The 144,179-nt window shown below is 39.2% G+C and overlaps 8 protein-coding genes across 11 annotated transcripts in view; 3 read left to right on the top strand and 5 right to left on the bottom strand.

Moving 5' to 3' along the window:
* dnmbp (dynamin binding protein) overlaps positions 1-8,598 on the bottom strand; it is a 17,494-nt gene extending 8,896 nt beyond the window's left edge. For 2 of the 3 annotated variants that reach the window (XM_072456563.1, XM_072456564.1), the window contains exon 1: positions 6,909-8,598. In XM_072456563.1, coding sequence (XP_072312664.1) covers positions 6,909-8,412 — 1,504 coding nt within the window. In that variant the 5' untranslated portion in view covers positions 8,413-8,598. Of the gene's footprint in view, positions 1-456; positions 476-6,908 lie in introns of those variants that run through there. The other variant, XM_072456565.1, reaches the window with a different exon arrangement.
* A 5,269-nt stretch (positions 8,599-13,867) lies between these two features.
* On the bottom strand, positions 13,868-26,570 carry LOC140369525 (dynamin-binding protein-like). The gene is made up of 5 exons (XM_072456890.1): positions 26,424-26,570; positions 18,926-19,080; positions 17,315-17,437; positions 15,371-16,122; positions 13,868-15,268 (listed from the first exon to the last, which is right to left on the bottom strand). The coding sequence occupies exons 2-5, from the start codon at positions 19,068-19,070 to the stop codon at positions 13,868-13,870; spliced, it is 2,421 nt and encodes an 806-aa protein (XP_072312991.1). The 5' UTR covers positions 19,071-19,080; positions 26,424-26,570.
* Positions 26,571-31,699: 5,129 nt separating this feature from the next.
* Positions 31,700-54,010, bottom strand: cpn1 (carboxypeptidase N, polypeptide 1). Its single transcript, XM_072456104.1, has 9 exons — positions 53,558-54,010; positions 49,923-50,119; positions 48,830-48,985; positions 45,405-45,581; positions 45,205-45,316; positions 33,648-33,787; positions 32,857-32,956; positions 32,408-32,526; positions 31,700-32,002 (listed from the first exon to the last, which is right to left on the bottom strand). Exons 1-9 carry the CDS (start codon positions 53,790-53,792, stop codon positions 31,898-31,900), a joined length of 1,341 nt encoding a protein of 446 aa, XP_072312205.1. The 5' UTR covers positions 53,793-54,010; the 3' UTR covers positions 31,700-31,897.
* Positions 54,011-59,339: 5,329 nt separating this feature from the next.
* Positions 59,340-75,247, top strand: LOC140368877 (integrin beta-3-like). Its single transcript, XM_072456030.1, has 15 exons — positions 59,340-59,482; positions 59,650-59,735; positions 60,374-60,578; positions 61,081-61,333; positions 64,483-64,645; positions 65,251-65,412; positions 65,501-65,596; positions 66,050-66,139; positions 66,827-66,961; positions 68,147-68,591; positions 70,931-71,153; positions 71,798-71,898; positions 72,029-72,148; positions 74,361-74,527; positions 75,002-75,247. The coding sequence occupies exons 1-15, from the start codon at positions 59,410-59,412 to the stop codon at positions 75,068-75,070; spliced, it is 2,388 nt and encodes a 795-aa protein (XP_072312131.1). The 5' UTR covers positions 59,340-59,409; the 3' UTR covers positions 75,071-75,247.
* Positions 75,248-75,637: 390 nt separating this feature from the next.
* On the top strand, positions 75,638-84,932 carry LOC140369452 (serine/threonine-protein kinase tousled-like 2). Of its 2 annotated transcripts, XM_072456799.1 has the most exons (21): positions 75,638-76,208; positions 76,868-76,962; positions 77,519-77,590; positions 77,670-77,742; positions 77,826-77,863; positions 78,038-78,130; positions 80,567-80,674; positions 80,987-81,079; positions 81,159-81,269; positions 81,348-81,484; positions 81,567-81,719; positions 82,355-82,421; positions 82,502-82,599; positions 82,674-82,755; positions 82,837-82,928; positions 83,006-83,095; positions 83,180-83,349; positions 83,419-83,557; positions 83,644-83,755; positions 83,829-83,936; positions 84,115-84,932. In XM_072456799.1, the coding sequence occupies exons 2-21, from the start codon at positions 76,870-76,872 to the stop codon at positions 84,310-84,312; spliced, it is 2,127 nt and encodes a 708-aa protein (XP_072312900.1). In that variant the 5' UTR covers positions 75,638-76,208; positions 76,868-76,869; the 3' UTR covers positions 84,313-84,932. The 2 variants fall into 2 exon arrangements, with proteins under 2 accessions (XP_072312900.1, XP_072312901.1); XM_072456800.1 differs by lacking the exon at positions 78,038-78,130 and having other exon boundaries at positions 75,640-76,208.
* A 283-nt stretch (positions 84,933-85,215) lies between these two features.
* Positions 85,216-88,249, bottom strand: becn1 (beclin 1, autophagy related). Its single transcript, XM_072456801.1, has 12 exons — positions 88,106-88,249; positions 87,816-87,949; positions 87,670-87,734; positions 87,475-87,533; positions 87,318-87,408; positions 87,103-87,239; positions 86,837-87,031; positions 86,597-86,743; positions 86,304-86,453; positions 86,135-86,195; positions 85,906-86,048; positions 85,216-85,404 (listed from the first exon to the last, which is right to left on the bottom strand). Exons 2-12 carry the CDS (start codon positions 87,940-87,942, stop codon positions 85,236-85,238), a joined length of 1,344 nt encoding a protein of 447 aa, XP_072312902.1. The 5' UTR covers positions 87,943-87,949; positions 88,106-88,249; the 3' UTR covers positions 85,216-85,235.
* Positions 88,250-88,435: 186 nt separating this feature from the next.
* On the top strand, positions 88,436-108,039 carry LOC140369166 (uncharacterized). The gene is made up of 21 exons (XM_072456430.1): positions 88,436-88,563; positions 89,011-89,115; positions 89,199-89,252; positions 89,346-89,426; positions 89,530-89,618; positions 89,689-89,725; positions 89,798-89,916; positions 90,017-92,626; positions 92,702-92,778; positions 94,706-94,829; positions 95,460-95,517; positions 96,841-96,944; positions 97,026-97,186; positions 97,266-97,353; positions 100,692-100,769; positions 100,892-100,932; positions 101,247-101,330; positions 102,815-102,872; positions 104,563-104,636; positions 105,733-105,793; positions 107,821-108,039. Exons 2-21 carry the CDS (start codon positions 89,033-89,035, stop codon positions 107,913-107,915), a joined length of 4,176 nt encoding a protein of 1,391 aa, XP_072312531.1. The 5' UTR covers positions 88,436-88,563; positions 89,011-89,032; the 3' UTR covers positions 107,916-108,039.
* A 7,489-nt stretch (positions 108,040-115,528) lies between these two features.
* Positions 115,529-142,659, bottom strand: LOC140369089 (rho-related GTP-binding protein RhoN-like). The gene is made up of 5 exons (XM_072456332.1): positions 142,369-142,659; positions 141,722-141,809; positions 122,119-122,228; positions 119,146-119,280; positions 115,529-116,640 (listed from the first exon to the last, which is right to left on the bottom strand). The coding sequence occupies exons 1-5, from the start codon at positions 142,471-142,473 to the stop codon at positions 116,380-116,382; spliced, it is 699 nt and encodes a 232-aa protein (XP_072312433.1). The 5' UTR covers positions 142,474-142,659; the 3' UTR covers positions 115,529-116,379.
* Between the last annotated feature and the right edge of the window lie 1,520 nt (positions 142,660-144,179).

Below are 144,179 nucleotides of genomic sequence, written 5' to 3'. Positions count from 1 at the left end.
TAAGGAGTGTCTTTAAGAAGCATCTTTCACCTCCAGTCATGTGCACAAATAGCCAAATAAAGCAAGAGAGACAAACGACACCGACTTGAACAAAAGGAATTAGTCAAGCAAAACTTACAGCTCATTAAAACCAAATGCACTGCACTCAAAGTCAAAGTCGCATGACATTTCTATAGCCGGAGCTTAAATTTATGCTAAGATGACATTTGAAATCCTGATTAATTCTTTTCGACACAAAATCTCATTACTTCAACCTGTTGATGAGGCGTAACCCACCTGCTGCTTCAAACCTCTCCACATTTGCACAGTCTCCCCTCGCACACGTTCACACGGGCTTTTAAGTGGGCTTTCTCGGGGTGTCCATTCTCAGTACAACGTCCCGAAACCTGCCTGGACCGTCCCGCTACAGAAATGCCATTCCTCAGCTCCAATTACCATGAGAATGAATGAACCCACCATGATTACAAGCACAAAGCTGCCTCCAGAGAGCTGCACTGACAGGAGGGGATGGCCACTGGGGTCGTTGTTAAAACATGGAGGATTCTGCAGAGCCAATAGGGAAAACTGCAGAAATATGGCTTTGAAATAGTCTGTCCTTAAATCAGAATTTAGCAAATCATTAGATTCATTAAGCATATACTCACTTGTTCAAATCATGTAAAACTCCTTTTTACTTATACTAATTTAGCTATGCACGTAATAATAGGCAGTGGCTATAACATATTTACAAATATAGCTTGTGTAAATCACTTTTTAAAATTCTAGTTCATGTCCAGGCTGAGTCTGAGAAGGCTCCGCCCTTGTCAAGCTGATTTTGATCACAGTGATTGTTCCTGAAGTTGAACTGGACTCAAACGTTTCTTTCAGATTTGACAAACTGACAAACTTTGCAGCATTATAAAAAAAACTGAACAGGCCATGAGTTTCAGACTGACAAGAATGTAGGACTGTTAACAATTTATAACAAGTGCTTGTTGGGCAGTTCGGATGGGAGATTTATCGGAGTTAATACGAAATATATTGCAATCAATCTTATTTGTAGTTAAGTCTACTTTGCCTTCCATCAATCAAATGTCCACTTAGTTACAACTTGGGTCGTCTGTCCTGTTTCCAGAATTCCCATTTCTCAGACTTGTGCAAACGACTTGGTGTGTTGTTTATGTGCCACTTCCAGTCGGAAACTTGTATTTACGCTTCAGACGACCCCTCATGAAAGCACCAACTGTCCTCAAAACGTTGCACACAACAGGAAGCTGAAACCCATGAATAAAATAACACAATTCAACATGTCACACTATAGACCGGCAAAACTGGCCCACAGATAATTAGGACTTTACCTTAATAAATGACAAACATTACATTTGATTCATTTTAAGTAGAAGCTGAGTTAGCACCTTCCCAACAGCCAATATCCAAAGAAGTACTGGCTTTAAAATGTAAACTGTACATAGGCCATATTGCCATTTTACTTTCTAATGTAGCATTTACTGCCCCGAATAGAATAATAGATCTAGAATTTTCCAGGACCAGCTTTGAAAGCTGCTTCCAATGACAAATTCACATTACCTCCATTGTGTTACACTACAAACACACCAAGTCAAAAGTTTGGCCTGGAGCAGACGCTGCTGTGTTTGCTCCGCTCTAAAGTTCACAGCGGAGTGCCCTGTTCCCATGACGACAAGAGTAGAGGGGCCTCTTTGTATCAGGCCAAAATTTGGGAGAGTTTAAAGGGAGTGGCTTAATACAAATAATCACACAAGTGCAGCTCGACTGGGACAAGAAGCAGCTTGACGTTTATAGTCCACTTCTACTCACAAAAGTGCAAGACAAGACATGTAATCAAAATAAGGCAAAACCTGTTTTCTGCACATGTGAAAGAATGTCCTTTCTGACTATGCTAAATAAACCAATGTACACTAAATATTTTTTAGTGTACATTAGAGTTAAGTACTAGATTTCCATTCCTATTTTCTTCATTTTTGAACGTATGACACAGTAAATCATATTCAACTTTTGCTTTTTAAGTTGCTTTTAGCAGGTGAAAGGTGTAAATCTAGATACTTTGACTCAAAGTTCATGGTAATATCTGCTGGCATGTGTATAGTCGTTATAGGATGCACACAGAGGCTTATTCAGTGTTTATCTCTGGGGTCAAAGGTCAGGAGGTTAAATTCCAGCCACTGGCACACAATCTCACAACTATGCCACTGCAGATATATTAGTAACACTAGACATATTGTGAAATGATTATTGATTTACATAGCTATTTTAAAGAAAACTACCAAAAAATGATCTACACGATTAGAAACAAAAGATTAATTTAACAAAATAATTGCTACCTAAACTACACTTAATATCTCAGTATAGTTTCAATGAATGCAATGAATAATATCAGATTACTTCAAGAGACCATCACGTTTGCATGGGAGCGCTGGGGGCCAAATAAGCAAACAAATGGTGGGCCACTCCATTTAAGAAGCACCGTCTTCTAGTGAAGGGGAGAACAATACGCCTATTTGATGCCCATACATGCGACAGTGTAAGACGTTTAGACGATTTCAAATAAACGTGGATCCAGCACCAGTCATTTACATTTCCTATTCAGCCATTGTGTGCCATTTCCTGCGTGGGAAAATTGTGTGGGAAAACGTTCGGTGTCAAGACATGATCAGACAACATTTTATCAGTTGTTAATAGCAAAACATGAAAAGACAGGTGCCTGCCTTAGGGTGGAGAAGGATTATCACAATAAGAATCAACTGTTGCACTGAAACATTTACACACACCGACTTAGAATAGTAACGTATAATTGATGCCAAGTACAAGTTATAGTACTACATTTACAAAACAAAAACTACACTAAAACTAGTAAACTGCATAACTGATTTGGATTATTATTACGGAATAAATTGCAAGCAAGAAAAACAAGAAAATAACTGGACTTTTCCTGAATAATTTTGGATTGATCTTGATTTATAACAGAACTACATAAGATTAGACAACATGAAAATATTTTTTAAAAGCTAAAAACTTTTGTTATTGTCAAAATAAAGTTTGTATCATGACAACAGTAGCAGAAAGGAGGTCCAAGAATAAGTATAACACATAATATCCAATAAAAGGAAATTGTTTTTGGTCTTATTCAACTGTAACTAAGGGGTGTAACTGATACTGTACATAGATCTTTTGCATAATAATCAATCTGGTAGTTCTAAATTAGGCCCTTATTGTTCAAGTATTTCATAACTGGATTCCACCTGACTGAAGGTAGGAAAGTATTTTCTTAGTCACTGTTTTCATAAGAAACACCAGCTCATTCAAAAGAAATATGTCTCTCATTGTAATGTCAAACACATCTATTGTCACAAAGCAAAAGTAACACTGGCTCTGACGTCAATGAAGATTACAATTTCAATTACAAAGAATGATTGTTAATGATTAAACATAGTAGGTATGAAACAGTCAGCATTGTGCTACAATCTTATTTTTAACTGTTAATAAAGCAAAAACATACTAAGAATAATGGTCTTAATCAACTAAACAGATCCATAGAGATTATTGCAATTAAACTGCATTTAATAATAGTTATTTGTTGTTTTTTTCTACACAATAAGTATAGCAATAAGTATTCACTCTTTAACAATGTCAGCCTTTTTCCCACACCACTATGTGAGAAAATGTTGAGTAGCAGGGTTTTTTTCATAGAGGTAGCATGTTATTGACCTACAACTGCACACAATGTTACCAACACTGGTGCGCTGTAGTTACTGTATGTAGTCTAAAAACAGCTTACACCCCTAGACAATGTGATCAAAGACATACACTTAATACATTGCACAACAGTGTCCAAACCAATGATCGCTAAATGACAGATTGATAACAGATTGAATGTATTTCTTCAAATTAAATTACAAGAATTACCAATTTTGACCAATTAGAGTATGTTAGTTTTGGTATTCTGCCTAATAGCCTACTCCAGTCAGTATTTACAACAGGAAAATGCCAAAATTAAGCTGAAACGTAAGTAGAGCAGCATACTATATAGTGTGACATTGAATAAAGCTTGGGATTGTGCCATCTCACATCATGGGATTTTCAGATAATGTAAAACCAATGGTGATTTTAAGATGCCAAATAAACTTGGCATTAATTAAAATTTTTGGCACTAGTGTGATAAATGTATTTACCAGCATTGACCCAGCTGCTGATTGGCTTGTTCCAGCACTCTTTCGTTTACTTTTTAACGTTTTATCTCCATGGATGTTTTGCACTACTGCCAGAAAAATGGCGGCCAATATAGAGCTTGGGATCAAACATCTATTACAGTGATATCTTGATAAATATCGATCGATTATTCTATTGTGCTGCCCAAGCAATGTCAAACGGCTCATATAGTAGGTTCATCTCTCAAGACCTCAATGTCACTGACCCACAATAACCACTCTGTGATGATGCTCTAATGTTTTTAGCCTGGACAATCAACCGCTCTCCAAAGACCTGACCGAGCTGAAACAATTTAACAAGATTAAAGGATGACGAGAAGACAGCGCAGGGGTAAAGAGAGTAAATGTCCATGTGGCCTTTTCAAACATGGCGTCATTTACAGCCTAAGCTTCCAAACTGCACACACACACTTGGACTGTCAGACTGTAGTGAAGGAGGAGGAGGTACTGTCTGGCACCAGACAGACCCCCGCTATCCACTCACTATGCTGACGCTAGAGATTAAACATGGACTCCTGAATTGGATCTATGGTGGTCCGAGGGGTGTTGTAGGTGACGGGGGGAGGGGTTGTCCGAAGGGGCGCCACCTGCTACTACTCAGACGGAGACAAGAGCACGACCGGTATGATCACTCTCATATCGAGTGCACTTCCAAGTATTTGAGCACGAATGTGAAACAAATAATGGAACTGTATTAACCAACTATTTTTAGCAATAGATCAGTACTTTAGGATCAGTGCATATGTTGTAAATAAGTTAGTAAAGGCCAAAACACTACATGGAGCTTACATACCGGTATATGGGTTGTAAACAACAACAAAAATCGATACCCAGAAAACGAATCAATACCAAAACTAGAATCAAAACTACTGTAGATATTATTTTGTACAAGTATCTATATTGAAAAAGAAACTTGCGTGAATAGGATGAATGTGGACATTTCCTGAATAGTTTTAGAATGTTTCATTATCATTGTTGTATCTAAATCAGTCATGAGTATCGAGCCTTTTCCTTAGAATCTAAATCAATAATTTTTGTATTGTAACACTAATCATCAGACTAAGGGGTAAAGTGTACCTGTTTAGTGCTTACCCAGGGTCCAGTGCAAGGAAAGCCCCTCACAAAGTCTGTAATGTGCATTTCATATAAACATGTATCACAGGCTCACCAAGATGGTTTGTACCAAAGGCTCAAAATGTTGTTCTAGATTCCTGCATTACACTTTATTATAATGGTCTACAATAAATGCCAGATCCTCCGATTTTTTTATTTTATCTTCCACCCAGAGATTGAGAAGAAACTAGATGTGCTTTGGCAAATTTAGTTCAGCATGAACTATTCATTGTCAAGATAGTTTAAAGCTAAACAACTGATATGTGCAGATTCTAAAACAATGCGGTCAACATGGGTTTATGGCCGTATGTTTGCTGATATTTCACTATATTTCAAATTATTCACAAATTTCCTGAAACTTAAGGTCTGATTATGTCATGTATTATAATAGCACAACTTTGACTTTGAAGCATCAAAAGCCTCAAACACTTGTTTAAAATATACAAGTATACAAAGTTTGTAGGCACATAGTTGACTGAAGTTTACACTGGCCATCAAAATGAAAAATTTGCCGATACTGCCTTGCGATTTGCCAACAAATGATTTGCTTAATTCAATACAACAGAGGTACCAATACAGTGGCCAGTTTATGCAATTTATTTGTCTAATGACGTCCGAGAAGATGGCTGAAAGTTACAAAACTAAACAACAGGTGATCATGTGATGACACCTCAGGGCAGAAACAACATTGACACTGGAAGTTTGCGTTTTAAATACGGGTTAAAATCTCCTGGATCGTGGAGGCATTGGGCCTTATAAAACAAACATTTCCATAAAGTGATGTGATGCAGCTTTAGTTCAAGCACATGCTTTCAGTTAGAAGAGCTGTGTGTTTATGAGTCATGCACAAAACAGGACAATCGTTTGTTTCCTCTCCGTCACAAAAGCAATAAAAAGCCGACCTTTGACAATAGAACAACTCCTCAAACTAGTTTTGGTTCCAGGTACAACATTAGCAATGCAAAGTATGGCACTCAAAAACAGGTAAACAGCTAAAAGCATGAGCGCATGACGACAAAAAAACTTCTACCCCTGTAAGACCGGTTATTCGAGTTCACGCACCTACACATACCTGACAGCTCGCTCGGAGAAGAAGGGGCGAGACAGACTCACTCACAGCTGGGAGTGTGCTTTTTTTTGGTCAGCGTTTTTGTCGAATTGATTAGACAAGGATCTTTAGAGGTCACGAATGAGACGAGACACTTACCACCACTAACATCCTGTGTATGGGAATAGCAATACAACCTCGGTCTCACTGGAAGTTACTGAGTGTGCAGTACAAAGGTTTGAAATGTTTGAAACACAATTTAAACTAAGGATTTGAACACTTAAACACTAGAACAAGTAGTTGGTGAATTAGATGTCATATTATAATACATGTACACGGGCTTCATGTCTTTAAGACCAGTTCACTTATCCCTAAAATGTTTTAGATACTTGCATACGTTAAGGACAATAACAAATTGAAAAGTAAAATACAACTTTAGAACAATAGATCACCTCATATTACTCATTTTGACAACCCACACATGTATTACTTATCTCTCCAGACATGGCTTTGGTTGTGTTTACCTTTCTTTTGTTTCCTGGTGGTGGCGAACTGGCAGTTTCGTAAGGAGCTTGGGGCCGTTTTCCTATAGAAGCTGTTTCTATCCAGGGACCCCACATAGACGGGTTTTCGACCCCGTTTGGTACTCCCGGTGCTGGACTCGTATCCCCTCTCCGTGTCCTCGCTGGCTCGGTAAACCCCTGGATCCTCAAAAGAGAGGCCCAATTCCAGCTTCTTGTTCTGCTGTTCCACCCATTCTTCACAATGGGTCTTTTTGCGGTCCTTTTGGGGGTATTCCTCGTATTGTGAATCGTCAGAAAGGGAGCGTATATCGCGGTACCTGTCTCTTGGTCTGTGGTCATAGTGCCGATCTTCTTTATCATAGTCATATTGGTCTCTTCTTTCATAGCGGTCCATTTCTCTATAAGGGTCCCTCCTTCTGCTGCTGTTATAATGGTCTTCTCTTCTCTCATCACTTATATCTTTGTACCTATCAGATCTGTCTATCTCTCTATATCTGTCGCGATCATCTTGTCTACTCTCATAATGCCCCCGTCTTTTACTATAAGTTTCCTCACCTCTTTGATCATAACTATATCTATCCTTAGAGTCATATCGATCATCTTCTCTTCTATCATAAGTGTCGTCTTTCTTATCATAGTATCTGTCTCGCTCCCTGTAGTGGTCCCTATACCTTTCTTTTGAGTCACAATACTCCCTATCGTCATCTTTTTGGTCGTAGTACTTGTCTCTTCTGGCGTACCTGTCCCTCCTTTCAGGGTAATCGTCACGCTCCTTATAATTCCGATTGTCACGATAATCCCGATCACGGTCGTCATAACGGTCATCATATCTCCGATTGTACTCCCTGTCCGTGAGGTCTTGTCGATGGTCCCTCTCTCGATCCCAATCGTCTCTCCTTCTCCTGTCCTCCTCATATTTGGTGTCCTCATAATTTAAGTTGCTGTTGTCATGTTCTGGTTGTACTCTTGCATTGTAATCCTGATTTCGGGATTCCTCTGGACCTTGGTAAAAACAATGCTTTCCTTTCCATTCCGATATTCTCACGTCAAGATGTCCATTTTCTGATCCGGGATGGTAGTAACCATTCGACTTGTCAACTTGTCCAACTTGAGGTTGTTGAACTGGCCATTGCACCGGCATGTGCATTTGAGGAGGTACCGAACCAACTGGCACCATTTGCTGGACATGCACCATACCACCGTGGACTGGCATCGGAAAACCCGGGGGAGAAATTGGGCCGACCGGACTCGGAACCATGGCATTCCCATGTAGAGGATGATGCACCATTCCATAACCGGGATATCCCACCTGTTGCTGCTGTTGGAGTTGATGCAGATGGTGTAGATGTTGTAAATGTGCTAATCTTTCTTGTTCTTTAGCCCAGCCAGCGTCTCCCAACTCTTCCACACTCTTGCCCCTCCTTATGGGGGGGCCGGGGGCGTGATGATTCCAGTCCATTTGACCAAACATGACCGGATTCCCGTACGCCACAGGGCTCTTCATCACAGCCCTCTGTCTGTAGCCACGTTTCCTGTTCAGTTATTTCCTCTTTCCAAAGTCCAGAATTCCACAACATTCCATAACAAAGGCCTTCGGTTTAGACTCCACCTGTCAGGCATAGTGTCGCGAAACTCCTCCACTTGTTTTCTTGTCTGGCTCTCCCTGGGACTGCCTGGCTCCTACACCTCCCTGCCCCAAGCACAGCTCCCTGGCCCCCTCCCTGACACTGTCCCGGCCAATCAGAGCAGCAGGAGGGGGGTAGGGTTAGAGTGGGAGGAACCTGATAAGGTTAATGATTCAGTGAAGTCACATGAGTGGAGGATTAGCCTGACTAGCTCCTCCCTGTGTTTTAATTGGCCGGAGCTTCTGTTTGCAGCAAAACAGTCTGCCTGCAGATTTGATGTGATGGAAGACTGCTTTATAATCTGGCTTTGGGGCCCGCAGACTGCTACCAAATGCCGTTTCTTTTGTTGTTACCTTTCCTGCAAGAGTCAATGCATTATGAGGGTCAAATTAGTAAATTAATTAAATTTGCTTTGAGTCTTGGAAACTGCAGCATAACAAATCATTTTGCTAAAAGTTTTGATTCAAGATTTTTTTTACCAATAAAATATAAAAAGATTCATTGATTGTGCTCTATAGTTTTGATAAACAATATTTGTTTTATTGCGGACCTTTATTTAACCAGGAAAATCCTGGCCCCAGAGGGGAGGAGCCCATTGTACATTTAAAGTTAACACTTGGATTCTCAAAATTGTGGACCAGGACCTTAAAAATTCATCTTCAAGGGCATAAAAATCAAATTAGCTTAAATAACAAAACATATTCAAAAACAATAACAGGAACAATAATAATAATAGGACATTTGTAAATAGTAAAAGAACAGCAAGAACCATGTCCCAACAAAATTATGAGAGCTAAAACTAGGTCCAACACCCACATTAGATAATGTAAATGAGAAATATTATTAAGAGAAGAGGCCTGGTTAGGGCCATGCACTGAAAAAGTAGCCGCACACTTTACAATGAACTATTGTTGAGGACTGTCCCACTCTCAGAAGAGACACGATCTTTCAGTGTGAGAAAAAACGCAGCTCTATTCATAAAGAGAGAGTATAATATATCCCTCCCCCGCCCAGAGAGGCCCGACCAACAAGCACAGAAAGAACCCCACACGTGATACTGAGAAAAACAAGCAGAGTTTCCAGAGGTAGAAGATAATCTGTAGACTGCACTGAAGAATAATACCTATGATGGCATAAAACAAATAAACCAAATTCATAGAAGCAAAAGTGGAGAGGTTTTGGAATGCAACAGTTTGTTTAACTCAACCTTTTGACCCACCTAAACAAACTACTACAACAACGATAACTTAATACCATTACAACTAAAACTACTACAACTACTACAACTACCACAACTACCACAACTACTACTACTACTATAACTGAAAAATGCAAAAACGTCTAATGCTCTAAGATGGCGTAAACACAGAATCTCATTATTTGCATTGAAACATATAGGGCGGGGCAATAGGACAACAAATTAAGCATGATTTTATTACATTTTTTCCCCTCATATTAATTACTGAAATGACAACTCAATAAACAATCAAGGACTGGTCTAACATAATGATTGACGTTCAAAAAATTTGGAACTTGAGAGTAAATTTGGACAAAATTTGAAAATGGACAAATCTGTCTCAACGTTACGCCAGACTACATGATTAGGACCGTGTTACATATTTATATATCTCTCTGTGTCTTGTTCTGTGTTAAATTTATGTTTTATATATTTACTTCTTTTTTTTTTAACTGCAAACAAAAAACAACCTAGATACAAATGACTTAAAATTTGATTAATTGCACAGGCCTGGTGCCATGTGCTCGCTCAGTTTTTTCAACGTTCTAATGTAAGAAACTTTTGTGTTGCTATAAGTAGATAAGCCAGTGCCTTTCCCCTCTACTAGTTTCTGTACACATCATTAAATGCAATTAAAAGCTCTTGTCCGGCTCATTTACACTGTGTTATTTACAAGACATACTGCAATCCGTCTGACATGTAAGCCACTGCGGCCGTTCTTGACTGGTCGGTCTCATTTCATGCAAGTCTAGTTATCAGGACTGAGAATCTCGGCTCTCAGTGCCGGCACAAGACCGAAACTCTCTGCTTGTGCTTGTGTGCGTGTGTCAACAACAGGAATGTCAAATACAGTCTCCTTTTCCGCTGCTGTTTTAAAATGCTAACAAAACGGTGTAAAACATGAACAGTTAGTGCATCTAGACACTCTGTGGGACTTCCAGGAATAGAGCAGTATTTCAACAGGGGATTTTAGGGTCCGCAACGGGAAACTTAATTGAAAGGCACTAATTGAAAGAACTAATGGCTTGGTGTCAGGGAAACCAAGAGGGGTATTTTAATGGACTGTTTAAGGTATTATAAAGGTGGAAAGGTCAAAGTTATAAAGGGTAATAATGTGCACTCAGAACAAGAACACATGTAATTTGACTAGTTGTTTGAACAGTCACTTTCGATAAGAAAATAAACCTAAAAGACTAAAAGTGAGCATATAAACACAACAAACTCATAAAAAACAATCTATGAATAAAACCGACACAAAATAAACAAATTCACAAATCAAATTCAAATGACTCTAAATATTACCATCACATAAGTAGTAAGTACCTCTAAGTACAGTATCTGAACCACTACAACTGTGCTAAAATGTTTCCTGAAATATGAACACAAGTGATGACGCTACTCTCTGTCCTGTAACAATAAGCCAATCCCAACCCACACCCAACAAAAGCATGAAAACCTTCACCACTGGGCGAGACTTCAGTAAAATAAGAGCAATAGGCTTAGAGCCATCCACAAAAAAGATCCATACTTTCACAAATTACACCAACTTATACTTACATAAGAAATCTGTGCACCGAGTAACCTAATGTGCCACTAATATATACTGTTAGGGGCTAATGTGTTGATAATCACTTCAGAGTCTTGGTGTTAGAATCAATTGAGATGCCTAATGAGTGTAATTGAAATTTTGACTTTCCTGTTGAGACAATAGACAGCAAATACCTGTGATGTGCAAATACATACTGTGTAATCACTCACATGACCCCAAAGAGCCATCTTTAACCAATGCAACCTGTTCTTGCCCTCAAGGCTAAGGCCTGTTATTTTAAGAATTTGCATTTGCAAAGTCAACAAATCTACAAAATTCCCCATTACTTTATACTTTATAACAAACACTGTTAGTCCTGAACACTCGCAATACTGACCTAACCATGTGCAATTCCGTCATATGTGCAATTACTGTGAAATTCATGTGGAATCTATGTGCTGTCGTGACACATATTCATGTGCACTTACTGTCGTGATCACATGCAATGGTATTTATGTATTTATTTATTTGTCTATGGGAGTTTTTGTTTATAGGAGATCTTCTACTGAAAGTGTTTTTCAGACTTCCTATAAGTGATCTGTTCTTCTGTATCTACCTCTGTATCTACCTGCGTTGCACCAATGAAATTTCCCCATGTGGGACAATAAAGTATTATCTTATCTTATCATTTTTTGCACTTATTATTATACATTGCCTAAGAAATATCAAGTGTCATTTGAAACAAAAAACAGGACAATGCTCTATAGAACAAAAAGAGGAAGTTTTGGTTTCCACAGAAAATAAAGAATGGTGAATGTTTAGTCTAGACCATCTCAACAGGGGTCTGACTAAACCCAAAAAGTGTTTGAATTGCATGAAACTGTGGAACAGATTTGCCAAAACATTTCATAAAAACTGCATGATGAGTTGATAACAAAACTTGGTGTAAATGCAATGTTAAAAGTTGTAACTCTAAATGGCTTAAGTATAATACAACGTTTATTGCAATTGTTCAATAAAAAAACAGTACAATACACAACTAGACCTGTCATGATAATTACTAAAACAACTCATCATTCAATAAATGATTGATGGAACAATATATATTGGGGTCAATATTTAGTGTGTGTACGGTAACTTTTCTTTGCAATAATCTTATTTTTTTTTTATATTATAAGGACATTTTAGCGGTAAAGTTTCAAATAGTTACTTCTATGGCTCATTATAGATACTAACTAAGTACCGGTACTTAAGTATTTCATTCTTTTGAGCAAAATTGTAAATTATAAAAAGGGTTAACTGGGTCCATCCAGCTTTAGGATGATTGTGTCATTGGCATTTTAAATATTTTTGTTTATTGTGATATTTTCTGAAGAAATATATTGCACTTCTAAATTTAAAATCGTGACAGGTCCGGTCTTTACACAACATACAAAATTGGCAAAACTCACATCCCAACCCAAGCCCTGTTCTACAATCTACTGTTGTAACTAGAGTCTTAATAGTGACATTTTAAACTTAATTTCAATTGTAAAGAAAAGGCTCAATGCTTAATACCAATTTGTATACCATAATGTTTTAAAAAAAATAATTCTAAATCTATCAGAAAAGGTCAAATTCTACTTCACTGTATGTGATTTTTTTCACAGCATCGATACTTGATCAAAGGAGTATCGACATTCAATAGTAATTTAGTATTGATCGATTCGTTTCTATTATTTGGCAACCCTAGTGACAACCAAAAAAGACAATGTCTAATGAGATAAGTCCTACCTGCAGCTTTGTCCCCTCTGCTTTCTCGAGAACCTCCGAAAAAAGTAGTGAAATGCACCATAGGCCATGCCACAAGTCGCCACAACCACTTTTGAGGTCCCATTCTGAAGTAAGCCATAGTTTTGATGGACTAAACCTAAGCTGAACTGCCCCAACCACACCTAGTGCCCGGACTTTTAACTCCTATAAAATCGACAGATGATGGAGAAGGAGATTTAGGTCGGAAAGTCAGCTGCCACAAAAGGAACAACCCTGGAAAACTAAAGAGCCCACGTGCGATGCCTGCTTTCTCACTATGAGCTGGAATGCACCTTGAACCTATGTGAAAAAGTGCAGAGATGCCAATGTACCCACAGAGCAGCACACCGCAAATGAGCTTAATTAAAAACTGCACACCTAGCTGTAATATATATTTGCATTCACAGTATACTACGGTCTATTTGCGCATTATGTTGTATTAATTTCCAGGAATTATCCTTTCAAGTAGTCAAAATTGCTCTGTTAATCAATTTACCTGGTACAACTTCACTTTTTAAATTGACCTGTAATGTCATTGGTTGTGCAAATTCCAACATATAAATAAGTCTAGTGGTTGGCAATAAAATAAAGAACATTTTGCCAGGAAAACCAACACAAGATACATAACAATAGCCCAATATTCTGTCAAAAATGTTTGCACTCTTATTGAGCTGCATTAAACATTTTTTAAGCTCCAATCTCTCCAACTTGGTACAAATTTCACAGTATTTTCCAAATGATCAAAGTGCCACACACCTAAACACAGAAACGTCTCGTCTTACGCACCTTGATGTTGTAGTTGCTGCTGCTCCAGTGCCAGCGTCTCCAGGGTGTAGTTGCAGAACTCTAAATTCTCCAGCGCTTGCATCCGGGCCGTATCGTCTTCCTCTTCCTCCAGCATCGTCCTCAGCTCCTCTGCAGTCTGTGCGTAGGCCTCCATGTCATTCTCCACCTCCTGAAGCCTCAACAGCAACTGGTATCTCTCCTCCTCCTCCCTCTGCATCTCCACCTCTCTTTCCAACTCTTTCTCTGCCTCCAGTTGTTTTTGAATCTCCTCTTCTTGTGCCAAAGCGAGATCACCATATTCTTCTGTTGCTATTGGCTGATCTACGGCGTCCGCAGCAGGCTCGTCGGGATTGTAGAAGATGGGGTTATTTCTGTAATCGAGTCTTTCTGGGGCTGCGTTTTGTCTTGAGATACAGAGTGGCGTGTTTGGAGGAGGACGAGCTGGTTTGCAGGGAGCTGCCAGTAAAGGGTGTTCTGCTCCTGGACGCGGTGGAGGTGGGCGTAGTGTTCTGCGTCTCTCGAGTGAAGAAGATGCAGAGTTGGATTGTAATAAATGGGACACCGGTGAATTTGAGGTACCTCGAATTATATCGTTTTCACTATTATAGTCCAGTATAGAATAATGCCTAGAAAACTGGCTGCTTGGGTCCGCCTGGCTAATATTATTATCACTCAAAGATGATACCAAACTTTTCTCAAATTCAAAAAGCTGCTGGAAGAGCTTGGACTCCAAGTCAGTTGTTGTGTTTGCGAGCGCTTCCAAGGTAATCGCCGGAAGCAGTTTGCCGTTTGAACTATTCTGTTGAGATCTAGGCAGCGTTTCTGCTTTGCCCAATCCATCTGCATCGTTGAAACTTGCGTGGCGAGTTGGCCTTACATGCTTTTCACTGTCAAGAATGTTAACCAATGCCTGACCAAGACTTGCATTTTTCCTCTTATCTACGGAAGGTCTATGCTGAGATCTGCGGTCTTTTGAACAAGCAGACGAAGAGTTTGGGAGAGTCAGGCTGTGCGACAATTTAGGTTTCAATTGTCTATCGTTATTTGTATGTTTATATCTTGATGTGTTACTGCTGTTCAAGTGCCTGTTGCTATGTGCCGGTAGGTTGGGTCTTGGAGGGAGTCGTGGTCTAGGCGGAGGGTCAGATCTTGGCCTCTCTGGTGGTCTTCGTCCTGGCCTAGAAGTTTGCTGATCCAACTTATCGCCCCCACCTCTCTCGCCGCGATTATAAGATTGAGTCGCCGTACCTTTCTGTTCACTTTGCCATCTCTGCTCCTCAAAATAGTCCAAATCCCAAACTGTATTGTCTTCATAGCTTCTCCGCTCATTTGCTGTGATATGAGATGAGCTATCATCTGAAGGATAGCAGTTATTTTCCTCCTCCTCCTCCTCCTCCTCCTCCTCCTCCTCCTCCTCCTCCTCCTCCTCCTCCTCCTCCTCCTCCTCCTCCTCCTCCTCCTCCTCCTCCTCCTCCTCCTCCTCCTCCTCCTCAACATGAACTTCATGAGTTTCTTCTTGCGTTTTTAGCTGGTCTGCTCCTTCAATCTTGACAAAACGATGGGGGAAAATTCCAAGCCGTCCTTTCAGCTTCCCCTCCAGCCACCCATCTTCCAAAGTGCTCAAAATTCGAATCTGGTCACCAACGTCAAAGTCCAGCTCGCCTGGTTCCATAGCTCGAAATTCGTACAACGCTACGCCATACACGGCACCCTCTTCGTCCTCTTCTTCAGTTTTGTCAATGACACAGTCTTTTTGCTCTTCGTGTTCAAAAATCTCTGCTTCTTGCACCACCTCTTCATCAGTCCCTTCTCCCATATCATCCCCATAGTTAATATCACAATCGTTACTCAAGTAGGGGCAGTCCATAGGCACTTGCGGGGAACAAAGTGGACTCAACAGCTCAACAAATCCTTCTGGAAATATCCCTCTGCATCCATTTAACTCGCCTTCAAACCAGCCCGGCTCAGGAACGCCAGTGATAATAATCAAGTCCCCCTCTCGAAAGTCTAGCTCCTCGTTGAGCTGAGCATGGAGGTTCATAAGGGCCCTTGCCTGTCCCAGGGCATACGGAGGCAGCTCTGAAGACTGAAGAGATCGCTCTGACAGTAACCGTGAGCGACAAGAGAGGTTCAGCTCCTTCACGCACGACGAGGGAAAGATCCCGCGTGCCCCCCAGGCGTTTCGTCCGCGTTGCCAGGACTCGCTCAGATCCATGGAGCCTCCTGCCTCGTTGACCACCACATCACCTGAGAGAGAAAAGAAGTGTCATAAAAAAGGTACATGATCATATTTAAATTGTATATATGGAACCACCACAGGAATACAGCATTATGCAATGGTACAAGAAATATTTGAACCTTCAAAATGTCTTAACAAAACAACTATTCAGTTAGAGTTAGTGCCTTGAAAGACTCAAAACAAATTAATTTATAGGTACATGCGTCTGGATATTGAACAAAGAAAGCTGTATATGTTTCTAAAGAGGTGAAAAATAGACTGAAAAAGTAATACAACTTTTAACAAGAGAATGTTTTCTATAGGGATAAAGGTGAGAGGCTGTTTATTTTGAAACGGCTACTGAATGTCATCATTTTGGGAGCACTAATATTATTTCTTACCCGAGTGCAGCCCTCCCTTGGCCCTTAATGCCCTGAGAGGGGTTTATATTTGTATACTTGATATATCCTCAGATTGAAGGATTACAGGAATGTGCACTGCTGTCTACAGTCAGGAGGGTCACATTCCTCAGACCTGCGGCTCCACCTCCCATTGTGTCCTGCACCAATGAAAGCTGCAAAAATCCTACTGGAAATGAACATTAAAACTCAGGAAATGGTGGCGACTTATGCTATTACCGTTTTACAATAACAGCCACATCTAGAACGTCACTCAGACATATACATTTTTCAATAATGTTTTTGAGGGTTTTATAATTGCCACAAATAATTGACTAAATGTACGTACTATTATCACATTTACTACAATGACAGACCTACACAAACATAGCAGATTACAGGTCATTGAGATAAGTGGACAAAGACCTCTCGCTTTTGTTTTGCCTCTAGTGACATCTAGTGGTCAGTTGACAAAGAGGCAAACGGGTACGTTTCACATAAACTGCATTTTGAAAAAGGAGTTTAAATACACACATTAGATAATGAAGAGTATTTAATAAAGGGTTTGAAATTTCCACAAAATGTAGTATATGCTTGTCAAGTTGAAAAACTGACTACAAGATAAGACAGATAACAGATAAGAAATGGCAGGGCAAATATACCAAGGTCACGTCACAACTACACTACAACACAAGAGAAGGTTTACCTGAATACAGAGACATCCTGCAACAAGCAGCGCTAAGCTAAGTGAGAGAACAGCATTTAAATCCCACACATACCAAATTACAAAGAGTAGGTACTGAATTAACATAAACAGTAATACCTCTTTTCAGGGGCAGATTTCCAGGTTCTGCTGAGCTAAAGTCATTGATGCACACGTACAGTCCGTCTTCAGGCTTAGCGCTGGGTATGGTGACCTCCTCCACAAAGGTGACAGGAAACTGACCTGAAACCAATTAAAAACTAAAAATTAATTAAAGCCGCAGTAGCGCTGATGATGGCGACCGCCTTCCCGCGCGACCGACCGCCTTCCGAACGACCGCCTTCCGACCGACCGCCTTCCCGCGCAACCGCCTTCCCGCCCGTCCGCCTTCCCGCCCGTCCATGTTTTCTGCTGCGTTTTGCGGCATACCAAACGAAGCTCAGTAATTCACCGCGATTCAAATAATAGGTTGTCCTGACAAATTGAAAGATTGTGCTGAACGCAGACCTGAGCAGGGAGAAAGCGAGAGAGCCTCGGTGACCCGGGACTTTTCATTGATGTTCAGGGCGTCAAAAATACCCGAGTTGTGGCAGAAAGAATAAAGTCTAAAGAATAAAGTCTAAAGAATAAAGTCTAAAGAATAATAATTCTAATGCTAAGATTGCGGCACGAGAGGAAATGTCCCATCAAAATAAAAGAGGAAGAGGAAGTGAAGGCATTCAGACCGTAAAGAATGTCAACATTCTTTTGAATATTTATTACATTTCAATGTCTAGATGCAAAAGGTGTTGTTTTGAGCTCGATCGGACAAAAAACCTAGGACAAGTACGATTTAAAAAAAAAAAAAGTCAAGCGTGGCGGTGCCACTTTGATTCAACATGGCTGATTTCCTGTTTATCATAGAGCGATGCTGCCAGGTGCGTTTTACTCGTCAAAGGTCAGAGGTCAAAGGTAGCTCTATCACTGTCCCAAGTCTCATGTGCCTAGGCCAAAGATTAAGAGTTTCATGTTTTTTCTTTTTTGAACTAGTCGGCACTGTTGTGACGGGCGTTCTCACAACCTCCATTTTATTGGAGTTTGGGCCGAGCCGATCACGTCTATGTCCCCATGTGTGACATTCATCAATGTTCAGGGGGTCAAAAATGCCCGAGTTGTGGCAAAATAACCATGCAAAAAGTATAATAATAATAAGAAACATGGCAAGAACAAAGACTCGTCGCATTCCATTCCATGGAATGGCTCGAGCCAATAATAATATGAAAACCCAAAAACATCTACAATAAAATCACTTGAACGTCCCACTTCCAGTTATAAATACTTTTTTTTTCTATTTGGTACATATTGAGACTTCCCCTTTGCACTTCCTTCCAGGCAAAAACTGTTATCATATTATTTCGTCTAAGCTGAAAAAAACATGAGTCGAGTTCATTTTCACCCAGGGTCATCGGATAGACAGAAACACATTTTATTTGGAATACGGCTGGTACAGTGTGTCTTTTCACATGTTAATTTGAATAGGAACACATTTAACATGAGGATTTCAGAAGTTTACATTGAGTGAGGCAATTAAGAGGGTTACAGTTAGTAATGTCTTTGTGAATGTCAAAGATTTAAACACCTAAAAAGCTCTATACAGGGTCAATAATGATTAACAGTGACACTAACCCTTTTCTAACATTTCAGACAGAGACATTTACAACCCATTAGCAGGTTTATTGATGTGTAAGTTACCTGTGACGCCATCTTTGTTTCCAAGCAACCAGAACTCGTCGACAACACTGAGCACCTCGATGGCATCTCCGCTGAAGAGGGGCAGCTCCTCCGACACGCTGGGCAGGAAGTCAAAGGCGGCGCGCACCACTGACCCGGCCTCCATACCTTATCACCTGCAAGGACAAAACAGACACCTCAGACTACAAAATGTTCCCTTGAAAGTTTAGTTTCAAGAAAATGATTGCCTGCTGGTGTTATTCAAGTATCTGCTATACAAAATGTACAAAAGGCTTTATATTGAAAAAGAATTGTGAGTGTGAGAAACCTGTAATCACAGAAGAAAGAGAAGGGGAGGATAACGAGTGGTTCTCAGGAGTTTTGAAGGACAATCCACTGTAGTAGTACATTTATACATTTTTTCACCATTTTCTCAAGGACAATCACACAAAGTGATACTTACTAGCAGTGTTGGCTTTGTGAGAGCGAGTTTTAAATAGACATTAATTTTATTGGTAGAATTACTGCGGGTAAATTGTGGCTTTTAAACAGAATATTTTGTACAAAAACTACAACATTTCAAGATTTTTCGATAATAAAAGGATGCGTAAGGATAACGCTTTCACTAAGAGACAAGATCGTGCAACAAAAATGGGTGATTTTGTCATTATGTAGAGACTCTGACCAACCAAAGGAGCCTAGAAATAGGAGACAAGGACTGGTGTAGTTAGTAATAGTGAATGGGGCCTTTGTTTAGAGGATTGATGAAGAGTCGGGGGCAGAGGAAGAACTTGAGACGTGATTCAAGCTACAGTCTCTGGGGAGCAGAAGAATGCACCAGCCAGGTGACCAAAGAAATTGATCTATAATCTACGTTGCACGTGCGATTGGATTGGAGAGGTAAAATGTGCCAAAGAAATAAATAATTAAATTCACACCAATGAACTTATGCACTCATGTGATGAAAAATGCAAACCACTACCGACTACAGTGAACTGTTAGATCAAGTGTCTACTATTGAATGAAACTGGAGTCAAAGGCGTAACTAATCTAATGCAGAAGAAGAGGGTGTCCAGTGAGTGAAAAACAGAACTGTGGCCACAAACAGGAAGTCCATTCATTTTGACTGAGGCGAAATACTGTTCAACTGCTGAACTTTTATTCAGGAAGGAGACATGACAACCTGGATCGGAATCAATATTTCAATCCATTCCAACATAACATTGGAATATTTGCACTGCAGCTAATAAAACGTGTCTCAACATGCAGACAGGTGCAATAAGAAGCAATGACGTAGCAATCACAAGAATGAGTGATGGTGATGGCATACCTAAACTCGATGTCTTAAACAAGCATTATATTTAGGTCCAGATCCAATATTGTCTACCAATGCAGAGAGTGAGTGCTGGTGATTTTTTTGGGTTTAAACAGGAGGAGGTCTGGACATGCAGTCACTGGACTCCTGCAGCTTTCTCTGTAGTTAATCTTCAAAGCAGCAGAGAAGCTCATTATGTTATTTACGCTGCCATCAGTGTCAGCCACCCATGGGTCTTTAAGGCATAGGCAAACAATTAGACTTTTTACTTAAATCAGGCAAAATAAAGCCTATAATTTGCTTAATCTAATTTGGGGATGCATAATATCACATGATTTGATATACAACTGCCTATTTGAATATAAAAAATGCAACATTCTATAGTCCAACTATATTTAATACAGATAGAGGGGCAGCTAATGTAATTAAAATGCAGGTTTTTGTTGTGATACAAGAAGTGAACGTGCAAAGTCACTGATAGAAGTCTTCGGATTAAAGATATGTGAATTTACCTTTTAGATATTTCATGACGAAGTACAATGTAATCGATAGGCAATTGTGGCTCTTGCCCCCATCTGAGAGTATGACATCATCACATCTAGAATCTGAAAACAACTGATACCAGTCAAATATGTTTTTGTTTTGAAACCCTGAGGTCATGCCCCCAGGAGACGAACAGTAGATTGTTTTGGGTCGAGCAGCTGAATGAGACTTTGTGACCGGGACGTGGCGCGTGGCACTTGGCACTGATCTGGGGAAAGTAACAGGATTACGACGACTGACGGCTAAATCAACAACTGACACAAGTGAAGCCCAGAGATGCTGAAAGGAGATGCCTGCAGCTGATAAAGGCACAGAGCACGCACTGTCTGAAAGTACATTTTATCACTGAACTGTATGCAACGCCTCATGCATCAAAATGTGCTGCGGTCGGAAAAGCTTTGATCGCAAACGTGATTAATCACAGAAAAAAACCACTCAGTTCAGTGTTTTGTACAAGCTGTTTAAAATGTTAGAAAAGTGTTTTGCTGCCAAATGGGGCTGGGTGATATTGACAAAAATTATTCCCGCCATATTTTTTCTCGTATCCGGATAAAGATAGTCAGGCAATAGTATGTCAGTTCAACAGAAATGTATTAAAACATGTATTTAAACGTACAGTATTTGTTGAATTATCAGAAAAAATTGAAATGTCAGTAAAAATCAATCACTATTCTAAATACTACTTTATATCCTTACAACATTACTTTTTTAATTTTTATTTCTAATCAGCACTTTTTGTAGCATTTTTCACTATAAATGATATACTGTCTCTATGCTGTCTAAATGTCCTAAACAGCATTGCTTTTTTTAATGATTTATTTCAGGGGGATCCTATTTAAATGTGTAATGTTGGCTGATTCAACACTGGTCAGGCTATAATATACAATTTAGCACATCTTAATTAGCCTAATTGAAGAGTACCAATCACAAATATGAGTTTGCCCTTTTACTTAAAGGAAGTCCAATCTGCTGACTCTTTATTTTGTATTTATCATTGACGGGAACAACAGGACGTCCCTAACAAAGCATGTTGTCTGCCCCCTGCCAACAACATGGGGTTCTCCTTTCAAATACATAGCGATGGCAGACGGGCATGTGACCATAGTTACACATCCACACCGGCAGAAACCTCTGGAGTGAACTGGACGGTATCTTTTAATTGTTTACATTTGCGAATGAGAAACCCGTCTGTGCAAAATGCTTAGTCTGCTAAAACACATTCACCTCGGTCTATAGAAAACAGGTGGGCAGTCACTGGAGCTTTCTAGATATCAAAACTACAAGGGGACATCTGCAGTTTTTCAATAAGGGTCTAGTCTTTCGGCACATGTGACAAGGCAGAGAGAAAAGCTCAGATAGCTCGGTTTGACAAACAGTTGTCATCATAAATCATGTGGTTTTGGAGCATGTGTTTACTCAGCCGCTGCCTCAAACCCCGTCCCATAATAACCATAATAACAGGCTAAAACAGGCTAAAAGCGATGTATTAATTACACCAGCGATGCATAACTGGGTGTTACAAGGCAAATTATGACAAGTAATAAAAGTTAATATGATGCAAGTGCTAAAGAAACAGCATGAATTAGCCACACACAGGACTTCATATTGGGCTGAGGGAAATAATCCGCAGTGAGAATGGTAACTCCATACTTACTATTATAACTACTACTTCTTACGTATTTTGAGTGTCTTTTTAAAACATTTTATTTAAGATCATAATTAATGATGATAAAAATAATTGTATTCCATTATTTTTGTATACATTGTTCTTTTTTTCCAGCATTTTCCTACATTACATTTGGGTACTTGTAAATACTAGTACTATTATTTTTAGCATAATTATATCATTTATTTAGAGCAGTTCGTGTAGTACAATGTAAAATCAATACAAGTAAGATTTTCAATGTAGAGACTAGTATTGTCAAAAGTATCGAAAATCAGATACTAATCAATAATATAGATAAGTCTAAATTCCGAAGGGAAAAAAAATGACATTAACACGACTTACCACCACAAGGTTGAAAGTGACAATTGTCTCAAAAAAATAAAAGGATTTTTTTTATTATCAATGTCCTCTCAAAAGTATCAAACCTATTTCTTACCACCGAAATCAAGTTTGAAACTTTAGTATTGTGACAGCACTTTTAGAGACGCACAATCCTCCATGCCCACACAATATTGACTTGTGTCTGTCAGATACTGCGGCCTAGAATCTACAGAATCAGCCCATTTGTTTTAATGAGAGCCTTAAAAGAAGAGCACTGTCCGGCTTATTTGTGCATTTCATCTGGATGAGGCAGCGGGACGAGGCCGCAGCCAGCTGGAAGAGTCACACATCTGGCAAACCGACTGGGAGAACGCCATTAAGATTCCAAAGGCTTGAAGTATTTCTTCAACACAGGAACAGACAGAGGTAAACATGCACAAAACTGTGGCAATGCAGTTGTAAGTCTGTACTGAACGGCCCAAAGAATGCCAAGTATTCAACAATTATAGTTCTGGACAATAATTCAGCCATGGAATTTGATTAGCAACGTCACATAGATGAATAGTTATCTGATAAATGGCATTCAGAGGAAATAGGTTTGATAATGTCATGTTCCCACTGTAAATTTGTATTATTTCCATTTTTCCATTATTTCCATTTTTTTTTATGTCAGATGAGCAGAACATTAGCCAAAAACTCCTGATGTCTTTCAATTCTTTGCACTTGGAAAACTAAGACAAAAATGCCTCCATCCGAGCGGTAAATGCAGACGAGGGATGTCACGATATCAAATGTTAGTGTTACGATAAATGTGAGAAAAAACATCACGATTTAACAATTATTTGCGTCTACTTTGCGAGACCAAACAACAGTGAAATCTCTCGAATTATACAATAAAGTAAATGTGAAATAAACAATCAGATAAAAAGCACATAATTTAGATGTATTTTCTGGACTATAGATATATGAATAAATATATTAATACTTATAATGGCTCCTTAAATAGTATTAGAGTATTATTATTCAGTTCTTACGATTATATTATGACCTGAATCATTTAGATAATCTATAAATTGGATAATCTTGACATCCCTAATCCAGCTACACACCAGGCTCATTCCCTGTTCATAACTTTACCGATATGTTAACAACAATGTCCCAAAAACTAAGTATGTTCATTGACCTTTCCTGTCAGTAAGTATTAAGTAATCATAATTCTACAATATTTTATCTTCCAGACAAAAGTGACCCTAATCTACAAAACGAATCAGTGTGTTTCTAATGGAAAAAAATAACCCACACAGAGTAGAAGAAGCAAGATTCTGAATTTAGTATAATAAATATTCTCTAGCGCGTTTTTGCTGTGGGAAAGTCCAGGGTGGATACATGGAAAATACTGGAAATGCTGGCTCATCAATCAACCAGAGAGCACAGTTTTCATTTTTGTTTTAGGCATCAATACCATTCAAAAACTCTATTCAAAACAAACCACATCTTGAATCTATTCATTCTCCTCTGAATTCAACTCTTTCTATTTCTTTCCCAAGCCTTGCATATTAATGACCCGCCCTCCACACTCGCAAACTGGGTGTTTCGTCTCCTTTTGCATAAACATTTCCACAGCGTACATGCCGGAGCTCACTCGGGACAGGCCTTTGTCGTCCTGGCAACGGGGGATCTGTTTGGGAAGGTAGAGGCTCTTCTCCCGTCAGGACCCCTAGAAGAGCTGGCCAAAGTTCTGCCGCACCCAAAAACAAGACTAATAGTTTGCATATGAGCGCTTACATAACGGATCCCCTCCCTTGGATTCGGATCATGACATGTTCAGGGGAAAATCGATCTTAAACGGGAGGAATGTGTCCTAAACGTTGTCTCTACAAGTGTGAAATGGAAGATTTTCACCACAAACAAAAGCAAAGGACTATCAGTAATGACCATGTACACAACAGTTTGCTCATTATTTGCCGTGTTATTTGTCTATTTTTGTAAAACTTTGATCAAGATTTAGCTCAAAGTTTGAAAGTAAACAGTGTTATTTGCCTGCATCCATCTATATAAGTAATGCTATCCACTGTACAAGCTGAACACATATTTGTACTTTGAATCATAAAACCCAGAGCAAGAGAAGGATGTTATATACAACAGATATAAGTCATGTGATCCTCTTAAACATGTGTGTGACTTCTTCATTTTGCTATTATCCACAAATGTGACTTGGAAACAGTTACTTTTGTTACTTTTTCTAAGTCCAGGGTAGTCTACGTTTTGAAGATACAGATTACAAAGTGTAGTAAGTAGGAATGTTCAGGTTATTTGGTTAATCAATAATTGTTTTGTTTGATTTTTCAGGTTACAATACATTCATGAGGACAACAAATGTATAAGCATAAAAATAAGTCAAGTCTTTAGCAGTAATTGCCACTGTTGTTGTGGGCTGTAGTTGTAATAACAGGAGTTGCAAGGAGAATAAAAACTTGACTCAAACTGCAACTTTTATAAGTACATCTTCCTCAACTGCTCGATATGTTGTTGTTGTTATAAATGTGTTGTGTCCATCTGCTATTTTATTCTATGTTTCCATCCATAGACATGTTGCTTGAAGCTATGCACTTTTACATTTGGAATGGTTTAATCAAATTGACTCATCAGGGCGACCACAGAGGAGCGTCATTCACACATGAAACACTTGTAAACCGATACAATCGTCTCAAGTTTCTCGTAAGTGCAGATATGAGACATCAAGCCCACTGCTGTATAATTCAGTGATAAGGACAAGTGTGTTATGGATGTGACATTTCGCTCTGCTTAACAACATAACAACACAAACATGTGGCTGACTGTAAAGATTACTACTGTATAGACAGAGGACCCTATGTAATCGAAATGGAATCAAGTAGAAGCAGCATCACAAGGTTGTCATTACAGTATATTACAAGCAGAGGCCTGGTAGAAATCTTTAAACATTTGAACAACCTATTCATACTCCAAATCCAAAATAACAAAACAATAAAATGTCATCAAATATCCTATGCTTGGTTGCTGCTGGGTGGGTTATTCATGACCTTCTACCGCAGCAATTAAGGTTGTGGGTTCTATTCTTTGTCCTGGATTAAACAGGATCTCTCTCTGGCAAACACATTCTAAACTGCCTAAACTTCAATTAATGCCTGACATTTAGTCCAATGACATGCTGCATCTCCCCTAAGCCCCCCAGAGTGGCCCACGTTCAAGCACATCCCCAACTGCAATAAAACCAAGAGTATTTACTAATTAAAACTATGATAACAGGACTGATAACAACATGTTTGATTTGTTACAAGAGTGGGAAACTCTGAGCGAGGCTGTGCAGTGTTTTGGTCTGACTTTGAGCACAGGTGACAGACTTTGGAGGGTTGTTTGGTCTACGGTTCAAGCGCTCAATGTCATAAGTCACGTCACAAGTCTCGCTGAACGCTGCGTGCCCTGGACCCATCATCCCGGAGCTTTTTTCCTGCCCACTGTCCATTAAAAACGACTGTCACCACTCGGTAATAACTGCACGACACGTTTCCCTGCCAACGGAAAGATGTCGTGCGTTTTGTGCGTAAAAGCGTCGCCACCAACAACAATGTCTCGAGCCAAAGTTAGCACACGATCAGAGCAAGAGGAGAGGGTTTTGTTGTTCCCGTTCTTACCTTCAAACCATATCCGAACGGAAAATGTTTAAATCCACTTGGACATGAAGATATCCGACTTTTGGAGCTTGACGGTGATGATGATGATGATGCGGTCGCGGCGGATGAGTTGCGTTATTGAGCCGTTGTAGCACCAAACTTCAGAGCGCGCGGGCGACACGTTTCCACGGCTTTGACGCGCTGACAGGACCCGCGGGTTTACCGTGCAAGGGGTGGAAAACACGCTGTCGGCGGGGAAAGCGTGTCGGTGTGGCGGGCGTTGGTCGGTACAGAGTCAGCTGTCATCGCGGTAGACTCCGGTGAGGTTGCTCTGCGCTCTCCACGCGACGCACCGACACGACGCCACCCACTTTTTCCACACCGCCAGAGCTGCCCCAAAGCGCGCCTGACTAAAATGAGAAAATAGACCAAATTTAATCAATATGTTCCACCCAAAAAAATATTATTTTGTTTGTACGCCCAATTTGCATGGATATTTGGGAAATAAAAAGTTTGCAAAATCAGACAACTACATTTTCAACTGGATAGGTTCATATTTATATTCTTCTATGTGGTATTCACACATATCAATCCAACTAATAGTTATATTGTTAAAAAAAACTATATTACAAGAAGTAAGAGCTTTGGTGTTTGAAGCTTGCTTAATAAAATTAAGTCACTTGTATAACTTTCACTATAGAGCAATCTTGTAATTGGTAATTGGTAATTTGTTTTACTATAATACTAATCCCTGCGTTTTTGAAACAAAAAACAAAACCTGTGTGCTCTATATAAGCAATGGTGGAAAGTACATTGTTAGGTTGCATTTTACAATAGATTATTTTCACTTTTACTTTAGCAGGTAGGTTAGACTCTCTTCTTGAGGAGTCATTTTTAGCACCTTCATGGTAACATCCTGCCTAAAGGTTTTGAGTTCAAGTCCCTGCTTTGAGCAAGTAAAATTAAATAAATTTGACTCCAGAATGAGTTGCTTTGGTTGACCCAATTAAATGTCATAAACTGTGTCTCCATATATGAGGTAAACATGTTCAAATCAAATCTAGCGTGTCCGATAACAAATGTAATACTGATTTATTCTTAATTACAAAAACATTGGACATGATTTGGTGTGTTATTATCAGAAAGCAGAATGACCCTCACAGTGCATTTAAACTCTCTCTCTGATTTGAATGGTCTCTAAAGCCTAGAACCAGCACCAATCATGAATCAGTGCAAGTGCAGCCTCTGCAGCTCAGTGAGCCTGTTATTATGAGGTTCTGAGCGGAAATGAGACATACTCTGTCCATAAAGAAGGAGTAAAACCTGTATGTGTAGGTGAAGGCTCAAGCCGCGCAGGTTCAGTTGTGACTGTAGTAGAACAGACAGTAAGTGCACGTGTTACATAAGGTTCCCTTAGTATTAAAGCATCAGTGTCTTCAATATCTTAAAGTGGAAACATTCAAAAGGATAATAGGTTTGAGTCACACTGGTGACCAGTTCACTTAGTGAATCCTGTTTTACATTTGATGTCTTGCACAATTGCTATTTTATTCCAACATTTACAAACAAACTATTCATTGCCAAATTGCCTGAAAACAGTGGAAGTGCAGTAATACCATGAGTAATACAAACACATTTCCTGATTCAAACATGACCTCAGTAGTGTGCAACATGTTAGCACTTGTTTGCAATTGTCCACTCCACCCTGACAAAAATGTGCACAACCCATCTGCACAACACCTCTTTCTATTGAATACAGCTTAATTACTCAGACTAAAGTCCTTTACATTTTGCCATAACTTGCCTTACAAATCAAGAACAGCTTCAGCAAGTTGAATTCACAGCTGTGGCTTTCTCCTTATCCACAAGACGTATTTGCCTTGTCATTTAGATTAACTAGGTCAAAGAACCCCTTTTTAAAGAGAGAAAATCACAGTTATTGCGTGAGTGATTACACATTTGCACGACCATATCCTCTGTGTGTGTCCGACTGTGTGTGAGGAGAAGGTTTTGCAGCGTTGGCAGTAATTACAGTTTCCTCATATGTGAACTCTTGTGAGGAGGACAATGACAGGAAACCTTTGGATACCTGTGGAAAAGGGGTCTGGCATGGAAAAGAAGAAAGTTTCTGTGGAGTTTACAATGTCATCCTTACAAACAACTTACAAAATAGAAAATAAAAACATAAAAACACAAAAAAGACTACCAGTTAAATTGTCAGTAGTCGGTGTTGAAAACAGCTGTTTGCAAGTATTTCAAATAACATCCATCCATCCATTTTCTACCGCTTGTTCCCTTTTGGGGTCGCGGGTGACTGGAGCCTATCCCAGTGACTTCGGGCCTTAGGCGGGGTACACCCTGGACAGTGGCCAACATTTCAAATAACAGTAAAACACAAATTCATCAGTATGAATTAGCATCGCTTGTAACTCATTTGCATAGGCCTTTATTGAATATATGATAATTAGCTTTTTATAATTGGCTCCATAGCTCATAAGCAAAAGTGAAAAGCATATGTACCCAACATTTTTACAGTTTTCTCTTTTAGTAATTTTGTATTTTATTTTATTTGTCTCCATTCCATCGGAAATATTTCAGCCTCAAGACAGTTGATGACTAGTTTTGAAATCAGATATTCAGGAACAAAAAGCCTTAGTTAGTAAATGTATTCTTCTAGTTCCTCTACATCTTGACAGTCTTTATCCTTAACTTTCCTAAAACATTACCAGCAATAACTAATGCTCAGTCCAATGTCAAAATTAGTGCCAGATGGACGCAAAAGAGATCAAACCCTTGAGCAAAAATGTCTTCCTAGTTCCTAAGCCTACTGGATACCATAGCAATTACAGACTTTGAGCTCAAACCAAGGCTGTCATTTCCCAAAACGTTTAGTCAATGAGTGAGACTCGTAGGTAGGTTTTTGGTGGTGGGCTTCATTGACGCTGGATTCAAAGTGTAGGGCAGCCACTCATGTCAATAAGTGAGAAAGCTCCAGATCAGAGTCACTATAAACGCAGGCTTTGTCTCCAACACACTGGTCACTCTCATGTGGGGGCTCTATGTGGGTCTATTGTTGTCTTTCTGTATTCTGTGCCAAACCATCGTCACTATGGCTGCTGTGGGCCTTGAGCGGAGGGTGAACCGCCAGAGGGTACAATCATTGTCATTGTATCAGCCATGACAGTGCTTGAGTAGGCAGAAAATTGGAGTATCTAAGTATCTCAAAGGCTGGTGATTATATGAGTCGTTTGTATTTATCATAAGAAAGGAAATTTACTTTTACTGGACAAAGTTTTGCTGTTTTTACGTCAGAGTTGTCACGATATAAAAGATAAGAATGCATCATGCTTTTTTGATGATTTTTAACACAAAATAATACTACTTTCTTTGTTGCCATGTGGTTTTCTACATGCTCAACATAATTCTAAAACAGTCAAATTGTGTCCTGTTTATGTGATTATTTCAAATTACTAGTTTTAATATCGATTAGTATCTACTTTTGATACTTTTGATAACCCTAGACTGCATGTGTAGAACCGGTTTCACATTGACAAAAAATAGGTTTACTGTAAAAAAAATCTTCAGATGAACATTTTATTTTGAAATTATAATTTAAAAATAAAAAAAAAATAATGACCACACTTTAATATTCTTGAATATGTTTTACTTTTGGTTAGTTGCTGTTATTATTATTATTTTTCTGGTGTGAAAATGTGTGGAAAATATTACCTTCAAATATTGTGGACACTTTTAAGTTAATATACACACCATATAAAATAAGTAAACTATAAGCACACTGAGGCCACAAACAAACAAATGTAGTCATTTTTTGTAGGAGGGCAATTTTGTTTGATGATTTCATAAAGACAAGACGGTAGTAGTACTATGCTATGGATTATTTTGAATGAAAACTGTGAATACTCTTACTTTTAGTTCATTATAGCAGTAGGTTTGGAGTGCCTTTTCTATCACTGGTCTGAACACATTTCTAAACAACTGTGCCATTTCCCTTTCCTCTTGTGTGGGTCCTTGTTGTTGTTGCTTGAAAGAGTCCTAAATCACTGTCATTATTCAGCCTGAAGTGAAGTGCGTATTTCCTCCTTCCTGTTCATGAAGAGCTGGCACCAGGAGACAGACTTTACTGCTCTGTGGAAGAACACAAAGTTGCATTGTCTATAGAGTCAATGCAAAACTTGAAATATTTGCTCAGATTGTTTACTAAATGTTGATCACGGATGCTGATAACAGTTATTGTTCTTCGACCACAGAGCAGCCTGGGTTGTGTTGTGTTCCATTATCTATTACTACTTTTGCCCAATATAAACATTTTGAGGGAGTTCTGCTGGAAGAATGTGACTTGCTTTTTTATAACCCCATGTCAAAGTGCACATTATTCACAGGGAGGGGCTGAATGTTGGAGCGATTGTGGCAGCCAGGAAGCTCACCACTATTATGTGTTCTGGGACATAAATATTGTACAGAAATTTACGAGACACTGCAGACTGTTTTTGACCTCACCATATCGGATTCAGAACTATATAATTGGGTCTCAAAACCCCTGCAATGGACACAATAAATGGATGCCTTTGGAAAATACTTTTGGCAGGTGGGGAAAAGGCCATCACAAGAAAATGGACGATGCAAACTGCACAGACGATAAACAACTGGAGCAACACTGTAACTGACATACATACAAAGGAAATGATCACATACGGACTGAACTTGAAAATTGACAAATACATAAATTGGATAAAATGGCAATCATATCTTGGACCTTGTGTGCTGTAACGTTTATTTTTAAAAAAATCTTTTGTTTGTCTTACTTTTCCTAAATTAGCATTTTCAATTCTACCCCATTTGAATTTTGGCTAGCCCTATCTTGTCTTTATTAAAAAAACAAAAAACATATATTTTTATGTAATTATTTAATTCATGTTATTTATTTATTTTGGTCTTTGTCTATACGTAAAAAATGTGTTTTTATTGAGTAAAAAAGGAGCGGGGTAAATAAATATTCTGGCCCAGTTATCCTCTGCTGTCCTCTGCTTTCCTAATGGAACAATGCAGCACAAAGTTTAGTTGAGTGAAACCTTTTCCTAACAAATCCTCAAATGCTTCCTTCATGAACATGCAAGACAAACTGTGAACATTTAAGTTTGAAAGCATATTAAATATATACAAAAATATATTGTTGCTGGGTGTTACACAACATGAAAAAAGAGACTGATCTAAAAGAGTAAAAACATTCTTTTATTTCTATTCTTTCCACATTTTAACAACACTGTAAAGATACAACTCAAATTGAGACAACTTTGCTACATAAATAAAAAAGACGTTCAGTTATTCACTAGAACCAGAACAAATTATTACATTGATTATAAAGATTTAAACAATACATGTTTTGTTGCAATTGCTATTGTTTCTGCATCCAATCTTATATCGGTAGAGTATGTGTGTTGAGGATTTCAGTGTCTGTTTCTGTTATTGGCTGGGCCTCATCTCGGACCCAGTTTGAGCGGTGCCTTGTGGGACGACAGGTTCCTCTTGTGGGGCTTTCCTTTCAGATTCTGTTTTGGTGCTGGTTTCAAGTAAAAGTTCAGCTGGAAATAAGAGAAAGAATAAATGAGCGCAAAAGAAGAATAACATGAATCAAATCTAATGTCATTCCATTGATTCCACAAGATGAAAACACACAAAGATTTCCATAAATAACGACATTAAAAGGACAAACTAATCCACAAAAAAACTGTTAATACAATAATACTGTAAATAAGTTCAAAAATGTATATGACTATACATAATTACATCAGCTAGATGTATATTATAGCCTGTCTTGGTATATATTATATTGTAGTATGTAATAGTCTGTTTACTTTATGGAAAAAAACAATATTCAACAAAATTTCTACAACAATAAAGTGAAATTGAAATGGGCACTTAGGCGGAGTAAGATCAGTGGTAAATACCAGTAGGCTATGTATCATGTATAGTCATAGTATTTATACCAGAATGGCTTCAGCTGGGCCGACTGTGACTGTGGTGGTCGAGGGAAGGTATCCTGGAGCGGATGTCGTCACTGTGTAGGTCCCAGGCAACAACAGCCGGAAATAGTCTCCATCCACTCCTGAGGAAAGAAATGCGTCTTGTGAATGCAGTTCATCATTCAACATGTCGGTGTAATCCCTCATTCATCCAGGAGTGTTCCATTGTAGACAAATATTCAGTTGTAGTCATCTGGACTGTTTTTTAATATATATTTTTTTTATCCGAGGATCATTCACAATCTGCAGACAGCCGCATATTAAGAATGACTCTCGCAGATTGAGAACCACAGACACAGACCCTCGTTTTTTCCTATTAAAAAAAAACAAAAACCAGTCCAACTACAACTGAATCTTTTTCTACAATTCAACATTCAACCACTAGATGTCAGTGTTCTACTACTGCGCCTCACCACTGGTCACATCGTGGTTGACGCCGGCCACAGAGATCTCAGCTTTTCCCACTGGGTTGTTGTTCTCATCATAGATCATGCCTTTTATCCCATGATGCACCTGGAAAGGACATGTTAAAATACCTCATCAAGATAATGCCATAAAATGTAATAGTCACGTTGTGTTTCCTCCAAGTTGCTTTGAAAACATGCTATTTGCTATGTAATAATACTGCATTGTGCAGCAAATTACTTCTCATTTGTCCTCAATTATGTTGTTGCTCATAAGATAATACCCAAAATACACAAGATTTGACACGTCCAGGTATAATGTTTCTTTGACTACAGTCGTCAAACGATGTAAGTTCATGAAGTCCAAAACTGGGCAATGACAAACAATAATTCAAACTGAACCAAAAAGAGAACATGACAAGGGATAAACAAAAAAAACAGGCTATACCAGGTCTCATTCAGAACTAAACATGTCAACGCTTTGTCTACAATTAACATTTTGGATGATTTCACACTTGTTTTCGTTGTCTCCTGGTTTGAGCTCCGTTCAGTCCAGACAGACTTGGTGATGTTCTAGTCCTGGTTTAATCTTGGTTTACAATTAGCTCTAAATTTAGTCCCAGTTTAAACCCAATTTTGATGTGGTCTACTGTGTGTGCAGGTGTGAACCAACCTTAAATTGGGTATAAGAAAAACTAAAGTAATCTGAGTATCACCTTAGAAGCCTAGATATGGTCAGTGATACCTGTCCCACAAATGGAGACCCTCAGTTTTGGACAGTGACAATGACGATATCTGACCTGCTCCAGGTAAGAGACAAGAGCCTCACGGTTGGCGAGCCACTCTCTGGGCAACGCTGAGGCCGGAGGGAATTTATCACAGCTCAGCTCCAGGGTGATCTCGAAGCAGTTGGAGTATAGGTAGTTAAAGTCCTGCATCCCTAAAAGATAGACAAGACAAAGAAAAAACAATTATTATTACACAATTATCAGCAAACGATATAAGATTAGTGGTATTGTTAAGTGCTGTGATTAGAGATGGTCTAATATGATTTTTTATTTGACCTAACACAATATTCAGTATTTGTTTTGCTGCTACTGATACTGATATTAAGATTTTAAATTTCATAGCAAGGCACATATTGATGTTAAGCTATAGTTAAGTTAACTTTTGTAAAAATGATCAAATTCATTTATTTGTTGCATAATCTTTTAGCCTAATAGCTCTTCTATTTTACTTTTAAGTCTGTTCAAAGGACAAACTGGGAATGGCACATGAGCAAAAGGGACTGGGGCAGCTGAGAAGTAATTTATTTTACCATTTATTATTACTGCGGCTGCCACTAATAATAATATTTGATTATATGATTTACTACTTACACAATAGACACACTTTTATTACCAACAGAAATGACCACTGCACTTTAGATTGTATAAAATGTATAGTAATAAGGTTCGTTATACATGTAAAATAATTCATTTAGTAGATTTGTGAAGTTTCTTTTCTCGCAGACACAAGCACGAGACACTGTTCCCTCAGTAAACCATGACATTTTGTAATGCCTTAATAGACATGGGAACATCTTGAGGAGTGAAAGTTAAAACCACCCAGACCATGACATAAGACTTGGACAAATGGAGTTGCCAAAATAAACTTTAACATGCTCCCTCTAAATGCGACTGTGGCTCTTTTCATCTCAGGCAAAAGCTCACAAAGACTTCATGAGATTCAAATACCAGCACAGAGTGTCGGCCAGCCAAGTCTAGAGCACATAAACATCAGAGAAATACATTTGTTATAGTTATGGATTAACTGAACTGAAATGCTTCGCACGTATAGACATTTGGAGGGTTTTAAACATTCTCTGACATATTTCACAGTAAAAGTAATAAAAAAAAAAAACGAACAAAAACGACCCCCATCCACAGCTAAAATGGGCTTTCGATGTTTAGCACGACCAAAACTCTCGTAACCCTTTGCTTAAAGGTGTCCAACACAATAAATTGAACCGAACTCTAATAAAAGCTCTGCAGAGCGATGAGAGCCAAACGAACATCAACATATTGACTATTGTTCAGTTTTTTATATGGCTGAAGTGAAACGTATCAACATTTTTGATTGATGAAACCTAAAATGTACTGCATTTACAAGCAAATCCTGCGAGAGGAAGGCAATTAAAAAAACAAAATGCCCGAGGGCATTGTTTTTTATAGCAGTGAAGCAAAACTCATTTTTACCTAAGGGTGTATATGTAATTGTGGACTATGTAATTTCCTGGTGAGGGGTCCAGCACCTACTTGTCTCCATGGAGATGTCACTGCCTGTAACATTCTACAGTCATTAAACTAATCTATCTTTCATAAATTCAATTTGAGGTGCTATAAGATACATTGAAAAACATCTGACCTGTAACGTGGAATAGTGGCAACCCCTGCTCGTCTCCATGGAGATAGAACATAGCACATCTTTAAAAGGTAAATTGTTTTCCTCTTTCGTGATAATATAGCACAATTGCAGATGAAAACTGACAAAGGTAAAAATAACTTGAGTTTTGCTTTAAAGCTACCAAAGTCCCTCTGGTAAATAGGTTGTTGACATGTAGAGTCATACACAGTGTTCTATCTGTTAAAAAAGGGGTTATTGTTCGTTATGTTCGACCAGAGGTAAGAGATCAATCCGCAGTTTTATTTTTTTCTTCTTCTTTCTCCCTCTCTTGCTCTCTACCTGTTTTTTTGGTTGTTTTTTCAGTATAGGGTAAAACACATGCTTTGAAGACGTACAACTACAGTATGCGGCGGTAAATGCACATTTTCTGTTGGCTGCCAATCGCCATTAAAAGCAACATAACACCAACAAACGAACAGAGGTAAAGTGAAAGGTCATCCTCAGAAAGACACTGAGAAAGCCATTGGAGACGCTCGGGGAATCTCAGGGATGTGAAGTATAAGCCCACGACTCACGCAGGTGGTCGTGGCTATATTTGTTAGAAGAAACTTGATAACAAGAAATGTACGGACAAGACAATGTTACTTCCATCAAAGTTATTATACTGCTGTTGGTTAATTAGAAAGAAATCAATATTTAAATTTGGTAGATGGCAATATCAAACTCAAAACAAACCCGGTAACAAATTTATGCTGATGGAACACGCACAAATATTTTCAGATATTGCGATATGGACATGACATTGTTGCCACTAAACTAAACTCTTGTGAATTGAATAATCACCATCTGGAACAGAGCACATGCCGAAATGTTTGCTTCAGCCCAAAGTGAAACAAAAACAATGTGTTGCTAAAATAATTCCATTCCCCTTTGAACCAAATGATTAAATTATTTCAAAGAGAATTTCAGGACTTTCATTACTGTTAAATCTAAGTGGATTTTTAAATTGTTTTTTACACATACTGGCATTTTACAATAAACCATGACTGTTACTGCACGGACAATACAAAATATGGAGGTCAAAGCAAGAAAGGACATGTGATCTGTACTGTACTTGAAGTCATAATATTACATGCCATTAACAAAGAAACAGCAGCAATCATGTAGTTCAGGGGTAAATGCTTCATTGTGCCTTTTAAAATGGCAACTGATCATGCAATGGCGTCACATTCATGTGCATATAACTGATGAGAATAGAGTGTTTATTTTTCCATTATTAGGCCCGAGCGCCACAAGCTTGCGAGAGGCCTATTAATCTCGTAAGGCCGTGCGAAGCACGGCTACGAAATCGAGCGCGAAGCGCTCGCCCACTTCCAAACACTCACTAACGCACTCCTTCACTCATGCACGCCCCGTGCATACTAATTAGTAGTAGGAAAATGGAACATTACCGTTGTAAACGGGCGAAGCCCGTGCAAAAGTGCGCACTAAACGAGCACTTTACATTGAGATGACGACCGCTTCGCGGTCGTCATCCCCATATAAAGCACTCATCTCTTGCATGTTCTGTGCATATAAGCATGTAATGCAAAAATTGAACATTATTTCTGTATAGAGGGCCAAAAACACAAAGTGGGCGGAGCCCACTTAAAATTAACGAAAGTACCCGTCAGTGACCAGGGACCCACACCATAAGGTAGGAAAGCGCGAGCTTTGCTAAAAATATTATTATTTTTATTATTATTTTTATTTTGAGCTCTAATTTGACCCCCTGAACATGCTCAAAAACTCACCAAACTTTGCCCAAAATTCAGAATCGGCGAAAAATTTGATTTTTTCTGGGCCATTTTTTTTTTCGTTAAAAAATGGCGCGACAGCGCCACCGACAAAAGTCAAAATACATTGCGCCTATGGAAGACGCCCCGAGGTCAACTTTGTCGTAGAGCTACGAAATTCGGGACACGCATTCCTCTCTTGAGGACAAAAAAAAAATATTACTGTGGCCACGCCTCCAGACTTACCCTATGCCCGCCATCTTCCTTTGAAAATGAAAACAAGCTGTGTTAGCCATTTTGTTCACGTCAAACTTTGACGAACTCCTCCTAGGGCGTTTTGCCCACCGACTTCAAAATCGGCGTACGTCCTCTGGACAAGTGGGGCATCTAAAGTTATTCAATTTTTTGAGATACCTTTAACGGTCTGTGTGCGGCGCGGCCGCAAAGTTGGACAACTTATTTTGGAATATTGCAGATCTAAAAATTGCTCCCTTTTGATCAAAACCAGTCCGATTAGGACCAAATTTGAATCAGTTGTTAAACTTTCTAGTTTGGACCAGTTTAGGCTGACAAAATTGAAATGGCCGCGATAGCGCCCCCTACAGAGTGACCTTTAAATTAACATTGAAGGTCAAAAATTAGTTTTACCAAAATTGTCTAAACTTTACCCAAAATTCTATTTTGGCGTCCCGATCAAAAAAGCCAATCAGACAAATGCCTTATTTTTTATGGCGTAGTCGTAGCGATGACAGAAACCTCCAATGTTATCCCTATGGGAAAACCGCTAAATCTCTCAAATATCCACATTTTTATGTTTCACACTTTAACGAAGTCCTCCTAGTGCGTTTTGCCCACCGACCTCAAAATCGGTGTACGTCCTCTAGACAAGTGGGGCATCTAAAATTATCAAAATTTTAAGGATAACTTTTATGGTCTCTGTGCGACGGAGCCGCAAACGTTTCCCAGAATTCTGACTATTTGGCCTTCAGAGTGGCCTATAAACAATAGAGTTTTTCCAAATGACATGATATTTTGAACAAAATTCTAATTTGCCATCCAAATCATAAAAGTATGAGAGCCAAAGTCATATTTTGTACGGCGTAACCGTAGCGATGACAGAAACATCCCATGTTATCCTTATGGGAAAATCGTAGAATCGCTCAAATCACCACATTTTTACGCTTCACACTTTAACGAACTCCTCCCAGGGCGATTGCCCGATCAAGCTCATATTTGGGGAAAATCATCTACACAAGCGGGGCATCAAAAGTCAGTCATATTTTGATTTTAAGTGGTACGGTCTCTGTGCCGTGGAGCTGCAAATATACTGTCACAAATGGGAAAACGCCAAATCTTTGAAATGTTCAAATTCATGCTTCACACTTTAACAAACTCCTCCGTGGGCAATAGCTCGATCAAGCTTTACTTTGGGAAATATCATCTACACAAGCGGGGCATCAAAAGTTATCCATATTTATATTCTAAGTGCTACGGTCTCTGTGCGGCGGCGCAGCAAATTTGACTGACACTTGTGTTCATTTGCACTGGATTGGCCATGTCCAATGTGTCCCCGTCTGTCAAGTTCTTTTTTAATTCAACACACAATAAGGGCGCCATCTTTATCAAGTCGAAAGCGCAGAGTCGGAAGGCCGGCGGCCCGCGAGGGCCGTTGGATGCCGCTTGCGGCTTTAATTAGGCCGGAGCCCCAGCAGGGCGGAGGGCCTATTGCTCCCGCAACGCTGCCGAAGGCAGCGTTGCAACTGTCTGACCAAACATGCGGGCGCAGCCCGCATGTTTGGTGCCCCGTCGCCCCTGGCAAGTACAGTGAACTAGCCCATGCCGAAGGCATGGATCATGCATACTTACTCCTGCTATGACAGAAATAGTCAACAATTTGTGAATGGGCGTAGCCCATTCACAAATTGTTGACAACAGCAGCGCGAAGCGCTGCATTCCTCCAAAAACCCTCCTGGCATCGTCCCGTACGCGAGAATCCATGCCGCAGGCATGGGCCATGCTTGTTTCTGCTCAAATCAATGGAAGTCTATGGGGAGTGGGCGGGGCATCCCGACGAAATAGGGAGTGACGAGCGCGTAAGCGCTCGTAATGATGATTCCACCCCATGGCGGCATGGGGAAGGCTTAGAGCTTTCAAACGATGTATAATTTGTTGTTATAGAAAAAACGGCTATATTGTTTTTGCTAAAAATATTATTATTTTTATTATTAGGCCCGAGCCCCAGCAGGGCGGAGGGCCTATTGCTCCCGCAACGCTGCCGAAGGCAGCGTTGCAACTGTCTGACCAAACATGCGGGCGCAGCCCGCATGTTTGGTGCCCCGTCGCCCCTGGCAAGTACAGTGAACTAGCCCATGCCGAAGGCATGGATCATGCATACTTACTCCTGCTATGACAGAAATAGTCAACAATTAGTGAATGGGCGTAGCCCATTCACTAATTGTTGACAACAGCAGCGCGAAGCGCTGCATTCCTTCAAAAACCCTCCTGGCATTGTCCCGTATGCGAGAATCCATGCCGCAGGCATGGGCCATGCTTGTATCTGCTCAAATCAATGGAAGTCTATGGGGAGTGGGCGGGGCATCCCGACGGAATAGGGAGTGACGAGCGCGTAAGCGCTCGTAATGATGATTCCACCCCATGGCGGCATCGGGAAGGCTTAGAGCTTTCAAACGATGTATAATTTGTTGTTATAGTGGAAACGGCTATATTGTTTTTGCTAAAAATATTATTATTATTTTTCTTGTTCTTCATCGCTTTGAACTCTAATTTGACCCCCTGAACATGCTCAAAAACTCACCAAACTTTGCCCAAAATTCAGAATCGGCGAAAAATTAGATTTTTTCTGGGCCATTTTCTTTTTCGTTAAAAAATGGCGCGACAGCGCCACCGACAAAAGTCAAAATACATTGCGCCTATGGGAGACGCCCCGAGGTCAACTTTGACGTAAAGCTACGAAATTCGGGACACGCATTCCTCTCGTGAGGACAAACAAAAAAAATCATTGTGGCCACGCCCCCAGACTTACCCTATGGCCGCCATCTTCCTTTGAAAATGAAAACACGCTGTGTTAGCCATTTTGTTCACGTCAAACTTTGACGAACTCCTCCTAGGGCGTTTTGCCCACCAACTTCAAAATTGGCGTACGTTCTCTGGACAAGTGGGGCATCTAAAGTTATCCAATTTTTTGAGATACCTTTTACGGTCTGTGTGCGGCGCAGCCGCAAAGTTGGACAACTTATTTTGGAATATTGCAGATCTAAAAATTGCTCCCATTTGATCAAAACCAGTCCGATTAGGACCAAATTTGAATCAGTTGTTAAACGTTCTAGTTTGGACCAGTTTAGGCTGACAAAATTGAAATGGGCGCGATAGCGCCCCCTACAGAGTGACCTTTAAATTAACATTGAAGGTCAAAAATTAGTTTTACCAAAATTTTCTAAACTTTACCCAAAATTCTATTTTGGCGTCCCGATCAAAAAAGCCTATCAGACAAATGCCTTAATTTTTACGGCGTAGTCGTAGCGATGACATAAATCTCCCATGTTATCCCTATGGGAAAACCGCTAAATCTCTCGAATATCCACATTTTTCTGTTTCAAACTTTGACGAACTCCTCCTAGTGCGTTTTGCCCACCAACCTCAAAATCGGTGTACGTCCTCTAGACAAGTGGGGCATCTAAAGTTATCCAAATTTTAAGGATAGCTTTTAAGGTCTCTGTGCGACGGAGCCTCAAACGTTTCCCAGAATTCTGACTATTTGGCCTTCAGAGTGGCCTATAAACAATAGAGTTTTTCCAAATGACATGATATTTTGCACAAAATTCTAATTTGCCATCCTGATCATAAAAGTATGAGAGACAAAGTCATATTTTGTACAGCGTAACCGTAGCGTTGACAGAAATATCCCATGTTATCCTTATGGGAAAATCGCGAAATCCCTCAAATCACCACATTTTTACGCTTCACACTTTAACAAACTCCTCCTAGGGCGATTGTCCGATCAAACTCATATTTAGGGAAAATCATCTATACAAGCGGGGCATCAAAAGCTATCCATATTTTTATTCTAAGTGCTACGGTCTCTGTGTGGCGGACCCGCAAATATATGTCAGAAATGGGAAAACAGCGAAATCTCTAAAATGACCACATTTTTACGCTTCACACTTAAACAAACTCCTCCTAGTGCGATTGCCCGATCAAGCTCATATTTGGGGGAAATCATCTACACAAGGGAAGCATCAAAAGTTAGTCATATTTGGATTCTAAGTGCTACGGTCTCTGTGCCGTGGAGCTGCAAATATACTGTCACAAATGGGAAAAACGCTAAATCTATGAAATGTTCAAATTTATGCTTCACACTTTAACACACTCCTCCGTGGGCAATAGCTCGATCAAGCTTTACTTTGGGAAATATCATCTACACAAGCGGGGCATCAAAAGTTATCCATATTTATATTCTAAGTGCTACGGTCTCTGTGCAGCGGAGCAGCAAATTTGACTGACACTTGTGTTGATTTGCACTGGATTGGCCATGTCCAATGTGTCTCCGTCTGTCAAGTTCTTTTTTTAATTCAACACAATAAGGGCGCCATCTTTATCAAGTCGAAAGCGCAGAGTCGGAAGGCCGGCGGCCCGCGAGGGCCGTTGGATGCCGCTTGCGGCTTTAATTTTTCTTGTTCTTCTTCAGCGCTTTGATCTCTAATTTGACCCCCTGAACATGCTCAAAAACTCACCAAACTTTGCCCAAAATTCAGAATCGGCGAAAAATTTTGTTTTTTCTGGGCCATTTTTTTTTGCGTTAAAAAATGGCGCGACAGCGCCACCGACAAAAGTCAAAATACATTGCGCCTATGGAAGACGCCCCGAGGTCAACTTTGTCGTAGAGCTACGAAATTCGGGACACGCATTCCTCTTGTGAGGCCAAAAAAAAAATATTATTGTGGCCACGCCCCCAAACTTACCCTATGGCCACCATCTTCCTTTGAAAATGAAAACACGCTGTGTTAGCCATTTTGTTCACGTCAAACTTTGACGAACTCCTCCTAGGGCGTTTTGCCCACCGACTTCAAAATCGGCGTACGTCCTCTGGACAAGTGGGGCATCTAAAGTTATTCAATTTTTTGAGATACCTTTTACGGTCTGTGTGCGGCGCAGCCGCAAAGTTGGACAACTTATTTTGGAATATTGCAGGTCTAAAAATTGCTCCCATTTGATCAAAACCAGTCCGATTAGGACCAAATTTGAATCATTTGTTAAACTTTCTAGTTTGGACCAGTTTAGGCTGACAAAATTGAAATGGCAGTGATAGCGCCCCCTACAGAGTGACCTTTAAATTAACATTGAAGGTCAAAAATTAGTTTTACCAAAATTGTCTAAACTTTACCCAAAATTCTATTTTGCCGTCCCGATCACAAAAGCCAATCACAAAAATGCCTAAATTTTTACGCCGTAGTCGTAGCGATGACAGAAACCTCCCATGTTATCCCTATGGGAAAACCACAAAATCTCTCAAATTACCACATTTTTTTGTTTTACACTTTAACGAAGTCCTCCTAGTGCGTTTTGCCCACCAACCTCAAAATCGGTGTACGTCCTCTAGACAAGTGGTGTATCTAAAGTTATCCGAATTTTAAGGATAACTTTTACGGTCTTTGTGCGACGGAGCCGCAAACGTTTCCCAGAATTCTGACTATTTGGCCTTCAGAGTGGCCTATAAACAATAGAGTTTTTCCAAATGACATGATATTTTGAACAAAATTCTAATTTGCCATCCTGATCATAAAAGTATGAGAGCCAAAGTCATATTTTGTACGGCGTAACCGTAGCGTTGACAGAAACATCCCATGTTATCCTTATGGGAAAATCGTAGAATCGCTCAAATCACCACATTTTTACGCTTCACACTTTAACAAACTCCTCCTAGGGCGATTGTCCGATCAAGTTCATATTTGGAGAATATCATCTACACAAGCGGGGCATCAAAACTTACCCATATTTTGATTCTAAGTGCTACGGTCTCTGTGTGGCGGACCCGCAAATATATGTCAGAAATGGGAAAACAGCGAAATCTCTAAAATCACCACATTTTTACGCTTCACACTTTAACGAACTCCTCCTAGGCCGATTGCCCGATCAAGCTCATATTTGGGGAAAATCATCTACACAAACGGGGCATCAAAAGTTATCCAAATTTTGATTTTAAGTGGTACGGTCTCTGTGCCGTGGAGCTGCAAATATACTGTCACAAATGGGAAAAACGCCAAATCCTTGAAATGTTCACATTTACGCTTCACACTTTAACAAACTCCTCCGTGGGCAATAGCTCGATCAAGCTTTACTTTGGGAAAAATCATCTACACAAGCGGGGCATCAAAAGTTATCCATATTTTTATTCCAAGTGCTACGGTCTCTGTGCGGCGGCGCAGCAAATTTGACTGACACTTGTGTTCATTTGCACTGGATTGGCCATGTCCAATGTGTCGCCGTCTGTCAAGTTCTTTTTTTATTCAACACACAATAAGGGCGCCATCTTTATCAAGTCAAAAGCGCAGAGTCGGAAGGCCGGCGGCCCGCGAGGGCCGTTGGATGCCGCTTGCGGCTTTAATTCTTTCTTCTTCTTCTCGGGACCAACCCCCCTATTTTTCACCCAGTGAACATTGACGAAAAGTCACAAAAATGTTCACACCTCTAAAAATCGTGCCTCTCTACATTCTGGCTATTTCCTTTTTCTAAAATAAAAAAAATTGGCGCGTCAGCGCCCCCAAATGTACCAAAAATGCATTGAGAGATGGGAAATGACCCCAAAAAAATCTGATCGTAGAATCATGAAATTTGGCGCAGAGGTAGATGGTGACAAGAGAAGTAAAAAATATTACTACGGCAACGCCGTCCGCCCAACCAAATGTCGGCCATATTGCTTCAAAAATGGCTAAACATGACTTCGGAGTTTTTCCAAACGTCGTACTTTTACGAACTCCTCCCAGGGCGTTGGCCCTAAAAAGCTGAAATTTGGTGAAAAAACTACTGAGGAGTGGGACATCAAAAGTTATCCAAATTACATTGATACCTGTCACGGTCTCTGTGCGGCGAAGCCGCAAACTGTAGCTAGAATTTCAGAAATCTCCCATATTTAAAATTTCTGCCGTTTGCGCAGATAAAGTCCGAATTGCGTCAAATTAGAATCAGTTGTTAAACTCTTTGCCCTAAACCTACTTGAAGTGAAATAAATTCATTTGGCGCCACAGCGCCCCCTACAGATTTTATATGGAGGTTAAATGTTTAGTTTTGCGAAATTATATGAAATTTGACACACAACTCAATTTTAGCATCCCCATCAAAAAAGTCAATGAGACCCATGTCATAATTGTTATGGCGTTGCCGTAACGATGACCGAAACCTTTCATGTTATTCCAATGGGGAAATCGCCAGAACATGTTTACACTTTAGACTTTCACAAACTCCTCCCAGGGCGTCAGCCCTATTAACCTGAAATTTGGTGAGACTCATCTTCAGGGGTGGACCATCAAAAGTTATCCACATTTTCATTCAAAGAGTCACGGTGTCTGTGCGGCAAAGCCGCACATTTTGCCAAGAATTCAAAATAAAATAGCTTTTTGATGGTAAAACAAAGGGGAGAAGATGTGACAGCGTCACAGATTCAGCAGTAGGCGTAATAAAAGGACAATTGGGGCGCGTTAGCGCCCCCTCCTCTTGCGGCGTGGCGGCGGTGTGGCGGCGGCGTGGCGAGGGCCGATCATTGCCGCTTGCGGCTATATTTATTATTATTATTAGTATTATCTTGTCTTACGCTAGCTGTTTTTTATTTTATATATTTTATTTATTTATTTATGTATGTATGTATGTATGTATTTTTTATTTTTTTATTTTTTTAATTTTTTAATTTTTCTATGTATTTCCCCCTCCATCCCTTGTTGGGAAATGGGAGGTTTTGTCTATAGGAGTTTTTGTTTATAAGAGTTTTTGTTTATAAGAGTTCCTCTATTGAGAGTGTTTTTTAAACTTCCTATAAGTGATCTGTTCTTTTCCTCTGTATCTACCTGCGTTGCAACAATGAAATTTCCCCATGTGTGGACAATAAAGGAATATCTTATCAAATTACTGATGTTATAACGTGTAATACACTATCAGTAACATGTGTTTTGTGATTTTCATTGCTCACCTTTAGACAGTGAGTACCAGCTGGCTCCGTTGGTGACCCCTTCATCAAAGTAGTCTCCACAGTTCCAGCCCTTGTGCATCCAGCTGTGCGCGTACGAGTACGTTTTGGCCAACTGTGGTCACACGAACACAAACCCACCGAGTCATCCGCACGTTCTCAGACAAAAGGCAACATCTGGCCACACGATGTGCTCATCTCACCTTTCTGAAGAGCTTGTCATCAGCAGTGGCGGCGTATGTGGTCCTTCCGCGAATCCTGGGGTCCCGGGACTTGTCAAACGGGTAGTTGGCCACGACCGCCCCTCCGTGTAAGTTTGCCGACAGGACAAAGTTGTAGTTTTGCATCCATTTTATGACGGCTAACGTCTCTGGTTCAACCTAAGGAGGGTGTTCCAAGAGATGCAACAGTTAAGCAGTAGCAGACACACATCTCATTCATGTATGGCCCTCTGACCTAAACATAAAAGCCCCATGGTATTTTAAACTACCGCGTCTTACACAAAGTTACACTTGGAGCCAAACAACAGACGATTGAGGACATCTGTTTTTATGTTCAACCAGAACCATAAACCCCCCCTGCCCAGCGCAATTTCTGGATCAATTTTGTTTTCTCAGACCTGGCATCTGAAAACTATGTCTAGCATTTTCACAGCTTTATTTCCAACTTTATTTCTAATCTTATGCAATTTTCTGTGTTTTCTGTCTACAGTTGTGTGTGTGGGAAAGTGCTATCAGATTAGGCAATATTGATGTATTTCCATATTTCGCTTATCAACTGTGCTTGAAACTGCAGAAATTCGCATACTTGGGAGACTTGTAATTCCAAACTAAAGGTCATTAACATCAATAATTGGACATGCTTTACTGTGTAGCTGGACCAGGCAATCCAAATGACCACTAAAAAGAATAAGACAGAAGCATGACCTTTCACATATAAATTCAATCTGTCTTCAATGCCATTTGTCTCCATCCTCGACAAATGGCATGAACTTTACATTGTTGAAAGGAGATTGAACTGATGCAAGTATCTATTATTTCAAGCTTTTTAAAATCTAGTCTATACAGTCTTGTTGGTGCTTATTAGCTTAGTGTCGTATGTTATAAACACAGACAGAGACTAATGTCTGTCCGTGTTTAAGTTATGTAGGACAATAAACAGTCCTACTGCTTGTTTAAGAATAACCCCGTCCATTGGCCTTGAACACAACAGCTGCCACCTTAGTGTGTGAACTCAGGCCAGGTATTTTGCATGGGCAATGTTTATATAATGTTTACATCATTCACAATATATTGCCATAACACTAGACTGGCATTTGCATTTGTATGTGGGAGATTTTATTATACAGGGAGGGCCTTTGAGAGCAAGTTATCATGTTCAAAAACGCCCTGTTAATACAACATAACAACATTTATATAAAATACAAGAATTCAATTAAAAAAATGTTACGCTTTCTTCCATTTATACCCCAAACGTTTGCATGGGAAACAGTCGCTCCAGTTTGAGGGTGTTTTGGAGCCTCTTCCACAAGCTGAAGGCCGTCTTTCCAAGCTCAGAGTTCACTTGATAAACTGATAATCGAATGTACAATTGTGAGCACGTCTGAAAGTTTGCAAAGTGGACATTGGACAAATCATGAGGGACTTTCCAGCATAAGGCCTTGTAACTGAACAAAAGACAATGATGCTCTCTGCAAACTGCAAGAGAGAGCCAACTGACTTTTTAATACGAGACACAGTGGTGAGTGAGAAAGCTGTCACCACTTAGCATGTAAATACTTTCACAATAATCAAATATGGACACGATTAACAACACTACAAGACATTTCCTACTATGAATGGAAAAACAAGAGCCATTCCAATACCAAAAGACCATTCTGCGCCTCGGTTTCCCAGATACTTGTACGCTGGCCATTTTAATGTCTTTTACTTCAAGCGTGTTAATAACAGGCAGGACTGTAAAGTTATTCAAGCTTGAGAACATCATCCACTTGGGATTAGAGGAATTTAAAACTAGTTCAAGACACTGCTGAAACATGGTAAAAATGACTGAAAAAACCTTTCGGTGAATGAATTATGGAATCAAGGAGAACATTTTTATCACATCTGTTCTCCACTGTCAGCACATAGTTTTCCCTTTTTTGGGAATTGCTAATAGTGCGAGGTAGGTCTGTGCAATTCATTCAGTTTTAAATTAGAGCAAGATTCAGTTGTTTCTAATAATCAAATGTAGGTCTGGGTTGTTTTAATCGAGCGGTCCACAGCCAATCAAGCGTGTTGTTTGTTGCGCAGACTTTGGAGGGAGAAATATTACTTTTGTGTGTTGAAAAGCAATGTATGTAATTATGATTCTTTAAATTTTTTGTCATATCGGCCCGTTCTAGTCAAAGGTGCGCTCTTTTCAGAAGATTCAGAGCAAATTATGTGATACAATGATAAATCTTTGCGCATTCAAATAACAAAAGTTAATGGTAACAACAGCTCAAACGTACATAGTCAATAATTAGTTGTCAAAAGTATGTAGCGTTATATTTCTCTGTATCTCAGTAGTAACACTTCTAAATTCACTTGCCAACATTATTTCAGATGATCACTGACTGCACCTTAACCTCGACTAAACCAAACCCAGCCTGGTGCAAAGACATGTGTGTCATTATAGTTATAGTGTGTCTAGGTTTTGCGTAACTGTGAGTAAAGCCTGTTTTATGACCCTGGATTAACCTGCAACATTGGGTTCATTTAAATGGTATTAATGTTGCACGGGCTTGTGGCTTCGGGACACAGGGAAATGTGCTTGGTGAATGTGATCCTAGGGCCATGAATGAAGGATCTGTAACAGTGGCACAGTTAGTCTTTTGTGTGTTGGGAAGGCAGCCGCTCGGGAAGACAGCCAGCCGGCAAATGGGAAGAGCCGGGCATTCATTTTCACATGGATGTAGGTGTTTATTTGAGATTTTAGCAGTTAATTAGTGCAAGGTTGCAATTTTTATTTAATGCTGCTCGATTTTTCAGTAGCTAAAACTATGCACGGATATTTCACAGCGCAGCAACACATTCCCTTGTAAATATATTGAGATTTTGGACTGAATGCATAAAAAATATTAGAAATGTGAGTACCGAATGTGTGTACCGAGTGGACAAAGAGTACTGATGTGACCATAAAAGAGTCTTGGCAACTCAAGCCATTATACAGTCTTGGCCCAAGCATATAAATGTGATTATATATATATATATATATATATATATATATATATATATATATATATATATATATATATATATATATTATTATTATATATTATTATATATTATAAGATTATAATATATTATTATTATATATTATAAGATAACATGTTTTAGAATATTTTCCATGCACGTTTTGAAAAGAAAACAATCGTACTTGACCTATAATGTGTTTTTAAACTTTAGAGCATGACTTTTTCATTATGTAGTTTATAGGAGTTGAGTTTTGACAGGAAGAAAAGCAAACACAGCGACAGTGTTTGGATTCTGAATGGAGCCAGGCACACAAACACACAAGTAGAGGCCACGTTGCCATCTGACGTTATCTGTTCCTGACTGATTGTTTAAATACCTGGAGTTTGTGGAGCAGATCCAGTGGGACTGACCTGTTGCTCCCAGTTGTCCGGCAGAGGCAGGTGGTGGTTGCGTCCGTTGGTTTTCTCGTAATAGTAAGTAAGAGCGTTCAGATCAGGAAAGTTGCGGTTTAGATCAATTTCCCTAGCGTTCCCACGTCCCACCAGGTAGCCATTGAGCTCAGGACCCTGGTAACACAAGCACAGATTAGTAATATAATTAACCAAATATAGATGCTGAAAACACATAAATTAGAGCGCTATATTCTAAAAGCCTTAACATTACAAAACCCATAAACAGCATGATTTAGAAGACCACAACTGCAAAAATATTTGCCCATTTTAATATGGAAAAAAGGCTTTGTTCCCCCTCAATAACTTTTATTTTGTTTGAAATACCACATTCTTGGCCTTCTGCATCAATATTTCCGTGAAATGATTCAATACTGAGTTGACCCACAATTGGATTTATTACATTTTTTTCCTCATGGGATCATAAGAGTAAATCTGTCTTCTCACATTTGCATTATTTCCTTTTTTCTTTCATCCAGGTTTAGGACTGGTCCAAACAGTACAGTATTTAAGTGTCATGATTTTACAGCTAAATGTACTCCCTTCTATTGTTTTGCAGATGCTGTGTGTCTGTTGATAAATTACAGTGTGGTGTGCATGCGTGCGTATGAGTGGCATATCATTTGACTCACAGATATTATGTACACTTTGCATGTGCATTTTAAAGGGGGTTGGGTCCAACGGGATGTTTCATGCCTCATTTAATTCTAACTGAAGCACTAATTCATGTTATTATTACAGTCAAATCACATTAGGTTCAATCACATGGCTGGAAGGTTTCTTAAGTTTACAATTATATTTTCCATTGGCAGAAACAAAGAAAGTGGAGAAAACTATTTGTTAAAAAATACATACAAAATGAAGTATATGGAAATCTAACTACAAGGCATCACAATCCAGCCAGTGTGCTTTTGTGCTGTCTCCAAACCCAGATAAAAAGAGGTACCAAGGCTAATAATGTGAAACTCATGTCTATAACTACTTGGAAAAAGATCAGCCAAAATGGAATATAGAGGCTTATTCAATTGAAATATTGACTAAGGGATCGTTTTACCTGTCTGGCAGCCACTTCGTAACCGTCCGGGTTCATTGAGGGCAGGATGTGAATGCGTGTGTCGTAGATCAGTCTGGTGATCCTCTGGTTTCCTGCTCGATACTCCTCACACAGGAATTGGGCGAGCTTAATGAGCAGCTCACGGCCCAGCACCTCGTTCCCGTGCATGTTGCCAACGTACTTGAACTCTGGCTCCACTGGGGGAAACAGGAGGAAGAGAGGGGTTACAGGTCGACAAAGCCAGGACGGTTGCACATGATGTTTAAATTGGCTGAGAGCGCACACATACGAGGAATACCACTCTAGATTTGATTGTAATTGCTACAAGAAGCCCCCTTGATACTGAACTGTAATTTCATTAAAAACAGCTTTGTCGCCACCTGCAGGACAATAACTTATTTGAAGTTTTCCAGTCAGGGTTCAGAGCCCACCACAGCACTGAAACTGCACTAGTTAAAGTCACAAATGATTTGTTATTAGCCGCTGACGATGGACTGGTCTCAGTCCTGGTCCTGTTGGACCTCAGCGCAGCGTTTGACACCATCGACCACAACATTCTACTGCAGAGGTTAGAATGTGATGTAGGTGTTGGAGGAACAGCCCTCAGCTGGTTTAAATCCTATCTATCTGATAGGTTCCAATTTGTTAATGTAAACCAGAGCTCCTCACCAAGCTCTAAAGTAATTTACGGTGTGCCACAGGGTTCGGTACTCGGTCCAATTCTGTTTACTCTTTATATGCTGCCATTAGGCAACATTATCAGGTCACATGGCATTAACTTCCACTGCTATGCAGACGACACTCAGCTGTATTTATCAATGAAACCTGATCAGAGCGATCAAGTAGACAGACTTAGTACTTGTGTGAAGGAGATAAAAACCTGGATGACACTAAACTACCTGCTTCTTAACCCTGAAAAAACCGAGGTCATTGTGCTTGGCCCTAAGCATCTACGAGACGCTCTATCTGAGCAGATAGTCACACTGGACAATGTCAGTGTAGCCTCCAGTTCTACTGTAAGAAACCTTGGAGTGTTATTTGACCAGGAGCTCTCATTTAAAGCTCATATAAATCAAGCTTGTAAAACAGCCTATTTCCATTTGCGCAACATCGCCAAAATCAGAAGAATCCTGCCTAAAAGTGATGCCGAAAAACTTATCCATGCATTTGTAACGACTAGATTAGACTACTGTAACTCCCTGCTCGCAGCGTGTCCTAAAAGCTCCATAAAAAGCTTTCAACTGGTTCAAAATGCAGCAGCAAGATTACTAACAGGAACAAAAAGAAGAGAGCACATTACGCCAGTGCTGAAGTCTCTTCACTGGCTCCCCGTCGAGTCTAGAATCAAATTCAAAATTCTACTCTTGACCTACAAAGCCATAAATGACATGGCCCCATCCTACCTCAAAGATGCTATAGAACCATATCATCCAAACAGAGCTCTTCGCTCTCAGAATGCTGGCCTTCTGGTGGTGCCAAGAGTCTCTAAAAGTACTGTAGGAGGTAGAGCGTTTAGCTACCAAGCTCCTGTGTTATGGAATCAGCTCCCGACCCATGTTAAATATGCTGACACAGTCTCTTCATCTAAGTCCAGGCTTAAAACGTTCCTCTTCGAAATCGCTTATGGTCAGACTAGTTAGGAACAGAAACATAAACCCACAGCTTCAGCTACGCTGCTCTAGGAGTAACTATGCTGGGGGAAGTATGGCAGCTTGAGCACTATCCTCTTCTTCTTCTGACTACTTATGCTATCAAACAATATTTATTTTTTGATTCCACTTGCAAACTGTTCACCGCCTTCTTTTCTTTCTCTCACTCCTGAGGACCTGTGGACCCAGATGCCCCTCCCCTGGTGAAGTGGTCCCTGCCCTGTGTGGACGGTCCCTCATCTGCCTGAAGAGTGGGTCCAGCTCGCCTCCGACGGTCCCTCATCTGCCTGAAGAGTGGGCCCAGCTCGCCTCCGACGGTCCCTCTTCGGCCTGAAGAGTGGGTCCAGCTCGCCTCTAGACGGTCCCTCTTCTGCCTGAAGAGTGGGTCCAGCTCGACTCAGACGGTCCCTCTTCTGCCTGAAGAGTGGGTCCAGCTCGCCTCCGACGGTCCCTCATCTGCCTGAAGAGTGGGTCCAGCTCGCCTCAGACGGTCCCTCTTCTGCCTGAAGAGTGGGTCCAGCTCGACTCAGACGGTCCCTCTTCTGCCTGAAGAGTGGGTCCAGCTCCAGTCTCCCTCGTGTCCGTCTGTCCGTCTGTGAGAGTCGGATCTCTCCTTCACTGGAACTCCTCCAGGTTTCTACGCTTTTTTCCCAAAGAGGTTTTTTTGTAGTTTTTCCTGGCCGAGAAGGAGAGTCTAAGGACAGAGGACCCTGGGACATCGTCCCTCGCCACCACAGACATTGTCTGACTCCCTCGCCACCACAGACATTGTCTGACTCCCTCGCCACCACAGACATTGTCTGACTTCATCGCCACCACAGACATTGTTGATTCATTTCTCCCTGTGGCCCTCAGAGGCAACTGTTGTTGTGATTTTGGGCCTTACAAAAATAAATTGATTTGATTTGATTTGAACTGCAGGGACTGCTATAGTTAGGAACGTTTTGAGTGAGGTGAGTCTGTCAATTATTTGGATAGGCTCTTTTAACCTTCCTGTGGTTATCAGTCACTGATTGGTTAAGCTGCTTATGCAAACAGCCTCCCGTTCAGTATAGAGTTGCTCCTCTCGGGGGAGTCTTCATCAATCACGGCTGGAGTGCTGAGTGAACCCTCAAACCCCACAGTTAGACAAAAAAAAATTTATATGTGTGGTGCATAAGGATAATTGTATTTCCCTTCATAGAAAACATTCTTGTCGGGGTTGTTAACTGATACTTTTATGAACATCCTTTTCTAATTGCTTAAGGCCCCAAATGGTGCTTATTGCAATTCACCTCCGTTTCTTTAACAAGGGGCCAACTGGCTGTGGGTTCAGAGAACACTGTTGGCTGCAGCGTAGAGTGCAGAGGCATGCTCAAGCTCTGAACAGCATGTGAAATACATGTAGTTCCTAATGGCAGAGGGTAACAGACCGGAGGTCAGCCCTCATGAAGTACACAGTTCCTGTTTTTCATTTGGTTACCTTGCAACAGAAATGCTCACATCCTTCTATTCTCCTGAAGGAAGCCTTTACGTGTGCGGACGCAGGAAAAATGCAAACGCGACCTCGGCCAAAACAGCATTCCCTTGAAAGCCCTGTGCAAGTAGCTGCACATGAATTATGTTAGGAGCTGATAGACAAGTGTGACCCTGTGGTATGTTTTCAGTACAAACACTCATTTTCGAGGTTATGGATTAGACTTTGTGAGCGATAGGTAAAATAAGCACAAGTTTATTCAGTAGTTATGAGCTGTGTGAAGGAAGACAAAATGTAAGTAAACCACAAGTCACTTTCAGACCCAACTTTATGATCTGAATATTCAGATAATAATCAAAAACACGTCGCCTAATGTAAACCTAAACTATTTAAAATAATGATTAGACATTTCCCGATGTTTTAGGAGACCACTGACAACTACTGATCAAACTTCCAAACATCTCATCCAAATGTAAAGAAAAGCATCACTTGCCCTGGGTGTAACAGCAGTGTCTGACAGAGTTACCCACATGCTTCGTGGACGCCCGGGTTGTCGCTGAACTCGAGCACGTAGAGATGCCGCCCCTCCACGCTGCGCCCGATGCTGTAGATGCGTGTGATGTAGGGGCACTCGCTCTGCACGGCGAACAGGGCGCGCACCATGTCCTCGTAGCGGTGATGCCTGAAGTCTGCACCCCACGACACCCCCATCAGACCGGGCACAAGGGCACACAGCCAGGCCAGCAGGCTCCAAGAGTGCTGCATGGTCCCAAACTGCACACACAACACAAGCTCAATCAATCCACGTCAAAGCCAGATGTATCGCCTCACAAAGTCATACTGGCTGCTTTCTGTCGGGCTGTTGCTAGTTTGATTCCTCTCTCCTCCTCTCCACAGATACAGGCTTTACACCAGAGCACGTAAGGACAGCCCCCGTTTGCTCTGCCTTTGTCTCACTCTCTTCCTCCCCAACAGCTGCCCCTCTCTCCCTCTCTCTCCTCTGCTCTTTGGGTCCTTGTCAAGTACATGCTACTTGCTTTATTGCCACTTAGAATACTTCTGCCTCAAGTGGTTCACCCTGCCGCCCCTCGCTCAGTCTTTTATGCCTTATTCTTGCTCTCTACTCTTCCCCTGGGAAACCGGGTTGTTACCAGGGGCACTGCTCTGCACAAGCCTACAGCCCCCAATCACCCATTCATTAACTCTTAAGTCAACACACAATCTTTAAGTACAAACCTGATGCTGGAGAAGTTGGACAAGTTGTCTACAAAAAGGAACTTAATGAGCTTTGAATCTCAAGTTCTTTTTCTGGAAAAACATCCAGGAAATGGTATGGACTTGTGAAAGACTTCCTTTATCAATACATGCCTTTATTTTCTCCTAGTTTTTAATGTTATTATTATTATTATTATTATTGATTTTTATTGATGCACCATATTGCCAAAACTAGCTTGTGAATTTAGTTCACTGACAACGGCAATAAAACTTATTCTGATTCTCATTCCTTATTCTAAGATATTACTTAATTGAGAAGTTGAAATTCAATGCAATTGTTATCATTTGTTGTTTCTCTTTCAACTTATTTTGTGGCGCGTGACATTCGATACAAAATTAGAGCTATTATAGTGTATTTGTCAAGATTATTAAGGTAATCAATAATCATGATTATTCAGGACACAATATAATTATAGGGACAAAAACTTGTTTATCTGTCTGTTTTGTCACATTTGTTCAATTTCATGAAGCAGGTCACAAACATGAGGAATATAAATATGTTAGACTATGGGAATTAAAGAAAATGTGGGATTTCACCAAGTTATTTTGACTAACTATTGAACCGTGTTGTTTCTTCTCTATCTAAATGTTTGTAGAAGTTTTTCCTGACCTATGCTAATTCTGTGCTATTTACTGTAGCATTTGGACTTTCAGTACTAAAGTAAAAGTAACAAATATTCCAGTTAATGGCCCCAGGTCCAAGCCAGAGACACTTTGGCCCCCCACCAGCCCACACAAACACGTTACTGCAAAGTGTGCAAGGGGTGCTGTCAGTCAAACCCGCAGGGGCAGAGAGGAGAGGTTTTTCAATGTTGCTGCTTGTGCAAAGTGTCAAAAAAGAGGGAAGGAAGGAAAAATGCAAACATGAAGCAACATAAAGAGCTGCAGATGGAAAATTGAGCAACATGAAAAGAAGAAGAGCAAACTGCAGTCTGTGGACAAGGAAAAACTAAAAAAATCACCACTCTAAGCTGAACTGGTTGAAAAACAAATAACTAATACAAACATTTAAAGCTAGTTTAAAGCTGTGATGTTACCTGAGTGCAAGAGACATAGACTATTTTTATAGTTTATGACATGATGAGGCACCAAATTAACCTTTTTAGTACTGTCCCTGTGGAAAACAAATCCGAAGAACTATCAAAAGTTTCCTACAATGGAAAAAATGCCTCAATGGAGTTTATTACTTTGTCCTAGTTGTTGTTTTTCTAGGCTCAAAGCAGATGTACTTATTTCCTACGGTTTGGATTTAATAGTTTAGTTGTGCTTGTCTCAGTTTTGTCAATATAGTTCAATAAATTAGATAAAACAAACAAAAATAATTCCACACTGTCAGTATGTAACTAATTTCACTTACCCTTTGCCTGTGTGTCACTCAAACGGACCGGGTTGTACGGGTTGTTTGTGCTGGTGATTACATTTCCCCAGCTACATCGGGATCACTTCAGTCACACAGTCCTCATCTCAGCGCCATGGCAACAGTCGTAACTCTAAAGTAAATGAAAGTGTCTCAGGAAAAGACAATTGGGAAAAAAACATGCTTGTCCTATGACCCTGAGTCCCAAGAAGTATTTAAAAACTTCTGTGAAAGTACAAATACTTTGTCTGAGGGAGATTTTCAAATTTTACAAATAAAATGACTTTGAAATATGGGACCTACTGCAAACCAACCCAAAAGTACCATCATATTCATGTGCAATTACTGTCGTACTCACATGCAATAATGTCACATTCATGTGCATATAACTGATGTAAATAGAGTGTTTATTAGGCCCGAGCGCCACAAGCTGGCGAGAGGCCTATTAGTCTCGTAAGGCCGTGCGAAGCACGGCTGCGAAAGTGCGCACGTAGTGCGCACGAAATCGAGCGCGAAGCGCTCGCCCACTTCCAAACACTCACTAACGCACTCCTTCACTCACGCACGCCCGTGCATACTAATTAGTAGTAGGAAAATGGAACATTACCGTTGTAAACGGACGAAGCCCGTGCAAAAGTGCGCACTAAACGAGCACTTTAAATTGGAATGACGACCGCTCGCGGTCGTCATCCCCATATAAAGCACTCATTTGCGCTAAGTAGCTCACGAATACGTTCCCCATATCTTGCATGTTCCGTGCATATGAGCATGTAATGCAAAAATTGAACATTATTACTGTATAGAGGGCCAAAAACACAAAGTGGGCGGAGCCCACTCAAAATTAACGAAAGTACCCGTCAGTGACCAGGAACCCACACCATGAGGTAGGAAAGCGCGAGCGCTTTCCGAAAATGTAGAGTTCATGATATTTGAAAAATGGGAAACATTGTTTTTGCATCGGAATATTATTCTTTCTTTCTTTCTTTCTTCTTCTTCTTCTTCTTCTTCTCGGGACCAACCCCCCTATTTTTCACCCAGTGAACATTGACGAAAAGTCACAAAAATTTGCACACCTCTAAAAATCGTGCCTCTCTACATTCTGGCTATTTCCTTTTTCTAAAATTAAAAAAATTGGCGCGTCAGCGCCCCCAAATGTACCAAAAATGCATTGAGAGATGGGAAATGACCCAAAAAAAATCTGATCGTAGAATCATGAAATTTGGCGCAGAGGTAGATGGTGACAAGAGAAGTAAAAAATATTATTACGGCAATGCCGTCAGCCCAACCAAATATCGGCCATATTGCTTCAAAAATGGCTAAACATGACTTCGGAGTTTTTCCAAACGTCGTACTTTTACGAACTCCTCCCAGGGCGGTGGCCCTAAAAAGCTGAAATTTGGTAAAAATGCTACTGAGGAGTGGGACATCAAAAGTTATTCAAATTACATTGATACCTGTCACGGTCTCTGTGCGGCGAAGCCGCAAACTGTAGCAAGAATTTCAGAAATCTCCCAAATTTAACATTTCTGCCGTTTGCGCAGATAAAGTCCGAATTGCGTCAAATTAGAATCAGTTGTTAAACTCTTTACCCTAAACCTACTTGAAGTGAAATAAATTAATTTGGAGCCACAGCGCCCCCTACAGATTTTATATGGAGGTTAAATGTTTAGTTTTGCGAAATTTTATGAAATTTGACACAAAACTCAATTTTGGCATCCCCATCAAAAAAGTCAATGAGACCCATGTCATAATTGTTATGGCCTTGCATTAGCGATGACCAAAACCTCCCATGTTATTCCAATGGGGAAATCGCCAGAACATGTTTACACTTTAGACTTTCACGAACTCCTCCCAGGGCGTTAGACATATTAACCTGAAATTTGGTGAGACTCATCTTCAGGGGTGGACCATCAAAAGTTATCCACATTTTCATTCTAAGAGTCACGGTGTCTGTACGGCAAAGCCGCACATTTTGCCAAGAATTCAAAATAAAATTGCTTTTTGATGGTAAAACAAAGGGGAGAAGATGTGACAGCATCACAGATTCAGCAGTAGGCGTAATAAAAGGACAATTGGGGCGCGTTAGCGCCCCCTCCTCTTGCGGCGTGGCGGCGGCGTGGCGAGGGCCGATCATTGCCGCTTGCGGCTATATTTTTACCATTATTATTAGTATTATCTTGTCTTACGCTAGCTTTATATCTTTATTTTACCCCTCCATTCCTTATTAAAGAAATTAGAGGTTTTGTCTATAGAAGTTTTTGTTTATAAGAGTTTTGTTTATAAGAGTTCTTCTATTAAGAGTGTTTTTCAAACTTCCTATAAGTTATCTGTCCTTTCCTTTGTATCTACCTGCGTTGCAACAATGAAATTTCCCCATGTGTGGACAATAAAGGAATAGCTTATCTTATCTTATCTTAAAAGAAACACAATATAATAATGTATATTCATACAATGTCTAGGTCTGTTATTAAGATTAACATTTTGATTCAAGCCTACTGCAATCCCAATATTTAAGAAAAAACACAATAATTCAGCACCAGGCCGGACCTTTAGAGGAGTGTGACATCTAGTGATGGTGAATGTAATTAGGGACAAACTTCCATCTCTGCAGGACCTGGGTTGGACTCTTGAACACTTAACACCTGCCACTTCAACAATACTGAACCAATTTTTGTGTAAATGTCTGTGTACATACTGAGACCAAGTTTATTTATTTTTGTATTTATTAATTTGTATTAATTAATTAATCTTTAATTAATCTATGCATGCCATATTTGAATCTATAGACATTGCTATTATTATTATTATGATTCTACTATTCATTGTTTTATGTTGGACCTTAATGCTGTAACAAGTTCCTATGTTTGCAAACTATGTTCAATGACAATAAACCTTGATTCTGAAATTACATACAAGGTGATGAAGTTTAGAAGTAGCCTTCAACATCAGTTAGTTTTTGAGTATTTCTAGCAAGCAGGCCATCGAAATTCCTCGATCAATTCCCAGTAAAGTAAAGACAGTAAAGCAGCTTAAGCCTGTCCACATATTTAGAGAATGTTCACCTCTCCACACACACACATATATATATATATATATATATATATATATATATATATATATATATATATATATATATATATATATATATATAAACTCTCAAAATACCTTAAAGCATAGCCTAAATGTATTATGTCTGTCCCACAAGCTGACAAACTGCACAACAGAAAATTCAGGTGTTTGGTGTAATTTCACCTTTAATCCACAAGTGGGCAGTTTACACTAAAATAAAATGTACAGCAGACTACTTGGACCAGGCAACAAAATAAAAATTCAAAACTACGATAAACTCCTGATCAACACGACGATTGACTCTAAGTTTTATTGTTGTTTTTCTGGCGCCTCTGACATGTAATAATCAGGACTATATCATTGTCATGTTTAAAACCTTATCTAAAAAATAAATGATGACTGGAGACTAGTTGTAAATGTATGGCTAGATTAACAACAAAAAATGAGTCTTATTTACTCACCAGCTCACCGGGCCAGGTGGAGTCCACGTGTCCTTCTTCTGGAGGCTCCATCTCTGTGGCCCTCTGGATGCCCTTGGCCTTCCCCCGCCCATCAGCTTCTTTAACTGTGTAATTGTGAGAAAATGGGGGTGGCTCCACATTTGACTGTATTTGGAGCGGCTGCGGGGCTTTGGTCTTGTTCGTGCAGTTCTCTGTTGCACCAGGGCCAGAGCGCACCAGGATGAGCGCTTCTCCCGGGCTCAGGACGTTATGGCTCTGTGCGTTTATTGTCACCGCAACGACAGCAGTTTGGGGTGAGTTTGCATGGTTGTTTCATTAGTTGTTGATTACATTTGTAGCTGATAGTGAATTAAAATGTATATATAACTATTGATCTTCTGAGTTGCGTTGTTGTCACATACACACATATTATTGAATTGTTTTTTGATTGAAATAAATTGACAAATGAAGTAATTTCTAGGCTCAAACGTGTGCACTTCCAGAGGAGCCAGCACATGCAAGCAGTGTCTGGCTGTTCACCCCAGCTGTGCATGGTGCGTTCAGGAGGTGGGTTTTCTTTGACACTTTTTCCAATGCTTTTAAATGCCATCTTACCCTGTTTTGGTGAGTGAAGTAAAGACCGCCATGAAGAACATACAGTGGGCTATAACAACATAACAAAGGTTCTATATAATGCATACCGTAATCCTTTTATTATTTTTTTAACCATGGTTTAAGGTTCCTCATTAAAAAAAAAACAAGTAAAAACATGCATGTTTGAGGGCCAATTGAAAATAAAGATTAAATAAAATTGCACTGTAATCCTCCAACAAGCATATAAGATTACATTTCTGCACTTTTGTGGTAAAATTTGTTTTCTTTTTGCAATACCTAAACCTCAACTAAGGCAAGGCAAGGCAAGTTTATTTGTAGAGCACATTTCATACACAAGGCAATTCAAAGTGCTTCACAGCAGGAAAAATGCATTCAAATCACAAAGATATTACACAAACAGAAATACAATAAAATTAACTAAATAAAAAATTGAATAAAAAGGGTAACTAAGACAATTCCATTCGCATTATAGCACAATTATGAGTGTAAATGTCTAATTATCATTATCGAGCCGAGGCAAAGAAAAGTATCACGTTATTAATTTGTGTCAATTTCACTCCTATCTCAAACACTCCTTTTTGATCCTCCAGGATTTTGGCCACGGTGTTGTCACCTTGTCTCGCTGCGATTTGAAGAGTAACCTGGTGGCGTCAGGCTGCGCTCCTTCTTCCATCGAATCTCCCAGCAGTAAACTGCAGGTGATGGAGGACAAGCCGCTAAGTAACAAGGCAGCGGGGGCCACACAGGACGTCACTCAAATCAAACCTCAGAGACTCCACATCACACTCAGACCTGGTAAGAAGCAGTGTAAATATTGAGTTTTTATCTATTTCTAAGATTCTCTAACTTAATCTCTTTGAATTGATATTAATAGCACTTAAATTGAAATCACAATTTTACCATAACTTTCAATTGCTTAGATAATATGTTACAAAACAAACAAAATATGATGTGTTTTGGGGGGTACTTCCTAGCCCTGTTGTTTGTATGTTCTAAAATTGTGTTATTTTATGAGGAACAAGTCGGGGTAATCCCTCATTTTTCTTCCATTTTTTTCCAAAGGTTTCAAATGTAGTAAACGTAGTCTTTTAAAATGTTTAAAATTAGCTTAACAGTTTGCAATCTCCTATCAAAGATTCATGGGCTCGGTCCTGGATTATGTTTCTGTAAACTGAACGCTGATTTGAACATTTTTAAAACACAAATCATTACTCATCAAATTTCCCAGTTAACTTGCTCCATTGTCGTTAGCCTCTTCGACATTATCCCCGTTCTGGTGCTTTGTTTTGGATCACAGATGATGCCAAGCGTTTCACAGTAAAGGTCCGTCAGGTGGAGGACTACCCCGTGGATCTGTACTATCTGATGGACTTGTCCTACTCGATGAACGATGATCTGTTTCGGCTGAGGACCCTGGGACGAGGCTTGGCTGAGGCGATGAACCGAACCACCAGCAACCTCCGAATGGGCTTTGGGGCTTTTGTGGACAAGCCGCTGTCTCCCTACATGTACATCTCGCCCAAAGAGGCCGTGAAAAACCCATGTTACAGGTACACAATATAGCAAATATAATAGATTCAACGTTTCCTATGTCTATGAATTAATGACATAGGTGACCCTTGTTTGAATTAGAATATTTGGTTGAAAAATGTTCCTTATTGTCTTAATTTAATCATCAAACTGGTTGTTTCTATAAGCAGAATATAGTTAGTTAAAATAAAATATGGTTAAACTTAATAAACCACTGGGACCACCGTATTCTCCACTTTAATGAGAAAAATATGGAATAACAAAGACAGTGGATTATTGTACCATCCGCTCATAAACCTGGATAACAGAAGGATTCAGTCATAAAGAGTAAGAATCCAGTACACTTATCTGCTCCCTGTCTGGATGGAGATTTGTAAATAAGATAAGATAAGATAAGATATTCCTTTATTGTCCCACATGGGGAAATTTCATTGGTGCAACGCAGGTAGATACAGAGATAGATACAGAAGAACAGATCACTTATAGGAAGTCTGAAAAACACTTTCAGTAGAAGATCTCCTATAAATAAATAAAAACTCCCATAGACAAATAAATAAATAAATACATAAATACCATTGCATGTGATCACGACAGTAATTGCACATGAATATGTGTCACGACAGCACATAGATTGCACATGAATTTCACATGAATTGCACATGAATTCCAACAGCAATTGCACATTTGACAGAGTTGCACATCAGTATTAGGTTAGGTCAGTATTGCGAGTGTTCAGTACTAACAGTTTTTGTTATAAAGTCTGACAGCAGCAGGAAGGAAAGACCTACGGAACCTTTCCTTCACACATCGAGGGTGGATCAGTCTCTCACTGAAGCTGCTCTCCAGAGCAGAGAGAGTGTCCTGCAGGGGGCGACACTCATGGTCCAGCATAGATGTGAATCTAGCCAGGACCCTCCTGTCCCCCACCTCCTGCACCGAGTCCAGAGCACAGCCCAGGACGGAGCTGGACTTCTTGATGACTCTGTCCAGCCTCTTCCTCTCCCTCTCTGTGATGCTGCTGCTCCAGCAGGCCACACCGTACAGGAGGGCTGATGCCACCACAGAGTCGTAGAAGGTCTTCAGGAGTGGCCCTGTCACTCCAAAAGACCTGAGTCTCCTCAGGAGGTAGAGCCGACTCTGGCTCTTCCTGTACAGTGCGTCTGTGTTATGAGTCCAGTCCAGTTTGTGGTTCAGATGAACACCCAGGTACTTGTATGAGTCACTCTCTCAATGTCCCGTCCCTGGATGTTCACTGGTGAGGGGGCAGTGGGGTGGTGTCTGCGGAAATCCACCACCATCTCCTTGGTCTTCCCCGCGTTGATGAGGAGGTGGTTCCGCTGACACCAGTCCACAAAGTCCTGCGCCAGTCCTCTGTACTCCGCGTCATCGTCGTCCGTGATGAGTCCGATGATGGCAGAGTCGTCAGAGAACTTCTGCAGGACACAGCTGTCCGTGTCATGTCTGAAGTCTGCAGTGTAAAGGGTGAAGAGAAAGGGCGCGAGGACAGTGCCCTGGGGCGCCCCCACACTGCAGGTCCGAGTGTCAGACACACAGTTCCGGGCTCTCACAAACTGGGGTCGGTCTGTGAGGTAGTCCAGGATCCACTCTGCCAGGTCATACTCCACACCAGCCGTCTCCAGCTTGTCCCTCAGGAGCAGCGGCTGGATGGTGTTGAAGGCACTGGAGAGATCGAAGAACAGAATCCTCACAGAGCTGCCAGGCTTTTCCAGGTGAGAGAGAGAGCGGTGCAGCAGGGAGATGACGGCGTCCTCCACTCCGATGCCAGACCGATATGCAAACTGCAGCGGGTCCATGGCTGAGCTCACGGTGGAGCGGAGGTGGTCCAGGACTAGCCGCTCCAGTGTCTTCATCAGGTGGGACGTGAGAGCCACTGGCCTGAAGCTGTTGAGGTCTTTGGGGCGCGGTGTCTTAGGCACAGGTACCAGACAGGAGGTCTTCCAGACCTGTGGTACCACCCTCAGCTTCAGGCTCATGTTGAAGACATGCTCCATAACTCCACACAGTTCATCTGCGCAGGACTTAAGGAGCCTGGGGCTGATGCCATCAGGTCCTGCTGCCTTCCTCAGCAGGACCTCTGTCTTTAAAAACCCATGCCAAACCTCTATGTTAATCCCTGCATGTTTGGAGGAAAATGATTTGCAAATGAAGTCAGTGGCATTATAAAGTTAGAGCTTGCTTTTTCAAGTTGAACCTAATTCGCTTTTTTAATAGAAAGCAGCAGCCTTTAGCTTACTTTTAACAATGTTTTCTTAGTACTACGATCACCTTAGTGAAGTTGTTTTGGTGAGGTGAACAGTGATGTCATGTTCTTGTGGCTCGACTTTTACACAGTCATTTAAATGTGACACAGTGAGCAAGGTGGTGTTTATGTCTTACAGTGTTGCCAGGTCAGCTGTTCTGAGTTAACCACAGGTGATCCATGTGGAGTTACAGTCACACTGAGAGAGGAGACGCTCAAGTTGATTTTGTGGTTTAAAAATCCTGTCGGGTCATTTACTTTCTTGATTACACACAGTCAGCCATCTTATGTAATACTTACCTGAAGAACTGGAAGTGGGAATCTTACATTTAGAAGACATTTCCGATATATTTTTCTTGCAGTCACCTTTTTGTAATATCTTCTGAGTAGGAAGAACTTAAAATAACTTAAAAATGCACTTTTCTGTTATGCTTGTCCACCTGCTTGTCTGGAATGTTCCACAGTAAAGCATTTAACACACCATCCCATCATGTATTTAATAAGATACTACGTTTATTATACATATGCCTAAAAATACCTCAAAACACATCCGATCTTATTGTGACCAGAGTCACCTCTCCACAGATCGGACCTGTAACTTGGCCTAGTGGCAACACCTGCTTTTCTTTTGGAGATATATAAGTTTAATAGCATACTGTGGAAAAAGATGTCTGTGGAAACAAGCAGGCGAATAGTTACACAATGTATTTATAATTATTTCTTTGGCCATTACTTACTTTTTCTCAGCATGACATTAAAATTTGACCTTTGAGTTTGCTTTGATTGTTTTAAGCGTAACCAATTAATACCATAAACACACCCCCTCATTGAATAGAACTGCTCTTTCATCCAACGACAAACCCTAACACAAAACACCTTAACATAAAACTCCATCTCTTTGACGGACAGCATCAACACCACCTGCCTGCCCCAGTTTGGCTACAAGCACGTGCTGTCGCTGACGGAGGAAGTGGGGCGCTTCACTGAGGAGGTGAAGAAGCAGATGGTGTCCAGAAACCGGGACGCCCCCGAGGGAGGCTTTGATGCCATCATCCAGGCTGCCGTGTGCAAGGTGAACCACACGCACGGACTAATCATTTCACATGTATCGCATTCTTCGGTCGCTCTGTAATACAAACACATGTCAATAATTTAGAAACAGAGACAGACTTACATATTTTTTTAACATATGTTTTACTCATGGCTTTTGCTCACTTGCAGAGAGTAAAAAGCTGGACAAGAATTCTAATCAATACGTGTCATGCGTCATGTATTTATGTTACACCATTTATGCAAACTTTAATGCAATTTGCTTTTATGATATAGTCCAGAAATTCAGATTTTGGGTCATAAACCTGTTGTGGATGGATGTGTGGAAAGGTATGTTATCAACTATATGCAGATACTTCAAGACATGCTGTGCCATTCAAGTGTAAACTCTACTTAACTATAAACTTGGTGTAAATCAACACTAATCTGAGTTTGGATCTACACCTAATTGGTTCAATCCAGCCACATGCAATGCCCTCTGATGTTGAAGTTCCGTTGGTATTGTTATAACTTAATTACAACCCAGTACAGTACAATAATTATATATATATATATATATATATATATATATATATATATATATATATATATATATATATATATATATATATATATATATACATATAGAAGAAAATTGGCTGGCGTCCTGGAGCCTCCCACCTCCTCATCTTCACCTCAGATGCAAAGACTCATGTGGCTTTGGACGGTCGCTTGGCTGGGATTGTTCAGCCCAATGACGGGAAATGCCACCTCAACTCTGAAAATATGTACAGCATGTCCACAACTATGGTTGGTGCATCATTATTCTTATCTGCTTTGCTTTGTGCTTGTTTTGTCATTTGGTTTGTGATGTTTTTTTGTTTCTTTGGTTCAAAAGGATTACCCATCACTGGCTTTAATTACAGAAAAGATGTCTGAAAACAATATAAACCTCATCTTTGCCGTCACCAATCCTGTGGTCCGTCTTTACCAGGTCAGAAACACCACGATTGTTTTGTTGCCAAATGTCTAGTAACCGTAGCTCTGTAGTGTGTTAACGTGCGTGCCTCTCTTTGAACACGGTAACAAACTACGTTTTTAAAACCAAAACAAGAAACAAATTGCACCCTGTAATCATTTTGCACTTACTGAACATGCTCCAAACCGCTTTGGGTTTGCTCAAAAATCTTGGATCTTGAGTTGGAAGAATTGGAAAAAGTACACATTATTATGCAATACTACTAGACAACTGTGAATGTACTTTTGTGGAAGTAAAAATGTAGATAAGAACTTCCCACATAAAATATCAAAGCTAATAAGAATAATTCATTTTCTACATGATACGTTTAAAGCTAAATAGGTGGTACTCAGTGAAATATTTTAGAATCACAGGAAAACAAAATACCAAAGACTTAATAGGAAGTTTCTTTCTTCGTTTGTCTTACAGAACTACAGTGAGCTGATCCCTGGCACCACAGTAGGAACACTGTCCAACGACTCGGGAAATGTGATCCAACTGATATTAAAAGCCTATGCTGTAAGCGCTACACATAAACACACACAGACCTTCAACTAGACAGTGTTTCAGTGAGTGACGCGCACTTGTTGACACACACCCATGATGTCTGAGCCAGTCGAGCGTTTGGGCCAATTTTGTACAAGAAAATTCCCCTGTAGCTTAAGTGTGATGCTGACCATTTGTGGAGCGCTACTGTCTGGACCAACATGCTTAGTCCCACACTTTAGGAGCTGGATAACTGTGATATTGTACTGCATAGGTAAAAGTTGTTGCAGTGGGTAACATAATAGTATATATGTCAAAGTGGATGGTATATGTATTAGTTGTTTTAATGCAAAATGTATTATAAGTTTAAAAGACAATGCAGAGGAATAATCCATATGTAACACTATTAAAGGTGCACTTTGTAACTTTTCCGGTGGAATTTCCTACTGTTACTGGTCAGAACTGTGGAGGGACAACCCTGCTCACAATAAGAATTAATGTTTTTTAAGAATTATTTAATATGATCATTGCAGGATCGATACATTCATTGTCATTCTGTGGACGATTCCAGGCAAAGTAATCACATTGTCATGGTTACAATGAGGCTTAAAAGTTAGATAGTTCCTTTAAAAACAATTAAAAATGAACATGAATTGAAATCTCATTTTTTGCATACTACTGAATATGCCTGTAGAAACATGTTTTTTGTGTTTTGTTCAGAAAATCCGTTCCAAAGTGGAGTTGGAGCTTCTAGGTGTCCCAGAGGAACTGTCCCTTTCATTCAATGCCACCTGTTTGAACGGAGAGGTCATTCCAGGTCTCAAGTCCTGCTCCGGCCTCAAGATTGGAGATACGGTTCGTCAATGACTGAACTATTAATAGATGTTTGAAAAATATATTATTTAGAAGACGTAGCATTATAAAAACCTGTAAACACCTGTTAGTTGTCTGATCTATATTACCGGTAAATATTAGAAATTTCAAAAGGAACAAAAGAGTTATGAGAAAAGAATAGTTGTGATCCACCAGACTAAACTGTTAAAAAATGTATTGATCAAGTTTGTAAGGGAATTTAATATAGGCAGGTTGTCATAATAATATACCTGATCTGTTTCTATTGATTTGAGTATAGAAAAAGTGACAAAATGAATTACAACATGTAAAATGCAGTCAAAATGAAAGCATTCAAGACACTCTGTAGTCGTGAAAAGTCCTTTATTCTACATGGGCACCCATTTTTCCCGTTTCTCGTGACATTCAGGGTATAGTTAAACAACAAAGCAAGTTATTCTGCATGTAAAGTATCTGGTCATTGAGGACATAAAGCAACCTTCATGTTTCAAGAGTTGGATAAGGTACAAATTGTTATGTTTGCATATGCATACATTTTTCTTCACATTTTTTGTGGCACACTTTCTGTTATTAATGCCCTCCTGTTGCATTTTTCTTTTATCACAACTTGTTTGGCTTTGTGCTTCATTCTCTCCTCACTCCAGGTGACATTTTTTGGCCTTGCTATTTTCTTTTTACTTGGCCTCAGCTCCCTCTTGCTTTTTTCCCATATATGGATCTCTCCCCAGATGGAGTAACTGCCCATTTTTGGACATTCACCAGATTTAGACGCAGAGTGCTGAATGAACAATTCTATGTTGTTGAGGAGTACATATCAAGAACATCCCAGTGTAGTACATCTTAACTTGTATGTTTGATGGTTTGTAAATAGTAAATACTTTGCAAAAGGTTATTTAATTACAGAAAAGTGGAGAGCAAATATAAAATGTTCTTAAACCTGCTCGAGAAAACATCTGGTCTGTTGGGAATTAAGTATTTCTATTTTGTAAAAAGTTGTAAAAAATAGTTCTATCAGTATTTTCTTCCACCAAGGTTATGCTCTTGCCATCATCGGTGTAATTGCACAGGATTAAAAAAGCAAAACTGCATAAATTGTGTGCAAATAAATAGCTTTACCCAAGACGTCATTGAAGATTTTATTCCACATTTCAACATTAGTCATGACATTAACATTGTGATGTCCTGCAGGTGTCTTTCAGCGTGGAGGCCCGAGCTCGTGGGTGCCCCAAACAGAAGAAAAAGACCTTCATCATCAAACCTGTCGGCTTCAAAGACTCCTTGTCCATCACTGTCACTTTTGAGTGCGACTGCAAGTGTCAGGCCAAAGCCCAACCCAACAGCCCCAAGTGCCACTACGGGAACGGTACATTCGAGTGTGGCATCTGCCAGTGCCACCCGGGCCGCCTGGGACCCCACTGCGAGTGTGCTGAGGGGGACTACAACCCCACAGACCAGGACCGCTGCAGTGGACCCGCAGGTGCCACAGGGCCCCAGTCTGCCATCTGCAGCGGGCGAGGCGACTGCGTCTGTGGGCAGTGTGTGTGCCATAGCAGCGACTTCGGCAAAGTCTGGGGCAAGCTCTGCGAGTGCGACGACTTCAACTGTTTGCGGTACAAAGGAGAACTCTGCTCAGGTGAGACACTGTTAAGTAGATGACCAAATGTGACGTACCTGAAATCTCGGGTCATATGAGAAATCCACAACCATAGCTTTGTCATGCTGGACAGGCAAACGATCTTTACAGTAACAAGGGAGAGAATCAAAAAGCCAAACATGCTTATTCATAATAAAAGAGTTTTGTCAGATTTGTTACTGCATTTAGCAAACATTTTAAGAAGCACAGTAAAAATCAAGATCTCACACTGGCAAAGATGGACCACTCCTTTACAGTACTGGAGCTAGATGTACTCCAGGTATTTCTATGTAGACACTACAGTACACAGTGTGTACTGTAGTGTCTATGTAATGTGTGTACACTGTACACACATTATTACAAGAGCCAGTGTAAACAACTTTGACAGTGACGTGTTCAGAAGTGGTGACCTTTGTTTGTGTGTCTTTGTGAGATGTTAAAACGTGTGTTGGCAGTCCCCTTTTCCACACGGACTGTGCCACCCATCTGGGACGAATCATAACTTCTCCTTCTCTTGCACAGGACATGGCTGCTCTCATAATAAACACATGCTGGAGGTGCGTGTGTGCGACTCAGTGGGTTTACAGCCCAGGTTCAAATGTTTGTGTCAGACCAACCGCAGTTGTGGATTATTATAGATTTCAGTGAGAGAACAATTGTCTTACTTTGTTTGAAATTCAAACATAGGACAGTAGGACATTTACTCATTGTGGTGATTATTTATTTAACTATAGCTTGCATAATTGTGATTATAGAGAAAGTAGCAATTGAATGACAAAGTTGTAGATGTTACATCACACACAATTAATTATACTATTAATATATTAACTGACACAACGTTTGTCAAAACCATACTGATATAGAACAGCTATTGAAGTTAAAAATGTTGAATTATTTGACAAGCATATATATTTTTCCCATGTTGTCCGGGACTCACACTTAAGACTTTGCACTCAAACCAGAATCTCAACCTACATAAATAAGGATTTTTTGTTTTCATTTTTTCATGTTTAATTTCATTGCAGAAAAGGACCAGATTTGTTGGCTTGTGTTCAAATGTTCGATTTCTTTAGAATACCACATTCTCATAATATATTTTGGTGTTATTTTCCGTATAAACCAAAACTGATGACCAAGACAAAAAGCAAAACATACATTACACAACCTCTACTTCCTTAAGCAAATTTTTCTTGCAATTAAAAGAGTTAATTGCGCGTGTGTAATTGCTTGCAGACCTCTCTTCTGGTTGGATAACATGTCACTTTAGCCCTGTGTTTCCCTCAGACAGAAATGTCTTGAATTCCCCAACGAACATAGATTAACATGAAAATACCTCTGTGCTTACTCATTGACTCGTGCTGTAATAGCCCCCAAAATAACCTCATGTTTGGCCAAAAAAGCTCAGAGTGGGGGACTGGAAACGTTCAGTCCAAGTATGTGTTCACAACAGTTTGCTATTCATTGTTACTATTACAAATCATGTCCCATTAAAACTTAGATTAAAAGCCTGTGGTTAAGTGGTAATGACTATATATTATATTCCCAACTTCCTGTGTCATTGTTTATCTGGGTATTGTTTCGCAGTCATATGCCACAACAAAGCTTTGGAACAGCTTCTTGCTAAATCACTCCCACAGTTACTTGTTATAACAACAAATTAGTGGGACTAAATTTAGTAAAACGTGTGGAGAACCATGTTAACAAAAATAACTCTTGCCCAGACACCACAGACACAAAGGAAAAGATTTTCAGTCTCCACTAACATGACTAAACACTTCTGCTTCCTTGTCTGTGGAAATGTATTGGCTACTGGTAACTATTTTTAAAACTAAATATATAATTCAGTGTACTGTCTCAACAGGTTTAAAAGGATCATATTGAGCTGAGAAAGTCTGACATCTAATTGTGGTAAATTACTGAAATTCAAAGGGATAATTTACAGGGAACAAAAGGTTATATTAATACCCTGTTTTTCTTGATGACAGTGAACAACACTTGCTTCAAATGTTGTAGTAAAAACATAAACTCCAAGGGAAATTCTCTCTTATAAGGTCATTTATGTCAATTCATATGCTTGTTGACATAAAAAAAAAAAGTACTGACTGGATGATTTGTTGAAAAACTGTTAAAATCATTTCTGTCCGGAAATAATGTTTATGTATTAAGTTTTGTAATATTCTTGAGAAAATCTATAAGATCATAGTTATAACACATGAATTAAAGTCCGGTTCATGTAAAAGGAACGTTGTCATTGCATCGTTACTACCTTTTCAAACACGTACGGTCAAGAAATTATTCCGCGTAACTACTAACCCCCCTTTTCTTTTCACTTTCCGTAGGCCATGGCGTTTGTAACTGCGGCTTCTGCCAGTGTGACCCCGACTGGCAAGGTGAAAACTGTAACTGCTCGAGACGCACTGACACCTGTATGTCCAGCGTGGGCCTCCTCTGCAGCGGGAGGGGCCAGTGCGTGTGTGGGGCGTGTGAGTGCACCCAGCCCGGCGCGTATGGGCCAACATGTGACAAATGTCCCACCTGCCCCGACGCTTGCACCATGAAAAAGTGAGTCCACGGTGCAATTAAATATAGCATAACATTGGCAATATCTAAAGTCCTACAATATGGTATGACTTTGAACTTCTTTTTTTAATCTGTGGGAGAAATGTGCATATAACTGATGAGAATAGTGTTTATTTTTCCATTATTATTATTAGTAGTAATAATAGTAGTAGTATTATCTTGTCTTACGCTAGCTGTTTTTTTATTTTATTTTATATATTTTATTTTTTATATTTTATTTTTTATATTTTATTTTTATATTTTATTTTATTTATTGTTATTTATTTCTTTATTTGCTTATTTATTTATTAATTTATTTGTATCTTTATTTATTTTCCCTTGTTGGGAAATGGGAGGTTTTGTCTATAGGAGTTTTTGTTTATAAGAGTTTTGTTTATTAAGAGTTCTTCTATTGAGAGTGTTTTTTAAACTTCCTATAGTTATTTTCCTCTGTATCTACCTGCGTTGCAACAATGGAATTTCCCCATGTGTGGACAATAAAGGATCATCTTATCTTATCTTAAAAAACTATGAAAATGGTATATGCTCACCAGATATCATTACATTACATTACATATTTCCTAATTGATTATTATGATGAATAGGTTTTGTTGTATTGGGTTCAATGTATGTCTGTCTTTTTGCAGGGAATGTGTGGAGTGTAGGCACTTTAAAAGGGGCCGGCTGTTTGAGGATAACTCGTGCTCTCGAATCTGCAAGGATGACATTCAACTCGTGGATGAGATAGGTAAAAAGAAATAACACCGCACAGGGAGTTAATTCGTTTTATTCAGCCGCAGAGTTGTGAGCTGTGCAAAAAGTAGCACAACGACCGTTTGAAAGCCTTTAGTAACACTGTGAAAATGTTTTGTCCTCAGTGCTTCATGATACAAACGCCGTGAACTGTTCCTACAAAGATGAGAATGACTGTGTGCAGCGATTTCAGTACTACGAGGACGCCAGTGGAAAATCTATATTGTTTGTTGTTAAAGAGCCAGGTAAGTAATACTACCATAATCTCTATCACGGGTAAATGCTCTCATTTAAGTCACACATCCAAATATCTCACAATAGTCAAATGAGGCAGATTAGGCATCCACCGAACCTTTTGTTGAGAGATATTTAAGATACCTGTATCTCAAATTGTACTAAAATTGTGTAAGTCCAACTCCTATTCTTTGAACTTCGAGCTCTGTGAAGTGTTTATACAAAATATATATATATAGCTAATATTTTTGCTATTTAAAACGATTTTTTTTTAATTGTTCTTTTTTCTTTTTTAATCCTGATTACCGGTACAAATAGAGAAGTGGAAAGGGACATCTTCCAGTTTATCCCTGTAAAATCAAACACTGGAAGTACTATACATCATACAACTATCAACTGTAAGGAGAAACACATGTATATTTTGAAGAAACGTTGTCTCGGGTTACAGGGCTCCAAATTAAGCCCTGAATCACTGGCATTCAAGTCCAAGTTGAGGCCCAAGTCATGGTCTAATTTATCAAGTCAAGTCATCAAAATAGTGACTCAAGTCTGACTGGAGTCCAAGTCCACACCTCAAACACTCATGGATCTTAAATCTGGTTCCACCTCCCACCATATCATAGCAAACAATGTAAAATTTGTGTTAACAGCATTTTTTTTATACCCTGTAAAAACAAATTGCAGTTGATTTTTTTTGTTTGCTAACACTCTGTGGTTTCCTTCTGTCTGCTGAACTTGTCACGTCCCTCCAACGGGCCCTTCATCTTCTTGTTTCTCGTCCAAAAAGAAATCATAGAAGGTGGTAAACATGCTTTTAATGAACACAATTGCCCACAGCAAAAGTCTGTTCAGGGCCCTGTCTTTAATGAATGTGTGTGTTCAATTTAGACACAACTGGATAACACAGAAGTGCACCAAAATTTGCCTTGAACACAGTGCGTCCCGTTGTGTCAAAGGGGGTTGTAAATAGCTGCTCAGCTTCTTTAGGGACATGCTGACTCTACATATCCCGCACAAAAAGGTGGTAGAGAAAGTTACTTCAGTAAAGGAAAGCAAAATGAAGGTGTCATTGAATAAAAATGAAATAACATGATGTAAGTTTTGAACCCCATCTTTGTTGGTGGACATAAAATTTGCCATAAAACTAACTGATGTCGAGGTGAGAGGAAGTAGCGCAGCGCAAACGGGGGAAACTGAGAGGAGTCTGGCTTTGATGTTAGTTGTAAAAGCTCACCCTAGTTACCCTATACGGTTAGCTAAAGCTCCCTTATATGTGCGGTTTCTCCTGGAAATAAGAAAAATTAAAGTAGGTCAGATGTGGTTCCAAACAATGCTACTGGTAAACTTGGTGTTACACAGGCTTCTTTGTCTTTTGTGATTATATTTAAATGGAATATAATGATAACTTTGAAAATCTAAATGTTATAATGGACTCTGCACTTGCTGACAAACGGCCATCCAGTCTGCTCGTACTGCTCTGTTTCTATTTATTCCTCACAACTATTTTCTAATTGTAATTGCACTGTATAAAAGTCTAAGAACAAGAACAAACTATTCATTATACCCCAACAGCACTGCACTCTTTTGCCCTCTGCTGGTGTCTACAACTATTTCTCCATGATAATAATGCCCACTACGTTAGAAATTTAAATAGGCTATTGATTGGAAAACCGCTCTAATCTAGATGTGAGAAGAAAAAACAAACAAATTACTTTTTAATTTAATGCACTTTTGTTTTTAACTGCATAGTCACGACTTTTTTCACATTTTGATATAACTGCAAACCATTTTCAGATTTACATATAACATTGTTTGTGGTATGTTTGCATTGTTGCATCACATGTTTATTGAGACTGGATGTTCAAAAAGGTCCACTACAAGAGCTGTCCATCATCTCATGTCCCGGCTCCTCGAAACATTACTGTACATTCCTGTTTGGCCAAACCACAAAGAGAAGGGGGATTTGTGGCCTGAATACATTTGGCTGCATTTTTCCATTTCCTTCTATCCTCTTTCCTGTTCATTGGTATTGAAAAGTGTGTTTCTGTGTTCACAACGAAACATCAGCACTTTACTTCATGGCTACAAATGTCAAACTTTTGTGTGTGCCAAAGGAAGGACAAGGGGGAAGCAGCTAAATAAATCAGACTTCCTGTGGTGTGGATATATTCTTATCTGCAGCCCACAGTAATGATTTCTTAATATCTTGTTCCCTCGTTTTAGACTGTCCCAAGGGTCCAGACATTTTGGTGGTGCTGTTGTCGGTGGCAGGGGCCATCTTGTTCCTGGGCCTAGCTGCTCTACTTATCTGGAAACTGCTGGTCACTATTCACGACAGAAGGGAGTTTGCCAAATTTGAAGAAGAGCGAGCACGGGCCAAATGGGACACAGTAAGTAACAGAGTATGAAAGAAACAAGTTTAGTCTTAATTATAATCTTAATCCTGATTATATCAAGCACATCACTGCCTTTATCACCCTCATGAGGCCACACACAGCACAGTCTGCTGCTTTAATTTCCTGAAGAGTATTTTATTATTGTTACAGCATGCTGCTACTGTCAGCAGAATAAAGGTAGTCAACTGAAGGGCTGGGTTTAAATTAGCTGACGCTAATTAGCTTTTACTGGTAATAAGGCACTTAGTGGCCACACACACCTAAATCCCATCAGGCTGAAACCACAAGAAACCCACTGGTTTAAGACCCCAAATAATGGAAGCTGGAAAAAAACACATGATGCACATTAACACCATAGTTGCATATAAACTTTATAAAGGCATGATTTTGCTCCTTTATAATGTTCATCTAGCTCTGTTTTATGTCAATGAACTGAATTCTGATGGACTTGTTGTTGGTCATTTACAGGGGCACAACCCTCTCTACAAAGGAGCCACTTCTACCTTCACTAATATCACATACCGAGGGAAAAACTGATGCTACTGAAGAATGGATTGAAATGTGCAGGCCTCTACTGTCACAAGATCATTAATGTAATAATGCTGTGTGTAAATATGTAGAAATTCAAGAGGACATATTTTGTGAACTGTCAACAGCCAGCCATTTGGGGTTGGCGTTTTAAAAATGATATAAAACAATGTATAAAACAAATAAGTCAGTTGTTCATACATACAAATAGCAGCCTCTCTATTCATTCACAAAGGCAATTGTTTTAGATGTACTTGGTGTTCATCAGGAGTGAGGGTTATATCAGGCCATTGCCTCCATCTCCTGGACAAACTCTGCAAGTTGGATGAGACCATATAATAATAATAATTATTAATATATAGTACATTTGCCCTTGACAACCTGTTATTATATTATTATTACCATGGGAACTATTGGCCTATGCCTAACTATTTTTTTTCTAGGGAGACTCACTCAGTCAGTAACTTTTTGTTCTTACTAAAAAGTTTAGCATGTGAAAAATGCCCTGTCTGCAGCACAATTAAAGTGGCAGAAGTTTTGGGCTTCAGGGAGACACAAGAGAATGAGAGGAAGCGCCATCATTTGGTGGATTACAGGTAGAGTTCATGGTGTCTCCACTTGGCTGTGCCCTTGTGGTCTTATTATGTATTAAACAGCGCCAGGAGGCATCACTCAAAGCTCTCCCCGGAGTCCTGCGGCCTCGACACCGGGTGAAGATCTGTGCAAACCGGCTGGAGAATGGACTGTGCGAGGAAGATGGAACCTGTCCTGTGTGCGTGAAGCGTCTGCGGTCCAAAGGAGTGTTTGAGCAGCATGTAACAGTTGTGCCCAGGCTTCAGAGGGTCTTTACAGGGTGACAGCTGAGGACTGCCCGTGCAGCGGCTCCAGGACGGACGAGGAAACCCCGAGGACCAGGGCCTCTGTCCGGATGACACCAGCACGCACCAGGCGCACCGCTCGTCTGAGCTAGCATCGGCTAAGCTAACTCATGTCTTCCATCAATTAAAATAAGTCTTAAATGGGTCTTTTAAGTTGAGAGGGCTTTGGATACGGTGCGTAGAACTGTTGATTGCTCGTGGCTCAGATGTCGCCGGATGGACGGAGCTGAGTCTCAGAAACAGCGAAAAAAACAGCGGAGGATCTTCAGGTGAGACCACCTCTAATGCTCATAATGTTAGCTTAGGTTACTTGACAATTTAGCATGAGTTAAGATACTACGTGTGATGCCAATCCACTTTTCAGTTTTTCAGTACAGCACATTCAGTGAAACTTTTGTTGTTTATATTTGCAGAGTATCCTGACAGTGCATGTCACTTTTAATTAAATAGATTCAAGATGTCTGGGCACAGTAGCCTTTGTGTTTTCTTGCTAACCTACTGTATTTAGCCTGACTTTGGCATCGACCGCACCTTGTTGTCTTCTAGAGTAAACACTGACCCCCTGATCACAGATATGAGGGAATTGTGCAGGAATAAACTTCGTGCAGGGATTTGAGATAAGAGCTGTTGTGATTGAAATCAATGCAAGATTGCATTACATCTGTCAAAAATGATGCAGTCAAAGTACAAGTAGGGTATTACAACATTGTGATTGATTTGTGGTTGATTTTTACCTGACAACTATAGTATGTAATAGTGTATTTATCTTTTGAAATATTGCATACGATGCTCTTGTCTAGATGTGCATATTCAAAATACACTGAACGTTTTAGACTGACTAATTACTGACTAATATTCTTCAACATGTGTAGTAATGGTCATATAATTTTATCTATTTTATTTTTTTACTTTACACATGATGTTTAAGGCATGATGGAAGGAGTACATGCCGGGGCTATTGGCCTGGACCCTCGCCGTCAAGAACTGCTTGAGGCTCGATTTTCTGGAGCTGGTGTAGGCAAGGTTTGTATTCTGAAATACTCTTTAGCCTAAGAGAGGATCCAAATCAATCCTGTTTTCTTGCGGAAGTGGACGTATTCGCTGACTATGACTGTTGGTATTTTTGTTGAGCAAAATCTAAATCCAGCTCTGTCTTGGCTGTCACAAGAGCTTGCCAGCAGTTCTTTGTTTCAATGTCAACTAGTGACACTAAAATGCCACTGCAGAGTTTACAGCGCAGACTAACCCTGCTGCTGCTGCTGCTGAACTCCATATGGCTGTGAGTGGGTCTGCAGAGAGAAAATGGCAACCCCTGACAAAGCAATCAGTCATCCAGCAGCCTTATACTCTGCAATGTATTGTTATATTGGTCACTTCACATTAAGTAAAAAACACATTTAGGTTATATTCTGAAAGGTAATCTTTGGCTGGCAAGATGAAATATTACTTGAGTTTAAAAATGTCCTTGAACAAGGCAAAATCTGACGAGCCTTTTTATTCACACGCTTGATTATTCGTCCATGTTTATTATTCAGATACAAAAGATTCAAACATGTTGCTTTTCCATCTTTATTATTAGAATTCAGTTAACAGCGAGTCATCCAACCAGTCATTGTGCAGTGCAGGATCACTCAGTGACAAGGAGCTGGAGGTAAGTAAGAATGGAAAAAAACAACAGGAAAATAAAATCTATGCTGTGAAAGATTTGGCATTTGGCATTTTTCTGTCAGACACCAGAGAAGAAGAGCGGTGGGCAGAGAGGCAGAAAGAGAAAAGGCGACGTATATGACGCCACCAACCACGGTGAGTAAAGGCTTCAGATAACTGGAATTCTTCTTCTACACATTCTTTTACATTCAAGGTTATGTTCAATCTTTATCTTTTAGGGAATGGAAAGGGGCAGAAAGTCAGTGACTATTTTGATGTAAGTTAAAAGTTAAAATTTGTCTTATTCACTCTGTTTCCAAACACATTTCAACTATGTCTTTCTAATTCACCCCATTTTCTACTGATCAGTGTCCTATTTATTTTTATTTATTTTTTAAATAATATTTCTCCTTTGGCTCCACCTTGTTTCCATGCTTTGCCCTGTGGCCAGTTTGCCGGCAGCAGTGGCTCTGGCACTAGCCCTGCCCGGGGGGTCCCACCACTGGTGTGCTCCTCTTCACAACACTCTTTGTCAAATCTTCTGGTGAGCACCACCATCCATTTGTGTCACCGCTCTCTCATTGTACAAAAGGCCCCGTCATTTATTTGTTTTCCATGCACTTGTAGTTAGTGGAGTGTCCAGTAGAAGGCACTCCAGCCTTTGCGTGATAGCGATACAACTACAGTAGGTGGCGGTAAATGCACCTTTTCAGTTGGCTGCCAACTGCCATTTAAAGTAACACTAAAACAACAACAACCTGTGAGGTTCTATAAAGTTCCTAAACCCGTCCCTGTGTCTCCTCATTCTCTCCACCTATCGGAATATCCATCCGGGCCTTAAGTAGTGCTCTGGCCGGCATTAATTGTCCTTCGAGCCTGATGAAAGTTGTTTTTGCCCTACAAGTTGGATGATATTCGGAACTTTTGCCTTCTGAGTCATAGACTTTGACCCCGCTATGAGGAATACACTACCAATTTGCCCAGACGTGATTTTGACTACCCGGCGGTAAGGGAGACAATGGGTGCCCACGATTACCCTCACCGTCCTAACCGTTATGAAGAGTGTTCACAAGGATACATTACACCCATGAGGTCGGATCGAGAGGAACTACAATGTGAAAGAATCTGGTTGCAGCCGTCCCAGGAACGGGCAAGTGCACGATTGGCTGATTGCGACGCCATTCATTCAAGAATACTGCAACTGCTTGAACCATGCGAAGAGTCTGCTGCTCTCTGCACCACCACAGGTTGATGCAGTTCCCCTGCATCCAGATCCTGCTGAAGAGGAAAAGGACTGGCCACCACCTTCTGAGCTAGCTGAGATCGAGGAAGAACCGGGCCCCAGCCAAAGCTCAGTCATAGACTTTGAAACAATTAATACATTGCAGAACCTGAAGATCTCACAAATTCCCAGTATGAATCCAAGCCTGTGTTTCCTAATCCTCCACCAAACACGACTTATCCACCTCTTAGAGCGCACCCTCAGTCAGGGTACCAGTATCCTTCTCCTGAGTCATTATGGAGGGCACCACTGGCCTGGGAAACCCTCAGAATGACCGAGCGGTACCCTGAATGCTTCTCCATACCCTTTGGAACTTTGTAAAGCGGCCTTATGCAGAGTTTCTTTCAGAGTTGGCCTGGCTAACCTGAGCTTTAGTGAGTATGACTCCTGGCTGCAGTTGTTGGAAGCAATTTTCCTGCAGGTGCACAGGGCGGCTACTGGAGGTAGAACCACATACGCTGATGATTACATCAAGGTAGAGATGCTCATTCTAAGAAGGGCTCAGCAGGAGAGCTTCCCAGAAGAGTACAGTCTTAGGTCCGGCAGACCGATCAGCCGCAGCAGTTGCCTTATAGCACTCTCTTGAGTTCGACCAGGAGAGGGAAGTCATTTGAGTAGGTGGGTGTCTTCGTCGTTCTGAAGATCTTGCCTATTCCAATCTCCATCCGTTGGTCTTGAATCCTGCCACTCTCCTGCTAATCCAAGACTTCGACCATCGCCTGCCCGAAAGGGTCTTTGCAGAGATCCTGAAAGGCTGAGAATCAGTTCGACGTTTCTAAAGAACCTGCCCTGAGTGTCTGTGATCACAACCTTCTGCCCTCAAGATGGCAGATCTGCCAGTTGCCCGCCTCCGCCTCTACAAGCCTGCCTTTTGCTTGACAGAGATGGACTGCTTCGGATCATTCGAGGTCAAGATGGGAGATGGAGAAGAGGTGGGGCATAATATTCAAATGCTTTATGGTCAGAGCAGCAGTCCACCTTGATGTCCTAACCTCCCTGGATACCAACTCCTTCCTCATGGCGCTCCGATGGTTCATCGCCAGTAGAGGAACACCTGAGCTGTATTCAGAACAAGGTACCAACTTCTGTGGTGGAAAGAGTGACCTCGGAACCGCCTTGTGTTCATGACCTGTGCCTTACAGAAGCACCTGGCTCCTTAGAGGATTGCTTTCCACTTTAATCCACCAGCAGCTCCGCATTTCTGTGAAGTGTAAGAGTGGGAGATACGGTCGGTCAAGACGGCCCTCTACACTACAGTGGGAGCCCAAACCCAACCGGAAGAAGTCCTCCTCCTGTCTTAGTGCATATTAAACGCCAAACCACTGGGATATGTCCCCTCTGACGTCAGCAATCCTGATCCAGTGACTCCAAACTAGTAACCGGAGGTGGAGACATTCTCAGGTGAATGGCGTTGCAATCAGCCAATCGTGCACTCACCTGTTCCTGGGACTGCTGCAATCAGATTCTTTTACGTTGTAATTCCTCTCGATCCGACCTCATGGATGTAATGTATCCTTGCAAACACTCTTCATAACGGTTAGGACGGTAAGGGTAATCGTAGGCACCCATTGCCTCCCTTACCACAGGGTAGTCCACACAGTTCAGAGTTCTCTCCAACACTCATAATGATGTGTAATATGTGGAATAGTGCGCATTGTACATTCTACATTGTAAGTGTAACTGCATTTTGTATCACAGTTTCAACATGGCAGCCCCTCGTCGACGGGCTCAGTCTTCACTGACTCTTCTTCCTGCAGCTCTGTAAAAACTCTGCGGGCAAGTTCCTCCTCTCATAAAGCCATACAGGTGAGTCATTATCTCAGGGTAATGCATTTACCGTGATACATTTTTCTTCCAAGATTTTAGAAAGTTTGAGTCATCTTTTACTCTTGCCTTATTAGTTTTAAGTGTCCATTTTACATTTTGTGTTGGGTGGTATTTATTATGAATGCATTAAGCGTCATTGTATATAGAATGTATACTTAAATACTACTAATAATAGCTGGTTACATGGTGGTGAACAACATGCTTTTAGATTTTTGGTTGTGCTTCTACTCATAAAATATAGATAAATTATTGGAAAAAGTTGTCATTTAGTAGTGTGTTCTTGTTTTGTAGTCTGAACTGACACTGCTGAAGCTCACAGCTCTGGAGAATGACAAAAACTCTGACCTAGAGAAAAAGGAAGGAAGAATAGACGACCTGCTGAGGGTTAGTTATAGATTGTTTTATCAACTAAAACCAGTGTTCCTATTCCTTTTTAAAAAGTAAAGTTGGAATTCTTTCCTAGGCAAACTGTGATTTGAGACGTCAGATTGATGAGCAACAGAAAGTCTTGGAGCGTTACAAGGAACGTCTCAACAAGTGTGTGACCATGAGCAAGAAACTTCTGATTGAGAAGGTAAATATTCTTGATATACAGTTGTTGTATGAACATTTTGTGGTTGTTTATTTATCTATATTTCCATATTCTTGTTAGTCAAAACAGGAGAAGAAGACGTGCAGGGACAAGAGCATGCAGGACCGTCTCCGCTTGGGTCATTTCACCACTGTGCGTCATGGGGCCTCTTTCACCGAACAGTGGACGGATGGATACGCCTTTCAGAATCTCATCAAGTCGGTTTGCACGTACAAGACAAACAACTTTTCTAACAAACGTGTGTATAACATGCAAACTTGCAATTTACTCATGATACAGGCAGCAAGAGCGGATCACTTCGCAGCGGGAGGATATTGAGAGGCAGAGAAAGCTGCTTGGGAAGAGAAAACCACCCACCGTTTCTCAGTCACCATCACCCAACATTGAACAAAGCAAACGAAGGAGCCGGAGCAACGGCCAAGAGAGTGAAGCGTAAGAATTTCATATTAACTCAAGGAAATCAAACCAGTCTTATGCTAATGAGGTACTTGACAGCTCTGGGGGATAAGGGTCAGACCTCAAAAGGCCTCACTGACCCCAGCTGTAAGAGTGAAAGTGACTGACTTGTAAATAAGTTTAGGGCAGGTTTGAGTTATAGCTCCACCCTTTGGGCAGGTCCAACTATGGGCTCAGGAGAATATAAATGCTGCTGTTCAAACCATTTCCATGAAAATTACGAAAAGTATGAAAATTACTTTTAAGAAAGGCTTTGTTTTCTAAAACGTTGTCCAGCTGACTACGTTTGGAATCTTTTCTACTATAAATGTGCACTATGTAACTTTTCTTGGAAGAGGTCTGCCACCTGCTTGTTTTGCCTGGAATGTTTAACAGAATAGCATTAAACTTCACAGATCTGAGGAGAGATCTGTTTCAATCAATTTAAAACAACCTAAATTAAATAAATGCAAGAAAAATACTGTATATGGATACAATTAATGCTGTGGAACATTCCATGCATTGCAATAACATGTTTATGGGGGTAAGCAGGCGGTGTAGCCCATAATGTTATCAGACAAATATTTTTCAGAGAATGATTTAATTCTGTGTATGCTGTTTTTCCCACGCAGGTTGTCAGTTGCAGAATATCATGAGCAAGAAGAAATTTTCAAGCTTCGAATTGGTCATCTAAAAAAGGTGAAGGTTTAACCTTTTATTACACAATTGTATCCCAATGTAATGATGATGGCATTTATTGATGTATATTATTCTTGTAGGAAGAGGCAGAGGTCCAAGCAGAACTGGAGCAGTTGGAGCGAGTGAGGAACCTACACATCCGAGAGCTGAAGAGGATCCATAATGAGGACAACTCGCAGTACGTACCTTAAGTATTATAGCAAATCTTATGGTCAAAAGTGATATATTTACAATGCCATGTCTGTGTTGTAGATTCAAAGACCATCCAACATTGAATGACAGATATTTACTGCTGCACTTACTTGGAAGAGGTGGTTTTAGTGAAGTTTATAAGGTAAGCGGATATTTAATTTATTTCTTTACGCCAATATATGTTGCTTACATTACAAAGCTCAGCCTTTGGTTTTCATTTCAGGCATTTGATTTAACGGAACAAAGATATGTAGCTATTAAAATTCACGAGCTCAACAAGAACTGGAGAGAGGAGAAGAAGGAAAACTATCACAGGTCAGTCTGAAACTTGTTGTAGTCTTGAAATCGTTGAACCATGACCTAAAACAAGTTGCATGGCATTTCAATTTTAGACATGCCTACAGGGAATATAGAATTCACAAAGATCTTGACCATCCAAGAATAGTCAAGCTCTACGACTACTTTTCACTTGACACAGACTCGTAAGTGTATCGCAAGTAATTGACATTTTTAAGACTCTAATGCAGTTAAAATGTATGTATTTACGCTTTAATTCTTGGCTTTAGATTTTGCACAGTGTTGGAGTACTGCGAAGGCAACGATCTGGATTTTTACTTGAAGCAGAATAAACTGATGACGGAGAAAGAGGGCCGTTCTATCGTGATGCAGATTGTAAATGCCCTCAAGTACCTAAACCAGATCCGGCCACCTATCATACATTATGACCTCAAACCTGGTACTGGTCTGAAGTGACGAGTGTTGCATATAGAAGAGTTGCATACTCATTGTTTTGTCTTTATGCTAGGAAACATCCTCTTGGTAAACGGCACAGCTTGCGGAGAGATTAAAATCACCGACTTTGGCCTGTCCAAGATCATGGATGATGATAGCTATAGCTCTGCAGATGGCATGGACCTGACGTCACAGGGAGCAGGAACCTACTGGTGCGAAACTATGATGCGAAATAAAGTGACGACTTATACTAGGTATTATAGAAGTTGGGACACTATTGACCATTGTCTGCTTCCAGGTATTTGCCTCCTGAGTGTTTTGTGATGGGGAAGGAGCCCCCCAAAATTTCCAACAAAGTAGATGTTTGGTCAGTAGGAGTCATCTTTTACCAGACTTTATATGGACGCAAGGTAATTACATATCACTTTTATGATTTGAGGTTAAAGCAGTGAGCTGTCATTTAGTCTTATCTTATTTTTTCAGCCATTTGGTCATAACCTGTCACAAGAAGATATTCTTCAAAAAAACACTATTCTAAAAGCTACTGAGGTTCACTTTCCCCCAAAACCTGCTGTCACCACAGAAGCAAAGGTGAGATGATGTTGGGAAAAACTGACAGTTATGATAGTTTTTTGAAAAAGCAAAAACAAATACATTTAAAAATCTATTTGTATTTGTTGCATTTGAATATTATCAATGTTACAGTCTTCTCCATTTATTGGAGTCCTGTTGCTGCCTCTTATTAACCGTTTCTTTCCTTTTATTCAAGGCTTTTATTCGTCGCTGCCTGGCCTATCACAAAGAGGACAGAGTAGATGTTCTACAGTTAGCGAGTGACCCCTTTCTGATGCCTCATATCAGAAGGACATTGGGCAACAGTACACCCCCAGCAGCCCCGCTCCCCTCCACCTCCAGCTGTTACAACAACAGTGCCTCTGACAGAAAAAGTATTGTGCAGAACACCTAAAATCTCCTTAAATCTTGAAAGAGGGTTGAAGACTTTTGGAACTTGTGGATGATCTGGATCACACTTAAAAAGAAAAGGCTTGCTTTATCGGTTAATTTAACGGACAGTCTTTGGCTGTGGGCTCAATATAACCCAGTTATACCCACATGCATGCACTGATAATGTGGTCCATGTAAGGACCACACAATAAATAGTAAAAGCACCCTAAATATTGCACAGCTGAAATATTTTCTGCTTCCATGAAGGTTCAAGCATTACTGACATTTTGTCCATCGCACTTCATACATGTATTCTGTGTTGGTTGACCTTGGGGCTGTAAAGCTGGGGTCCTACAGTGATAATGACTGATGACCAAAGTTCAAGGCTCTGCCTGCCTTGTTTACACGGCACCAGATGATCATAAATGAACTGGGGAAGAGGAGTACTGACTGAAAGATTTACAGGTTTTGAACTATTTTTAATATGTTCCTGAATAACTGGAAGTTATTCCAATTTCAATCAAGCCCATATTTTTTCATGAGATTTTCCCCTTGGAATGTTTTGGGGCTAGAGAATGAGTGTTCTAATGAGAGCTAAGATTATAATAATGAAATCATTAAAATAAATATTGTGTCATTTTGAATTCAGTGTCACTCTTTTTGAAATCTTTTATTAAATATGGCTGATGTTGGCTTATTTACATTGCATAATTCTAGAAAAAGAAATTGTTAATTCCCAATTGCCTTTAAATACTGGTAAATATGATTAACTGACGTGACGCACTGATTTGCAAATGAGTCAGAAGTTCTTATTAACAAAATGATCAGATATTTTCATGAATGATCCTTTAGACTTGAATCATGCACAATAATTTACCACGGAATCCACTCCATTTAAAGGCAAATAATAAAATGTTTATAGAGACATGAAAGTTGAACCATAATTTATCTGTTGTAAAACTGTGAGGTGACCCATGCCAGGCCCCATTTCAGATTCGTCAGCATAAATTTGAGCGCCTTTGTCCACTGTTCCTCTGAGTTAAACTGAGTCTTGATCGAGTAAGAGCCTCCACTGCCCCCTGTGTCCTCAATCTTTCCTTTGTCCACATCCATCCTGTAACAAGAAAAAAATATTAAGTTTTTTGTTATGATCCGTTTTAACCAGAATACTTTTAACACAATACGTAGTGAGATGAAGCTTGTGGAGAGCATTTACCCTGGGGTTAATAACAAAGCAAACCATTCACACACGGCTTAATGTATGTTTTCCTCATGTGGATCTTGATTACATTCATTAAATTTAATAGCTTTTGAGAATTAAAATACAATACAGCGAGAGGTCATTAAGCCCCAGGAGTGTTGTAAACTGAAGGTTTATAATTATTATTGTCTCAATTGAATTTCTTTTACAAAATAATAGGTCATTATGAAAGCAACAACTAGACATATGCAGTTTGTCAAAACACGTCTTATTACAAGACAAAGCAGAGTGAAAATGAATGCCACACTATAAACTACTGATGCCCATGTGATATGCTTATGTACTTTAATATTTACATATTTTAGTTGGTACAAACACTAATATTTGTGAACACTAATATTTGTGAACACTAACCTGTATGGGAGGCAGAAACCAGTGTCTCCTTTCTCAACCTCCTCTTTAAACTGCTGTACACAGTCCAAAAAAGCCACCATGGCATGGTCAAATTTATTGTCCCAGAAAAACCTTAGGCCACCCGAACAGTACAAGGGAAGTTCCTGTAACAGAAGCACGTAATAATTCTAGAAATACAGCTTTGGACTATGGTTAATTTGTGACTATTAAAAGTTGAATTTAGTATTACCTTCGACTTATCTGTTAGTGATTCTAGGTATGAATGGTTTCCATAAGGCACAAGGCGATATCTAGTATGAAGTATTTTTGTTTAGTAAGTATATAAACAACAAAAAATGCTATATCTAAATAATATTAATGTTTTACTATCGGTGTTTAAAGAGCACAGAAATGTGTACCTTTGAAAGCGTAAACCCATTTTGTTGGCCAAAGCATGTAGCAGCAACACTGTCTGCCCCCAGGCTGCGTTGATCTCATTCCACTCCACAGGGACACTGGGAAGTCTACCCAGGCGAAAATTATTGATTGTACCAAACTGACCACTGTGCCTAGATAACAAAATAAAACATTTACATCTTTTGACAATCACTCATTTACTGTATAAATCCCACTAATTAATTTTCTATGGTAGTAAATCAATAAAAACCTATTCATCCCTGTAAAATATATTGCATCATTTGTAGGTGATTACCATATGTGAAATGTGGCATTGAAGACATTTGTCTTTTTCAGACGATCCAGTTGTATCTGGCAATATCGCATCTGATTGTCGACACTTTTTAATTCATCATCGAGCTCCAGCTGTTGTCGTTTAAACTCGCTGTACTCTTTTTGATACCTTTGATAAAGACAGATCAAAAGAGTAGCTGTAAGACTGAAATGCGTGCATGTAATCACACCAAATGTACATTATCCTCGCGCGTGCACTCACTGCAGCTCCTCTGTGTCCAGCTGCTGAGACTGGACCTTGCTTTGAGCCAGATCTTGTGCCACAGCGGCTCTCTGCTCCTCCACTGTCTCCAGTTTTTGTATCAGATCATCCTCTTCCTCCTTCAGTTGCTGTAACTCTGCTAACAATGTTTCCTCCTGATCCACCTCCAGCTGTGACAACAGCTCAAGACACTGCCTGCAATAACAGTCACATTCATTGTCTTTTATCATTTACAATGTTATTATTGGTACTGGGAATCTACTTACTTATAGTTTTGGCATTCATTCTCTGTGATATTAAGCTGTGTGTCAAGGTGGTCCAACAAGGTGTCGGTACATTCTTCACACAATGGATGATCTACATCTGTCTGACCGGACATGATGTCAAACAAATCACCCGTCACCTGTACAGCACAAGATCAGTATTATTTTACAATCTAACACAATAAGAAATGCAATATTCAAAAATTAGACTAATGTACTTTAAGTCGACGACTTAAATTTTCCATGGTTCCCCCATCAGAAGCATCTCCAATCAGAGTGAAGCTGTTGGCGCTCTCTGTGGACATCATGCTATAAAATAATAAACAAAGTAAATTAAATTCAAAATTAAAACACCAAAGAGTTACAGATGCTCACCGTGCAGGGGGGATGTATTTTCTAAAGACACCATCTTGTTTGTTCTCTACAAATGTCTCCTGGGGACAAAGAGTACACTTCATATTTAACTCCAACGTCGTTAAACTTTGTACGTGTATATAACAACGCAAATAATATACAAGGGGAAAGGCATCGAGCTATTAACACATTTGAGCATTTTTTTATTCAGCAAACCTCTGGCACTGTCTTCCCTTCACTGCGATCTGGCTGTTTGCTCGGGGTAACAGTAACTAAGGGAGCTGTAAAAGACAGTTGCAAGCAGGTATTGTTACACAACATATAACTGTGCACACAATACATGTTCATCTTTTAATACATACCAATTAATTCTTGAAAAGTGACCCGATCCAAGACATTGAAGGACGTGTCCAGTTTGAGCGGCTGGCAGCAGCGCTGACAAACGAAGCTAACCTGCAATGTTGTGCTCGAAGACTTTGAGCCCTCCATTCCACACCTTCAATATAATATGTCAGAGAAATAATGACTTGAGATTGCAATTAACGCAAATGCAATTCTGTGCTCTGCGTGAATGCTAAGTTGAATGCTAATCAGCTAATAGTTAACACTGGCTATATTCCTATGTACAGAATACCTCCGTGTTGATACTCACCGATTCGTTTAAGATCTAAAAGAGCAATCAGTGTTGCACGCAATTTTTGTAGAAAATATAAACAAAAAACATGTATATTGATGTTTTAGCGTGACTCGATTGGCTCTCGAGTTTCCGTTTTACTTCCGTGTTGTTGTTTACGTTCACTCTGACGTAAGACAAGTCACATGGTTTGTCAACGACCTTACACGGCTTCAACTTTAACATCCTTTTATCTGTTTGAAGTTTTCCTATTACATCAAGTGGTGTATTAAAAACAGGATTTTAATGAGGTAAGTATGTCCAGAATAAAACATTTGTTTTACATGTTTTCACTTTGCCCTCCTGACCGCTCGGTGGCGCTGTGCGTTGGTGCCTGACACATCCTCGCGAGACACAGCCGAAGCAGCCTGGAGTTGCGGGAAAACTAAAGCGGGTGGATCCAAAAGGAATAAACTCTAAAAACAGACAAATATAAGGTAAACATTGATACTATTGTCTACAAACTGACAGCCACCGGTGCTTTCTTGAACAGGCAACATTGCGTGCATTTGACATGATGTATTTGAAGTATATTTTATTGTTACGAGGCAAAAATAAGCGACAGCAGTTGTCTAACATGAGTATTGATGAGAGATGAATTTATGGTCAACAATAATGACGAACGGTCTAAGTAACTTAAAGATGCCGACTAAAACATGGTGTCAAGAAGATTCAAGTTTTTATTACCGTTTCTATATGTTCCTGTTAAGTTTTGCTGGTCATAATATGCACCACCATTTTTCTTCAACGTTTCCCCTCAGCTCTTGGGGCGGTGCCATCTCTTCACGCTTTGTTTATCTCGTGTTTGATACATTTGTTGTGGTACCTGCAAATGTTTATGACAATTGTATCACTTTTTATTATGTCGTGTCTTCTATTGACAGTCATATATTGTATAGCTTCAAAATGAAAAGACAAGACGGTCCGAAGGCAGCAGATGTCAAGAAAGGAATTTCTATTCTTTGGGAAACTTTGCAGTGTCCTATATGGTGAGACTCACATCTTTTTATTACCATATCTTTGTACAGTTATACAGGCTTGCTACATTTCTTTATTTTTGGATTTATTATAGTCTGGAATTAATGACCACTCCTGTGTCAACAAAATGTGACCACCAATTCTGCAAGTAAGAATCAATTTAGTCAAACGTTAATTTGTATTCCCACTGACAATTTTTGTATTTATTATTTTACATTTACGATTGTATTGTTTATGTTAGGTTTTGTATGGTGAAACTTTTGGACAACTCCAAACAAAACAGGGCAAGTTGTCCCGTGTGTAAAGCCAGAGTAACTAGAAGGTAAACTATTTGTTTTGGATAATGTTACTACACATAACACTATTGTATTCTATAGTTATTAGTCTATTAGTATATACAATTTTAACACTTACATACACTTTAGGAGCTTGCAGGAAAGTCCTGGTTTCCAAAAACTTGTTGCTGGTTTGCAGGACATGGTACAGGCATATGAATATGATACTGGGACTAACTGTAAGTGTACTATTTATATATTTCCTGAATTTTCCTGTGTTTTCTGGACCTAATTTGTTTTGCTTTTCAGATTTTACTGGACAGATGCTGCCTAAACATCCAGCAGTGTAAGAAATCAAACTTAATTCATTATAATATACTGACTAGTTTCTCTCATCTTAATTGTTTTATCTTTGCAGTGTAACAGATGCTCTTCTTGAGAATGATATTAGGACAAATGAGGAACCAGCAGAACTTGCCAATCTGGAAAATATTTTCAGTGAAGATGTCCCAAAGTTTCAATCCTCAACCATAAAAGGTACAGTTTTAATCTGGACAAAGTATAATGCTTCAGGAAAAGGCAATGTCCAATAATCCAAGTACCACTGCTAGCCTAACGTCTTGTTTTTTTCGTTTAGCCCAAAATGGATTTGCTAGACTCATGGGACTTGAAGACTCAAGCCCATTGACAACAGAGAATGACGGACTGGACAGTGGACTTGGGGGGCCTCCTGCAGCATCAGAGAAAAAACAAAGTGTCACCACAGACATCCTTTCGCTAATAGAAACCGAAGACCAGAGTATTGAAAATGCACAAACCACACTCAAAACTAGAGTCCTTATAAACTCGTCGGATCTTCCACTATTGATACTGGAGGAAGAGAATTGTGAAAACGACAAAGAAGAAGAAAAGGTAGTGAAGGAGGAGGAGGAAGAACATGATGACGATCTTCTTTCTAAAAAGTTATCAAGAAAGAAACACAAAAAAGCTTCTGAACCAGATAAGATACTCAAACGTAGGCAGAAGAAAAGCATGGAAAAGGTTAGAGAGTGGCTTATGAATGTCCCGAATGAGGAGGACATCGAGTTGGACAAATTAGACAAAAATGCACAATGTTTAGACGACTCCGATAGTTTTTCATCTTCTTCAACAATTGATCTCAAGCAGCAAAACTATGAGAGCTTTCTCAATGAGAAGGATGGAAGGACAAAAGCGCTCGAAGATCAGGTGTTTGGTGCCGTGTACAAGAGAGGGAAGAAAAGAAATGCGAAAGAAGTCTCTCCACCACATCATATTTTAACTCTCCTTAACACAAACAATAAAAAGGATCAATTGGGGGAGGACGCAATAAACAGAAGTGACTCTGAAAAGGAGCCTGAACTTATAAATCTTGTAGATGACGACAGTGAATTTTTCAAAGAGCCAGGGCACATGGATACAGAAGTCCACAATAAATCGCTCAACGACAAACAACCGCAGCAAGAGTCGAATCAGTTGCGTGATGTCAACAATGAACACCAAGAAAAAGAAGCTTCTCCCTTGCCTAGAACTGTAACTCGTAAGTTGAGGAGACATTCAAGGAAAAACATGCTTAATGTATTGGAGCAGGTTGACAGTGATCTACAAGAACAGGCCAAGACAGAACCAGAAAATCTTGAGCAGAAGAAAACCAACAAGGGAAAAGGAGGAAGACAATTGAAGTCAACCAAAGCGAAGTCCGGACGAGTCGCAAAGCCTCTTCATTTAATTGAAGTTCAAAAGGGTGAGACCGCTCTAATGAATGAACCAAAATCTAAACTGGAATCGGATCAAGTTCAAGTTCACATCGAGAATTACCCAAGCAGTGAGGACCAAGATGCGGCTATTGTTAAAAGCAACAGGCGAAGCAAGAGACTTCAAAGTTTTGTGGAAGATATTCAAAGTAGTAAAAAGAACCACGTATTTAAGGTTACCAACTCACACAAAGTAAAAGCTACTGAGGAGGTTCAGGCTGTCTTAGCAAACGATAACATGTCTCCAACACGGACAAAGACAAATTGTTGCATTTACGCTGAAGATTTGGGAGGAATAGAAAAAGTGGTCTCTTCTGAGAGTCCAAACATTTTAAAAACAACTCAACCTCAAGAAGTGCCTAGTGAACCAGTTGTTCCCGATTGTCCAAAAACTCCGATCGAAGACGCCGATACTGTTCAAGAAAGTGATATTCAAACTGATCCAAGCAATGTACAGATGGAGTCGAGGAAACGTATGGATGAACCAGAAGAACAAATGGAGGAGGACAAGAGCGACAGTGAGATGGACACAGAGCAACTTCTCAGGAGCTTCAAGGCCACAAAAAGGAAATCATTTAATCTCGAAGCCCCAAATGTTAAAAGAAATTGTAGCTTGGATGAGAGAGAGGCACAGAAACCGGAAAACGTAGATTTTATTTCGAGAACGGTAGAAAGTGAAAAGGCGCCAATCCAGGATGCATTTCACAACCATTCTAAGTCGCTGTTTAGTGACGTGATTCCTCCATCTCCAACACAAGCACAGATCGAAGCACAGTATGAAGAAGATTTTGAAGTATCCGATGTGCCAATGTCTGATATTTGTCTGAAAAGTTTTGCCAGTGACGCTCTTAGTCCTAATAAAGTTTCAAAATTGGAAACGCCAAGTTCTCATCTGTCCGTCATCCCTCAAATAGTCAACTGCAGGCTCCTGTTTACAGCTGGAACTTTGTCTGACAGTGTAGTGCCTGAGAAGCGAACCCCAAAACGCTCCCACATGTCAGAAAGTCAACGTTCCAAAGCTGAAGAGAACAGCCTTTCCTTTTTGAGCCCAACAGCCGCTAAAAATCAGTCTGCCCTCAACTTGTCTCCACGTTTGTTGAATACAGAATACTCTCTAACACCTGACGGCCTTTTAACACGCCCCGTCCCAAATGTGGAGTTGGCACACAGCCACGGAAGCAGCAGCGCCCAGTCATCCATCCAAAATCACACGAGAAGAAGAAGTCGAAGATTGGAGTCTTCACCCGAGCTTGATGACAGCGGATCAAAAGAGGAATTGCCAAGTCTTGCCCAAATCCTAAGGCGTAACAGTAGTAGCCGAGAGAAGAATCAACAGGAAAAAGTAGCAGCTAGTGAAATAAAGAAACGTTTAAGAGATGAGGAAGACCAGACAAGCCGCCCGCCGCCATGTCCCAGTCCAGACTACGTGAACTCGAGTCAAGCGTCTGTCGACTTGTTCGGCACACCAGAAGAATGCAAGTATCCAAACTGTTTTGCTATGTTCCACTAATCAAATGTATGTAATTTAATTGTATTTTTTGCCCCTTTAGCTGGTGATGTTCAGGTGAATAATGCAAGTAACTCAGTGGAGATGTCACAGATGTCAAGTGAAGTTCTGGTAACACAGGTGAATGGCTCTCTTCTTATGCAATGTTGGGCAAAGTTGAAAAAAGTAATAAGACAAGATGAGATATTCCTTTATTGTCCACACATGGGGAATTTTCATTGTTGCAACACGGGTAGATACAGAGGAAAAGGACAGATAACTTATAGGAAGTTTTAATAGAAGAACTCATTTCTTAATAAGGAATGGAGGGGAAAAATAAAGATAAAATAAAAACTGCTAGCGTAAGACAAAATAATACTAATAATAATGGTAAATACAATATCAAGTAATAAAATATAAAGTTGGGGTGTTAGTACAAGTTCACAGAAAATGCACTCAAGTGGAAATGATTAGCCCTTTATTCATATAGGTAGAGAACAGTACTGGAAAATACTACTGCTCTAACAAAAGCTTTGAGGTCTATTTAATTGTTTCCTCCTTTCTCACCAATACATTAGAACCACTTTATAATAAGTACATCTTAATTAGCCTTAAATAAAAGCATGAACAAAGACTTGATTCATAATGAACCAGTGTGTGTATATATACAAGTCGAATACAGCTTTTGTTGATAACAATTTTAATGCTGATTTATTAATTGCATAAATATGGGTGGAGTCTGCAATATCCTCCCGTGTTACAGTTGGCTCTTTGGGTTCTCCAGCTTATTCCCATCGTCCAAACGCATACATGTGTTACGTAAATTGGCCTGAGTGAATGGTTGTCGTGTTAACCTAAGGCCCAAGGTCACTGGGATAGGCTCCAGTCACCTGCGACCTCTAATGGGAACAAGCAGTAGAAGATGAATAAATTAATACATAATGATGTATCAATGATGCCCACATTGTTGTAATTTGATGTTTTGGATCTCATGTCAATTATCTAATCAGAGAAATAGAATTACAACCATCAATTTGTAGAAAATAAACATTCAAAACACAATAAAATACTTGCATAAAAGGAAAGACATGTTTAAAAAAAAAAATACAGTAAGAGAGAAACTATAAATCTTTTGTGGGCCTTTTTCCCTTATCATTTTGTTGATGCACTTCATCCTCTGGCCTGTAGAGGGCAGCTGCCTTATTTCTCTGATGGAGCTGTCAGCTGCTGGATGACAGACTACCCCTCTTAGTGAAAAATGTGGCCCTCAGCAGCTTTTCTAAATTGCGTTTCATTTACGTTCGCGGAGGCGCGGTCGAGGAGATGATTCCCGTTTGCGCCTTCATTCATCTTGGAGCCCGCCTGCTTTTATCTCTCCTTATTTGACTGGAAGATAAGTTTCACGCCCCGGGATTCAGATTGAGTTGGTAATTACTCATTTGTACAGGGAAATCTACCGTTTTCTATTAATTATATATATTTTAAATGTATGCAAACAACCAAAAATCATTCCCTTGTTGATTTGTGAAGTGATGGTCCATTTGCTTTTTTATTTTTATTTTGAAATGTTTATGTATTTGGAAGATTGCATGGGGAAAAACATGTAAAGTATAAAAGCAACATGTTTTGTTCAAAAACAACCTTTGATTATTTTTTTTATTTCTTTGATTTGAAAAAAGGGGAAAAAACAAGGTCAGAGAACATTTTTTCCCCCTGAAATAAAAAAAAACTGATTATCAAGTTTCTGAGATGAATTAGAAAAGTAGTGTTGTGAAATTGGTTCTTTGTATGAGAAAATTCAATTACTCCCTTTCAACAAGTGTGTTTTTTTTCCCCATGACATTTCTCTGGTTCCTGTATAAAGCTCTTTTTTGCAGCCCTTTTCTTTTGTTACTTGATCATTATTACTCACAAAAATGTCTGTACAGACCAGCCATGTTCACCCTTGTTTGGCTTTGGAAATGTTCAGCTTTGCTAATTAAAATATAATAAAATGACTAATATTCTCCTATTCTCTAATTATGTATTCTCTAATTATGTTGTTTTGCCTTCCTCCTGCTTCTTGCAGCAAAAGGTGGAAATGCAGAAGGAGCTGGTGAGGCTGGAGAAGCTGATGGCCCTGGTGTCTGAGGTGCTCCATGAGAAAGAGAATAGTCCAGAAAACAACACAGAGCAAAGCAGCAAGACAAACGGTTTGTAACATTTGAGTCTTGAGTTTAAAATCAAATTATCTTTCCTTTTATAATATGCCCTCCTCTTGCTGAAATGAAGAGGTGTTATTTTCCTCTATACTTGCATCATATTTGCTGACAAGCAATTTGCTAACAAGGATAAAACCTTCTTGCCCTAGAATTTCCAATATTTGTCAGTGAAGATCATTAATGAGCCATTGTGTACATAGAGGAAGAATCTTATAGAATTGTAATGATTTACAAAGCGTGGTTAATTTTGTGTTGATGTTCAAAGTGGCAATAATGAACTGGAAGTTGGAAATTCTCTGGTCACTCTTGCCTTTATGTCTAAAACAAGAATTCAGATGACTCAATTATTGAAATATTCATTAACCAATTTTGGTATTCGAAAAGAAACAATTTGCTGAGAGAAGAGGTTTTATTATTAATTATTGTAAAAAAATTATTCAGGGATTTCTTTTAGGAAAAACATTTTTCAATTCAACATTTTTGAAAAACTCTTTCAGGATGTCCTCAAGAGTTGTCTCAATCTGATTAATCAATTAAAAAAAAACAAATTGGGAGTTGCAGCCCTAAATTGCTTCATTCATTCAATTCTACTTCATAAATGTATTTGCGTTGTTCCGACAGCCCCAGAATCCACAAGACCACAACCATCAAATGAAGAGGCAGGACACAACTCTGAGAAGTAAGAATAAGTCTTTAGCTTTTAACTTTGTACAGCCCTTGTCTATCCAAGAATTTACATATTACTTCGTTCAGCCAGAAAGAGTTACAAACCAATGTATATATAGTACATGTATCTAGTTATTAATTAGCGCCTTGCCTGGATGCTCTGGCTTGTTAATATGCAGTCTTTCACACCAGCACGTAGAAGATATGTATTTAAAAAAAAGACGATTTGTACATTATTTCCAGTCTGCTATTCACAAACCTGAGCTATATTTCTTTAAGTGAAGGAGAAAGTTTGGTCCCCGGATCACATTGGAGGAGGCATCTCGAGAGGACAGGCGGATAATCTCTCTAATGAACCCAGAATGTGCTTATGCCGTGGCAAATAAAAAAAGTCATTACGGGCCGCATCTTGTATGTCATTTAGAGCACTTAGAGAGAAACTTGCGCTGCCATGGTAATTTATCTCCCCACCCTCCTGCCTCGCTAAGTGCAGAGATGAAAACAAAGCAGCGTTGTATTATGGGACACGACGCCGCACTATAAATATGACGGTGATTATTTCATGAATGCGCTGGTGAAATTGGGACGAATGAATTGTGTGACAAGTTCTCATTGCGCTCTTATCGCTCACGGTGCAGGTAATTCAAATGTAGACACAATGAGAGTCGTCTGTGTGAGAGGAGACGGACAAACTTTAGAGAAATGCAGGAAAACGCAGAACAATGTGCAAGAAATATGGCAGTCTGAAGACGATCGCTTTAGAAACGGCTTCAAAATTACTTCGTGGATCTGGTTTCCACTCGGGCGTGCGGTGACTGGTCGGACAGGAAAGCTCGACCAAAACAAGAATCTTGGCCAGTGAGATGTATTATGTTTGATAATAGGGATGTTACAGTGTCAGATTTTAGTGTTGAGATTATTGTGAGAAGAAAGTTACTTCACAATTGAACAATTCTGTCAAAACGATTGACACCATGACCAAACAACAGTGAAATCCAAAATTTTCTTATTTGTTTAAAATAATTACTACTCCTGATGTTTGTGACCAGCTTTATGTAATCAAACTGTCAGAAAAATAACATAAACACATAAACAGTGTAATGGCAATTTTCTTATGACCTGGACAATAACAATTATTGGTTCATTAAATAATATTGAAATCCCTTTTGATAATAAGAATATTCATAGAAGTCCAATTTTCCATCGACTAATTACCAGTACTTAGATTACCGTATGTACTTGCTAACAAGCTATGATTCTTTTTGTTTCGTTCTGAAGCTTTGTAGTTCCATCTCTTGCTGGGTAAACAATGATCATTTAAATGCCCTTTTTCCAGCAATGATCCTCCAAGTTCAGGCCGAAACACCCGGAGGAGAACATCTGAGGTCAAAGCTGCCACAAAGTCCAGTCTAGTAAAACAAGACCTGACTACAGATACTGGTAAAGTTGATTTATTTAACTTTATTAACTAGTTGTGCCCACGTATTTCTCAATAATCACAAATAACTATATTTATTAAAGATCTGGGAACCGCTGCTACCAAGACTGTCGCCACTTCAAGTTTACCAACCCAAAGTCATAAAACTCACGAGTCTCCGTCAGAGGATAAAGAAAACCACCCAAATGACACGAAGAAAACCAAAATGGTGCTGGCGTTGTCGGGTCTGGCGCCCAGTGAACAGGTCCAACTCAGTACTTTTACTACGGCACTTGTGCATGTTGTTGTTTTTAGGACGCTAGAATATCGTGTTTTATTTACAGATATTGGTGAAAAAGTTTGCAAAGAGAATTGGTTCCCGTGTGGTTTCCCAGGTAACGCCAGATGCTACTCACATCATTATGCACACAGGTGAGTTACTGCTTATATTTGTGCTCATTACAAATCCCACCATGTCTGATTATATCCTACTTTGCTTAGATAATTCTATCAAGATTAGGCTGTTCATTATAACAAATTTAGATGTCCTATCAATTGCTACAGAAATGTCACTGGCACAATAACCTTTAAAATGAACAATCCCAGTACTGTATTTTCCGCACTATAAGGCGCACTGGATTATAAAGCGCACTGGATTATAATGTGCATTAAGCGAAACAAAACAGTCAGCTAAATCAGTCAGTTGAACTAATTGGTTATTAATGCAGTATGCGCGTAAAATGTCCAGCTTTTGGCAGTTTCCTCGAGATATTAATGAATACATTTATAAGGGGCACTGGATAATAAGGTGTAAGATTGTTTTTGAGAAAATTAAAGGCTTTTAAGTGCGCCTTATAGTCTGGAAAATACGGTAAACCCTCTTTTAAATGTACAGTATTGTTTAAAAACATGTGATGCAAACAATTAAGTACTTGGTATCTATAATTAGTCATGGAAGTTACTTATTTGACTCTGTGTAGACAAAACTTCACAAATGCTAAGAAAAGCTACATATAAAATATTTTTCCAGCTATTATTTGTCAAACAATAAGTTGCTTTAGTACTTCTTTTGACCGGTTTAGTCAAGAGTTTGGTTCGCTTTGTACCCGCCCACTCCATCTCCTATTGGTCAGTGTTTGTTCGGTTCTGGGTGAGTGACAGGCGGATTTATCCAATCTGTGAAGCGTGAACTTTCAGAAGTGTGTAAGGTCAGGAAAAAATATTCAGATTATGAATATGATTATTAATAAGAAAAAATAAATAGGTATTATTTCAAGTATATTCCCAACAATGTACCTCATTTTCCAGTTGAGGTGTGAATGGTTCCAGCTTGTTTTGAGTGACTTCTGAAGCGCTCCTGTTTCTCCCACACACTCAGCCCTCATTCATTTGCTTGTTGCTAATTATCCTCTGATAGATTATTTTTAATTTCAAAGCTCGTCTTGTCAAAGCCCTATATTAACATCATCAGCTGAAGAAGACGTCTGTTTTTAATGTCAGCCGTTACCTAGGCAACGAGAAGCTGAAAACGCACAGGTCTTGAGTCATAAGACACGGCTATCATTATTATAGATATTTATGTCGAATGAATTTATTGTTAAATTAGTATTTTGGATCTAGATTTTAGATGCATTTTTGTTCCTAATTATACCCATTGTGCGTACATAATTCATGCTACTTATTTACATGACTGTATTGGGAAGGCGAAGAGCTGTGAGAGACAATAATAGAATATTACGACCCATAATGAGACTAGCGGATAAATGGAGGCCAAGCACTTTCGCTCCTCCCTTAGGGCACGGCCACTTTAGCTCAGTGCAGTATAATATCTAACTTCTCAGGCCAGTACCTTCAGATTGAAAATTACTTTGGATGGCAGACCTCTGAAACGTGTATTGGTTAGACTGAGGGTTATTCTGGCACGCAGCACTTTAACAAGCTCTTATCAATCTCTATTAATAAAATCTACCTGCCCAACGACAGGGCTGTGGAACTTGTTGTTAGGCAACAATGAATGCCAAATGTTTAATTACACAGTGTTGATTAATGTAATGTAATCCTATTTGTGAGATAAGAAGCTGTTGTAATGAAATTGAGTTTTACAGTTCTTCCAGTAAGTATTTAACTTTTTCCACATTTTGCTACGTTACAACATGATTACAAAAATGTCAAAGAAGTTTGTTTGAATTATTAGCAAACATATTCAAAATGGAAAGGCAAGGCATGTTTATTTTAGAGTACAATTTGTACACAATTCAAAGCGCTTCACACAACAGGAAAAAATGCATTAAAATCTCAAAATAGTTAAAGACATAAAAGATGAGAGTGCAAATAAAATCCTTTCAGTCACATGCACACCTAAACAAAATAGTTTTAGCTTCGATTTGAACATTGTCAGAGTAGAGGCCTGTCTCACATCTTCAGGAAGACTGTTCTAGATTTTAGCTGCATAAAACTGAAACGCGGATTCCTCATGTTTAATCCTGACTCAAAAAAAGCACTTGTACCTCTCATTCTCCATAAAGTTGGATTATGAGTGTCTGTTCACAGCCATTTACAGATCTCTCCAGAGATTTTCAATTGAGTTCAAGTCTGGGCTCTGGCCACTCAAGGACATTCACAGAATCGTCCTGTTTGTGCTCTTGTTGGAAGATGAACTTTTGATTGCTATTCAAGCCAAAGAGTTCAGTTTTGTTGCTCATGTCTGAGAGTTACCCCGCTCTATGAAGAGTGTTGATGGTTGCAAACTTTTTCCAATTACACCAACAACACATCTCAAAACAAAAGATTTGTCTTCTGTAACATCCCCAAAGACTCTGTTTGTTGCCAGAGATGGATTACTGTGGTCAGGAGGGACCAATGGACTTGTAGAAATCACTCTAGACTGAGTGAGGAGCTGGTTAATGCTGGTTTACACATTATTTTGGGGAAATGACACTGGCTGGACTGGACTGGACAGTGTGGGCCATTGATTCTGTTTAGAGAATCAGAAGGGACTGAATAACTTGAAAATGTCTTTTATTTTGCAGCAGTGTGTTATGTGTGTGTGGTGCTGCCGAACAGTTAACGAGAACAATTTGCAACAGTTTAAGAGGGACGTCTAGAAATGTGGAATAAATATGCAGAATTTTAACAACCTTCTTTCTCGTTGTCATTGTGTATTGATTGATGTAATCAATTTTGGAATAAGGCGGTAACATAGGAAAATGTGGAAAAAGTGAATGAACTGTATATTATTCAGTGTGTTTTACCACTAGGTCTTGACTATGATCCATTAAATAGAGATGGTCTTTGTTATTGCCAATGTATGTTTCAGTGTATGGCTATTAATTATTTTTGACATTAATTAATTGATTAATTGATTGATTGATAATTTACAAACGCAATATATATAGCTTTGTGCTGCAGTTTTACAAACTAATATTGGAAACCTTTAGTTCTGTTTTCAAAAACAGTTTTAAATACTGTACATTGATTATCACAGTATTGTCATATCTGTATTGAGAGCCTTGTATTGAATAATGAGTTCCCTGAGATTGCCATCCCTTCAGAATAAACCATTTGTTTCTGGGAATTTAAGTAAGTATTATGCTTCTTTAATACTGTTTTTAAACTACAGGATAATCAACATAAAACAAAAACTTTTCTATCATACACTATTCCACTAACATTTCACCTTTTGTTTCTAGGCATATTTTTGTTTGTAAAATTAAAAACCTCTCAAAACATATTGTATATTGTTCAATAATAAGTGGATCTTTCACTTGCAGGCGAGCAGCTGGTTTGTGAGCGCACACTAAAATACTTCCTCGGCATCGCAGGACGAAAGTGGGTCGTAAGCTTTCAGTGTAAGTCTCTTTTACTCTCAACTCTTTGTTACTGAATAATCAACATAATGGATTTCAAGTGACATAATTTGCTAACATCTTTTTGATTTCCATAAAAATCTGGAAATGTTCCGCGTCCACAGGGGTTTCTGAGTGCTTCAAACAAAAGAAGCTCCTGGATGAGGTCTGTACTTTTTAAATGTTATTATTATAGTCTGAATACATTTCTCAGTGTTATGATGTGAACTAAGGGACTATAATGAATCCTCTAGGATGTGTGTTGTGATACCTCCATGCATTATTTCTAATCCTGTTGCTGTAACTACCACAGCATCTGGCACGGAGCACGGATCAACATTTACAAAGTCTCGTCATTAATTTAAAACATGAAACTACAGCCACCTGCTATTTATGATCAACTCTAAAAATGACTTTGACCTTGTTACATGTCTTGGTAACACAATAGAAACTAATGTCCACGTCTCCTTTTTGAAACAGAGCCTTTTTGAAGTAAAGGGTGACGTAGTGAACGGTCACAACCACCAGGGGCCCATGAGAGCACGGAACACGCGTGACGACGACGTAGGTTTTGGTTGATTACATGCACAATGATGTCATCTGTTTCTTCTGTCAACGCACAGACACAAATTATTATTGGTATTTATTCATGCTTTGATCCTGGAAAATGATTCAAAACACAATATTATCAACATCGATCAAGTATCATCAAATATTTAGTATGGACTAGTTGAAAGAGCCAAATTTGTTTTTCCCCAGTGCAGATACTATATTGTAAATTGGCCTCTGAAAAATGTTAAAAGCACTTATAAACTCATCACAACGAATAATTTGAATGCTACGAAAGGGAGAAATAATTCTCGACCGCTGCAAACAGTTTTCCTTTTTTATGGCCGTAAAAATCTAGTACAGTGTCTTTTTAATAGTGAACCGAAGCCTACAGCAACTGCAGAGACATGTTTTAATAATTGCTTGCACACCCAAACCAGGAACTTGTAGATTCATGCCAAACCGTGGTCCAAAACCTTAGTTGATATATGTCAAAAGAAACAAAAACCTTCAATAGTTATTAAAATATGCTGTGAAGAGAAGCAAAGAAGAGAAGAGACTGGCCACGTTATTAACTAGGTAATCGTTGAACATCCTTTGTCAAATCCAAACCAAATGAATGTATTGTTTCAAACTTGCATTGAACTGTAATGTAACAGTTGGTGAAACAAAATGGAAGCATCTCTGTCCCTGCTGTTCTCAGACAACCATATGTTGCTGAAAGATGCATAACTAAAAATATCAAATGTTAAATGTATAAAATCCTTAAAAATTCAACTATACATGCTCATTAAAATGATCCATAAAAGAACAGGACCCCAAAAAAATAGTTGAAGTTGCAGTTTCTGGGTGTTGCACCAGCCCATTAGGCCCAAGACCCTTTGTCAAAATGTGAGGGGGATTTAGCTCATGGTGCACAGCAGGCCGGGTGGCTGGGTGTCATGTCTGTCTTTGAAGAACCACTGCTAATTGAATTTACTGCTAATTTCAGGCCCATTTAAAAGACCAGAGAACAGTTTGGCGTTTTATATGTGATTTCTGCTTTAAATAAAACCAAAGAGACGTTTAAATTAAAACAGGGGTTCCCAGAAAACGAATAAGGATTTGTTTGCTTTTTATCATCCAGTAGCATCTAATACCTTGTTGAAGGACGGTTTGTGTTGTCTAAATTAAAATCTGTAACAGAAACATTTGATTTGGCAAAACACCACTGGCTAATGTTCTTTTATGAGAAAAAGGGAGATATCTTAGTTATATTTTAGCATCACTGGTTTGGGTGTCTCTCCAAATCTAGTAAACAAGGTGTCCTTGTCAGCTGCTTAGGAATCCACAAATCAAATATGTTTTAAATTAGCCTGTGTGTGTGTGTGTGTGTGTGTGTGTGTGTGTGTGTGTGTGTGTGTGTGTGTGTGTGTGTGTGGGGGGGGGGGGGGGGGGGTGGGGGGGGGGTGGTGTGTGTCCCCCCATTTCAAAACATATTATTCCTGTCTTTGTTTTAGCTGCTGATGAAAGGATACAGGATCTGCTTTCAAGGGCCTTTTATGGACATGACCACAGGTAACTCATTTAACGTAAAGGGAACAATTATCCACGCTGTCTCTAAATCAACCCAGCACATTTTAGACACTTGTAATTGCTTTGATCTTCACTTTTCCTCTGCTGTTCACATGCTAATTATACTTTTCTTTTTCAAGCAGTCTTTTTGAGAGTTCTGCCACCACCAAATCAAATGTATAATCAAACTATGAATTACACGTTTTGGTTGTCATTTGTGGAAAAGTAGAACTACCTATCTCTTACTTTACTGAAAAGTGACTAAAACGTTCTGAATTTTCTTTTTTACACATATCCTGGATGCTAAAATAATTGTAATAGTCAGTTGTCAGCTCAAATCAAGTAAAATTTAAATAGTTTTCTTCAACGTAGTCAAAAATCAAGCAATAGATTCATATAATATAAAAAGAAAAAATACAGATTATATAAATAGCAGCAATAACTGACATGTTACTTTAGTGACAGTGGTTTGAAAAAAAATACTTTTCAGAAGCTTTTTTCCATGCGTTTGTCTCCAGTAGATTAGACTACTGTAACGGCCTGCTCACTGGCCTCTCCACACGAGCTGTAAAACAGCTGCAGTACATCCAGAACGCTGCTGCTCGGGTCCTGACTAGAACCAGGAAGTACCATCACATTAGTCCTGTTCTCAGGTCTCTGTACTGGCTCCTGTGGCTCAAGAGAATAGACTTTAAAGCAGCTCTGCTTGTGGACCAGTCTCTCCATGGCCTAGCACCAAAGTACATATTGGACATGTTGGTGCCATATGAACCATCTCGAACTCTGAGGACCTCAGGGACCGGCCTCCTGCTGGTGCCAGAGTCAGGACTAAACATGAGGAATCTGAGTTTCAGTTCATTGGGGCAAAGGTCTGGAATAGCCTACCCCGGCTCTGTTTAAATCAAAGCTAAAGACTATTTTGTTTAGCTGTGCATATAAGAAACTTTTACCTGTTTTTTAATATTTTGAATACCATTTTAATGTGTTTTAATGTATTTATTATGACTTACACTGTATTGTGTTTGTGTTTTTAAATGTTTGCACTTAGTACAAATTGTGCTCTTTAAATAGAATTTGATTGATTTGATTGATTTATGTATACTCACATTTGTAGTTTTGATTTAGGATAAATATTGTGGCTTCCCACTGTACTGTAGCTGAATGGACAGTCAGATCCTGGGTGAAGGTCTCCAGGGTCACATTACTTTAAGAGCTACGAGCAGCAGTTCTTTCGTTTCCGTTGCTCCCTAAAGTGCTCCTGCTGCACCTTCTCGCTGCCACGCGGATCGATGACGCTTTGCTAATGGCTCAACATCTGCTCGCCTTTCTTGAAAGACTTCCCATCTACATGACAGAAACATACGGTCCAAAAGACATCTGTCAAGCAATATTACATACGACATGTATGAATCTAACTGTCTTTCAGCTTATTCACAAAATTTGACTAAATATGAGGCAGTTGAACTTCAAGCGCAATCAAAAATGGCTCCAAATATATATTAATTTGACCACATTGATTTAAGCGCAGACTGAAATATCGACATGTTTTTTTCCCGTCTGATAAAAGCAAGACTGACTAGTGTCTTCTCCAAACTTCTCAGGGTAAAGACGTTTGAAGTCAAGAGCATTTCATTCTGGCCTGTTCATGTTTGCCAAATCTCATATTAACATGTTTTTTTATGTGTGCGTGCAGAAGAGATGGAGTGGATGGTGGAGCTGTGCGGAGCGACTGTAGTGAAAGACCCATCTGTCCTGGATGGCAAACAGGTAAAGGTGCCAAAATATATATTATATCTAAATTATTATAATGATACTGCTGTGTGGATGCATCTCATCATCGTAAGCGCAGTCGCAAACAGGAACAGTATGTGTTCATATCTGTTAAGTGTTTGTTTTGTGCGATAGGTTGTGTTTTTCCTTTAGTAGTGGTTACAAAATAGTGGGTTTGGGCACAAAGTTTGAAATGTGATTAAAAAGTTGGTTACAAAAAAAAAGGTTTTCATAATCACCAACATCACATGATCTCTCTGGGTGGAGTCTGTATGTTCTCCCCGTGTTACCGTGGGTTCTCTCCGGGTTCTCCGGCTCCTCCCACCGTCCAAAGACATGCATGTGTGAGGCAAAATTGGTAACTAAATTGGCCCTAGTGAATGAATGTGAGAGTGAAGTGAGAGTGAATGGTTATCTGTGTGTCTATGTCTATGTGTTGGCCCTGCGACAAGTTGGCCCCGCCTAAGGCCCAAAGTCACTGGAATAGGCTCTAGTCACCCGCGACCCCGAAAGGGAACAAGTGGTAGAAAATAAATAATTTGAATAATCCTATTAATAGTCCTATTTCTATCCAACTTAATGTCTGAATCACTAGAAAAAGGTGTGAATGGATTATTAAGCTTATTAATGGTGCATTGACGCTAAAATATTGATTCTGGTTGGAATCACCATTTGAAATTAATTGTTTATATTTTAGTTTATTTACACATATATTTAATTATAAATCACATTTTTAAATCTGGAAAAATAATGAGCTACTTTCATATTGTAGAGCTCTGCAGTGCCTTTTAATACAAAACTTGTGGAATCGGTATTGCATTACTTACAAAAATATTACTTATTGAAACAACATCCCTGATATTGACCATCTCTAGTACCTAAAGAACCGCCTGATGTGGACTCACAACGCTTGTCTCACTTATGGTTAGGACTTATCTTGTTACCAGGCCATGAATATGTGACACCACAAATGTGACATTCATTATTTATGCCAGGTAGAAAACTGACTAACATAATAATCCCCTCTTCACAAACTACAAAGGCTGAAAAAAAACAATCAGGACTGAAATTCTTTTATCCCTTTTGTTTTCAGAAATCCCGTCAGCTGGTCGTCGTGCAGAGTGGATCAGATATTTCTGCGTCAAAATACAACAGTAAGTCTTACTACATCAATTTTATTTTATTCACCTTACACCTCTTTCTGTATATGGTTTTGGAAAACGGGTTCAAAAATACAAAATACCTAATCTGTTAAGGCCAACCTTTTTTCACCCACCAATGATACTTTTCAAATTCAAAAAGAGTATACTTGGTCCAAAATACATGTTATACACCACTTGAAAGGTAGTTTCAGTGGCTAATTAGCATATGAACTATCTGCCCCATGGTGCACTGCTTCGCCTGCGCCCCCTGGAGGCCTAACCTGGGAGAGGGAGCGCTGTATGATTTTGTGTCAAATCCTAACACTGGATTATTCAACAGAAAACAATTCCAATGTTAAAGCTAATGAGCAAGTTAGCTTGTTGGGCCCTATTCATAATGCAAAGCCAGAAATAGATGAAGAGGAATTTATCAAAGAAATCCATGCTTATATTGTTGGAATAATTGTTTTTTGCTCATTTTATCATACATTGCTTTTTTTTTTACTTTTAAAAGTTTTTTTAAGTTTTAGGAGTTTTTTGGTTGTGCTTGAGTGAAAATATGTTTGTGTATTCTTGAAATCTGGATTTTTTTTTTTGGGGGGGGGGGACAAAACTACCTCCCAAACCCATGATTGAACACCCGTAACCTGAATAAAGGCCAGCTAGGAATAGTTTGAATGTTTTGGGGGGTTTTGTACTAATTTTAAACATGTATTAACTTGTATAGCTATTTTGGTTGGCACTGTAGCATGAAATGAATGCAATGAATGTTTTGTGAAAAAAGTAAGCTTTCCAACAATACGTAGCATGTCCTGCGGCTCAAAAACATATTTTTCTATTGGAATGAAAGGGAGCTGAACCTCAAACTCTCCTTGAACAATTACGTACACTTATCAAGCAAAAGAATAATAAATAATCGAGTTGAGATTTGATTAAGGCCGAATTCACCAGCGAGGCCGTTTGCGCCGGTGGTTTATCTAACACAAGCTGAAGGATGAATCAGAATCCTTGGCCAACTGTTTCTGGTCACTAGGCTTGTGTCGGCCGCGTGTGCACCTGTGGGCCCATTAGTGCACTGACTCAACGTCGCGCCACCGTTCTCTGGAGCCAAGCGGAGAGAGAGAGATGGAGCGCGCGTGCGGAAATGGCAACCGCTGCCAGCTTCGATAAGACAGGCTTCCTCAACGTCAGCGCCGCCAGGAAAAGCAAGTGTGAGAAAAATGAGAGACACAGCCACCAGAAATGTCAGCTCGGCATCAGGGGCGACAGTTTCTGAACAAGCGGGCCAACGATTTAAGTTATTTGCCGCTTGTGGGCACTAACCGTTTAAACAAGTGGTCTCAGGGCTGCCTAATTTGCACTGCTGAATATTTGACACATCTTTCATCTGCTCTTTTGGTGCTTGTTGCTCAGATAATGCGACAGGCTTCACAAATGCTCTTCCGTCGTGTTATTTCCGTGCTCTGAGCGTGATAGCACTTCCTTTGTCTTGTCACGTAGCGCGGGTCACGCGCGGTGCAATTCAAACGTTAACACGCAACAGTCTGGAAGCGTCTCATTATTGAGGTCAGTTACTGCGTCACTTCTAGACTGGGGAGGTATAAATCCCTTCGTTACTTATGAAATTGGTCTGTAACCCACAACAAATCTGATCCAGTTTTAAATTGTTGATGTGTACTTTTGTTTATCTCGTTCAAGTAGTGTTAAGTCTGATCTGTTGTATGTTTTGTGTGTTACTGACTCTTAAATGATTTGTATCTAACAGTTTAAAGGCTTTGTAGGTTTAAAAGGTTTACAATATGATATAAAATCAACTTTATTGATAAATCAACTTTGTTCTAAAGGTAATTTGAATTTCACAACAAAAAAACTCCCATTTAATTGATTTTGTAACACTTTTATTTATTTATTTTAAATGAGATGGAGGCAAAAACAAAGTTAACCATCATTAATGTATAGCATTTTTAAGCACACTAATGAAATGTTTACGAGTCATTTTTGATTGTAAATTAAGTAATAAGTCTGTTTTTCTCCCGTAGGTCTCTCCAGAGTGGCTACAGTGGTGACTCGTGGTTGGCTGTTGGATTCAGTATCGGCGTACACGATACAAAACTGTAAAAACTACTCAATTTAATCCAAAATGCTATAATCTAATCACCATCTACTGTCATGCCCCAACAATGCTGTTTTTAATGTCTTAAACCTGATTTTCCTCGGCCCTGTCCGGTGTACTTCTTATATACGTATATAAAGTTGAATTAAGAAAAAAGACTGGCATTTTGTTTATTCAGCTACACAGTTTATTATAGGACACTTTTCATTAAATGGCAGTTTTTAAATCACAGTGGAAATATGTTCATCCAGTGGTCTGCAATAGTATTCGTATCCCTGGAACTTTTCCACATTTTTCCACGTCACAACCACAAACTTAAATGAAATAAATTGTATTGTAATTTTTGGTGAAACGGCAACACAAAGCGACACAATTGTGAAATGGAAGGAAAATTATAGATGATGTCCTATTTTTTTGCAGCGTGCAAAGTATTGCTGCAATTACAGCTGAAAGTCTTTTGCTTTGTGTTTGTACCAGCTTTGCACACCTACAGACTGAACTCTTTGCCCATTATTCTTTATAAAACAGCTCAAGCTCAGATTTGATGGAGAGTGTTTGTGAACAGCAGTTTTAAGATCCAGATTCAGATTCTCATTTGGATTTAAGTGTGGACTTTGACTGGTCCATACAAACCATTCCATTGCAGCTCTGGCTTTATGTTTAGGGTCGTTGTCCTGCTGGAGGTGAACCTCTGCCTCAGCCTCTAGTCTTTTGCAGACACCAACAGGTTTTCTTCTAAGTTTGTCCTGTATTTGGCTCAGCTCTGAGCAGCTTCCCTGTCTCTGCTGAAGAACAGCAGCTCCACAGCATGAGGCTGCACCACCATGTTTGACAGTGGGGATGGTGTGTTCAGAGTCATGTGCCAGGTTAGTTTTCTGACACAGCATTTTGCTTTTAGGTCAAAACGTTGGTTCAGAGCAGCTTCTTCCACGTGTTTGCTGTGTCCCACACGTGGCTTCTGGCAAACAGGACTTCTTATGGCCGTTTTTCTATAAACGCTCTTCCATAAAGGCCAGATCTGTGCAGTGCATGAATAGTCAATCAGACACCAGTTGGTTGCACGCAGGGAAAAGAGGCTGAATACTTTTGCACGCTGTACTTCAGTTTACAGAAAAATGCCAATACATAAAGTTTTGTGATCGTGACAAAATGTGGCAAAGTTCTAGGGGTACTAATACTTTTGCAAGCCACTGTAAGTTGTCTGCACATCAATAATGTTTATTGATCGTGATATGTGTTATTTTGAGGTCATTGCTCCCTCCATTAGCCATAATACACTGCACATGAACGTTCACTGTATTGACTTGACATTTAGATATTTTACACTAGATCATTTTAGCCCTCAAACTACAAACCCACATTTTAGTAAGCTCATATTTTAGTGGTGTATGTTCTTGTTTCCAAAATGCCAGCTTACAAAACCTGGCTCAGCGACACGCTTTCTTGAATTATTGAACAACTCCTGTGTGTGACTGCGACAGATTAAGAAGAAATGCCCAAAGACGGAAGCACATAAAGTACACAATTATATGCAACCTGGTGACAATGAGGTAAACCGAAGGGAAATTAAATTTGTAGTCATTACAAAGTGAGTTTTGTACTAAATGAACTCTTTAAACTGTACATTCCTTTACATCCAGAGTCTGGGAGGAGAAAAAACTGTGCATCATCAGACCCAAATGTTATTAAGTGTTTAGTTTATTAGCTAAATCTAGTCAAGTCAGAATATATAGTCACATTTAACTTTACAGTAAGTTGTCCTAGATACTGTAACTATGAGAAAAAACACTGGTACAGTATCCTGGCAGCGATTATACAGTACAAAAAGTATCAAAGGCGCTGAAGTCTTAAATTTATAGACAAATGAATATGTAATTGACAATTTAACTGACCATGTATTATTCTGTTCTATTCAAATTAAAAGTACTAATGTAACTTTTAAGCTCACAATAAGAATGAATGTTTTGAAGGTATTTTTAGCAATTAAACTAGAGTTGACAACATTTACTCGATTATTGAGTCACTTTGCTCTTGGTCAACAAAAATGTGTCTTAGTCGACAATTTTTTTTATTGGTATTTTAAAGATTATATGGACCACGGCAAAATGGAAAAGGCCTGACATCAATCTTCTGGAGTTTTTTGTGTGTGTGTGTGTCCTGTTTTTACTAACTTTCTATATATTTTTAAATCAGTTTCAGTTTTAAGTGTGTTTTTAATTCTTCCATAAACCTCATACTTTCAGTCATAATTTTTGTGTATTTTTATCAATGAACACAACATTTAGACCATGTTAAAGCCATCATGTCCCCTTTATACAGAAACATGTCTGCTTAATAATGCATGTTTCTATTCTTAGCCCAGACCCCGTAGGATCCAGTGATGGCCTGAGCAGCTGCGATTGTAATGTATGCAATGACTAGAAATAATGTGGGGAGGAAATCTGTGCCATATCATGCAGCGTTGTAATGGTATATTGGCAAAACAAATCACTTATGTGCATCAATAGTACCACGTCATGGTCAAGGGCAGAACTGGAGCTACTGGATTGAGATATACCTTTTGTACTTTATTTGCATGAAAGGAAGTATTTTGAGTATCTTCAATTTCAGCTTTAAAGATTCTATTTTTCAGGTTGATCACAGTCTCAGCCAATCTACTATTGCAACTTGATTTTCATTATAGTAAAGGTAATGTCATCAAGTTCTAATGAAAAATATCCTTGAATTAATCCCCAAGTGATACAAATTACTGTTTATTTAAAACAGCAATACACAACATTTAGGCTAAAACTTACTGTTCTTCTTAGCATTTCTTAGCTGCACTCAAGGGTTTACGAAGGTCATGTTTGCATTTCACAAAGAGGCATTTTAGTTATGGATGCTTACGGCAGCATTTAAGGTAATGGATATTTTCATTATTGTTGATGGTTGTTGTTTGATGCTAATTTACTACAACGGATTTCTTGAAGCAGGTGTCGGAAATACAGAGTCCACCCTGAAACGGTGGCGTCAGCGATTCGAGTTGGGGCCTTTTTAAATGCCAGATGTGCAGAGCCAGGCGCCAGGGCACTGCGTTCCTCCAGTCAGCTGATTCAGTGAGGCGTGTAGAGTTAGCACAGTTACAGGAGAAGCACACGCAGTCAATGCAAAACTTTACTATATCGTTGTTTGTAAGGATCAATTGTGCTGAAACTACATTTTAGTAGCGCTGTACATTTATGAATCTGTCCCCATTTTCCTATTCATGGGTTTCAGCATTATGTTATATTATGAGCAACATTTTTAGGACTTTTTACCATTCAGCTGATGGAATATATTGTTTAAAGTAGTTAAGTGCTATGGCAATGGGTCACATTTTTCATCACTCTGAAAAAGCCATGGATATAATACTGCTGTGTAAGGTCTGTTTTAAAGTAGGTCAAAATATGTATGTTGTCTGTTGCAAAAGTCTTAATTCTGTGCTGGGGCAATCCCATTGTCTTCACACAGTCTGTTCTTCTGTGTGTTGGTGAAAGTGCATGTGTTAGAGACAAACGTGAAGAGTAACTCCTGAAGGCTCTGGCTCCATCAGCACACGCACAATGTGTTTTCGACTGCAGCGTTGGAGCATTTTTAAAAGTGCTCTGTGTAACTTTTATGCCTGGAGGCTATGTCACCTCCTTGTCGCCATGGAGATTCTGCAGGTGATGCCACCAGGCCAAGTTAAAGGTCAGCTCTGGAGAATTAACCCCACTTGCTTTAACTATAGAGGATTTTCAAAGTATGCAATTGAATGAATGCAAAATAGATAAGTTGAATGCCAGACTCTGTAACATTCTAGGCAAAGTAATACCATGGTGAGTGGAGGGTGGCATAGTGCACCTTAAAATCAACATTGTTAAAAAAAACATTGTTATAATTTATAGATATTTAAAATAACTGGTGAATTAAGAGGTTGTTCTCCATGAAAACATATTTTCCATTTCCCATTGCAGACCTTTGATGAAAGAATTACATTAAATCTACTGTGCTATTGAATTGATTGTTTGCTCTGATATGCAATGACATTTCACCTCGCCGTTCCACAGTTTTAGAACCACTACTGTAGCATGAGTGTTTGTGACAATGATGGTGCTTTGCTGACTCTTGCCCTTCATTGTACAGGCGGTGTGCTAAATGCAGGGTTAGGTGTCCCTGTCTGGAGTGGTGGATGTTGTTCTGAGTGAACTTGATGGCCCTCACACGGAGCTGCTGTGAACATAGTGTGTGGCCTCCAGCCGTGCTTTAGTATTTAGTCAAATATTTCAGCAGTTCACCCTTTGACTGCACACACAAACAATGTCTGTAAACGTCGACTCGGCTATTTGCTCAAAGACAGGTCATGAACCCAGGTAAATATTTGCACTAAGGTACACTGACTAGTTTGGTTAGTGACAAAATTGAAACTGTTGTTACGGGTACTTACAAAACTCAAAGTGAAGCAAGAAATATAATTCTCCCTGCAAGTTTGCAAAGTGCTAATGTACCAATAGTGTTTTGAAATGTTAGATTAAAGAAAAACCCAACCGGGCACAGCACTTCTAGCTACACTAGCCGACATATATGACTGCTGCACTGTCTCTGTGAAATAAACTAAAATATACAGCTGATTCTTTAAAGCTTGATATTTTCTTCAACTTTCTACTTTTTTATTTAAGTATTGTTACTCTTGACTACTACTGCACAGTTTTACAATGAATCCAGGCTACTGTGTACTACTACCAGTACTTGTCATGAAGCCGGTTAGTGTTAGCATTTCTGTAACTGCTACTACTATAATTTATGTATTTATTAATTATTTATATTAATACTTATCCAGCCCAGAGACAAAACGTTTCAGCTCTAAAAAAACGTTTAAAAAGGCTCTCCACAACTAAGTACAACCATCAGGTGATGAGTTTGACTTTACAAAATCTAGTTTCATCCATCTTAAAGATAAACAGTGTACTTTCAACCGGATTAAAGAATAGCATTAAACTCATCATCTATCTTGCAGTTACTAAACGTTTTACCTCTGAATCTGGACAAGCATGTACTCTTACCGTGAGTGGGCTCGCCTCTCCGCAAGACCTGACTTGTAACTTGTGGTTTCAGCTGATTGTTTCCATGGTGATAGATAGGTTTAATACCACTGTGGAACAATAGGCAAAGCAATAGCATCTGTGGAGTATAGTAGCATAACTCAGTGCACCTTTAGTATCAGAGTTACAAATCCTTTCATCGAGTTCACGACTCTGCTCGTCTTTGTAGCGCAGAGAGAGCATCAAAAGCCCTCTAGCCCTTTGTTGACACATGCCCCATATATTTTTAATCTGCTAAATTTTACATACTGCTTAAATGGCCCCTGCATATTTCATGAGCTGCTCTCTTCCATGACCCAGCAACCAATATCTCCACAAAGTTATTGTGTAACTTCTGTGCAATTGCTTCTTGTTATGGTCTTATTTTCCGTGAATTCCCTTTGGTGTGCAGAGATTTCAGCAAAAGAATAATAGATCTGCATTGCCATCTAGGAGCATTAGAGCGTAGTTTTATAGAGAGTAAGGAAAGTGGACATTAAAGATGCAGGAGTCCGGGGTCTCAATGGTCACTGATAAGTAGCGCTTTAGAGACAAATTAAAAAGACAAACTATTCTCTGTTTGGTGCGTTTGTGTCAAAAATAATGAAGCTATTGTAATCATAAACGGTTGTGGAATTTGAGATAATATTTGCCGTTGTCATAAAGATGCGCGGATTAACTTGAATCTTTTAGGAAAAAATAGTCACTTGCTTTCAACTGTTAGAAAGTTTATTATCACTGTTTAGCCAATTGTTGCTGACTCTGGCCACAAGGGGTCAGTAACAAGACTTTTGGGGATGAAGAATTTACCCCTGAACCACATGATCGTTGGTTTAAGTCTTTATATGTGACTTGTGCATGTCCTGTCAAAAGTGATTTGTTTTGTTTTTTTATCTTTAGGAAAGTGGGAAGTATAATCATTTTGAAAGTAGTAACAGTAATCATACTTATGGCGTATTTTTATATTCTCTAAGTTGTAAAACCATTGTTAAAGATAAGATGTTAAGATGTTCTTACCTGTGGCTGAGCAGTGTGACTAAAGGATGTCATTGGTGTAAGGACAAGACTGGGATGTTTGCTAAATATCTCTTCGGCCTTCAAAACATCTCTGTGAGGTTTAAGTTTAACCTTAAACCTCACCAAGTCTAGCAAGCTCTTGAGTTTTTTTTTTTTAATTATTAACATTATTATTTATTTTATTTTATTTTTATTCCCCGTATCATTTTTTTTTTCTTTTTTTTTTCTGGTGTAATAAGTGTTGTTGAGTTTGTGTATGTTTTATGTTCTGATGAAAAATAAAATAGTAAAAAAACAAAACATCTCTGTAGCATCAGATTTACCAACACCTCGAATACAATTTTAAGTTATTCAGTTGACTTTCCATTCAAATACTTTCATCTAAATAAGTTAACTCTTTTTTTTTTTAACATTCATTTACTTCTAATTTGATAACAGTAAGACAACAGACTTGATGTTAATGGGAAATATGACTTTGTATATGGATCATAAATGAAACAATTTCACTACACCATTTCAAATCATTACCCAGACTAAGCGCCATTGGTTTAGATTACCATCCAATTACTCGGTCATTGTCATAAGCTGTGGACTTGAAGGACAGTTATTACCCTGCCATCTGGATGTCTCTACAGACTGGGACCGTGGCGGTGCTGCCCCGGGTCAATAGGGGGCGACCCGTGCTCTCAGCGTGGCGGCGGGGCAGTGATGCTGTGAAGTGTCACTTAGTTGCAGTGCAAGGATGCGGAGAAGAGCCTGGGGGCTGAGCCGGAAAGGTCAGGCCGCGCAGCCCTGTGTGCTTAGTATGCTTAGAGCAGATTCATCTTTGCCATTCTTATATTTACTTCACAAAGGAAACATGAATATTGTGTGAAATATACAAATCTGTGCAAGTTACAGCCCACCACACGACTCACGTTCTCGCTTAAAATGCTCTAGGGACTGTAGGGATTTGTTTTCTACTTAAAAATACACTGTTGGACCACCATTTTGCTGTGGTTGACAAATCCTGTTACTCCTGTTTAGTCCTGATGTAGACTAGATTTGATCATGTTACTCCCGGTTTAGCCTTGGTCCAGTCCAGGTTTACTTCCAGGGTTTAGTCCCATTTTGTCCTAATTTGTGTGGTTTGTGTGCAAGTGTGAACGCAGCATGCTCCTGTTCAAGTTTAGTTTTAGGTTTAGTTGTTGTTGTTGATGTTGTTGATGCAAGTGTGAATTCAGCCTAAAATGAGGATTTAACATAGTGCTCCAATGTAGAATTTTATTTATTCAACAGCCTACCATGTTGTTTCTTATAGAATGATAAATGATGTTCATTATTTTCCTTCTGTTGTTGACTCACCACACAACAAATCATCTTTCCCCCTATTCAAATAAAAAGGCTTGTCCACTCTCTCGTTGAATGTGTGTGGTTTTACGTCTGATGCCCGTTCCTCGTGTTTTCCTTTGCTATCCAATTTTGGGACTAACACAAAGCGCACACGAGATCACGACATACAAGCAGTCTCCAGCAGATTCATAGATAATATACGTCATGGCAGTTATTACACAGTTGTAATTTGTTTTATTTAATTAGCACATGTACAGTAACACTCTTAATCTTCCCCAGTGCAGATCATGAATGAACATTTCCACAACACTGAATGTAAAAGCAGTTGTTATTTAAGAAATTAGTGCCATCTCTGCCCACGTAGTTATGGACAGCTTTTATTTATTGTTTTGAGTCTTTTCCGTGCATCTTTTTGTGCTTGGAACAGATTTTCAAAATAAAATACAACAATAGAGGCCAAGTCAAGCTCTGCCGTCACAGCCCCGTAAATAATCTCATCATCTAGTTTATATTTTATCTCCATCGCAAGTATCATTGTTTGAGTAATGGTTCTCAACTGGTTTGTTAGGTCCTCAAAGTCATGGATAATGGGGGTTATGGCTTCGACAAAATATTAGATCTACTGCCTCAAAGTAAGATGGTCCCAATGACTTATTCTTGTCCATGTTCCCAGTTGTTCTCTTTAAGAACTACTCTCTATTGTACCTCACTCACTAACAGGGGCCATGATGAAGATATATGTGGTCTTGTCCCGTTGGTGGTCATAATGTTATGGCTGATCTGTCCAGCCCAGTTGAGAACCACCACTTTTGTAACATGATTTTCTTCAAGTAAAAGCCTTTTAACAGTGTTCTACTATAACCGTTCTCATCCTCCATTGATAAAGCCACTGAGAAAATTAAACAAACAGCTAAGTATGGACAAACACTACCTCCATAGTAGTCCATTGAAAAGCATTCATTCCCATTGCATTGTTCTTTATACAGTGCAAACCAATGACAAGAATCCGAGTCCATATTTTGTGCATTTCTTGTTTTGTTCAGGTTTGCCGGTCCTTGCTACATGATAATACAGCTTTTGGCCCGGTCCTTCCTGACGGGAGGGGGGTGCTCGTGTACTATCTCAGTCCGGGACGGTTGCTGGGACACCAGTTTGACCCCTCCTTTGCGGGACGCTGTACGTTTGATCGGGGTGCGGTGGATCCGGTGCACCGAGGCCAAAGTGGTGACGTGGAACACATCCCGGACGCTGTTCTCCGAGTACTTGGAGGTGCACTCTGCGTAGGCCACCGCACCAATCTGCCGCGCTAGGCCAGTGCCCTTAGAACATAAACAAGGACAAAATTAGACTTGTTTGTTCGGTCCGAAAGCAGACTAGTCATGTGGAGAGGTGATAAGAGCTGCTGCACTCAATGTTAAATGCTGTTGAAGTGCGGAAAGCCTGTTTATAGCATCTTTTAATGACCCTATTGAATAGTTCTGTGTTCAGTGTGTTATTTGAAAGTACATACTGTTTTTCACTTATATGCACCGGTTTTGTGCAGAGCTCTACTTTTGTCTTTTCGCATCTTCCTTCTGCTGCCACTGGTTTTACACAGTTTGATCTCGATTTATCCAGGCATGGAACTGGCACAAAGAATTGCCATTGGTAACTTTTACTCTTTTCATTACTATGGCGTGTTGAGAGTGTCCAATGACAGCTATGTGCTAATAAACCTGGCAACATTCATTAAACATTTGGCTATTACACACCCAGACTAGTGTTGTCACGATACAAATAAATTATATTCTATTCCAATATCAAGTAAATACTTGATAGTGATTTTGATAGCACTATGACGATTAAAACACTTTTTAAAATTCAAATAATACACGTCATTGAAGTTTCTTAATGTGGTCTCATATTATTTATACCGTGTTCAAGACCATGACTAAAACTATTCCGAAAAGGTTCAGTTTTACAATTTTACAGCATCAATACTTTTTAAAATTCTGGTCATTCTGGTTTCAGTATCGATTAGCATCTGGGTTTCGATTATTATTGTTTTTACCCTAACCCAAGCACGTCTCAAGAGTTGACGGCCAAATCTAAAACAACCTTCAGCGCCCGGAAGGCAGGAGTGTCATCTTAAGTGAATGAGATAGTCAAGATTTTGAGTCCAAAATGAAATGAGGCACATCACTGCCTGTGAGTAGCCAACGCCACAGAAGTGATCGTTACCACATGATTAGAACCCGACGTGACGCTTTCTTATTGCAGCGTTCAAAGAAATCTGCCCGGTTGCATCTACAGTAATGCCACTTCCCCCTTTTCTCTAATGGTTATTTTAACGTCCAAAGATGACTGGGCAGCGCCACGGGGATCGGCAGTGGTCCATCAGCTCCACTCTGGTGACCTCACTCCCCTTCGGACCTCATCAGTCGGTCAAGTGGCTGAAATGTAATGCTCCCGGCTTTGTAGCCTTTTAAATAACATTCATTACAGCGACTTCAGATTGTCTTGCCAAGAATAACTGTTTTAAAGCCTTTATAACCACCGTTTTCCTCCGCAGCAGAGTAGATGGTATTGTTCTACACTGTTGGATGAGTCTGTAATAATGTCTGCTCACCCTTTATGACCCTTTTGTTAATGGGACTATTAAGTATACTCTACTGGCAGGGCTGTGGTAATGCTGGAGGCTTTTTATAGAAAGGGAGGGGGTGGTTTACAAAATATATTGAAATGATGTGTTCTTTTCAAAACACAAAGCAGCAAATCATCACCAACTTAACTTAAATACGTCCTCTTTTGTCTTCCTTCATAATTTCACTATTGACTTAACGTCTTGTGTAATTATTTGGATCCCAACAAACTTTCAAATGAATAACAGAATCATCAAACTTGCAAACTAATTCATAATGGAGCAATTGTGATCTTATTACAGACAGGCCAATCAAGATAATTGCTTTGGCTTTGCCCTGGTTGTACAAAACTAATAATTTGTTGACAATAGGCTGCCAAGATGACATAGAAAATTAAAATAAGCATGAATATTCCCTATTAAAATGCATGTGTTGCTTCTTCGGCGTGCCAAGACACAAACAAAACAATTGTGTTATCTGATTTCCTGCTGTTTGTTTTTTCCTCTCTCTCTCTGTGCTACTCGTATGTTTCCATATTTGAAATGACGTGTTTGCTTAGTGCTAACAATAGCTGTCACTTTAGCCATGATAGTGAGTCATTTGCATTGTTTGGCTGAAAGTAAATACAAATCACTACTGTCGTTGTCATATGCTAATGTTTGGATGCAGAAGAAGAAGGTATTTGCAAATTTATACAGTCCACAGAAGGACGAGCTCATTTAACCACGGACTGGGTGATGTTGGGTGAAGATCGGTGACGTTGGGTGATGCCAAGTGATAGTTTGGTGATGTTTCGATGATGGCTGGGTCATTGTTGGGTAATGTTGGGTGATTGTTGGGTAAGGTTGGGGGGATGGTTGGGCTATAGTTGGGGGATTGTTGTGTGATGGTTGTGGGATGTTGGGTGATAGTTGGCCGATGGTTGGGTGTTTGTTGGGTTATGTTGGGTGATGTTGGGGTGATGGTGGAGGTGATGGTTGGGTAATGTTGGGGGGATGGTTGGGTAATGATGGGGGTATGGTTGGGCTATTGTTGGCGGATGGTTATGTGATGTTGGGTGATAGTTGGGTCATAGTTGGCCGATGGTTGGGTGTTTGTTGGGTGATGCTGGGTGAAGTTGGGTTGATGGTGGGGGTGACGGTTGGGTGAAGTTGGGGTGATGGTGGGGGTGATGGTTGGGTGGGGGGAGGATGGTAGTCTCACCTGCTCGTGGGTGACAGGGATGAGCCGATGCTTGGCTAACTCCCGCATGACACTTATGTCCGTCCTCATGTCCAGTTTACAGCCCACCAGCACGATTTTGGCGTTGGGGCAGAACTCCTGGGTCTCACCCTGCCACTGTAAGACATTGTAGGAAAAATGTATGCATTTTAAATTATGTTACATTTTAAATAAAAATGTATTAATAATGCAGAATAATCCAATGCATGAAATACAATATAGCTGGTTACTTAAGTTGCCATTGTCACATATACTGCTTAAAAATCCTGATTTTCTAAAAAAGAACATAAATATTCTGATTATCTATTGCAGTTTCATGTATAGTTTTGTGGCACCACAGTTGTTGCAAAACCATCCACAAGAACCAATTAATTTCCTTTTAAGCTATATGACATAAAGAGACCACTACAAGGTCCATTTGTTGCTTTGGCTGCGTCAAGGAAAGCATTAAACATAAAGACATTTAGTACAAATCTATTAAAAGTGTGGAGTTTAAGATCATAAATCTTGGAGACAAATAAAACCCTAATAGTTTTCAAAGATTTGGCATAAAGGCGAAATAGTGAAATATATTTTTTCTTTACAGTGTCATAACCAATTACAGTTCAAACACTGTTAATTATATGTAAATAATACATTGGTTGTTGTGTGAATATTCTATTGGTTTTAGTTTCTGCCCTTTTGTCTTTCCCCTGAACAGCACCAGTACAATCCTACCATAGAATCTTTATTTTCTTTGTTCAAAACAAACATCTCCATTTATTTTAATACAAAGACGTCTTTTCAATGCTTTCACTGCTATTGTTGTCAATGCAGCTTTGCTTTTCATTATGGTTCATCTGACAGACACTGTAGCCTTGTACATTTGCTCAGTATTATACACAAAACCATTTCGATTTGATTGGAAATGGTGAGACATTTATATTTAGAACTTAAAACCTTAAAATGGATGTATGTTCACAATAGAATGTTATTGAGTGACATTCATATTTCACTTCTTGTTCTTTTGTGAACGTTTCAAAAGGAAACTTCACAATATGTCAATTATTCATGAGCTGGTTTGTCATAATTGGCCCTGAGAAAATCTATATCAGTTTTGTCAATCGCTGCAACATTATATAGTGCGCCGACGCATTTTAACAAAAACTATCATGGGAACTTGAGGATATTGGAGGTCTATGTGCTCTGAAGGTTTTAGTGCTGGCCTCTTCATAAGCTTCAATTTAAAACCACTTGATAGTTTATTTCAAAAGGGTTTGGACAGAATGATTTTGGTCGGATAATGCAAGATGAGAGAGAAGCTTTAGGAGCCGGGGATTGGAAAGAGTATTTGAAGAGAGTTTGAACAAACAGAAGCAAGTAAGGTGTTCTACTTCAGCATGAGGTATAAGGTCCAATCATAAAGGGCAACTTTTAGCAAGAGAATTTAAGCCGATAGTACTGCTAAATTAAGTTAATGTTGATTATAATACATGATGTACTTTAAAAAAAAAGTCCCAGCACCACCATATTAAACACATCTTTTCCTACAAGATATTTTCCATTAAAGTACAAACATTTCACTTTAATAAACCTAATGGTGTTTAAATTATATTGTTGGTTAAATTCATAAAATTGTTTTAAAACTGCCAGTAAAATGTGAAGTAAATCTAAACAGCATCATTAACCAGACCATACAATAAACATACCACTGACCAGTTTCAAACAGAGGGATGCTTGAGAAAATAAAGATATCAATACATTGAATAGAGAGTGACCCTCCACATGTCACTGTGGCATCCTGGGCATGCCATTGTGGATCAATACATATTCAGTGTTAATGATAAGGCCATGTAGTAAGGGCAAAGGTCAAGGTGGCCTTTGGAGTGGACCCCTGGAGCTGTGAGAAGGACCACTATAATGGACAAGTGGGTTTTGTCTGTGGATAATGCAGCGGTGAGTGCTGACTGAAGGAATGCAAGTCGTGCTAAGAAGAGTGGGCGTCGCCTTAAGGAAACCTGTGAGAAAACCTGAGCCTCAGTCTGGGAAAACTGACTTTTTAGAATGAGTTTTGAGCACATAAAATTAAATACATAAAATTCAATTGTTAATGTTAACCAAAGATAACCTCACTTATTTATCAGAATCACCACATTTAACACTTCACTTTCTTCCTTCATTGGCAACAACTACACTAGACAATAAGCCAAATGCTGGTAGATGTAACACTCTGTTCCTGTCCAGAGGTAAAACCCCTTTTAACAAAAATGTATAGCTTTGTAAAATATAACAATAAGATATAATTAATTAGAACAACCAGTTAATTAAAACCCTTATGGGCTAATAACTTGTGAAAAAGACTAACCATGGTTGCCAGTAGTAAGGAGGGGCAATTAATCAAAGTCATGTGAAATCGTAAATTATTTGGGAGGTTTTTTTTAATCAAGAGTCCAAAGACAATCCTCTGCCAGTAAAAAATAGGTCAAAACATGTGGTTTGGAGCAGAAGTCGGACTTTGGAGTAAGAAATGTGATTATTATTTGTGCTTAATGGCACAAATTAAAAGTCTGTATAGTTTATGTTCATAAAACCATTACAATACAAGACCAAAATCGAATTGTAAATCATTGACATTTTTTAATATATATATTTTTCTAGATTGCCCAGCCCTAGTAGCCAGTAAGCAAAAAAATGTATCCCTTCTGTGCCAAGAACTAAAAAAACATCCATTAAGCCATTAATTAAGATTGATCCTTCCAAAAAAAGAGGCTAAAATGTTAAACACTGCAGTAACTATAGATTCCAAACTTCAAACTTGGAACTTGGAGTAAGGTACATCACATCGCAGCTGAATACATGACCTATAGCCAGTGAAAGGCAGAGCGTTTAACAAGCGTTAACAAGTCAAAAAATAATTTAAAAAAGTCTTGATATTATAAAAGGTTACGTTCTCGCTTTTGTTAATGTGATACTGACCTTTTTGAGCACACTGTCCAAAGTCTCAGGACGGCTGATGTCGAAGCAGATGAGGACGGCATCGGAGTCAGGGTATGCCAGTGGTCTCACATTATCATAGTACGCTGAACCTGTGCAGGAAAAAATACTGTAAATATAACAATAATAGTGTTTTCATTCATACCGTTTCTGAAATGATTTGTGCCGTAATCTGTGGACTAAACTGAGCATTGTTCAATCAGGAGGACTGCAGACATTAAAGCAGCAGTTCTAAACGGTTACAGTGTTCTTTATTTTGTGTCTTTTTCAAATGTTCACACCATGCAATAATAAGAGCACTGTTTACAAAATGACTATTTATTTCCCATTTCCTCGCTCCCCAGGGATAGTATTCTGATTTTAGTACAAATGTTGACTGGCACATGTTTCTCATTGGTATGACAAATAAATGGCATAAGGACATACTAACATGAAAACAAGCATTTATTACATTATGCAAACAATTAAAGTCAAAGCTGCCCTTGGGTACTGTATACTGTAGATATGCATCACAAAAACATAATAAAGGCAATACGCTTAATGTAATTTGTGTGTGTGTTCAAGTAGAAATAATTGCTGAAATACATTTTCCATAAACAACAGGGAAAACCTATAACAGTCGGAGATAGATAATGGCGCAGAAGGGAAAAGAGTGGGATTGACTAGAGCTATCCAGGGTGCTGATGAAGCAGTGCACCACACAGAGAAATACATCTGCATTTCTGTTGTGATCGCACCACTTATTCCCCAAAGCGAATTCAACATGAGATCAGCCGGTCAGACGATAAAGATTGGACCATTATCCACTGCCGGGCTCATGTGGCGTTCCCAGATTGGTCACATGTGAGCTATTTACTTTTTATTTCTAGAGATGTGATTCCCCCTCAATAGTGGATTATGTTGGGAGATACTACTACTACTACTACTACCACTACTACTACTACTACTACTACTACTACTACTACTACACCTACTACACCTACTACACCTACTACACCTACTACTACACCTACTACACCTACTACTACTACTACTACTACTACACCTACTACTACTACTACACCTATTACACCTACACCTACTACTACTACTACTACTACTACTACTACTACTACTACTACACCTACTACACCTACTACTACTACTACTACTACACCTACTACTACTACTACACCTACACCTACACCTACTACTACTACACCTACTACTACTACTACTACTACTACTACTACTACACCTACTACTACTACTACTACTACTACTACTACTACTACTACTACTACTACTACTACTACTACTACTACTACTACTTTTGTTAATAAGGTATAAGGTAATTTAGCCATTGTCAAATATTTCAAACAGTTGTGTGAACGTGAACCTCATAATAAAGTCTAACCACCAATCCCAGAATGCTTTGCTGTTAAATCTGATGTTGCTGGTCCCTTGAGAGCTCTGGATCGACATCTAAAAGCAACCGTTTTTGGCAAATCTGCAATTTTCCTGGCCACAGTGCAATATGTCCAGTGACAGTGTTGGGAAGAATATTTACATTTTTTTATTTGGTTACAAAATACTCAATACCTGCATTGCATCCGAATACTTTGAATACTTTCATGTTGAGTTGTATAATATTGTAGTGTAAAAAACGGCGTTTGTTAAGCATTTGTTTATCACTAAATATAGAAGGGGAAATCGCACATGAAAAAGAAGTGTTCTATTTTTCTTACAAAGTCTGTGCATTTCAAAGCCTAAATTATGTGATCAAACACTGCAATGTGTTCCTTCTACTTTAGGAAAGTGACTGCATTCTGAAAACCACCAAATAAAAGAGTAACTATACCTGGATAGAGTGACTTGAAATTAGTATTTTGAATATTTATATTGTTTTCTGGACATATATTTAGTTCTAGTACAAAAGTGTTGAGATTCATTTGCCAAACCAACGTTCAAAGAAAAAAAAATGAGCCAAATTAGCTACAATAAGTCACGTAAACAGAAAATTCTATGAAAATCATATCAGAAATGTTTTTATTTTCTGCCAAATTTATAAACAAGAATTTGTTTCAACGATACGGTGTAACATAATTATAGTACACTGTAAACTATGACAAAATAAAGGCGTAAAGAAAAGGGTCTCAATAAGGTCTCTTATACTGCTCCCTCAGCTTTTTAAAATGTTCATATGATTTAAGTGCTGCTTTATTTTAACCTTGATAATGGTTGCTTTTGAAAAAGAGGTTTTGATCTCAATGTGTTTTTTAAAAAGTAAAATAAAGGTTAGTCAATAAATAAACATCGACTAATTTCAGACAGAACATCATATAGTTTTGTACAGTATCAAAAAAACAATTTGAGGTGTGACGACACAATCCTGAGCTCTATTGCTGATAATTATGCTTCAAAATTGTAAAAGAAAAACATTGTACCTCTACCTACAGTATTTTATTGCTCTGCCTTGACAAAACGGCCAACTCTATGTTCTATATGTGCTATTCAGAGTTAACATTTTCTACCACGATACTAGAAAACTCCAAATGCACATGATACTGCCCATCCTTTCCACGGAGGCACAGTATTGTCATATTTGTTCTATGGTTGAACACATTATTGTTTAGTCGCCCCTGCTGTGACAAAAGCTGCTGGTGTTGTTCCCCTCTGGTCAGGAATGCGTCCCCTGTCCCGGGTCACAATGTCCCATTCATCCACCGGACCCCACGGAAGAATACGCGCATGCCATTCTGAAATCCCAGGTGCCATTTTGTGTCCAGCATTCATCACTGTCACACGTCCATCAGTTTAGTTTAGTTTACACCCACTCGTTGTCCACAGCAGAAGAGTGAAGTTCATTGTAATTATATAAAATCATAGTTATTACGGCTCAAGAGCTCTGTAATGACTGACAATGAGATGAGAAAGTTATAGCCTAAAGTGAGCCCAGTAAATTGTTGCATCTGTAGAAAACTTTTCTGTCAGTAATTGTAGATGTGTTTATTTATAGTTATTTTATGTACGTTTTAGTCTTGTGGAAAATACATTTTAGATGAAGAATGGTTGAGTCCCGTTTCGGTCTTGGTTAAGGGAGCATTGACACTTGTTTGAGCCCATTTAAACCCAGTTAAAGACGTTTAGTTTTTTTGTAATCCTGGTTTAGTCCTGGTTTAGTCCTGGTCTAGTCTAGGATTAGTTCCAAATTCAGCCCCAGTTTAATCTGAATTTTTAAGTGGGATCAAAACCGAAATTTAACCTGGATTTGACCATGACTAATTCGGGATTAGAACATGACCACGTTAAGTCTTCATCAGGATTAATTTAAAAGGGGTGAGCAATATCGACAAAAAAGTATATCTGTATCTATATTTTTATGTCAATCCAACAGAAATGTGTTAAAACATGTCTTTAAATGTAATAGATGAGGTTTAAGGTTTAATTATCAGACAAGCGGGAAATGTATATCAAATTTATCACAAAAGTGCAAAAATATCACCACATACCTTTATTTGAACATTTACAACATAACTTTTTTATGTTTTTTATTTTAAATTAGCTCTTTTTGCAGCATTTTTTACCAAAAACGACTTGATATTCACAATTTGCATAACTTCAGAACAACATCCACGATATTATCTCAATTTTGATTTATCGTCCACCTCTAGGATTAAACTAGCATCAATTTAACCATTTCATAAAAAGTATGGTTATTTAATGTTGGTGAATGTGACATCTGACATCTTAGTTTCTGACTTAATGCTCAGTTCTACCTGCACAAGCGAAAAGGGAAATCCATCACTTGTTATTTCACACAGCAACACGCGCACTGCTTCTTTAGATAGCCAAACCAAAACATATGACTCTGCATATCGCTTTAGACTACATAGACCAGGGAAAGTGCTTACAATGCAACTCCGCAAATGAAATCTTGTACAACTTCTCATTCTATATTGCCCAATACTATTTTATAATGGTGCTTGAGTCTGAGGCAGATATACAGTGCAGTGTAGAATTCTTTGATAGTTTTACGCGACATTTACAAAATATTTACAGAAAATTAAGAAAATGTTGAAAAACCTAGTTCTCACACTTTAAGAATATATTTCCTGAACTCCCAAACTCAAAAATGTTGTTGTTTAGGGCTAAATGCTCTTTTTATTGAGTAAAAATAACCTTCATGTTTCACTATAGCAATGAATAAATCTTAATAATGTGTTTTTTTTTATTGATCCATTCATAACTTGGTTGTCCAACAATGGTTTTCCAACTTCAAATGGCGTCTAACTAAACCAGTATTCTGCATTTATTCCATGTATAATAATTGGTGATTTTATTTTTTTCATTTAACAACAATTATTTAAATTCTAAATATGTATTATTTTAGCAGACAAGGGTAGTATAAATATCACAAAAACAAAATGTAAAATAGTTTGCTTAATATCTGCATTTTTAGAGGCAGAGTGCTACTGGTCAGGGATAAAAACGGTGTTGGCATTTGAGTGACATTTTTGACCATTTGGCCTTAGGGCTGGACTGTGACAGCGTGTAGCACAAATTATAGTTAATATGGCCCCTGTTATTTTAGCCGGGTGACACACACGTCTGTAACATGTGCTGCGGCTGCAGGTGTGCTCCACCGACACTAAAGCCATTACGCAACATGATGGACCGGCAATGAGGCCCTATATATTCAATATGGTACAGGCTGTGTGGTGTGAAAAGTGATATCAGCCTGCACATAAGTAAGTCATGTCATTAACACCAGTTAGAATGGCAGAAATGTTATTTATTTAGCTGGAAATAGTCAGCTTTGCTCTCTATAGAAGCAAAATGAGGCACTATAGCCACTACTATTTCTATTTATGCAAAGAAGATGAAAGATGTTGTGAACCAAAAGCATTCCAAATGAAGTTACAACTGTGGCATCTTTATCAAAAGTACAGTGTGTATTGCAGTTATATTCAAGATGATGACAGTTGACCTATGTAACTTTTGTGTTGGACGGTCCGCTGTCTGCTTGTGGTATTAAAATGTATCTATCTCCAAGTAGACAAGGTGAGTCGGCTGTAGTTAGTTACAGGTCAGATCTGCACGCTCATAGTAAGAATGCAATGTTTTTCAAGGAGACAAAAAACTGATTAATTGCAATATAAATAAGATATATAAATAAGGAAAGCAATCTCATCTCCATGGAGACAAGCAGGCAGTGGACTCCCCACTAGAATGGTTACATTATACACCTTTTTGAACAGGAAAATATAGTTAAATACATGTGTGCAGTTTTTCTGTTCATTTGGCCTCCTCCCATAAGATAGAGTCTAGAAAGTTCTAAGAAATTTCAAATAGAGAATAGTGTCACTTATTCCACTAATTGAGCGGTCATTTCCAAACAAACGACATGAAAAGAAAGGGGTTAATGAGTTTTAGCATTATAACAAATAACATTTTCACAATCAGAAAAAGTTTATCGCCATTGCAAGTGAACAAAAACAAATCCCAACTATGCTCCTTAAGTGAATGCACAAAACAGCACAACGTTTCTCTGATGAATCTATCCACCACCATTTAACGCCGATATAAAGCCATCAAAAATGTTCAACAATAAAGAGTTCTCCATCCTTTTGTGCTCACTTGAAGACATTTTGACATATTTTATCTTCTATCTTCCATTTTAACGCTCAAATAATGCTCAAAGGCTAATCTAAAGTCAATCCTTAGTTTTTCTCTGTATGTTCAAAATCAATAGCTGTCAAAGAACAGCGGCCCGCCTGTCATGTCAATGTAGACATTTCCCCACATTATCGCAGACATAATCATTATTAAGTCCGTGAGTATCAGCCATGTTCACTCAACCCTCTCCAAACGTCCACAATGCACATTCTGCTTCCATCATGTCTGCCAATCCACTGGAGCACGCTCTAATGTATATTGATCTAAGGGCTTTTTTTGACCCTCCTGGGGACCCGTAGTATGATGCCCCACATGAGAAGACTGTTGCTGCTGACTGTAGGCCGTCCGTCTCTGTCGGAAACCTCAACAATCTGATAAAGTACAGTATTTATTGGGCCATTTGTAACGACAGAAGCAGTGGCATTTGGAAAACATTGATCCAATTATGTTTGAGTAAAATGTAATAATTGGTTGACATTTTGCATCACATCTTTAATAAGGAGAACATTACAGGCTATTGTATATCATGGATTTAATGAAAAAAAAACAATTATTATGACTGTTGTGCTTATTATCAAACATGCTAAAGGAGTTAGTCAAGCACTAAAGGAGGAGCTTTGTGGATCAATACTATCTGAAATCATGTGTTTTGAGTTCTGTAGAGAGAGATTGGCTAATTAAATATGCATGTTTGAAGCTGGGGTACATGACTTTCAAACCATGACAAGAGGAACTGTAAATCTGTCTAACAACTACCTAGAGCTCCCAAACCCTCTGGTACATCGCTAGTATTTACATATATACATTGTTTTGGCCTTTCTGTGCTGTTTCAGATGGAAAAGTGAAACAGGGTGGACCACCTTCGCACAGCCAAGTGTCAAAGAGTGATGCACACAAATGGCTCTTTCGTACAAGTTTACCAAAGATACAATGTTTTCTAATTAGTTGAAGGCAGCGTGTAATGTTCTGATTAGTGTCACAAAGTACTGTTTTTACTGGGGGAAAAGTATAATTTACTTATTTACAAGAGAAACGTTGAGCAATTCTACTATTTAAATAAATCCTGAGTGAAGTTATGGTACCTTTTTGAGAATAAAATTGAGCAAATAATCTTCAGCGGATTCTAAAGGGGAATTTTTATGTTTTTGGTTTAGTAATTTCATATAGTATATTGATGACTTCATTGGTATTCTCATTCTCAATAAGTATTCTCATTCTGGCATTGTCATTACTCCATTCAATGACATCTGCCCCATAGATACTACCGTCATTGTCTGGCTGTAAACCCTCCCATCATGCATCACTTCTGCTTCTTTCACCACTTCTGTCCCTCTTCCTAAAGGGTTGATACAGTCTTATTAAGAAGTATCCTGATAAGAGCTGTTTAAATGAACCCCTTAGGCACGTCTCTTAATTACGAAACCATCTATTATCTACAGTCCTCTTCATTAGTTGAAATAATACTAATCCGAATGCGTTGTCCATAGATAAGAGCCTTTCCTACTTGTAAAACTCATTATAATACAGACACAGTGTATTTTGGAGAGGCCCGACTCAAAGCTGTGAAGTGACTGATAAGGCCCAATAAGCCTCGGTGTCGCGTCCTTGTATCTGTCAGACCTTCAAGGAAATTAATACAAATACTGTGACGATGTAGTCTGCGAGTATCATTTCAACCAGCTATGTGATTAATAGTTGTTCAAGTAGCCAGATACATTTTGTCATTTGATTTGTTAGGGAATATGTCTCCTCCTGTTCTCAGCACTGAAGAGAGAAGCGATGTAAAGTATTAGGATTAGAATTGCACGTGTAAGAGATTTTTAACCAAAATATGCCGTACCACAACATCACTCATTGAAGCTGCTACTTATTAATTAAGATAATTTATGTAGAAAGGATGAACTTGAATTACCACGCTTTGTACCCTGCATAGAAATAGTAATAATAGCAATAATATAGTTTCATGCTTACGAATAGGGTCTACACAGATACTTCTACTATACTTCTACTATACCGTACTTCTACCACCGCTGCTACTAATACTCAGTACTATGTCCATATGTTCATTAAAAACATAATTTAAGTCATGAGGACTACCTTATCCATTGTTTAATCTCATTTTAGACATGGTTTGATCTGAGTTTTGACCATGTTTAACCCTGATTTAGGTTTAGGTTTGGTGGTATTTGAAAAGCTAAATATTATCTTAGGTGGTACTTGGTGTGAAAAGAGAACCATCGACATACATAACAGATGACACCTGTCCAAAAGTACTCCAGTAACTGCTGTTTTACAAATTAAGCACTACTGCGACAACCCCAAACCCTATATTATCACTGCTTTCCAGTTATCTATGTTAAATTTGTATCTGTTATTGTCAAAACCTCAACAACTCTTATGTGACGGACAGAAGGTTTATTTTGTGAGTCTTTTTAATCCCACCTCCTCATATAAGCTCGGGCTCCTGCAGAGTTTGGAGCAGTGACTCGTGCTGAGAGGGACGTGGCTCTGTCTGACTGTGAACTGAACGAGTATCGTGCTGTCATTCAGATGTGGTCCACTGACGCAGAGGCCCAGCATGTGCAAACAGCACCTACAGGGAGGATATAGGCCAGAGAATAACAAATATGCTCTGGAAGTGTCCTGGTTTGACTGGGCAGATAAGAATAAAAAACATATTGCAGCTACTGAATCATGTATACAACTAATCATACTACTACTCCATATTATTCCTATTACTAACACCACTACTACTGTTTTTATTTTATTTTATATTTTATTTTTAACTTTAATTATTTTTCCCTTCCATTCCTTATTAGGAAATGAGAGGTTTTGTCTATAGGAGTTTTTGTTTATAAGAGTTCTTCTATTAAGAGTGTTTTTTAAACTTCCTATAAGTTATCTGTCCTTTTCCTCTGTATCTACCTGCGTTGCAACAATGAAATCTCCCCATGTGTGGACAATAAAGGAATAGCTTATCTTATCTTATCTTTCTACTGCTATACTTACTAAGACTACTACTGCTACTAACACTGCTACTACAAATGTGCAGGGGAATGTAGTAAGAATTATTAGTATTCTACATAAAATACATATACGCTTTTATTCTGTCAACTTAGGCTGTCTGGATGCTGAAGGATTTTTATTTTATTTTTGAACCAACCATCCCTCAATGGATCCTGTTCCACCAATTGAGGCTATATCTTCAGAATTAGCTGTGGCATTTAGCAAAAAGGGACCACCGCCAGTGCCATCTTGGTCAGAAGTCCAGCTTTTATGCTCAATTTTAAAAAAGTAAAGCTGGAAAAGTTTACACGTCTTCTCTTTGTTGAAATGTATTGATGGAATTATTATCTCTCTGAACCTTATTTGCTAGATGAACATACACAAATAAATCAATTCATTCTGAAAACCAAATATATAGCATCGTGTAAATAATATTTAGCTCACGATCAATATGAAACTCTTTTATATATATATATATAGCCACTTTTTCATGATTGTCCACTTTCACGGTGACGGAGACAGGAGCAGCTCGTTGTTATGCAGATTTGTGAATGACACATAATATCCTGCAGCAGAAACTGAGCCGGTGCCACTGAACACAATACTCTGATCAACGCTGCGACAAGAGAGCCTGATTTCCTCCTGTCGCTCTCCTCAGCAGCTTCAGAGAAATGCGTAATAAAGCAGTAAGCTACCGAAACAATTGTTACTTTTCTCATAGCAGTAAAAGTAGAAGCGTCTTTTGATGCTGCCATTTCTATTTCTGTTGATACTATCACTCACATCACTTTGAGTTGCTTCTGCTGATCCAAATTCCCTAATATATGTTTTGTCACTGGTGTGTTGTTATTAGTATTAGTACAGCTGAATATATTGCTACTAATATCACTATTATTACTACTGAGACTTCCTGGAAAGTTCATACTTTTGTTTCAGTGGTCAAATATAAAGGGTTCACGAACAAAATAATGAAAGACCAACTTAGATCCTTGATTATTAAATGTAATTCAGTGTTTTGTTTGCGTGTGTGTGTTTGTAGTTCTTTTTAAAATTAGTTTTAGCCAAATCTACCAATGTTTTTGCCCTCCTCTATTTTAATTATTATTTAGGCAAGGCAAGTTTATTTGTAGAGTACATTTCATACACAAGGCAATCAAAGTGCAGGGAAAATGAATGCATTCAAATCACAAAGAAATTACAGAAACAGAAATACAATAAAATGAACTAATTAAAAACAATTTAAGTCATAAAAGAGAATAGTGCAAAGAAAAATCCTTTCAGTCATATGCACAGCTAAGTAGATTTAGTTGGTTTTGTCCCAGTTAAGATACATTTTAGGCATATTTACCCCAGTTCCAGCTTTAGATCTGGTGGTACTTGGAAAATCATAATGTTATCTTACGTGGTGGTACTTGAATGACTATTTAAACATACTCTAGTTTAAGTTATCTAATTACGTGTCTATTTTAAAACCCTACAAATCATCTCAAATCCTCCGCAGTCGCCACTTTGGAAGGGCAAAAACAGACTGGGTAGGAGAAATAGGAAAATGTTACAAGAAAGCAGACAAAGCACAAGACAAGCTGAGTGCTATTTTGCCTGGTGTGGTGCATATTTGTGACTCAGAGTGGGTTCAGAGTTTTGAGTGAAATCAGCACTGCTCCAGATTAATGACAAACAGACATATGGGCCCCTCTCTCCTCCACACTGAGCGCTCCCGTGGAGAGTTTATGTGCCGTCAACTTCAGCAAGGGCCGCATCACTTTAACCACAGGAAACATCATGCACTACAACACAAACAAATGCTTATGTGTGAAAAGAAAATAGGAAAAAGATATAAAAGTGCCCTCGATATAACGTTCAGGGGAATATTTTAACACTTGTCCATTTGACTTTTTACTTGACTGACCGCTTTTGTCGTGAAGTGTTACATTTCAGTAAATAAGAAACTGCCTTTACTATGTAAAGGCATTAAAAGAGACATTGACCTTGAATACACTAAAATGAACAAAAAACCCTAATGTTTTTGATTATAACGTTGCGTACTGGGGCTTTAAGTACAATTACATGTCACTGCTAATACACTGGCTGTCAAAAAAAAAAAAGATTTATTTCCATCCAGTGTTGCATTATTCATCACTAATTGATCTTGTATTGATGATGTGAGAGAGTGACCACTGCACAAAGCCTTCTCCAGCTCTCACTGAGGTTCAGATCTGTAGTACATGAGTTTCTGCTTCTCCTTAGATGTTTCCTCTGCTTGATGCCAATGATTTGACCCTTCTCAAACACACAGACATCTTTCCCATGACCACGGGATTTGTCTTTCCACATTGTGGTTTCAGAAATGATTCACTCACTGCATCAGTTGGGATTAAATACCGTGTTGCAGCTGAAAGATCATCTCCATGCAGCAGTGTCAAGAAATTACACATGAATCAATGCTATTACTTAACAGTCAGAGAACATAATTCAACTTAGAATATTAAACGACACAGAAACGTCAGTCTTTTGTGTGGCTTGCAAGGGAGAGGAAGGCTTAGCCGAGTCAAGATGTTGTAAGCAACCTGAACGACTTTCCAAAATCACTCTCAGCGTTCCTCCCTCTTACAAGTCATTTTATTAAAATCATACATAAAAAGGAGGCGGGTCACATTTCTCATTGGTCAGCTTCACATCAAGGCACTTGTCTTTTACGACTCTTTGGTATTATCTTTAGAGATAAAAACCTTGGTGAATGTTCTACCCATCTGGTCCCCAGGATGGGAGGAACATTCCTCACGGCTGCTTCTACAACATCTTCACACATGTTATTAGAAATACATGCCTTTCCCTCCCCCCAGGCTAATGATGCAGATAACTTTTAACACACAAATATAATCATATATTTACATTTTATCACAAGCAGTTCTCCAGTAGGAGGCTCGAACCTGCTGTTATTGCTAGTTGAATCCAAGTGGCGACAGGCAGTGTACTTGGGTCTACTTACACAATTGTATACATTATGTGATGTGCATGAAGTTAAATTCGACTATACTGCAGCCCTTGTTGTGATGCCAGTCTAAGCTCACTCTGATGTCCTATTTAAGAGTGGTTTGAGTGTTATTTGGGAGAGTGAGTCTTGAGCAGGCAGCTGATGCCCAGAGACTGTCCCCTGTGACTGGACACACTTACAAACCATTGATTTTCTATAGTCTCTAATAATGACAGACAGCACGAATAGAACAGGGTAAGATGGAGAGCTAGAAAATAATGTTCTTTTTACAACAGATGTCCTACCTGATGAAACCCTCTCATTATGGACTAAAGAATGCCAACATGTGTTACAATCAACATGTTTGTTGTGACTGTCCCAAGCAAAAATTATATGGCCATCTTGATTAAAACTTAACTCAGTATAAGTTGATTTGTTCTTCTCAAAAGGCAAAAAGTTAAATTGAAAGAATTTGCTGAAATGCACAACAGTTCCACAATCCTTTGCTCCTTTGCACCTGTATATGATCTATTACCAGACTTAGCTCCATTGGACCATATCATCACTTATACCACAACATGCTATTTATATTCAGTCCCAAACAGGTGCTGCCGGCGCAGAGTAACCTGCAACAGCTTCAAATCCCATTTATTCATTCTTTGGTTCATATTTGAAGCCCGTACAAAAAAGATCCAGATGTTGTTTTACAAATCTAGATGGTGCTTTCAAGGACCCAGAGAGTGCATAGGTCATAAAAGCGCTCATGAATGAATAATGTGTTTTGGAGGATTGGAAAGTGCTGATTTGGTGCGGATGTTATTTTGTTTTGGAAACTTGTCAGGACATGTCCAAAGACGAGTCATGATTTAGGTGTTCAAGATGTAGCTTGAGGCGAACGAGTGGCTCAGGATGAAAATAACATATAGAGTTTATATATATAGAGTTTAATTATATAGACATAGGTTTTTTTGGGGAAAGCTAAATATTGCCAATCTCCCTAACAATTTTACCTCAACAAGAAAAGCAGAAAACAGAATACAAACAATTACTATTACAACAATACAAAACGTAATGTAGATATTGTAACTTTAACAAAATTGCAAATGCACAAATGTAGCTTATGAAGATTCACTTTTGCTCATGTTTTCATTTTGCCTTACAAATCAAACCTATATTTTACAGTTGGCTACATGGTACTTAACATTTTTATGTGACTTACGGTATTATATTGGTGGTATTATAATACAGTATGTCCTGTGAACGGATGGGATTACACACTCGTTATCCCCTGGCCAATGAAATAATTCACTGTTCAATGTAATCCTCTGTTTCATTCGACGATGGACTGAAACTCCAGAAGTCAGTGTGGCTTGTAACTATCGCAGCGGGTCAGGAATGAACAGAGATTTTAAAACACAATATTAGTATTACAATAACAATGTGCTGTTTGTCAATGCAAAATTATTCAGAAAATTTGGGCCAGTTAATGGGTAAAAATCTAATACTATGCCATAAAATATCGCCAGAACTGCAACATAAAACTCTTTTAAATCAATCAGTGAAATGTTATTATTAAAGACACAGATAATATAGAAATTTTAATCCGTACATGTCTTTCAGCGATTGTGTTACCATTCTTAAATTTGTTGGCAGATATATTTTTGAAGTTATTAGGATGAGCCTTGGGGCCTAATCAGGTCTGGAACATTCCTCCTGTTTGAGGTGTGACTCTGCAGGTCGGTCCTGCAGTTTAACTCGTCTCTACTGCTCTGACAAGGCGTTGGTTTGGCTTTGGTGATATTAGCCAACTTTGCTGCAGGCAAATAGCTTGTTTTTGTAATTGCTGAGTTGAAAACAATTGAGCTTAGAATCCAACCATAACAAAACACAGGATTTTAAAAAAAAGACAAATTCCAGCCACTATGGGTCAATCACAGAAAGAGAACTGTGATAAACATGATAAACAACTTAAATGACATCCTATATTCAAAACATAACCCTAACCAAACTCAGACCATCTTGCTTTTAACATTAAATTGCTTCAACTGCGTTCTTTCTCTCAGTTCTTACTCTTTAGTGTATCAGTCCAATCTAAACATTCAAACAGAAGATAAAGTGACATAAGTCTTCACTGGAACAACATTTAGCTGCAACATTTGACTCCATTCGCCAGACACAGATCAGTCGACAGGCAAATTGACTCTTGTTATGGTCACAGTTGTGTTTGCTTGGATGAGAGCAAGCCATATATGTGTTTTCTGGGGCTGGATTGCAGATGCACCGAGCATTATGGGATTACTGCTGGGAATGAGAAATAGATTGAGAGAGAAGTGAAGGTGGGGAACATTAAGACGGATAGAGGCAGCGGTTGGAAAATGCTAGGCTAAGCTAATCACGAGGAGGAGTGCTGAGAGGGCTTTGACCCAATCCAGAGGGGCTCCTGACCTCCAGCAGAAGGATATGAACCGGTGATGAGACTTTAAGTGGATATAAGGGGAAGTGCCGTGGTGCAAAGGAGGACAGAGATTGTAGCTTTATGATCTGTGCAATGGAAATGTCTTGGTTTTATTGAGGATGAACTGATCCAGTGGTGATTCACAATTGTCTGTAGGATATCTGTAGGTCTGCACAGCAATTTTACTTTGGAATTTGACATAAGAGCCTCTTTTAAATGCTAATGCCTCTTAATCTACCTCAGATCTATTGCCTTGCACCGTCCATAGACTTAAATGAGGGCATTTCCTGTTTGAGCGCTGTTGAGTCTAATGTTACCATAATTCTGGAAAAATCTTCTATTGAATTATTCCTAACTCAATGGGCTTTGTTTTCTTTCAATGTGTTCAACTTTTCTACTTTGATATTTTTTGCCAAAGAAGAATGAAAAACAGAGCGTTCAGAATATTGTGATCTTTTAAATTACAATTCCCAGCTCTTGATCAGTTGGAGGAAATTTATGTTTTGAACCTAAATGGCACTTTGTCTCTTTAAACCCGCACAGTTACAATAACAATACAAACATCAACATCTTTTTGTGTCAGGCCAAATGGAGTTTTAAACTGCATTATAATAGTCTTTCATTGTTGATATAGGAGCCATAAATCAAGTTTGCAGTAATAACTTCAAAGCATATTTCTGTGATGAGGTGCACATAGTTTACAAACTGCCTTTTCCAGTCGCAGCCAAAGCCTCTGTGTCAGCTGAAACAGGACAAAGAGTGGCACCCGTCCCTCCATTGTCAACATTACACCTGCCCCAAACAGTGACTCCACTGCAGTGGAAGTGTCTCACGTGTTTAATATGTCCACACATGTCCAATGTGATGATAAACTGATGTATGTGTAAAGAGTTTAGGGTTGTTGATTGATACTAAACTAAAAGCAAAACTAAATACTCATTTGACCAGGTGACCTTTCTTAACAGTTTTATTATAGTTTTGACCTATATCAGAACTATCCTGTAATAACATTGAAATAACTATTATTATGTGTTTGTGTAACATTCTATTATTGAAAAAAAAAGAGAGCGAGAGAGTCCCACAGCCAGAGGTGCTTCAAGCATTAAATGATCATCTTTGCACATTGGGATACATAGAACCATAGTTACATTGGCACTTTCACTCTATCATTGTGGGATGTCAGAATTGGTATTGAGTTTCCTCAAAATCAAGACAGATTTTTTAAACAAGCTGAGCTTTTTGTGCTGGTCCTAAGCCAATTTAATAAGGGGCATCTGGTTTAAAATCGCCTGGCTAAATCAGAAAATTACAGGAATACAGGAAAATGTATAATTAAATCCATTATATTTGTATATCATGTTTTGGACACTGAAAACACTTAACATCGCACTATTTGTTCACCAAGCAAACTTGGTGATATAAGCTACAGTTGTAACCATTTACAACTGCCATGGGGCTGACTGATGTAGATGTGGCAGCTAATCTTTGCCAATGACCTCTATCTGACCCCAACCAATCTCTCATTCTCACATCTGATTTATACGTTAGTGAAGAAGATGTACTAGTTGTAATTTGACAAACTTCTAGCTGAAATAACACCTCTGCACAATTCCATTTCACATGTGTGAACAAAGAATAATCTGAAAACCCCTGTGGCTCTGCTAGGACACCATATGAAAGAAAACAAGGGGGTTAATGCGGAAAAATAAAAAGTGACATTACTTCAAAATCCTTGTGTAAATAGGATGCAGGGAGCGTGTGCATGGGCATGTAAGGACAAGAGGCGGAGAGGCAAGCGGTTAGAGGGCGGCGGGTGGCGGAGCGAGATGGAGAGCGAAACAGACAGGGGGCAAGTGGTCGGTCACACAGCCAGCGTCCTGTTAATTAAATCCACTGACTTTCCTTACAACGAATGGGCAGCTCCGAGGCTCGTCCTGACCGTCTCCTTAACTGGACCATAACAATACTATCACATCTTATCAAGTTGTTTTTCCAGGCTTTTTATACCAAAATAGGTCTTGATTTTTGTGGTGGAGTGACCAGATATCCAGATATTCAACAGAAATGTGTTAAAACATGTCTTTAAACGTCTTGGTTGAGGTTTCATTAACAAACAAATGTGAAACGTGTGTAGAATCACAGAAATATCACCGTTTCGCTTTTTTTTTTCTTTTAAAAAAATCATCTCTTGCAGCATTTTTACTCAACGATACACTTGACTTTTAAATCAAGCATATCTTTAAAACAACATTCACAATATAGTCTAAATGTTGATATATTTCCCACCTCTAATCTTAAGTATTTCAAGTTAAATCCCTTGGTGTTCAGTAAGTTCAGTTCGGTCAATATAAAAGGCTTGACAACCGTAAAGAAATAATGACAAAAATCTATGTTGTTTTGCCATTATATAACCCTTCTGTCAGCCACAGCTTGACTTCCGCCGTTCGGGTTCACCTGCTGCCACACTGACTCACACATTCTATACCATCGACACGCTAACAACAAATGGTCCCTCTCACGCGTGTCCACACTCGTCTCCACTCACTCAGACCAAACCCAGATTATGTAAATGCAGCAAATGTACACACACTCGGTACATACGACTCTGCACGCAACCGTGAAAGTGCCACAGTAATCCACAGCGCTGGTTTTTAACTCAAGGAGGGAGAAAAAGGAGAAGTAACAGAGGGGATTGTGGGTGGACTCGTGTGCACCTGTCCCAAGAGAGGCCCAGAATAGCTCCAGGGATGCTCCAAGGCACGACTTTTGTTTTCAGCTCACAGCAAGATCAGGTCAGAACATGGATCAACAGACATGAAGTTTTCACCTTAAGATTGCGTTTGCTTCATTTTGGAGGAGGATTTTGTCCCACGCTGACTAATAGGGGGGAAAAGAGAAGTATACGCCACATCGAGCAGAAAAATGTACAACCAGCACCATCAAAAAGGGCGCATTCTACCATTATGGCAATCTTTATGCAAAATGTTTGGTTTCAGTAGCAATATTGTTCTATTTTCTGCTTTAAAAGAGTGAAATAGCAGTGAGTTTAAGAGTTCTGAGTCATATTTCAAGTTATTTTAATTAAAAAAAACAGAACGCTACAACAAAACACAGATGTTCACCTTGATTATTCATTTCAGAAAACAATAATATACATTCTATTATCTATCCACACCAGAAAATCTATAAACTATTAACCCAGCATTATCTAAAAACTCTAAATTAAAGATGTACTATGTCACTTTCCACAGTGTGACATTAAACGTGTCTCTTTTAATTAAGTGTTTTTATTTCATCAAAAACAATACAAAATTCAGCATTCTCACTCTCTACGTGGTCGCCTCTCCGCAAATCTGACCTGTAGCTTGATCCAGAGGTGCCACCTGCTCGTCTCCATGGAGATAGGCAAGTTCCAAATCCACAATGGAGACAAACAGGTTCCGTACACATCAGAAAAGTTACACAGTTTACCTTTAAATGCTTTTGTCGGCGACTGACATGAAACACATTAATCATTTCCGAACTGACTTAATCCTTCAGTTATTATTATTATTGCAATATTTCCATTCATAAAACTTCCCCGGGCTTCTATCAAATTTCCAATGACACATCCACACCTGCTCGGCCCAGAATACACCTCCCGTCTCCTGCGTAGGAACGTAATAAGTGCTGGTTTCCACCTGAAGAATCAGGCCCTGTCGTGCATTGGGCAGAAATGACTGTTTGGATTTTGCCCTAATGTAATAGTTACCCACTGTGAGAAAAGCACGCACCCAACACTTTGAACGGGTGCTGAGCGAGGCCTCGCCCAGACCCGCACCCAAAGCACCCTCTGAGGCTTAAGCACCTAATCTCGGTCTAGTCAAGCTGGTCCTGTCTGCGCTCCGCTATAGGGTGTGCAATAAAGCCACGCTTGTTTGATATTGGGCTTTATGTGGTTATGTAAGAGGAACTAAAAGGTGAAAAATGCCCATAGGCTTAGAAGAGAAGAAAGCTTGTTCATGTTGAAATGTGAGAACTAAAGAAAGAAAAATGTCACTCCCGGGTGATTCAATTATTGGGTACAGCAAGCTACACGGTATAAGCTGCTACACTCAAGCTATGGGAAAGTGGACTGCTTTTCTCACAATATTATCAGCTGCAACATTTGACGGTGTGTTTATGAATACAAGTGAGGCCAAAATATACTCTGTTTGTCTATAGGATCTTCTATGTCAACTCTAGAAAGTCAGCTTTTTAGTTTACTTACCCAACGTGTGTGTTTGCACTCTTCGTTGACTTTGACCTGGGCAAAAAATGAGCAGGATCTGGCTCGACATGTTTGGCCACCGCGGTTAAGATAAGATAAGATAAGATATTCCTTTATTGTCCCACATGGGGAAATTTCATTGGTGCAACGCAGGTAGGTTACAGTAACTCTACATAAATTGCTACTTTAGGGAAGACAATGTACAATACCGTGTCTATTTTAATGCCAGACGTGTGAGGGGCGTTCATAGTTACTTCTATAGAAAGAACACACAATTTAGGTACGCTGTCTTTGATATAAGGGGTAAATGATATGCCAAAAAAAGGACGTGTGGGTGGAAAAAGTGTTTTTTGGCAAGCACAGAGCTGCATTAAAGGGTAAAATTGTCAATCACGATATCACCAAAATAGCAGATCGTCACAAGCAAAAGGTTGGATTTTTATTGCCCAGACCTACATAGTTTGACACTTTGACACCTTAAAGTTTGGACATGGGGCTGATCAATTATGAAATAAACCAAATAAGTAATTTATGTTATGATTAAAATGACGATTGAAAATTATACAGTCAAGAGTGAACGTGTAGAGAAAGTACCATATTTTCCGGACTATAAGTCGCACCTTTTTTCATAGTTTTGGCCGGGGTGCGACTTATACTTATATTTATACTTATATACATATACTCCGGAGCAACTTATATGTGATTTTATTTGTTATTTTCACATTTGCAACCGCATTTCATACTCCAGTGCAACTTATATATGTTTTTTTCTTCCCTATCATGCATTTTTTGGCTGGTGCGACTTATACTCCAGTGCGACTTACAGTCCGGAAAATACGGTATAGACACATGACCAGTCATAGTGTGATTCAGGATTTAAAGAGTGACACTTTTCTCTCATTTACACTGTGTTTGTAATTAATTGAAGTAATAATGGTAACCACATGTCAAATTTGATCAAATGCAATGACTTTCAATACTGACAACTTCTCAACGCAAGCAGCAAATATTACGTTTTTACCTCTAAATGTCCAGTACGTAAAACGAGGCGTAGAAAAATACTTCCTTGGACACACTTTGAATCTTAACACAACACACACATTGTCCAAACAGATCATTCACACAGTTTTTTGGCCCCGGCCCCTTGCTGTGGTGCTGTGCTGTTCGGGAGCCAGCTAAATTGAGTAATATCCCAACCTCTGGCATAATAATCCCAAGCGCATAAAACAAATCCTCTTCTTACCTGAAGTATCCCACATGTTGAGCTCAATCCTCTGCTTGTCAATCTCAAAACTGGCCGTGTAGTTTTCAAACACAGTGGGCACATAATTCTGAAAGAAAGATGATGAGGCCATTTCAGAGCTTTGACTCATTTCCAAATTCAAATATTTAGTTCAAGATACAACATTTCTGCTTTTTTTAACTGTTCATGACATTCTCAGTCCATTTAATTCCTCTGGTTTTACAGCATCCACGATTCTTGTGCATAATATACTGTAGTTAGCCTTTTTTTTTTTTTTAATAAAGTCTAATTTAATACATGGAAGCAGTTGGGTGCATCTGTGTTTGGTCACACTCTGTAAATGTTGGAACTTCTATTATTCCAGTAATAATGATGTTGATGAATGTTTTGTGACGCGTCTGGATTTTGCGCTACATCTACAAAAAAAAGCATCTGTTACATTTGCATTTGTGAATATTCTTGGTCAGATATAAGATAAAAGTTATAAATAAACAGTCTTGTGCGTGACTCAAGAACAGGTTTAAGTTTCTGCAGAACTGACGGCTAAATTCTGAGTCACGTCCATCCCGCTCAGTCACACTCTTCTGCTTGACTTTGGTATTTATTTCATTAAACCTTTCATTTTTATTTCATTAAATCAGTCTTACCTCTGGGTACGAGTCTTTGGCAAAAACGTGAAGCAGAGCCGTCTTGCCACACTCCACGTCCCCGACCACCACGATCTTACAGCGGAGGAGTCCCTTGCTCTCCATCGTGCCCCGCGTATCACTGGATGCTCCTGCGCCTCTGTCTTCTTCTCATTTAGCACCAAAAAAACTGTTTCAGAGTCAAAGGCCCAACTAAAGATAACGAGAGGAATGAACTGCTCTGACCAAAACTTTCTCAGCTCTCAGGAGATGTGGTTTCGGCGTCATGCTCCGCGTAAATGCTGCGCTCCTCCGCTCCGCCGGTCCAGTGAGACGCGCTGACGCCTGTCAAAGACGCGCAGGAAACTCCCCGATGCTCAGACTTACACAATAAAAGCGCCTCAAATCACCGCTGTTTCAATATCCGCTTTGCATTACGCACTATTGTTTTAGGGGAAATGTGTAAGTTAAAGATCGCATGAATTGATCTGATAGTTTACGCTGTTATGGTTGATTATCTGAAAGATTAATTGGCAGAATGTAATCAAACTTGTGGTGGAAATGATTGGTTTTGTGTGGTGTTTTGACTCACTTAAGATCAGATTTCAGCTCATTTAACGAGCAGAAAACCTTTAAAGTCACTAAACCTATTACTTTGAAACTGAAATCACCCCGCATCCGGTATTACAAATATAATTCCTAATAATTCCTAATATCAAATCAAATCAAATCAATTTATTTTTGATTTGATTTGATTTGATATAATATAATATAAACCATGGATCCATGATATATGAGAACGCTCTTGTGCTGGCATTGAATTGTAGGCTTATCTCTAGTATAAATTAAAAATATCCCTTAAAATACTAGTACAACAAGATAAAACTGTCTTATGGATTTTGTCAGATGACCTAACGTCCAACAGTTGTTGTTATTAGGCACGTGTGCATTAGCATTAGCAACAAAGCGTTATTACACTACTCTAAAAACTTCTGTCTGACTAAAAACTGAGACTGTAGCGTTCTGGATGCGGTGAGCCTTTATTAAAGCGGTGTTTTGGCGCCACCTTCTGGTACAAAGCTAAGTCGTAAATTATAATTCATTGTTGTAGGATATAGGCTTCTATAATCACAATATTTATCGTCAATAGTAATAAAGATAGTCTTGTTTGACTTCTTATGACAAGCCACAATGTATTTTGTCCTGTATATCAGGGCTATTCAACATATGGCCCACAACCCATCTTCCAAATATTTATCTTAATTGTTTACTGGTTAAATTCTGGGTTAGCACTAGTTTAGACCTGGTTTGGTCTTGGTTCAGTCTTTGTTTGATTCTGCTTTACTCCTGTATTGATTTTCATATAGACTGGATACATTTTCAGGCCTGATTCTGGGTTCGTCCTGGTTCAGATCTGGCTGGTACTAAGTCCTGGTTCAGATCTGGCTGGTACTAAGTCCTTTTTCAGATCTGGTTGGTACTTCTTGTCATAGTTTAATTCTGGCTCAGTCCTGGATAGGTTTTCCAATGCAATGTTGGTAAAGTATTTTGTAATGTTTTTTATCACAAAAATCAATTACATCAGTATTGTATTGTTCAAACACAATTTATTGGAACAATGTTGGGGATATTTTATGTTGTTACAGAAGTTGCATAGCCCTGCTGTATATGATTGCCTGAATGTAAAAGGGTGAACCAACAACCACCAAAAACAACGTGACCTTTTTAGCCTACTTTCCACAGAGAAAGCATTTCCTGCCACATTTAAATAACAAGTTTATCTTGCAGGCATGGCCTCGTCACATCCTGTCAGAGAAAATCCTTCCCACACA

Source organism: Eucyclogobius newberryi, unplaced genomic scaffold (assembly GCF_026437365.1).
Source record: "Eucyclogobius newberryi isolate DKJ021-1_F unplaced genomic scaffold, fEucNew1.0.hap1 SCAF_20, whole genome shotgun sequence".
NCBI classification, from domain to species: domain Eukaryota; kingdom Metazoa; phylum Chordata; class Actinopteri; order Gobiiformes; family Gobiidae; genus Eucyclogobius; species Eucyclogobius newberryi.
The sequence above is the reverse complement of the archived record's forward strand: the minus strand, read 5'-3'. Positions and strand labels throughout refer to the sequence as shown.

Excerpts from the sequence above, each read along its gene's own strand:
- LOC140369166 (XM_072456430.1), top strand. The coding sequence starts at position 89,033 with ATGAAAAGACAAGACGGTCCGAAGGCAGCAGATGTCAAGAAAGGAATT. Across the intron at positions 92,779-94,705 it reads GTGAAGTTCTGGTAACACAG|CAAAAGGTGGAAATGCAGAA; the intron begins GTGAATGGCTCT and ends TGCTTCTTGCAG. Across the intron at positions 97,187-97,265 it reads GTCTGGCGCCCAGTGAACAG|ATATTGGTGAAAAAGTTTGC; the intron begins GTCCAACTCAGT and ends TTTTATTTACAG.
- LOC140369525 (XM_072456890.1), bottom strand. The coding sequence starts at position 19,070 with ATGGAGGCCGGGTCAGTGGTGCGCGCCGCCTTTGACTTCCTGCCCAGC. Across the intron at positions 17,438-18,925 it reads AAACAAAGATGGCGTCACAG|GTCAGTTTCCTGTCACCTTT; the intron begins GTAACTTACACA and ends AATTGGTTTCAG. Across the intron at positions 16,123-17,314 it reads AAATCTGCCCCTGAAAAGAG|GTGATGTGGTGGTCAACGAG; the intron begins GTATTACTGTTT and ends TTTCTCTCTCAG.
- LOC140368877 (XM_072456030.1), top strand. The coding sequence starts at position 59,410 with ATGAGCGCTTCTCCCGGGCTCAGGACGTTATGGCTCTGTGCGTTTATT. Across the intron at positions 61,334-64,482 it reads GTGAAAAACCCATGTTACAG|CATCAACACCACCTGCCTGC; the intron begins GTACACAATATA and ends TTTGACGGACAG. Across the intron at positions 71,899-72,028 it reads TCAACTCGTGGATGAGATAG|TGCTTCATGATACAAACGCC; the intron begins GTAAAAAGAAAT and ends TTTTGTCCTCAG.
- cpn1 (XM_072456104.1), bottom strand. The coding sequence starts at position 53,792 with ATGCAGCACTCTTGGAGCCTGCTGGCCTGGCTGTGTGCCCTTGTGCCC. Across the intron at positions 45,317-45,404 it reads ATGACAAGCTCTTCAGAAAG|TTGGCCAAAACGTACTCGTA; the intron begins GTGAGATGAGCA and ends GTGTGACCACAG. Across the intron at positions 32,957-33,647 it reads TTGTCTCTTACCTGGAGCAG|GTGCATCATGGGATAAAAGG; the intron begins GTCAGATATCGT and ends TGTCCTTTCCAG.
- LOC140369089 (XM_072456332.1), bottom strand. The coding sequence starts at position 142,473 with ATGGAGAGCAAGGGACTCCTCCGCTGTAAGATCGTGGTGGTCGGGGAC. Across the intron at positions 122,229-141,721 it reads CAACATGTGGGATACTTCAG|GTTCAGCGTACTATGATAAT; the intron begins GTAAGAAGAGGA and ends TTTCCTGCACAG. Across the intron at positions 116,641-119,145 it reads TCCCTGTCACCCACGAGCAG|GGCACTGGCCTAGCGCGGCA; the intron begins GTGAGACTACCA and ends TTATGTTCTAAG.
- LOC140369452 (XM_072456799.1), top strand. The coding sequence starts at position 76,870 with ATGATGGAAGGAGTACATGCCGGGGCTATTGGCCTGGACCCTCGCCGT. Across the intron at positions 77,743-77,825 it reads ATATGACGCCACCAACCACG|GGAATGGAAAGGGGCAGAAA; the intron begins GTGAGTAAAGGC and ends TTTATCTTTTAG. Across the intron at positions 77,864-78,037 it reads AAGTCAGTGACTATTTTGAT|TTTGCCGGCAGCAGTGGCTC; the intron begins GTAAGTTAAAAG and ends CCCTGTGGCCAG.
- becn1 (XM_072456801.1), bottom strand. The coding sequence starts at position 87,942 with ATGGAGGGCTCAAAGTCTTCGAGCACAACATTGCAGGTTAGCTTCGTT. Across the intron at positions 87,032-87,102 it reads AATGAATGCCAAAACTATAA|GCAGTGTCTTGAGCTGTTGT; the intron begins GTAAGTAGATTC and ends CTGTTATTGCAG. Across the intron at positions 86,196-86,303 it reads ATGGGTTTACGCTTTCAAAG|ATATCGCCTTGTGCCTTATG; the intron begins GTACACATTTCT and ends ACTTCATACTAG.